Source organism: Haemaphysalis longicornis, unplaced genomic scaffold (genome assembly GCF_048455015.1).
Source record: "Haemaphysalis longicornis isolate Haplotype H1 unplaced genomic scaffold, Haemaphysalis longicornis Haplotype H1 scaffold_4, whole genome shotgun sequence".
Classification (NCBI taxonomy): domain Eukaryota; kingdom Metazoa; phylum Arthropoda; class Arachnida; order Ixodida; family Ixodidae; genus Haemaphysalis; species Haemaphysalis longicornis.
In genome coordinates, this window is record NW_027526361.1 from 59,632,613 (window position 1) to 59,766,142 (window position 133,530).

The 133,530-nt window shown below is 49.7% G+C and overlaps 3 protein-coding genes across 3 annotated transcripts; 2 read left to right on the forward strand and 1 right to left on the reverse strand.

The window, feature by feature from the left end:
- The first annotated feature begins 3,403 nt into the window (after window positions 1–3,403).
- On the forward strand, window positions 3,404–64,118 carry LOC144178777 (centaurin-gamma-1A-like). The gene is given in 20 exon segments (XM_077706888.1): window positions 3,404–4,051; window positions 32,557–32,615; window positions 36,568–36,655; window positions 37,535–37,620; window positions 43,102–43,243; window positions 44,324–44,458; window positions 44,810–45,072; window positions 45,830–46,069; window positions 46,764–46,841; window positions 47,301–47,405; window positions 47,726–47,879; window positions 50,903–51,001; window positions 51,830–51,973; window positions 52,605–52,678; window positions 54,193–54,241; window positions 54,244–54,269; window positions 54,635–54,731; window positions 56,037–56,154; window positions 57,995–58,370; window positions 60,208–64,118. Coding segments are annotated over 20 exon segments (2,790 nt in total). The 5' UTR covers window positions 3,404–3,801; the 3' UTR covers window positions 60,415–64,118.
- An 8,023-nt stretch (window positions 64,119–72,141) lies between these two features.
- On the forward strand, window positions 72,142–88,216 carry LOC144178779 (putative defense protein). The gene is made up of 4 exons (XM_077706890.1): window positions 72,142–72,282; window positions 84,474–84,721; window positions 87,051–87,261; window positions 88,096–88,216. The coding sequence occupies exons 2-4, from the start codon at window positions 84,514–84,516 to the stop codon at window positions 88,202–88,204; spliced, it is 528 nt and encodes a 175-aa protein (XP_077563016.1). The 5' UTR covers window positions 72,142–72,282; window positions 84,474–84,513; the 3' UTR covers window positions 88,205–88,216.
- Window positions 88,217–98,092: 9,876 nt separating this feature from the next.
- Window positions 98,093–111,798, reverse strand: LOC144180372 (tryptase-2-like). The gene is made up of 6 exons (XM_077708734.1): window positions 111,659–111,798; window positions 105,443–105,528; window positions 102,226–102,332; window positions 100,763–101,034; window positions 100,068–100,219; window positions 98,093–98,463 (listed from the first exon to the last, which is right to left on the reverse strand). Exons 1-6 carry the CDS (start codon window positions 111,789–111,791, stop codon window positions 98,299–98,301), a joined length of 915 nt encoding a protein of 304 aa, XP_077564860.1. The 5' UTR covers window positions 111,792–111,798; the 3' UTR covers window positions 98,093–98,298.
- Window positions 111,799–133,530: the final 21,732 nt, after the last annotated feature.

Genomic DNA, 133,530 nt, shown 5'->3' on the forward strand with positions numbered 1-133,530 from the left:
AGGAGGACGCGCCGTAGCCGCTGCAATCTAGTCCAAGAGACGGCAGTAGATGGCACGCCCCATAGGGCGAGACCACTAAGCTGCCCGCTAGCTAACGCATGACGTCCTGGAAGCCTGAAAGGGACCAGGGTGGGGCATGCCACCAGTCTGTTTCCAGGCAAAGGGCTTGAATTACTCACTGACCGACGCCGATATGCGGGGTGCGCGGGCCATTTGATTTGGTATTCGCCCCCCCCCCCCCCTCCCTTCCTTTCGGTTGCTTACGTTGTTATTTTTATTATTTTGCTTCCAAGCGTTTTGGTACTTATCACATGGTTACCGTCGAAAGAAATGCTGAAAGTCAGCGCTGTGTCTGTGTGCTGCACTTTGTTTCTGCTGCCTCGTTCTTTGCGCCGTTTTTTGTTTTTATATTTCGGTCTCATAATCACGCGCTAACTTGGCCAAGCTCTGCTTTAGTAACCTTTAATTTACAGCTTGATGGGAGGCTTCGCGAATTTTCGAGTACCTGTCCTCAGGCGCGTTTGTTTCTATGAACAGTGCCTTCACCAAATGCGCGCTGGTTGCTCTTGCAACTAGTCGGCGAGAACTGATGGCGACGGCGGTAGCCGACGGCGAGGAATTTTATAAACGAGTCATTTTTTCGCGAACCTTCACACGATTTTTTTCTCGTCGCTTTTTTTTTTTTTTTTAACCGGATGCATCTCGCGTTCTTCCGACCAGTGGCGCCTTAACTATATAAGGAGGTTTTATAAGAGACTGCAAATTACTTTTATCTGTGAAAACTTCATGGCACTTAGGAAAGAACTGTTACTTTTAAAAGAGAGTATAAAAGCGACGGTGTTTTGGTGACTGTTTTGGCAATATCGTGCAAATAGGAGAGGTGTGCACTGTACTTGCGTCGCTACGGGCGAAAAGTAGCGGTGCGCGTCGCTACGGTAAATATTCGTAACTCTCGTTATGATAAACCTACTCTAACATATATTATGCCACGGATTTCTGCTTGAAGAGGAAAATCATAAGCATGCAAAATTCGATGGGGCTACTGCGTTATAAATGTCTCAATTTAGTCGTAGTTTGGAAATGGCCTTTCCTTTCACGCGCGATACGGAGCGTCGATTAGCTCTCGGGGCGTGCGCATTATGCAGTAGTGGCGCACTGGAGAGATAAAAAAAACAGCTACCGTTGTTTACACAATTCAGACACGCGTCGTTTGAAGCGAGACAAGTAAACGATTACTCACGGCGAATATGCACTATATTTATTTATTTATTATTTATTTATTTAGCAATACTGCTAGCCCCAACGTGGGGCCATAGCAGAGTGGGTGTACATGGTACAAGAACAAAATCAACAGTACAATACCGAAGTCAGAACACAGAACAATGCACTTCAAACAACATGGAAAAGATTTCACATGCAAAGCAGAAAAAAAAAATGCTTCGAATCCTGTGATCATGGCATCCGCAGAGGACTCTATACATTTTTGCCCTCTTTTATTTTACTCCATCGGGAGTTCCCGAAGACCATGCCGCGACTTGTGATGCTACAACGTTGGCGTGCTCTCAAAGTTGTAGCGCGTGCAGCAAGCTCTTCGAGGTCGTACGGGATGGAACGTGCCGTAGCATCTCCGCGAACACTTTTTTTTTTCTCGGTGCAGAAGAAACAAAACAGAAAACTACCTCTCTTTACATCTCACCTTGAAACCGCCGTTGCATAATTCATTTCTGCGGAAACCAGTCGGGCCTAAATGGTTCGCGCGATCGGCATGTATGAAACGGTAAAAGAAAGAAAGCGGATTTGGCTTCAAGCTTGGTTTTAAAGCTCTTCTATCCAGTGGAGTGCTTTTTTTTTTTTTTTTTTGAGCCTTGGTAAGTGCCCTGGAAAGCCACCGAAACCGCACTTGGGATGCGATGCTTTTTACCCGCCGGGAGAAATGAATGCGAAGCAGCCTGAACGAACCCTCGACAGCGCAGAACAAAAATTAAAAAAGGAAATGATCCCCTTTAGCGCAGCTGTGACAGCAAAGCAAACTTGGTGCAGGTTGAGGCTGTTGCGGTGGGGTAGGGGCTCGCAAAGCGAGCGAGCCCTCTTACCGTGGAACAAACGAAAGAAAATTTTGCATGACAATCGCCGGGCGCGCGAGCCTGGAGGTAGCAGCTTCGCCTCTCTTCCCGCGCTCCGATAACAGGTGTTGATCCTCCAACTCTCTCTCTCTCTCTCTCCGTCGTCCTGTTGTTCTGTGGGGACCGCTCCCCCTTTCCACTTTCTCCTGCTGTCGCGCACTGTCGTGGCGCGCAGGAGTGCGCAGCTTGCGCGGATCGAGCGGCTGACGCGGTGGAACAAGCGATGATCGTGTGTTGTCCCCTTTCCCCCTATCGGCCGATCCTCCTTTCTCGGTCCGGGGGAAGGGGAGCGCGGGAGAGGGACCACGTGACCCGCTTTTTTACGCTAGCCCACTCCAGCGGTGGCCGTCGCGCGCGGGCTCCCCTGTTCATTCATTCGCGACCCGCCACGCGTCGGGACCAGCGGCGCGACAGAACGCACCTCACCGTCTTCGGTGCGGCAGGGCAGCTGCCATGGATCATCTCGAGGAGCAACGCGATCCTCCACGTGGGCGCACTTCAGCGTTGTAGCGCCTCCGTCAGCGACGCTCTCTTCGGTGACCATCTCCGCAATCGGGCGCTGGTCATCTGACAAGCTCAGCAACTTTATACGTCTCCTCTCTTCGCGTCACGGAGTTTGTTGTGTGATCGAAACAACTCATCGTCGGGATGCTGTTGTGAATTTCGGCGCCTTGACGATCGGAGTTTGGCCGCGCGGAATCGTCGCTGCGTGTACGAGAATTGCGCGAGGTTCGAGGTTCTGTGAACGCCCGTGCTTCTGCGAACTGGACCGGTGGCCACCTCTGAGGCAGAGGACTACCTGGAGATTGAATTCTGTCTTCGCGCCGTTGGAAGAACAGCGGACGAAGTTCTCCGTTCCGAAGTGGCGCCTGATCGTCGTCGGTACTACAGTGGCCACCTGTGTGTGGTTCTACTTGCCTGCGTCCAGCTTTTGCTGCTTGTGTGTCCTTGCTTCGCAAGGCTTCAGTTGGCCCGAGTGGTCGCAGTACTGCCTATCCGAGAGTTACCGGTTCCGACACGGATGCTCAAGAAACATTCCGTCGGCTCGCGGTGGTGATACGAAGGATGATCTTTTTATCCCATGCGATTATGAGGGGACACCCCCAGTCACCCGGAGTGCACAAATCAGGCGCCGAAGCATGGGCTATCTGAATGTGAAGTGGTGATTGTCGGGCTGCAGTGAAACTGGACGTAGCTGATGTCCGTTGGATACTTCTGCTGTTAAGCGTGCAGCATGCACGTTCACGTTTAGCTTTGGATTCCCCGTGCATCAGTTGTCCAGCCCGCGATGGTGTGGGTGCCGTGACGACTTCGGCCGCTCCAGTTTCGCTGCTCACGCACTGGTGAATAGCGTGGATACTCCGTTTCCAGTGGATAAGGATGTGCCAGCCGAAGTCAAATCACAAGTGCATCGCCGGAGTGGTTTTCAACGTCTGTGGAGGCGTCAAGCGAATGGAGCAGTGAGCCCCGTTCGAAGAAGGAGACGGACCAGAACAACAAGTTTTGAGAGAACGCGCAGAAAGTGTTCGCCGCCGCCGAATTTCGCGCTGTAAGTGCTGAAGAAGACCTCCAAGGATTACGGCATCGGTCAGTGGGGGTTCCTGATCGTCGCGAAGACTCGCCACTTCGTGCTTCTTTGTAAACGGGTGAGGGGCCGCCGAACCATCGCGGCGCGAGGATGAAGTTCCTGTCGCTGTCCGAGTGGCTGCCGTCGAGCAAGCCCAAGGCTTCCTCTGCCGGCAAGCCGCCCAAGCCCAGCATTCGGCGGCAGCCTGTGAGCATGCCCATGCTGACACTGGCGTTCGCCAGGCGCTCCTTCCGGGTCTCCAAGAGGATCAAGAAAGTGGCTGCCGCCGGCTCGGGGGTGGCGGGGTCCGGTTGCGTCGGCTCGCACCGCTTCATTTCCACGAGGAGAGCGCTATCCCCCGGTGAGCAGCTCGATAACTGTCTTCCCTTGGTTCATTTTGTCCGGCGCGCGGGGTGCAAAAAATCTTAGGCCTTTCCACTCTGCGAAGGGGGGCTGATCAGCGAAGCTCTTTAGCACGCTACATACAGCCGGCGCAGAATTTAGGCGAAAGGTGCTAGCAAATTTTGCTTCTCTTGAAAGTTGACGGCGGTCATCCGCAAGAAAGATACATACACCCGTTCACACGTTTGTATTTTGACTCTGCTGATCTTGAAAATGGTGGGTGTCATTGTGATAACTAACCGAAGTAACTGTATATTTATGTGATGCGACGGGTGAGCTTGAGGTCTAATCATGTTCTGAACGTCCTGCGACTTCGATGGCGGCCGCGTGCTAATAGCACACACACGCACATCGGGACGTTCGTTTTCTAACGTCACAGAATGCCTCGCGCTTCGAAGACGAGTGGACTAGCGGGGAATTTCTTTGGCGGACATAAAAAAGTGCCTGAAAGTTCCCAGCCATATTACTTCGTTTAAAAAAGCGCTCTCTCTAAGATAATTTCGAATGCCCGAGTACCGAGTTTTTCAGTACGAGTTTGCCACTCCGAGAAACAAAAAGAAGGGTTGTATTTTTGCTGCGCAGATTATCTTGGCTCTGTGTCGGTAGAAAGAATGAAGCGCGCCTATTTGTTTAATGATAGCACCGTTGTGCCACTTCTCAGTTACAGCAGGGACAGTAACGCGAACTGGCTGGCTATCTTCCGCTTCAGGATACGGCCGCTAGGCAATGCCTTCCCTAGTGGAAAACGGCGGGAAGCACGGACGCGAGGTCTCCAGTACGCGCTAGCTTTTTTTTTTTTTTTTTTTTTGCGCCCTAAATTGGTGGCGTTGCCAACTTGTGGACCGTGTATGTACATGTTCCTGCCAACCTTGATCCAAGTACTGCATTAAAGCCAGTTCGGGCTGTACCCTTTTTTTCTCGAAAATTCCCCCAAACCTACGCGTTAGGTTTGGATTCGTTTCTCTCTGTTTCATTTTCTCTGAAGCCCCGATGATTTCGGGAGTGGGTGTAAACAAAGGTGTTCGATGTCCTGGTGTGCGCAGAACTACTTCACTGCACTCTTACTGCAAACGAATTTTGGAGAAGTAGATTCGAGTCATGTAACGCAGTTTTTGGTTGCAACCGTGCACGTGCTTTTCACCGCTTCCACCTTAGGGCAATTCTCATCTACGCCAGTATGCAGCGAACCGTTTATAGCCAACTACAAATGACACTTGCTGTATAGCAGGTGGCCACCGCGAATGGCGCCCCGGACGTCTTGTTCCGGGGAGGCTACAATTAGCTCGCCGAATCCCAAAAACCGGGAGGGTTGGCAGCCGGGACGGGCCCGGCACGCGTGCTCGCACTCACGCACCCAACGAGTCACCAATGTGCGTGCGTTTCGCTCTGGTGAGCCCGCCTGCGGATGTCTGTACATGTGAGCGCGCCCGACTTCAATGCGGCGGACGGCTAGGCGTGCGGTTACGCGATAATCGCTCGGGAAAGGATTAGCGAGGCCTGCTACGTGGTACGGTTACACGCTACTCGAGTGTGTACAACTTCTTGACTGCACACGCCCCTTATTTGCTTAGCGGGTGTACTTGCTGTGTATTTTACTAGTTCCCGCGGAGATTTTAGGGCCCGACCCTGTCGTGCACACTAAGACAAGCGAACGCCCGACATCGCACTTGTCCTACGGCGCATATCCACGTTTCGGTGCTGAAACACCGGTAAGACTAGATTTTTTTTTTTTTTTAATTTTACTAGTTTGGTCCGATCAAGAGGCGTTTTGATATAAATTAGAGAGCACCACACTGCTACATGGCGTCTTTTACGGCAACCTTTTTCGTTGAGGCGCTCAACAATGCCGACTTTGCTTCGATGCCACGGCCAGCACACGTCGACAGTTGAAAGGGCGGACGTTGCATTGCCGTTTCTTTGTTTCGTGCGGATGTCACGTGTTCACGCCTGTACACGAGCTTCCGCTGTGTTTCTTCCGCCGTGCGAAAACAGGGCTGTTAACTGGCGTCTGGAATTAACATGAAAAAAAAAAAAAAAAGAGACAAGTCTAGCCTATGAGGTATGAGCTGCGCAGATAGACGACCAGCCCAAAAGGCGGCCACCCCGTATATCAGAGTCGAACCTGTCGCCTAGCAGGACAAATGTTTTTCCACTGTACATTTTTAAATTACATTTTGGGGTTTTTACATGCTGAAGCTACACCTGCATTATGAAGCACACCGGAAGAGCTCCGGATTAATGTAGACCACCGAGGGATGCTCAACGTGTGCCCGAATCTCGATGCGCGAGCGTTTTAGTTTTGTCCTTCATTGTTTCCGGAACTAGGCAGTCAGTTGTGGTGAAGTGATATCACGACGTGAGCGCAAGCAGATTTTTCCTCCAACCAGAAATGTTCGCCCTGCGATGAAAATCCCGCTGCTGTCTCCTCGTCTCTCCTCAAGTGTTCCCGTCCTTGCTTCAGTTGTCGGTGCTCTATTATTGCTGCTGCTACCAAGGCCGGCGAGGTTGTGTGTCACGTATAAGGCGGCAAAGATTGCCGCCGCACTTTTTCCGAAACGTGTCGCCGGTGTCGTTAGCAGTCACCCCCCGAGGTTCACTTTCTTTGGTTTCTGGCCCAAGGACGGCGTTCTCGCTGATCACGCAGACATTAGCGCCTGCTTTTATGGGTCGCGCGCCATTTTTTCCCTCACTGCTTTGAGCGGTCGCCGTGAAAATAACGAGACGCGAATTTCTCTACCGCTGTAGCAGGCTAGCCTGTTTGGAGCGACTGGGGGTAAATTTATCCTGTGGTGTATCATCATCATCAGCCTATCTACGCCCACTGCAGATCAAAGGCCTCTCCCATAGATATTCAATTATCCCGGTCCTGTGCTAACTATGACCAATTTATCTCCATAAACTTCTTGATCTCATCTGCCCATCTAACTTTCTGCCGCCCCCTGCCAAAGCTTGCCTTCCTCTCGGGATCCACTCTGTTACCCTTAATGACCAACGGTTATCTTGCCTTCGCATTACATGCCCTGCCCACGTCAATTTCTTCTTAATTTCTATTGTGGTGTATAATTTGCTTCAAATCCGCCCATATTAAGTCGGGAGAGGCATTAATACGGCACGCTGTCTACCGGACACGTTCCCGGTGTCTCGCAAGGCAGCTTTGTGAATACGGAACGGGGAAGCTTACTTTGCTGGGAAGCGCGCAATGCTCCGTCGTCCAAGTTGAGTTAGCGCATCCAAGTGGCTAAGAACAGTCATTCAACCCACCTGTGCGGCTGGCTAGAATGTGCTTGTTATCCTTCCTCGTCCGCTTATTAACGGGCAGCTAACTGGTCTCGCGTTGTCTTCACGACTAAGACGGTCGGGGTCACCCCGGAAAGTGCGCGGTTCAAAAGAGCCGCCTTGCTTCGCGCATTCGTTCCGTCCAGCCTGCGCCCGAGGAAGACGAAGGTGCGCTGCGAAGAATGTGGGCCACAGTCTCCGCGGCGGCGTGAAAGCTGCCGGCAGGCAGAGGGGCACCTCGTTGTTTTGCCGAGGAGCATCGCGGAAGGTCACGCATTTTTTTACCCAAATGGGATAGGACGCTTTGCCCTCTGACTACGCGTCCATCCATCCATCCAAGGTGACCCAGAAAAAAAGCGTTCTCGTTTCATTCATTTATCGCGACCCCCCTTCTGGCGAAACGCTCCGAGCGAACCGTCCACGACCTCCTCTTCTCCGCCTGCACACACATGCGGGCATTGGTCGGCCATCTGTCGCCGCCAGCCTCGCTTTCTGTGCCTCGGATTATATTTTTTCCGCTGTTTCATCAATTGTTTGAAAGCAACACTTGTCTGAGGTTGGCTGTTTGGTAAAAAAAAAAAAAAACATTCCTTTTTTTCCCCTTTTGTCTCTGCGTGGCGGGCGTTTTGGTTTTATATTACTGTCGCTGCGTCAGGCTTGAAAGGCTGTTGGGAATCCAGACAACCTTCAAAATATTGTGCGTGCAGGTGTGTGTGTGGGGGGGGGGGGGGGGGCACACCTGCGTCCCAGATCTTAAACAATGAAATTTCGTCTACTGGAAGCTGTGGGGTCCAATCTTACGTCCTACAGTTTGCTGACAGGGGGCCGTACGACCACTACGCCAACGATTTCGCTATTCACTTTGCGGCATGACTCTACAGCCCTTTTTTTTATGCGGGATATTCCGGGCTGCACTAAGTGTAGCTGAGGCCGATTTCTTACGTTTGGCAGTTGTGCGTTTGCGCAATAACAGCACATTGATCAGAGTAGAACACTAAATGCAGCGTGAGCAGAAAATCATTTCCTTACGGCGGGATGCCATTAGGGTTGCCTGGTGGAACCAATCTGCCACGGGAATATTGTCACGGGAATAAACTTGGCGTCGCTTGTGCTCGAGACTGGCTACTACCTCGGTTGTCATGGTGACGTGTGCTCGAGTCGCACACGCCTCCCACTGTCGCTGTAATTGCTTTGCGGCATGTCTCGTCGCATCCTGCAGGTCTTAGGCGTCGATCTTCTGGCTTATCTTGTGCCCATTTTCGCTTTTTATGCACCACGTTCTCGGGGAAAAAAGGCTGAACCGGCGTTTTACAGAGAAGCTGTTATAGGCTAGGTTCTGGCAAAAGCTGCGTGCGGCGACGTTGTGTGAAGGACGAAGTCGCGGCGGCAAAAGAATTTTCTGGCAAAGCCAACCTTCTGGTTAATATCTGTATAGCCCTGAATCTAATGTAGGTACCTTGAAAGAAAATCACACTGAAGAAATTGGCCTCTGGGACAGCTCAATAATTACGCCGAGTTTCATTTACTGGCTAAGATTAGTTTACCGTGAATTCGTAAACGTCACCAAATTCCCGTATGCTGTCAATGCATGGCTATCTATGGAGGGAGTATAGTTACAGACAACGGCTTTAACCCCTGCCTAATCTAAACTGTCCTGAAACAAATTGATTAGCCGCCAAGACGACGACTCTGGCGTCTAGTGCAGCGACATCAATTTCGTGTGGCAGGTTTTAACAGCGAAGCTAGTTAGAAAATCGTAATTTCTCGTGCCCGCAGTTAAAAATGCCAACGAATTGCAGAGCGCGCCTCGCGGTGACCGCCCGGCGGTTCGCAAAACCAAGAAAATGCCTAGCGCTCATCTGTGCGTGCCTCGCGATGATTGCCCAGCATCCCCGGCGCATGTTTGTCAAGCCAAGCATACCCACTTAAAGAGGTTGGCCAAGATAGAAAAAAAAAAAAAAACTCTAGCGTTCGCCGTAATCGCAGCAACACTTGCTCGGAACGAGAAAGATTCCAGCGTTCGCCGTAATCGTGGCAACACTTGCACGGAACCAGAAAGGCACGTCAAAGCGTACGCCCCTCCAAGGTGCTGTCCAACGATTAGCTCTTGAAAAAAATAAAAGAATCTCATGCTTATAGCAACAATGATGGAGTAAAGGTCGTTGATGCAGCCAAGAAGGAGCAAGTCGGCTGCAATCGTAAACTTAAACTTCGTGATGGTCGTGGGTTGCGTACAGCTTCGCTATACCTCCAAGTGTTACGCGTTGTGTGAGCTTTCTACATTTTTCCTATTCTGCCGTCCTGCTTGTTCGCTCTCTGCTTAGAGAAGAGTAGTAGTGGTCCGATCGTTGGTCTTCCGGCGCAAGCGCTCTTCTGGAGTGTCCGCGTGCATGCGATAGCATGCGCGCGCGTGCCACCACCGCTAGCGACTCGGCCGAAGCATGTGCATCAGACGGCGGGGTGCCATCTACGCTCCAGCGACGCCCGAGCGCCGGAAGTGTCGCCTCGTGACCGTCGGCGTTATTCACGGCTTCTTCCCGGCCGCCGCAACGGTTGTTTGGCGCAGACCGTTCATGCGTGCGGGCGCTGTCGAAGGGCGTGCTAGCGGCGAGTGGCGGCCACGCCATGGATGCGCTCACTGCTTGCTTCCTGGGCACTCCTTTGCCGCACACGTATGCGCGTTCGAACCCCTTTGAACATCGGACGCGGGTGTGTCGCATCATTGAACTAAATGTCTGAACATTTACTTCAATTTTTTTTTCGATCTATATACATTGTGAGTTTTGGATATCAAATTACCTATCGCATCTAACTGTTTTTCTACCCCAACATTAAATAGAAGGCATCTGAACATAGTGTTTCCGCCACTCCAGTAGTCGCTTTTTTTTCTCTATATAAACAGGGCCGATGTGCTCGCAGTATAGCTACATAAAAAAAAAATCCCTGGCCATCTTCACTAACGTGAAACCTGGGGGGGGGGGGGGGGGGGGTGAAGCATGTACTGTATAAATGGCACCTTGGCGTTTTTGCCAACGGAGATGAATCCTTTGAATGGTAGAGGTATACAGCTTTGCTGTAAAAGTCTCTTGTCCTTGAAGCACGAAGCTCTCTAGCGCGAGCCGTAAACGAGTGTCCCGGTGGGTTTTTTTTTTTTTTTTTAGTACGCGTTACGTTCTAGCGCGAGGCGTAATCGAGTTGCCCGGTGTTCTAGTACCGTGTCTGCATGAGACGAACGACGATTACGACAGCGACAGGAGACGCGAACAGCCGTAGCCCCAAGGAGCTTCGTCCCTAAAACGAATGTCACCTAAAAGGGGGGTGCGCGATTTTCTATCTTCTGTAGAAGCCGTGGCCAGGGCTGACTGGACTGGCTAAAATTTACTGGAAGCCCCACAAGAGTGCACGTGTCCGGAGGAATATCGTTCACCCAAGTTGTTATCCTGCAAAGGGGCTAGCTTTCTTTCCACGCTCGCATTTTGTGCGCGGCTAGTGATTTGCGTTTCGATTTTCCCGGAACTCTCATGAAGAGCCGTTGTGCACAACACCTGTCGCGCTCAGGGACTGCTGCGACTCCTTTCTGGCCGGCCGTTCCGAGCAACCGGGCGTGGGCTGCAGCGCGCGTGGTCAGTAGTGCGATGTCTCTTGCCTGTGGTCCGCCCAGCACCTTGCCAGGTGAATGCGCCCCGAACCGTGACGGAGGGCCGTGCCTTTGCTCCGCGATCTATTATGCCACATGCGCCTGGTACCTGCCAGCCGGGCAGTTCGAGGGCACCCCGAGCCCATGCTTTTCTCCGTAGGCGATTCAGTGACGCTGTCATGGAGACCCCCTTTCCCTCCTAGAAAACGCGTCCGACTGCGACGCTTCTCGCTTGGTTGGTGGTGCGCTCGGCTGCCGGTCAGCGTGGCGCCAGACATGCGGCGCGCGCTTGGACGCTGGTTTCAGGGGGACAGCTCTGGGCACCCTTGATGCGTGGTCGGCACGCCGAATCAACTGCTTGACGCGATAGCGCTAGGTGCTGCACCTCGTTGAATCGCGCCTGTCCTGCCTGTCAATCAAGGTCGTCCGAGCGAGAAAGAGCGTCGCTCACATTGGGGCACATAACACAATAAAGATAATTAGTATAACCCAGGGGGAGGTCCCCCCTGTTCTAGGGATACCACTCGCATTCACCGTTCCCCTTAGTGAATCGACTTTATTCCCTAAAGGACCGGTCGGCTACTCCGCAGGCAAGAAACCGTGCACGTTGCACCCCCCTATCGCACTGTGGGTCGCGTAATCCCTCGTGTCCACCCACCCCTTTTTGTTACACCAAGGCCACGTAAACAGTTCTAAGAAAAGGTGCCTTGATATTGCAACAACGACAAAGAAAGGGCTTTTCGGAAGGAACGAAGGCTTTTACCGCCTGCTCAGAGGTCACGGCGGCCCTGGATTAGTCCCAAAACAGGATTGTCACCTCTTCAGAGGCCGAAAAGTTGCCCGTGAATTTACACGATCCTAGACGTCCGATATTGTTCAGTTACAGCGCCCATCGCCTTATGCCTACTTCTGTAATATACCTCTTTTGCGTGACGTTGTGCCTAACATAGCAATGCTGCTATCATTTTCTTTGATCTCCACTGGCTAACAGTGCGGAATGTTGCCAGACATCGTGCTTACACATGTACTGAAGGCTTCCATGAGGGTAAATGTAAGGTTTATGCGATAAAGATCTGTTATTGAACGACGCTAAAGCACTACGACTGACCACCTGCCACCTTGGCAGAGGCTGGACACGCTTCTGTCCTTGCAAAATAACTGCCGTGAAGGCGCTTGTGGATGCCTTTTTGCGTCCACCCACGAGTGCTTATGCGTTACGTTTCGGCTCAGTGACAGCGCTGGGATCAGTCAGCTAGCATTACAGGACCAACGATGATTCAGCGGTCTTCACCGCTGCTTTCAAACTACGTGCATTAAGTAAAGGCGTACAGAGGTCGCCTGTCGGTACCAGTGATGGCAGCGCTGATGAGCATTGACGGGGCTATGTCCCTCGTCTGAGTCGTCTCATTGTGGGCATTGTGTTCCGTACCCGTCGGTCGACAGGAGCGACGGGAATGGTCGTCGCCGGGGCCAGTGCTTTGTTCCCTGAGCGAAGTCGGGGGAATGCCATTCTTTCCTACTGACCGTCAGAAGGGTGGAGGGGGGCGGGGGTCAAAGCCCTCAAATAGTTGGCGCACCGTTTTTGAGTAGGACTAGTTGAAGAAGACAGCCCGGCGACCGAACGTGCTAACTTCGACGAGCTTGTGGAGATCTGCGACTGCAAGCGGTCGCACGAAGGCTCGCTCCCGTGGCGGTTTCTGGGTGCCAGAACTCCACGCACCTTTTCAGCAAGCCCTGCGGCGGTTTGGCACCTTTTTGGCCTCCGGCCCCCATCAGGGACCGCGCCGCGATACCCTCCTTGTGCGCTGCGGCCTTCATCGTCTAGTGTAAGTACTTGTGTGTACGGGTAAATAGACTTTTCTTCCTCATCTACCTCCTTCGTCTTGTCATAGGGTGCCTCACACCTCCCCCGCGACGACACAGCGCTTGTGCCGTCTGTTTCTTCCGACACAGCCGACATCTCCGACGAACCAAACTTTACTCAGTGACTCTGATGTCAAGCGAGAAACGGTTTATCTTCATCGAGCGACGTCACTGCGTTCGTGCGGATCAGCCAGCCGGACGGCCCACAAAACAAGTCCGTGTCCGCCGTCACGTTCCGTCCAGCTGGTTTCGACTCTCAGCAGGGGCAGCACCGTTTCTGCGCTGCCCGTGACAGGCGCCTTGGGCGAGTGCTTCTCGGGGAGTCGTTGAGTCATCGCCTGCGTAACGTAGGCGGCAAGCAGCAGATACGGCAGAGGAGCCGAAGGTGTACAAACGAGTAGCCGGTAGCAAGCGTGTAGGCTGACGGCCGCAACTCCAAACGACCGGACGTGCCCCCAATGCCGAGCGCCGTAATGGGGGGGCCGGGGTTTCGAAACCCCGGCTCGAGATATGCCGAGTCGTTTGCGCCGCTGATGACCGCGTCCAACGGTGGATATCGCCCGCGTGGGTGCGAGGGAGAAACCGAGAGCGCTGCTTGGCGCCGTGACGCCATCGGTGCCATTGGCTCCTCCTTGGGACGTGGAAACACGATTGCGGCGCTTGCCTGTGTAATCATACGGCGATGGGCATTGACAGTTGTGTTTTCATCGGGCCGCATTCTTGGATGTGTGCTTGACCCGCCGCATTCAGTGAAAGGGCTGTCTGAGGACTACAGCCTCGCGAATCAACGTTTATAGATACTTTTTCAGTTTCGGAACTGCGCCTTCCAAAGCGGGCGCGACTTTACCCTAGGCGCTGAGAGGGCGCTCCGGTCGCGAGTTGCGCTGTGTCGGCGGCTGCGGCGGCGGCTGCGGCGGCGGCTCCGGCGGCAGCGTTGACGGCGTGCGCGGCCTGTCCGCTGGTTCCGCTGGGCTCAAAGTTGCGGCCGCGGTGTAGTTGCGTGTTCTTTCCGCTTGCGTTTGTCTTCGCCCTTGTGCGAGAAACTTGCCTTTTCAGTGCATTCGGTTTGGAATGATACTAAACAGTGCGGCCGCGGGTGAAAGCATTTCGCGACTCCGTCAACATGCTGTGTTTTCTTTCATGTGCTGGGCTTGGTGCAATGCCGACTTGCTTATTAACTCGCAGTCGGCTGTGCGGGATTTTCCAGCCCACTTTAGCAGTGATGCTTGTGAGGAGGCTGGGCACATGCATCGTGCATGAGGCACATGCTTATGTCCTCTACAAAATGTACAACTGTGAGGTGAAGGACGGAATGTAGCCTCATGCTAAAAAAAACTATTATTAAAACAAAGCAGACTAATAAACAAAATCAAAAATTCTTAACGCTAACACAATATAACTAGAAAACATACAATTTAAATCTCAATACAAAACTTCCCGATTTTTCCAGGATTTTGGGTTAGCTTTGCCCGCGGAACAATTTTATTTCTTTGAAACTACGAAGGATACGCGGATGTCTTTCATAAAGAAAGCATGCAGTTGCTGCGCATGTTTATCAGGAAATATCATTCGTGCTGCAACGAACTTGCTCGATTGGCATGCCAAGCGAAATCGTGTGCGCACTTGACAGCTAGCTGCTACGCGAAAATTTATTTAAAGTGCTGTAGTTCTTGGTATTTTAGCCCCCGCTAAAAATCACTGGGCGTCCGTACATCTCTTTGCATAATCGACCCGTTTCAAATAAATTACGACCTGGAATAGCGCGGCAACAAAATGTTCAGCAACTTCCGAGAACAGTTATTTCTTTTCGAGTACGCAGCCAGATCACAACCCGAGTCCAAGAGCGAAAAAAATCACGCGACCACCAACTCTACGTAACGTGTTACGCCACGTAGTTTTAAGAGCGAATGATCTTTATAAGTGACCCCAAACCATCCACCGCCGGCGGCGGCGTCGGCGTCCGCAGTGCTCCTCTATATTTAAGAAAGAAACAGCATCCGGCGCCAGGTTTCGATCCGAGGACTTTGCGGGCCGCAGCCCGACGCTCTACCGAATAAGCCACGGACGCGACGCTGATATCGGTGTCAGAACGCGCCTTATATCTTTAACGCACTCAAACTACGTCGTCAGCGGCGTGCGTTGGCGACTCAGCGGCGTTATAGCGGCTTGATAACTGCGTGGTGTACACGTGATACTACAAACCCGATGGAAGAGATGGAAGAGAAGGCGGCGAGGCGGTGGGCTGCGGGGGCCGAGCGCAAGCGCCGCAAGCGGGCCGACAACCATGCATTCGCACTTTCACATTCTCCCCCTCGGGGAAATGCGGGGGAATTTTTTTTTTTTTTTTTTTCCTCGGGGCTATGTTACATTTTTTCCACTTTTTTTTTTCTCGCACGCGCTGCGTTTGCACGGCGTTGCACGCGCTCTCCGGCAAGTCGACGTTCTCGTGTGGTGCCGATTATTCTTCTCTGTGCCTGTTCTAGGTTCAAGCGCACAGAGCTTTTCTTGCGCACTGACATCCCAGCGCTCACATGCTGTTTAGGTTATGCTTTCCTTCCGACTGGAGCAGGAAGGCGAAAACCACTTTTCCTAGTTAAGCGCTCCGCACGTTTGTTGTGCGTGCGTGGGTGGGCGCACACATCTGGTAATTGTGTACATTCTTGAAAGCAAACAGCTACAATAAACAGAAAACAACGAAATTTTTTGCCACTTGTGTGGTTCTTCCGAGTTCACTCTTGCAGAAGAGCATGCATGCATGTACGCGTGCTCCAGTCGGCTGAGCTCAAAGTTTCGGCGTAGTTGCGTGTCTCTACAGGTTTCTTCCTTTCGTTTGCGCTTGTTTTTGACCCCTGTTCCTCGAACCTTGCCCTTTTAGTGCGTTTAGTTTGTGGCGATGACGCTATTGAACAGTGCCGATTTCATCGAGGATTTCGTGACTCCGTCAAGACGCTGTGTTTTCTTTGATGAGCCTGGCTTACCGCAATGCCAACGTGTTCCGCACCTGGCTGTACGAGCAGGTACAGAAGCATCACTCAGAAGTGTCACTTTTTAGCACCGTCATCAAATCCATACCAGGTGAAAATACGTGTTTTTTTTTCTAGCTGGATTATTGAACCAGAAAATTCCTCTAGCTAGAAATATTCTAGCAAAAAATAGCAGAATTTCTAACTAGAAATTCAGTTTCTAGTTTATTTCTAGGTGGATTGAGATTTACTTCCAGGTAGCATATGTCAGTTCGGCTAGAAAAAAAAACCCGCAAGCTGGAAATAATCGTCTCTAGCTAAACTAAGAATTTTTTCTTAGAAGCTGTCGATTCCACCTAGATTATAATAATCGAGTCAGAAATGAAGCCGGAAATAATGATTTCTTGCTAGGAATGCTCTTTCCATTTCCACGGGGTCCATTTCCACGGGGGATAGCTTCTCACCCAATAGAAAAGAGCGATTCTCCGCGTGGACAAAGCGATAAGCAAAACGCACAAGGTATGTGGACTTCATTTTCTCGAAGAGAATATTGCGATCATTAACGTAAAGTCGTCGAGATCGGCCGGGCTTACTATGCACTGAAGGAAGGTGCAGTTTCTGTTAACTTTCCCAACCTTCCCAGCAACTTGTTGAGGAAGCAGACACAGCGGCAGTCTCCGAAAAGAGAAAGGTAGCGTCTGCGCACGAGCTAGGTGATAACAGAAGGAGAGCACTTTCCAAGGAGCGACAACAGGCTCTCTAAGGCGCCTGTTCCTCAGCAATGCACCGATTTTTCTAAGATAGTCGAGAATAGTGCGGCAATACGGCTCCCAACCAACTGGAGAACGGCAGCACTCGAAGAAGAACCGGGTGAGCGCCGGCAAATTGTTTTTTACTAGGCCGGAAAGAAAGCGGGGGCCTACACAATCCTGAAGAGCGTTGTCGATATCACCTATGTTGTCTACGAAACGGGAAGCTGCTCGAACAGTCGTGTGAGGAAATATCAATCGTGATGCAATAAATTTGCGCAATTGGCATGGCAAGAGAATTTGTGTGCACGCTTGACAGCCACTGCTACGCGAACGCTCATTTAAAACGCAGTCGTTCGTGATATTTTAGCCACCGCTTCAAATCCCTGGGCGTACGTACAGGACTCCTTGCATAATACCGTCCATTTTAAATAGATCTCGAACTGCGGCGGCAGCAACAAAATGACGAGCAACGTCCGAGAAGAGTTATTTCTTTTGCAGTACGCTGCAAGAAGCGGCGAGGACCAGAGATGCCGAGCGGAACGCTCCCGGCTAGCAGACGACGCTCGCTCTCCTAGCGCAACTCGCAACCGCAGCGCCGCGGTGGCAAGAGTCGCGGCCGGCCGCCTTCTCTCCATGGCCGCGGCGGGGAGATACGGAACTGAAAAAGTATCTATAAACGTTGTCGCGAATCATCCGCACGAAGACTTCGTCGAACACTGGCGTGTCCCGCCTCCAGGATTCTTTGCGGCGGTCGTTGGTGCCTGAGCGTCGCTGACGCTTACTGCACGAACGGTTTCGAATCAGTTCTTTTGACATTCGTGTACGGGTTCGAAAATTTGTTTCTTCCTTCGATGATAGCTATTGTCGGCTCTCTGGGCGTCTGAGCTTTTTTTTTCTACTCGACGAACACGCCCTGGTCTTAAACATGTCAACAGGTGTGTCTTTGTTTCTGCACGTATGCATGACGCTGAATATCCTCCTGTGTAAGGGAGACAGAGTGAGATAGTCTTTATTGCGAACCTTTAAGGAACTTTTATAGAACCTTCCTTGGACACTTCGTTCAGTTATTAGTTCAGACTACCCGATTACAGGTCGTCTTCGTTGGATGCTAAACCCTGCTCTAGGGCATTTGAAAGTAACAAGAGAGAACTTGAGTTCGGCGTTGGTTTTGGTTTGGTTTCGGGTTGGTTCTGTTTTCGGCGTCGGTTTTGCGGCCGGTGGAGCGCTTCTCGGCGAAGCTCTTCAGTTCTGCCCCGTGGCTTACGTTGACGCACTGCCATGCAGAGCCGGGTCGTACGTGAGGGATCGGCGTCGTCAGTGCGAAAAGCCAGGCAGCGAGGCGCCGGAGCATTGTTCTCTCAGCGGCCTCTTCTCAGCCGTTCTGGCAGTGATGCCAACCTGAGGCAATGCTTTATCCCTAGAATGACCCCTCAAAAACCCCTAGATAGCAAACAAAATCCCCAGATTGCATTTTTTTTAATTTTTTTTAGTCACAATTGCACTTTCACTTGCGAAGCGAAGTAGTCACTCGTGAAGACAAGTTCGGAAAAGTTCCTTCGAGTGTACAGCACACCTCAGAGTTTCCACAGTTGCACTTCATTTGCGAAGACAAGTTGTCACTCGCGACGACAAGTTCGGACAAGTTCCTTCGACAGCACACCTCAGAGGCCTCAGAGGTTGTTACTGCGAGAACCTCGCGTTACACAGAGCCTTCTGGCGTTACAGAACCACAGTCGCCCTCTCTCGGCTTGCACAACACCAATGCTGTTTTAAATGAAAAAAATAGAAATAGCGAAGGAAAGTTAGAAATGAAAAATAGAAATTAGCAAAAAATTACATTCTGTGCAGTCACTTATTGTTGAAAACGCGTGGTTACTCAGCAACACCAGTCACTAAGCTGCATAGCGTTTCATTTCAACAGACTCTAAAAAATCCCTAGATTTCACAAAAAGACGCCAAATCTTTAAAAGAGACAAAAAACCCCTAGATCTAGGGATAAATCCCTAGGGTTGGCATCACTGCGTTCTGGTTTCTAGTTGCGCGACGCGTGCCGCCTCCAGCGTGTGCCGCTGTGCTGCTGCCGCAGGACGGGGTCGCTGATTGATCGCGTGTCGTCTCGGCTTTCCCTCGTATACCTTTGGCTCGTTCGCTGGAGGCCCATTAATAGCCGTGCCCTGTGTGGTCGACCTCGACTTAAAGAGGAGCCATAATCGGAAGACGTAATACTGCCTTGTTCAGTTCGAAATAACTAGCCTTTGGCGACTCACTCTGCTCCATTACAGCCACGAAGGACGCGTCTTTAGCCAAAAAAGGTGAAATAAATGCTGAGAAATTTTCAGATTTCGCGGTACGCGACATACCAGCGACGCAGTAGAGGCAGCAGTGAAGCAGTATAGATAAACTTAAAAAATATAGCCGTTTCACTCACTTTGAAAGATGTCGGAAGTGCAGAGCTAAGATTCATCATAATGGGCTGTAGCGCCGTTATGCGCTCACTGCTACCACCAAACGCAATTCAAATTTCCGCCCTCGCAGTGCTCGCGCGCCCTCTGCCTGAAACTACGCTGTTCTTTTTGTGCTTGCTTTTCCTTCCGCACGTGTTGCGGCGTTGCACTGCCACTTTTTTCGCTTACTATCGTAAAAGCCAACCCAACGAGCGTTCCTAACTAAATGAAGCGGGCGCTGCCGGTTAATTACGTATATTTTGCCTCAAATGTACCTGCAGTTTTCTTTGCGCAAAACAACGGGGAGTTGTATAACAAGCGCTAGCGGTTCGCGAGTTCCGAACGCTTGGTTTTCGAAGCCCCTGGGTTACGCCGCGACGACGGAACGCCGTGTGTGGCTCTACTTGGGTCCAGTGAGCGAGCTACGATGTCAAGGCAAGCCCCTAAAGTGCTTTGCACTTAAAACAGTTGTGTGTTAACGCACGTTAGCGTCGAAACAATGCCATCAAACGGAACTATAACTTATAGATGCCTCGCTGCAGCCGTCCAGTCACGTTTCTTGGCTGTGGCTTTGGTCGACAGCCACCAGTCGCACAAACAAGATCATGTGACATCATAGGTACCTTGCCGCAAGGCGGCTGGGTAGTCGCCACTGCTTTAATATCTGGGCTATGTGTTTGAAGTTGGTGCTGAAATTGGTACCATTGTTATCGGGATAAGACAGTCTTTCCAATGAACCAAACTTGTATTTTGTTCACATGGCCCCTCTACATGTGTATGCACACGTGGGTAGGCTTGCGTCCGCTGCTTCTACCTTGCGCGTACGTCTCACGCGAAAACATGCTGCGAGTTCGGTCGCCTTAGGCCGGCTCCTTGGTTTGCGTATTGTTTGCAGACGCGCTCAGAAACAAATTTTAGTGAATCCAAGTGTCATTTTTAAGCTTTCTCTCCTAATGCAGCGTGAAACGATTGTGTTTTCTTCGCCCCTTCCAAAACGCTTGTCCACGCTTGTCCCTATATCGCCGCATGGCTAGCGTAGCACATGTGCAGGTGCGGATCCGATCGACACAATGAATTCAGCGCTCCCCGCGAGCTTATTTGTCGCACCATTGAAACGCACCGCGCAGTCGGCGACAGTTTCTCCGCCTCGCGCTCTTTTTTCTTATTCTTCTCGTCCCTGGACGTCTCGCTGCTCCCTGCGTCTTGTTGTTTCTCCTTCTGCCGTCCCATTGTTGTTTGCGTCTTGCGCAAGCCCCAACGACTTCCACGCAAGCCATGCGATCGGACGCCGCCTCGTCGCCCGAGAAGAACGCGCGCCGGCATTCAAACCATTCCCCCCCCCTCCGCCGCCGTGTTATATTCCTCTCCCCCTGTCGCGCCTTCCGCGAGCTTCTGTGGATCTGAACGTGCCGTTCCGAATGCGCCAACGTCGCCAGATGTGTCCCTTCTTCCTGCTCCGTGTACCATTCCTTTTTCTTCTTTTTTTCAATTCCTCGTCTCCTGGCCTGTTGGGCGTAGTCGCGCCTTTCTTCCTGGAGCCGACTTTTCTTTCCTGAGCGGCGTTTTGTTAGGACTTACCTTTTCCGTTTGTTCTCGTGCCCGGCTTTCCAAGCGTTCGTTCCCCGAGTCAACGTCCCGGCCGTTAAGCCGCTGGAATGTGCCGAGGATGTGGCTTGTACGTCTCTCGTCACGTGCGGGGTAGGACAGCTCGCCTCCGCGTGTTTGTGGCCACGGAATGAACGCAAGAACCGCACAACGCCTATAACGGCTTTCATCGGTCTGTGGAGCTTGACTGTAGAGCGCAAACGGGATGAAGGTTCATTGAAGTATAGCCGTCTTTATGGGTGAAACGTTATGTTGTATTTTACTTTTGTCTTTGCACATACCCGCCGCGGGGGCTCAGTGGCTAAGGCGTTGTGCTGCTGAGCATGAGGACGCGGGTTCGATTCCCGGCCGCGGGGGCCGCTTTTCTAATGGAGGCGAGAAACAAAAAATTGGCCGCGTATCTGCTCCTTTCGTTGCAAATGTCGTCAAAAGACGATAGTCTTTATCGACTTTTGCCAAGTAAATGCCTCCCTTCGCTTTACCGCTCACCTCTCATGTTGTTCCTCTTGCGTCGCGCTCCTCCCGAGGTAAAGACACCAAAGGTTTGCTTAAATCATTTTAAATTTCCCGCGTTCCACTGCTCCAAACCGGGTATCTCGATGCGAACGCTGCCGTACGGCGAAGACGCGCGTTATTCGAGGCACCCTACTTCAACGTTTATAGAACCGCGTTTCCCTACTCCACGTGCGTTGCAAGCAGAACGTGGAAACTATCTAGTGGAACCTTGCGTAACTGTTGCCGGTTGATTTCTTAAAATGGCGCCAGAAGCTATAGTGGCGCTGGCGACAGCAGGCGACGGCGGAGTGAATTCTTTTTCTGCAGTTGATGAAGTATTTAATTTCGCAAAAGTCAAGCATGTTTGATTTTTTTATAAAGGAACACTGCAAATATCACTTCTGTATTGATTTGTTGTCTCATATTTGCGTAATGTCTTGTTCTTCTTCAACAATGTTGACAAGTACGAACATTACACCGGACCAAGACGGGTAGATTTAGCTGTGGGTATATAAGACTATTGCGCAGGCATTGTTTTGCTTTGGCCGGATGGCTGAATCGAGTCACAGACAGACAGACGGACAGACATACAGGCACACAGACATACAGACAGACCAAAATTTCTGGGTTTAAGTAGCCCAAGAAAGACTATCGTCTTTAAAAACGCCCGTGTGTACATTTCGGCGCGCGTTAAGGATCCCCAGGTGGTCAAAATTAATCCGGCGCCCTCCACTACGGCGCGTCTCATCGCCTGCGTTGCGTCGACGCGTTAAACCCTACAATCAATCAATCAATCAATCAATCAATCAATCTTGTCTTGGCACACTATGCTCTATCGGATCGTTGCCTGGTGAACTTCTCCGCCTTTCGTACGTACAATATGCATCCAGTGGACATCTACCGTGAACCCGTATGGTCACCAATACTTTCACCACAAGAGCTCTTTATGTCGTATGCGCTTCTAGAAGTGTGCGCCGTTCGTATTGTCGAGGGAATCTCCGTTCGCAGCCCGCTGTTGCGTCTTCACTGATATGTATACATTAGTGTTCAAAGGTTCCTAGGTTTTCCCGTAAACTTCTATAGACCACGAAAAATCCGAAGCGGAAGCTTTACTCCCGAGTACAGGTAAATACTTTGGGCCAGAAAGCAGGCGAAAGCATTTTTATTTGTTACTTTCATAAAATATTTTGGAATAAATGCACTTCTACTTTTGACTGTTTACGGCCTGTAAGCTTTTGGCGTGGCCCAGGAAGTTCGGGGAAATACTCGTTGCATGGCGTACTCAGGCCAGCCCCTCTGCGGTGAATACGTTCAATTCTGCAGCTGCTTACAACCGGCCTCGATCGAAACTGTAAACCAGCGCTGGCAGGAAGAGGATTGCCATGTCACCTGGCGTCTACGTGCCAGTCGCTGCGTCGTTCAACCTCATCACGTCGGCTTCAGGCGCGAGCAGCAGCCGTGCGGAAGGGCCCCATTGTGACGCTCTTGTTCGCCGAGTTAACCGCGTCGTCTTTTCTTCCATTCCTAACCCCCTTTCCCGCTGTACCTTTGTTTCTCATCCCATATTCTTGCTTTATTTTTAGTGCTTGCTGCTGTTGTCTCTTCTCTTCGATTGTGATCGTCATCTATGCTCGCGTGAAAAATCGTTTCTGCGTCGATTTCCTCCTGCCTTGGTCCTGTCGTGCTGCCAGCTTCCATGGAGGCTATTTCTGTACCTGTTGATGACGCGTGACTGACGCCAGGAAGTTGAAGATGGGGCCGGAAGTGGAATGTTCGGATTCTCCCCAAGTAGCGTGAAGCGCCATGACCTGCGTCCTCCCGACCCGCTGTAGCGCGGTGTGTGCGTACATTGCAGCAGAAAAACTGATGACAACCGCTGGATTGCGAACACGTGCATAGCAGCGCACAAACGAAACAATGAACGCATCGGGACTTTTTTTTTTTTTTTTTTTGCCTTTTGTGACTGTCGCTCGCTACACAGAGTGCTCCGTATAGAACAAATGAAACAGCATTGTTAAAAGTAAGCTCTGTCTTGTGACATGATTCCTCCTTTTCATTCCGTGCTGTAGAGTCTATCTTCCCGCATTTGTTTTCTCTAATCAGTACTACTGCTTTCCCTTAGACAATCTCGCGTATGTGACGTTTTATTTCTTGCCCTTTTTTCTTGCTCGGCCGAGTCCGTCTTGCTCGCAACAACGGGACTGTCTTCAGACTGAGTCTTGTTTATTGCAGCAGAAATGTGTGGTGGTTTTATGAATTGCCTGGGGTTCACTGGTGCACCGTCGGAAACAAGCTTTGAAAAAGCGGTGAGAGAGACGAGTCTTCCCAATTCCGTCGGGAGCCTTTTTTTTTTTTTTTTTTTTGAGCTTACGGGGTCAACCTATAGTGATGGCGGTTATGACGACGGTGAGAAAGGAATGGCGAGAAAATGAATGAATGAATGCCTTTATTTGGAAGGAAGTCAAAAGAAGCACGCAAAATTTTCGCGTGGCAGTACATCCACCTGACATTGACCGCCTTTTCTGTGGGTGGGTTCATACCGTTTTTGATGCTGCCCGATCGCGGGCCCCCCAAATAAACGTAAAAACGTGAGCAACGTCGCTAGCGGGGCTCCCCTTCTGTCCGAGTTCTCGCGCAGGCAGAGTTCCTCCAGCATTTTCATCACTGCTGCCTTGGAGAAACGGTAGCGGAATGAAGAAGCGTGCGTCCTGGGCCCCCATTGGTAAAAGTGCCGCAGCGGTGCCGACCGGTGTCGCGCGCGTGCAGCGCCGGTTCAGGAAGTGCAGGTGCAGCCGCGACACTAGCGCGCACCGGATACAACCAAATTTTGCAAATCCGCGTGTTAATTTGTATATTCTCATAGAAAAATCAAAACATCCCCCTCGCGAGGGGCACGATCAAATGCAGAGCATTTCCGCGGGGGGCGTGCCTGCAAGTCTTATGGATTACGTATTGGTTGTTGTTGTTGTAATTGTTGTCTTCCAGCGTAGACATTGTCGATGAAGTCGATGGTGAAACGTGAAACGTGCCGTGAACCCCCTGCCGCGGCTATTACGCAACGTGGAGAGGCTACGACGCAACGTGGCGCGGCTATGACGCAACACAATCCACTTTAATCCAACCTAATCCAAATCCAAGCCAATCCAATCCAATCGAATCCAATCCAATGCCCTTCGCGAGAGAGTGTTATAGCGCCGAAATCGCGCCACCACATGAACGCGAACCGAACGCTGCGAGAGAGGGTGTTGCGAGCGGAGAGAAGGCGAGGAGGACGCGGGGGAGAGGGCGCACCTGTGGCCGACGGTTGAATGAGTCAAGGATATAAGGCGCGTGCGTAACCTTCCATTCTGTGTCGGCTCCTTGGAGCAGTCGGCAAAGTGCCGTGTACCTTGCGTTCCGCCCGCAGAGTCGTGGGATCGAAACCTGGCGCCGGAAGGTATTATTTCTTTATATAGTGTAGGGTGCGGACTACGTAGTGATGCGGACTACGGACGCCAACGCGGGTGACATCGTGAGTTACTAAAATGCTCTGCATTTAAAAATGCTGGCGCAGCTTGCATTAGTGGTGCAAGGTTAGCAGAGCTGGCGGTCCTTCTCCCTTCCTCGAAGACCCGACTGTTGCGCCTCATGAGTACATGCATTTCCGAACAAATTTCCGCTGAAAGTTTTCCACGACTGGCAGGCCCGGATCGTTTTGTCCGCCGCAGGCTTTCCCATATCTCCCAAAGTGGACCGCGTTAGCGCGCACCAGAACCCGCGGCAACCGGCTTCGCGAACTGGGCGTCTGTGCAGCTCACCTCAGACGCGAATGCGCGTGAACCGGCGAGGAGAAGAGCACGCGAGAGACAACGCCACGAACGCTGGACAGAGTGTTCTCGAAGGTCGAGCTGGCCGACGCCGGGCGCTCCTCACGAGGCGCACGCACGCCCACGTGCACTTGCTGGGCTGAGTTTTCTGGTAACTCTCCCCGGGAGAACCAAAAGCTTAAACAGCACTGCAGTTAAAACCCTTCCACGATGCGTGCCCCAGCAAGCTTGGTTCAATGAGGCGTCTGCCCGGCCGCGTCTGACCCCTGCATCATCGGTATGAATGGGCATCTCCGCTGACTCGCCGCCGCCTGCTGCTTCCTGCCGCCTGCACAGGGGTCGTCGTACGGTCGGCCCGTTACTTCGGGCGCGTGACGTTGAGCGCGTGCCGGGGTACAGGTGTTTCGTCGGTGTCGCGTGCCGGCGGCGGTCCTCGCGGACCGGGTCGTGCCGGCATGCACGATTGGCGCCGATTTTTCCAATCACGTTAGCGGCGCCCCGCTGTCGATCGAGTGCGTCCAATTAACGCCGCGGGTCTCCGTTGTGAGCAGCTGCCGGCGAACAAAGCGGCCGATGGGGCACGACGTTGCCTCTTCGGAGAGCAGAGCACCTGCGGGAGGACTCGGTACGCCCCCTCCTCCTTAGCGTGCGTGCTCGAAGCACGACAAGGCCGCAGAACACGGATGCGCTGGGACGGGCGAGGAACGGTTGTCGCGCTCGCCTCGGGCCGCTACAGTGTGGCACCAAGAGGCCGGAGCGCTACATCGTAGCCTGCGCGCTTTTCATGTGGGGCTCGCGCTAGTGATGCCAGATTGTTCTTTGGCGGGATTTTTTTTTTGAGAGAGAGAGAGAGAGAGAGAGAGATACTTTACTGGGGACAGGCGGGCTCTAGGCCTACGGGGGGAGGAGGTTAAACAATGAAGTAAGATGAACTGAGCTCTAGAATTAGAAGGGTCTTCGCCTTGTCGGGCGTTTTGTCCTGCTATACGGTTGTCCTACTATATGGTCCTCAGTAAATAACAACACCGACTTGCATGAGTTATGGGAAGCAGCACTGGCCAGCGGCGTCCCTGGGGTTCAGTGGATACTGATCCTTAGGCTAGGAGAGGGGCAGAAGAAACTGGAGCCCTGGAAGGAAGAAACCAACCCTAGCCCGGTCAAGACCTTTTATTTTCGATAAGCATTTCACCCTCTCTCTCTCTCTCTCTCTCTCTCTCTCTCTCTCTCTCTCTCTCTCTCTCTCTCTCTCTCTCTCTCTCTCTCTCTCTCTCTCTCTCTCTCTCTCTCTGTGAAAGAAGATGGAGCCCTTGAAGGAAGAAACCAACCCTAGTCCGGTCAAGACCTTTTATTTTCGATAAACATTTCACCTCTCTTTCTCTCTCTCTGTGTGAAAGGAGATGGAGTCTTGTGGGTATCGCGATAGTAAGTCTCCGGTCGTACAGATAGGATCTGGAAGCTTCTTCCGAAAAACTGACCCAACTGCTTGTGTCCAACTTGCTTCCTAATATCCCCCTACCCTCTTATGAAAAAAAAAAAAAAATAGTTACTTCCGCACTTTCCTCTTACGCCTTCGGTGACGTTCTGCGGATTCTACGCGTCTTGGGTAGAAATTATTCACTAACGCTATGTGGAACTGCTTGGAAACTGCGGCATTGTGCAAATGAAAGCTCGCTCTTTTCTTAAACGTCTGTGTTCTGCTCGCAGCTTTCTCTGTGCGCGAACAAAGAGAAATTTCGTCAAAAAAAGTGGTGGTGGTACACGGTGGAAAAACGCGTCCGTGATTAGGTTCCAGCAATCAGTGTGATTAGGTGCAAGCAAGCATGCACATACACAAAAAAAGCCGGTTGGCCGTTCTCTGCCAGTTGTGAGAATGCGCGACCTCCGGGGGCAGCGTTTTTCCTCGTAATAGGGATTAAGTCGATGAGCGAGTCACCCAGTTCCATTCGATCGCCGTTCTCAATTAGTGTCCGCTCCTCTGTCGATTGCTCGCTCATCCCGCGCTTTTTTCCTCGTCGGTAGTCGCGCGAACTGTACCCGAGTCGCCGGGTAATTAACGTCGCCGAGCGCGCGCTCTTGGCGGATCAGGATAAACCGGAACGCGGCATTAGTCGCGCGTTCAAACGCACGCCGACAGCGTTGCCGCCAGCTGCGCTCAGTGTCACGCTGAGGACATCAATTAGATCCTTTTTTTTTTCTTTTTTGCTCTGCCGTTTGATCCCGCCGACCCGGCGGGGATTAGCTGTGGTTGTAGCCGACGACGCGTAAAACCAGTTCTCGGTATGGCGTGGCCTCGTGCGAAATGGACACTTCAGGGGGTCGTCAATTGCGCGGGAAGTAACTGGAGCCGCATGAAAGAAAAATGCGCGCCAATCCACCCCGTGAAGGTGGTTGGAAAGCGAAGCTGTAAACAACGCCCACGACGATTACCCATGCGACGTCGCTTGAATTCACACACGTGGCTGTATACAAAGAGTGAAACCAGAAAGTGAAATGCACTTAACCACACCCTTTATTACTTCAAAGAGATATTCTTTGCTAAGGTTAAATCAATGCATGATTCATGAACAGTGGTTGGTTGCGTTGTATTGGTGAAACACATGAGTGGAAACTCTTTTCTTATAAAATTAAAGGAAGCTCAAACCCGGTGTTCGGCGTTCTCACTTCTCCTCCGTCTCTGCCGCCGCCGACGGAGGTGACGAGATAGGCGGCAGAGACGGAAAAGTGAGATGCCATGCGTTGGTGTTGTTTCTTTTAATTTTTTAACCCCTAGCGCATGCGCAAGACGCCCACACGTCCGCTACATGTGCTGTGGGCGGAGCGCACAGCGGCACAAGAGGTACATGGAGGCTATCACGCGGAATTCAGCGACAACGCACGGGGTAAACCCGCAGATGTGATCGGGGGGTGCACCGTCTGTCTACCCCGTCTCCGCGTGGGCTCGTAGCTCAATCGGTAACACAACGGGCTATCGCTCCGTTTCTCTCTTCGTCCCAAGTTCAATTCCTGGCGGTACCATCTTTTATTCGTTCGCGGGAGTTTTCTGTTGACACCAACGGTCGCGACAGAACCCTTGGAGGTAGAGGTAAAAAGCTTCGCTTTAAAACAACGGATACAGGGAAAGGACAGGTGCGACAGCACTGTACTCGCCAATAAGTTTACATTTTGATAGGAAAGAACATGTGGTAAACGAACGGCTAAACAATACAAAACTGTGGGAAGTGTGGGAAAAGTCTTACACCACAAAGAACAAGCGCTGAGGACTTTGACATAACGAGAGTTCACTGCAGGGGAGCATGTTGTTGGGCATGTAGGTGCTCGGCTGAACAAGACGTAACAGCGCGAAAGGTAGACGACGAATGTCAAGACATGCAGGACGTACATTGCTTTTGCAGAAACAACATCTCGCCTTTATACGGGGAAATGGTTTCACTCGCACATATAATGAAACCTGTTACGCAAGCAGTCGCGGAAGAGAACGATGAGGTACTTTTCATGGGTCCATGTGGTGTTTCCGTAAACGCTTGGACAACTGGTCCCTTCATCTTCCAGCGCTCTTCCTTTAATCTCCAGCGTTCTTGCCGCGCAGTAGTTGACCGATCCGACAAGAAAGTGTCCTAAATCGCGAACGAGGAAAATCTCCGATGTGGTTCTGGTATAAGTCGTCACGAATGTGAAGGCTTCCGCGTGCGCATTCGACCGGTGGCTCCCGTTATAGCAGGTGGTGCTACCGGCATCATCCGTTCCGGTTGCTCCCCGTTGGAGCAGGTTCGGCGGGAATCGACGTCGTCGTCGTTCCGTGATCTGCGCCCCCGGATGCGTCCTCGCGTGCTCGCCGACCCCGGGGCTGCAGCATGCCCACCCGAGCTCACCGCAGACCGCTCGCCAGCTGTGCCAGCTCCGCTTATAAACAAAGACAAAGGGCGCCGTTCACGCTACACTACGACGGGCCGTTGCTCGCGCTTCGCACAGTGGCGGCCAACCTAACCTTCGCACACACGCAGCCTTTTTTTTTCTCCACACGTACACCGTCCTCTGCGTTCGTAACGGCAGTGTTGTGCGTGCTAATAATAACGTGCTGCTTTGATGCTCGCACGTTTGTTTGTGTTGCATGATACGAGCAGATTACACATTTCCTGTTTTATTTATCGCTACTTCGAGGATGCTGCTGATTCGAATCTAAGCGCGCACTAGTACCGAGGACTGGTCAACCGTAGAAGGCGACGTTACCCCCCTTCCTCCCCTCCCTCCTCTCTCGATCACCTCCAGCCTGGCCTGTCCGGCTGGTCGCGTAAGGGATACACGTACACGAGATCGTCATCTGCCGTGTACTTAGGGGTTATTAGCCACGCCGCCTGGTAGTGGGGGCGCGTGTCGCTGTGTTCCGCCCCTCGTTGTTGTTTGTGCCGCTGTTTTTCGCTCACGGTGGATCGTTACGCCGAGCATGCTGAGTGCGAAGATGACCTCTGTGAAAGGGTCCCGCGTAGAAGAAGGGGGAGCTGGTCGTAACGGCGGGCTCGCGAAGCGACGGAAAACGAATAAAGAGGGAGACCCGTTAGCACGCGGTGGCTTCGAGCGGACATCATCGTCCAAGTGTGTCGTATCAGGGGCGTGTTCCGAGCGGGGAGCAAAGGAAGCGAGGAAAGGGAAAACGCATCGGCGGCGAAGGGTGAAGCGCAGTAAGGTGGCGTGCAGGGCTTCCCGACCGCAGGCCACCTGCCGGCGATAACGGGTGGGCCAGGGGCCAGGAGTCTGGCATGCCTCCCCTTTATCGATGGGTGTCGCCCGTGGCCGAGCCCTCGTTCTGGTCGCCTGCGGGGGCGACGATTAGTGCGAGTGCGGACCGCACGTGGCGGCGCCTTGCCCTGGGTGATTAGTGTGTGCAGTGGTGATGTCCATGCGCGGTCTCGTTTTCTTGGTGTACACGCGCTGGGCCTCTTTCATAAATGACCTCGCTGTAGCCACTGGCCAGGCTTTGAATTTTTGTCTTGATATGGGAGTGTCAGTCGATGTGCGCAGATGATGGCTGAGCGTCGAGGCGACAGCGGGATAAACACGGAGTCGGGTGGGCGTTATTTACACCATGAGCTTTTGGGCTTTGTGTCAGTCGGTTCAGTTTACTCTGTTCGCGCTTGTATCCCGCTTACGGAGAGAGAGAGAGATAATGTTATTCTGCAAACATGTGGGGACAAGTGCCTCGGTAGGCGGGAAAAAAAAAAAGAAGTAATTGAAAGCTGGTAGTCGGGCTTACAGCGTTGAAGTACGTGAAAGCAATTGTTGTCACGAAAGAAATCATGGCACCACTGTCAACTCGACAAAAAAAAAAACGACAAAAAAAAAACGAAATTGCGGGCTTTTAACGTATAAGGTGAGCGTCAGAATCGAAACGAGGCAATCTGACGCGTTGAGCTTTGCCCTTTGGCTATTACAGCCCTGTCAGTAGACTTTTGCGCCGTACAAATAAAAATTATCGTCGCTTTAGAAACACTGGTGTTGATTTTCTTTTTTTTTTTTTTTTTTCTGGGGGTGCGGTCGCAAACGTAGGTATAGACCCGGCAACAGTTCGACTACCTTTTCGTTGTAACAACGTAGGCACACACAGCATCCCTTCAACACATTCAGAAGTCTGTATGCGTCGTAGGTACCGCTTTATATTGGGCCTTATTTCGAAAGGTAATCGATTCAAGCCGCCGCGAGTGTGTCGCCGATGTCCGACTGATGAAGAACAGCATTTCTTTTTTCTTTCCTGCGGTCTGAAACTTGGGTGCATTTTTTTTATTTTAATTTTAATTTTAATTTTAATTTTTTTTTATTTTTATTTTTTTTTGGGGGGGGGGGGGGGTTGCAGAACCGCAAATAAGATATGTGAATGTCCAAGAAGGAAACTTAAGCGCTGACTAAGACAAGAACTGGAAGGAGAAACAAACTACTCGAGCGCTTACTATCAAGTGAAACTTCATTTTCTTAGAAGGCCTTCGGACAACGCCACGGCGCATCCTCCCGATATTTTCAGTCTCGTGGCTCGTATGCCAAGCCCCGCAATTAGGGCGTGTTGATTGTAGAAGGCGCCTTCCTTCAGTCTGCTGCGGCTCTGTGTTCTCTGTATCCTTTACTCCGCCGACGCCTTGATTTTAGTCGCCATGCGCGCGTAGATGAAGGATATTATATTAGCCCGCAGTAGTCACGCCTCGGGTTTGTTGGTTTTGACGCGCTGCCCAACGCTGCTACCAGGGTTCAATGGCCCCGCTACTGTTCTTTCATCGCACGCGGGAACAGTGGCCCGTTTTCGTTCTTTTTTTTTTTTTTTTTCGGGCGCACGTGCGCTGAAAAGCGCATTGCGTTTGCGGGTTCTTTCGTGTCGTATCGGTCTGCAGGAACCGCCCTGCCGCCTTTATTATCCACTTCTCTGTTCCTCCTCCCTTGCCGCTTTCCTCGGAGGAAAAAGATGCCGTTCACGGAGCAAGAAACCTCAGCCTTTTTGTTTCTTTCCATCGCCTTCGCTTTCTGCCTCACTTGGGCGCGGTGCCAGACATACTGCCTTCGTGACGCGTTTACGCGGCCTGGATGAAACCGCTGTTCGTGCTTGTGGCCGTTTGGGATGCTGTGCCCCGCACCGCCGTCGGCGATAACGTCGAGAGAAAGCCGCCAAAAACCCGTTAACTGTCAGATCTTTGCGCGCATGCGTGCACTTGTAGCCGTTGCTCCTACCTGCCTCCGTCTGTTTAACTCCTTCTGCGCAGACACGTCTGACTTCTGCGATCAGGTATAGAAGTGGCAACGCGCACGCGCTGGTTTAGCCTCACGACCACTGGAGACTGGGTAGTTCGAATAGCTGCAACTGTTACTGAATGCGTGTCTGCACGAAACGGGCGCTGCGTAGGACAAACTGTTCTGTCGTCTACGTTTTCTCCCTTCACATCCTATAGCTCCCTACTGTTTCAGTCTTGAATTTTGTACCGCAAGCGCTTAGCGATGGTCCCGTTTTGGAGCAAGATTTGCTTTTTTTTTTTTTTTTGCTGCTGCGCGCGCGCGGAAAATTGAAACCATTTCGTAGGCACTATACGAGACGCCTCGTCTTGCCGCTTGAAAAGAAAACATGGGCCTTTGATGGAAGAAACATGTCCTCACTGTTGTGTCATTGTTACCATCAGTCGTCGCGAGAAAAAAAATATCCCAGGCCATCTCCACTAACGTGAAACCTGGGGAGGGGCTAAGCATGTATTCTTGGCGCCTTGGCGTTTTTACCAACGGAGATGATACCGTTGGGGGGTAGAGGTATACAGCTTTGCTGTAAAAGTCTCTTGCCTTTGAAGCACGAAGCTCTCTAGCGCGAGTCGTAAACGAGTTTCCCGGTGTTTTAGTGCCGTGACTACATGAAATGACGATTACGACGACGACGATGGCAGGAGACGCTAAGAGTCCCAGCCCCTAAGGGGCTTCGCACCTAAAGTTGTTCGTGAATTGAATTTCATTGAGGTGTGCTCGGCCGAGGGCAACCGACTGCGACACCTTCGTTTTTGTCGCGCTTTATTCCCTTTTATTAACATTTTCACCCGCTTCTATGTCGTTCCTGGCTAAGAGTTCAATCCTTTCTTATCGTCCTCCTCCTCTTTTCTCTTGTTGCAGATTCCTTTGTGAACAGCCAAGAATGGACGCTGAGTCGATCTGTGCCCGACATACGCCTGGTAAGACGGCGCTTCTCTGTCCATTGTCCCTGTGGTTTTGAAATCCAAAAGAAGAACGACCTGTTTGGCCTGTAGATATTTTAAAAAGCGAGAAAGCCAGACAAACTTTGGGAGTAAATTTAGTAAAACACGTTTAGTCTCTCGCACCGGGACTATACACGACGTTTCGGTTTCCACAAAGCTGCTATTCATTCTTTTACTGCTCAAGATTTCGAAAAAGAGTTTTTGTTTCGTATTTGTTGAACGATAGCTGGGCGTGTAAAAAAAAGGGAGGGGGGATTTCGCCGTTTGCCTTGGAGGCATATTTCACGCTTTCTATGCGCTTTAACCCTTCAGGATATTTCTCTCCCTTCAACACGTTCATGACATTGCCAGCGCCTCTCGTGACAACGTGCACCTGTTTAACGCTCTGTTATAAACATGGGGTCCGAAGCCACTGTTTTAAAAGTGCTGGAAAGTTTTTGTGAGCCTGCAAAAGTGGCGGGGCATCCAGAGAGAACGGTTGAATATTCCTTGCCACGCTTCGCATTTCGTCAGTGTGAGCCGCACGTCTCGTGGATGTTTGGCTTCCTGACACAGCTTGGACGTCTTGCGAATAGCTGACTTTTATAGTGCATGTTGCGCAAAAAGTCACGATAATGCGTGCTTTGTGGCGAAACCAGCTTTTTGTTTAACCCCCTTCTGGGTTTGAACGGAGAGGAGGAGAGGGAGGGCCAAGACAGAGAGGAGGAGGAAGTCTTCGCTGCAGGATGGGGAATTTGCGGACTTCCTTGCGGATCCCCGTTTGGGAACTGCTGATAGGCGGGGCTTGCTGTTCGAGCGACGCCTACGCGCTGTTGCCTTGTGCGAAAACTGAGGAGGAAGAAAATTTTCAGGCCGGAACTCCCTATTGGTGAATTTTCACATCGTGCGTAGCATTCGTAATTGAATCGTCTTCGTCGTGCTTTCTTTCAGGCGGCGTGGCGGAGTTGACCTGTTCTGTGCGGTTTAAACTGCAGTCGAACGCAGTCCGCTCGCGACTGTGCGAGGAAGAATGTTTATTGTTTTTTTTTTATCTCCCCTGTTTCTGGCGCAGTTTTTGATCTGAGCTTTTTATTTATTTTCGTAAAAACCAATTTCATGGGAATTCGAACAATACAGTAATTTTCGCTTACGCGCTTGTGCTCAGCCTTCAATCTTCCAAGTGCAACCTGTGAACTACCGATGTTGACAGCTATAAATTGCGCCACCAGTGGTAGTAGTTTGGAAATATGTTGACTTTGCGTGCTTCGAATGCCTCCAGGCTCGCTATTTTAGGATGCACGTAGTAGTTTCTCGCAAAGTAGAAGGCACGTACCAGTGGAAGAAGGCTATAGTGGTTTCTGGGGCGGCGAAAAATAGCACATAACGAACAGCGCAGGTGACACTTTGGATTGAACAACCCAAAGTCCTAGTTACTAGCCAAATATAGCTGCACATTGATGAATGCTGGATCGGTGCGGTAAAACGGAAGTACAGTTCACTGCGACGGGAGGCCCATGGACGCCTGCTTCCAGTGTCAAGGACGCGTTGTATGGGTTTGCGGCCGGAAGGCAGCGATCTGCTCCACCGGCACACGCGCCCGTGCAGATGCGTTGCTCTCGTCTCGCGCTCCGCGCAGTGCTCTCCTCGTCGTCGCAGCCGCGTCTGCAGGCAGCGTTCCCATTGTCGTCACTGCGCATCCGGCGTTACGAAATGAGTTAGCTGCGCACCCTGCGTTGTTCCAGGGACGACGGAATGTGGGACGCGCCCTGTTATGCGCATTCTGTGCGGGGTGCTATTTTTATGCCGATACGCTGCACACGACGGCGGCTGTATACGGTCCCGTAATCAGAGCAAGGCTTACCGCACGTGCATTGGGTTATCTTTTTCTTTCATTTGATATACATGTATACGGCGTGTTTGTTACTAGGTTGTTTTTTCTTTTCATCTTCTTTTGATGCATCATAGTTTATATGTTCTATCGGCGTCATATGAAACGCGAACACGAAAATATGAACCAGAACGGGCAAAATTGAGAAATACTGTTCTTAGAGTTCATTTAATGGCTTGCTATTGGGATGTTTGAAAATCCACTTTTCCCAAGTCTGTTCTTGTAACTAAGCCACGCGTCATTTTGGCTTGCAGGGAAAGAAAACGCTCTATTTGTGTGCTCAGGTTCATATTTCCGTGTTCGCGTTTCATTTGACGCCGATAGTGCGTACGTGCAGTTATTACCTTTACCTTTCCACAGAGCTTCGGGAGAGAGAGAGAGAGCCTTGTCCAGCTATGGCCTCGAGGGTCAGCTGCGCTTGATCGAAAGGGCTGTCGACGCGGCCTGAACTCAAAGCATGCATCCTTGAATGAGGACGCCTGTGAACCTTTTCTTCGATGTAATAAGTGTTTATTTAAAATCGATTTAAAGTTTATTCTCTCTCTCTCGCAACAAAAATTTAATGTCACACTGTTTGATTAATTGATTGATTGTGGGGTTTAACGTGCCGACGATTCACAGGCGGTGAGGCGCGCCGTAGTGGAGGGCTCCGGATTAATTTTGACCACCTGGGGATCTTTAACGTGCGCCGAAATGTCGAACACTGTTTGAAACAAGGATTATACGTGGAAGCACAAATATGTGCCAAGTCTGGGAGCACGGTACAAACAAAATGAAATTGGTTCTGTGCGTGTCGGCGACGTAAACTATACGGGTTACTGCACTGCACAGGAATTTCTTTCCATTACGGCGGAGAAGTAGCGAAAGCTTGTATTGAGACAGAAAACTAAGTTTCGCGCCTGCGGCTGTGCTTTAAAATTTCAATGGAGAGTTTTAGCATTCCGTCTGTACCGTCCGTTCCGTGCTTACCGTCAGTACCGGGACTCAACTGCGCCTGCGGGCACGGCAAGGAGGACACCCCGCACTGTAACGAATCAACACCACCTGTGGTGTTGAACGAATGCGCGCGCATGGCGAGGGCCGGCCCGCGGACTAGTCCATCCTACCGTAACGAATGCGCAGGTGCCCAGCCGGGTCTCGGTCAACACGGTACGAACGGAACGGTCGGAGCATACGGAGTGCTAAAACTCTCCGATAAAAGTAGCACCGCATAATGCTACCTTCAACCGGTTTTGCGTGTTAACATTTGTTTGTAGGTTTTAGTCGTAGCTCCGGCAGCAAACCAAAGCCACTCGCGAGAAATGGCAAGTTCCTATTGTTACTCCGATGGTATTACGTACTTATTTTACTTTAATCTGTCTGACGAGTAGTATTATTCCTTCTTGTTGTGCAGAATAGTTTAGCATGTTACGCAAAGGTTAGCATGAGTAGTAGGTGGGCTGGTGCTTACGGCTAGGAGTAGAGACAGGTGTCGTTTTGGCGTTTTCATGGCTCTAGTGGCGGATCCAACACCGTTCAGAGCGGAATAATCGCGAAAGTAGTGATTCTTTGGGGCGTGGTAAGAGTATAGGGGGGCGGGGCTCATTAATGGAGATTTCTGTTGAAGAACTCCTGCGGGGAGCAGCGCCCCTGCCGGCGCTGCTTACCGGTCAGCCCCACAAGTTTTGTTTGTTGCAAATTTATCTCGTGTTATTGCTTTAAGTAATAGTATTTCTCAATTCTTATCTTGAGTTATTGCCTGAAGTAATCTTATTTTTCAATTCTATGGGATGACATTTTATGAAACACCTTAATAAGCATCTCTGAACCTAAAGCCGGGGTGGGTTTAAAAAAAAATATTCGCGGCGCTGGCTGTAAAAGGAGTTTTCCTGCGAACTCCTATTGCAAACAGCGCCACGTACGATTTTTTCGTAGCAAAAAAAAAAAAAAAAAAAAAACCGCGCTGTCCATTGGTGTGCTCCCTGGGTGCACTATAGTGCTGGCCCCCCACACGGGGTGTGAGCTCCTTGTATCTGCCAGCACTTCAGTTCAAGCGCGCCCTTTTCCCTCCCTCCTTGGCAGGGCATCGTGGGCAGTCTGTCGAGCGGCAAGTCGGCCCTGGTGCATCGCTACCTCACCGGTTCCTACATGCAGGACGAGTCTCCCGAAGGTGTGTGCACGAGCCGCCCTTGGTATTTATCGATGCGCTGATTAATATACGCCATTGCCGCCGTGATACGCGTATCATGACCCTTGAACTTGACCAACTATAGCCGTATAAAGCATTTTATGTTTAGCCCGAGCGCGAACAGTGAGCAACATAGGCTTGAGACCTCTTTTTTTTTTTTTTGTAATATTGAAGTGGTTATGGCAACGGCAGTGTGCTGTTATTTCTGTCGACTGCGGTTTAAACAATGCTATGAATTGGCGCAATCCGGGGTCGTTTTGTTTCACCTGACACCGTCAGTCCAGCGCCTGCGTATCACAGCTCGCGTTCGGGAATATGCGCAGCCTCTTTTCTAACGTCTATGGCGATATGGTTATCCGTATTCGGCTCCTTGAAGTGCGTGCCATCGGTGTACTCTGGTATTTCGGAACTCGCCCTAGCTCCGTTCTTGACAAATCCTCGGTGTGATCAAAACATCATCGGCTTGGTCGTTTCACCGTGTAACGCACCCGCCCCTCGATTTCATGCGTGTACCAGCTTTATTTCCAAACGTTTTGTTTGGGATCTTCTCAGGCTGCCACTAGAGAGTTTTAGCATATCGTTACCGTGTTTACGTTACCGTTTACCGTGTTTGCGGGAGTTGACTCCGCAGCGCGAGAGTTACCGAACGGTAACTTACCGGCACAGGCTTCACCTTCGCCAGCGGCTTCCGGTAACACGGTAAACGGTAACGCAAACACGGTAACGATATGCTCAAACTGCCTATTAACGGTGCACATGTGTGAACGGCTGCGTTCGTCGTCCGAAATGTTCTCGGTGGAGTTTACTCCTTCTGGCGCCTCTGCTTAGCCGCGCATGCGCGTGTCGTATGCTCTGCCGCAGGGGGCCGCTTCAAAAAAGAGATCGTCGTGGACGGCCACAGCTACCTCCTACTCATCCGCGACGAAGGAGGCCCTCCAGAGCTACAGGTGAATGCTCCTCCACCTCTTCCTCCTACTTCCACTCAGCAAGATTCTACTGCGCGGATCAAAATTGTGTCCTAGAACCTTCCCCCAAATTGATTCATACAACATCCGTACATTGTGAAATTTTTTTTCTTCCCCTCTAATTAGAGTATGCTCTTTTCTGAGCTACACCACAATAAAAAGATGACGGGGAAAGAGGGCACTTCTCTAAGCTCGGCGCCCATCCAAGAAAGGCGCTAGTTGACGCCCTAATTCGATGTAATTAGCGTGTAATTGGTATTTAAAATTGCGTAGCGTAGCGTCAGGCCCTGCAGATAGTTGCCGATTAAATGAAGCCAGCCTGTCCCAAACTCGCAAGGGTCCCGTAGGTTGGTATGAAAATGGGCTAAACGGGCACGATAATGAAAAAAAAAAAACTAATATTTTACGGCTGTCGCCTCAATTTGCATGCGCGCGAATATAAGCTTCCGTTCTTTTCTTTTTTGGTGCTACTCGCAACGAAACAGTACCGCGTGGGATCAGGCTTGAATACGTCTGGTCGTGCGTGCGGTTGAAGGCTGCAGCCCCGAGTTATATATCGGAGCAACTGCGAAGCGGGATTCGGGATCGATTTGGGCCGCAGCTGGGCTGACATATGTCGGGACCTCCAAAGCCCGTGTTTCTTGTATCTCTCGCAACAATGTGGGCATTGTTCCCGGCCGTCTAGGGATTGTTTCCTTGCGGTCTCACTTCATCGTACTAGCGAACATAAGGAGACGAAACACACGCAAGAACACAATGTAGCGTCTGTTTCGTCTCCTCTTTAGCTGTGTCCCTGTCTTAATGTTCGCTAGCACGACGAATTCCTTGGTAACCAACTCGCCCAACTTACCGCTTTAGTGGTCTTACTTCGTGGCTTTGCTTTACCTGCGCGTGTGCTACTGCATCTTACTGTGTTTCAACAGCGGAGCTGTTGTAGGCCGAGCATTTTCGTCCGTCTGCTGAAGGTCGTACGTCACGCAGGGGTAGGAGCGGCAGGAACCGCATAAACCGGTTTCCAGACCCCCCGATAGAGGGCGCAGTGGTCTCGCAGGGCGGGAAGGAAGAGGGGAGCGAACCTCCTGCCGCTGACGTTTAGCTGCCAATTGAATTCCTTGGCGCAGAACGTAGAATTTGCGGGGCGTTCGAGCCGACAAAAGATAATCTCTGCTGTTTTAGTAGATTTTACACTGGGTGGACCCTGATTTAGTTTTTCTGTTTTTGTTTTTTGCGGGGCCTGGTGCTTTCTTTACATTCCCCCCACCCCCGCACCTTTTTTTTTTTTTTTTGTGTGTGACTGTTTCACCTGCGTACACCATTCCGTTTCTCACGTCATCGCGACCTGTTGTTGCGGAGGCCGGCGGCGTGCGTTGCCAACATTCAAATGAACTGATCCGTGCGCGCCCGTACGAATATTGGTTCGTTGCTCAAATAATGGCGAACTGTACAAACAGTAGTGCACTGTGTACTACTAGTATTAGTACAATTTCCCGCTGTACTGCGCTCGCCGCTGGCGCGAGTGAGTGCTATATAAGCACCGCCCTCTGCGGGTGCGAAAGAAACCTTCGAGGGAACCGCAAAGGAGTTTCAGAAGTGTTCACGTAGGACTTTATAGCCCTTTAAAGGTTATTGCCGGGGCGCGCATACCCGATTATGCAAAAATGGGTCGGTGTGGCCTTCGTAACGGCTGTACGAACAAGTACATCGACTAACCCGCGATGCGTTCTCATGGCCGAGCCCAAAGGTATACAAACGGCCCACTAAGTACCGCTTCCCTGTTACAGCTGGTGCTGAGAAACCATTTTTGCGGGGTTTTTTTTCTGCTCACAACCCGTCCTTTTCGTCGCCTAAAGGCACCTGTCTGTTTAGGGGCTTTCTCCTCACTATATTCGTTTTCTAGCGCCGTTTATCTAACGAAAGCTGCACCATAATGTGAAGAAAAGACGAAACGCGGTTGTTTTCGTCCAAATGCTCTGTGCGTGTGTGCGGAAGGGGAGGAAAGGCGGGGGGGAGGCGGAGGTGCAGTGTTTTCGAAATCTGAGCTTGGCAGCTAGAAACGCGTCATACTTCCCGGAAAGGCAAAAATATGATGACAACGCGTTGTAAATAATGCGCTGTGCAGCGTGATTTAGCGTGAATGGCTAACGCACATCCAGCTCGTTCTCCAACCAATTTCTTCTGTCTCTCCGAGCTCTCAAAAAGTTTCGCGCCTCAGCAAGGAAAAAGATGCAGCGTAGTTGGCCTCTTAAGCGTTCCAGCGAAGTTGTTTTTCGGACTCAGCGGCGCTTCATGACCGTCAACAACTTTTGAATTTTCCGCTTTAGCTCCGAGCGAGAGACCGGCCTTCTGAAGCAGCTCCGAGTTGTTCTTCGCAAAGGGAGCGTTGAGTCTCATCCCTCCAGCAGGACGATTGGAGAAAACTTGTTTCGTTCCATTAAACCTGCCCCGCCGATTTCTGCAGTCGCCGGCACGCCTGATACGAGACTGCGGCGTCGTGCGCTTGTTTCCTTTCCATCTTCGTAGATCTGAATCCTGTTTTATTTGTCGAGAAAACACAGTAGAAAGAGGACGAAAACAGAACTATAAACGGGGAGGTTTGACCGATGTCTGCTCGCAAGCGCCCGCCCCTCCGCGTATCGGCGTTTGTGGGTTCGCTGCAGACGAGCAACTGAAACTACTGCGTCGAAAGAGAAGCAGCCTCGGCCCATCCGCGCGTTCGCATCTGCGGTTTTGCGGTCGACGAGAACAGGACCCGGCTGTTCTGAGCTCGGCCGCGCTCGTGTCAGTGCCCTGTTTGAGGGCCGACTTTCTTCGCGGGGCCGTTCCATTTCGCGCCGCTCTCGGGTCTCCTCAACGTCCTTCTGGAGTCCGACACAGAGACGAATTGTTCTCGCTGGGCGAAGAAAAGAAAGGACACGCTCGGCGGAGGCGTAAAGTCGAGGGGCGGAGAGAGAGGGAGAGTATAAAACCGGAGCGGCGACGTTCAAATGCGTGAGTGCGCCGTGAAGGAAGTGAAAATCGCCGGGGCGCGATTGTGAATGGAAAGGCGGCGGGAATGCCTCTCTTCAGCGAGGCTATTGATGAAGGCTCCTTTGTGAAGGGGCGTCCCGCATTCTTTTTTTTTTTTATTCTCGGCGCGGAGCGGTAACCTGGGCTGCCCGTGCGTTTATATGAGCGCCAACGGCCTGGGGCAGTGGTGCTGAGATGCGCGGTGCTCTCTTCTCTCGGTGTTCCCATTTGCGGCGGCTAGTTCCATTTCAGCGCGTTCTAACGCTTCGGCTTCGTCTTTTCGGAGAAGGCAGAATGACGACGTCTGCGAGCCAGGTTCGCGTTGGTTTTCGTTTTTTGCTCCCCTTTGAGCCTCCTCATCTGTCGCGGCGCGCGATGCGTAAAAGAATTCCACTTGAAATCGGCCCGCCGCGATGTAGGCAGGGAGGGGTTGACGATCAAGATTCTCTTCATCTGGCGCGCGTCTTTTGTGCAACTCCGGCGCTCATACCCGCTCACGACAGGGCTGGAAGACGGGGTCGTTCGCGTGACGCGAGGAAGGGATGTAGCGAAAGGCAGACGGATTATTGACCTCTAGCGGTGGTGGTAGGCGTTCTTTGGCAGGAGTTCGCCGCTGTCCACTCCACCCTTTCATCGCTGCGTCGCTTTTACTCGCTGCCTGGCACGCTCTGTGCGCGGAGACGAAAAGAGGGGAAGCAACTCTACCTAATGCCGCGCGCAAGTTCATTGCCGCAAATAATCGAAGCTGCTGCGCTCCCCCCGCCTCCTCCAACTGCATCTTTTATCCACGCCGGCGCCTCGTCATAGTTGCTACGTTCCCCTTGGGGCGATGCCGTATGTGGGTCAGCTGGACACGCAATATTTTCTTTCTCTTTTTTGTCCTCCTCTGCCACGCGCTGATGGACGTAGCGGGCAGAGGCCATATTAGCCGACCAGCAGTGCCGACGTGGTTTCTTTCTTTTCTTTTGTCTTTCTTTCTCATCTGAGCCTGCGTTGCTATAGCAACGGCGCGCGCACGGGGTATATTACGCAGCGAACGGAGTGCTCAGCAGACAGCTTCGAGCAGACAACAACAACAACAACAAAAAAAGCGTCCACTCGGTCATAATTAAAAGCGGCTGGCCTCGTGAGGTTGTCGCTAAGATAGCAGTGGTCGTTGATCCCTTATTTCCGATTAAAGATGCGCTGTATTAAATGTGCCGGTTACACCACCTAATCACCGCTTTCCAACGGCGAAGTGCTTACAGATCACAGCAGAGCCCGTTTCCATAATCCCGTCTTTCAGGTTTTTGTTTCTTTTGCGCTCGCGCCGGCGTGGCTTTTCGATTTCAATGCCAGCAGCGTCGTGTCTCTGTTGCAGCAGCGCTGCGGGCGGCCCCCGTTTCCAAGGCGATTTGCATCGGCTTCGATTGTTTCCCCGAGCAGGCGCGCCTTCTGCCGCGTGGTCAGTCGAGCGCTGCCACCCGCTGCTCGCTGGCGGAGCGGACCGTTCGCGGTGGATGTTCGCGACGATGTGTGTGCGACGTTAGTTCTGCTGCCTCCGTGACCGAGTGCCTGACTTGCCTCCGACCTGGTTACTTCGAACGACGTGCTAGCCACAGTGCGTGTGCGTGCGTGGTTGTGCTTTTTTGTTCCGTTGCGCCTGCCTGCGGGCGACGCGGTAAGTTTACTACGGCAGCCTACCTGGCGTTGAGCGCTTGTCTAACGCGACAGAAACAGAGTGCCTGGTTTACCGCGTCGTGTGTCGCGTTGAGCGGTTGGACCGAACTAACTAAAAACGTTGGACCGAACGTCGCGCTCTAGTTCGCTGCCGTTACGGCCGAGCGTATTTGAGCTGACACGCGGTACACCTTAATGTCTTTCCTCAGTTGCCGCACTTAAAGGTCGACCTTTCCGGTGAACCGTTTCTTCGGATTTCTGCGTTTGGTGTTTCTTTTTCCATTGACAAGAGGACTAGGTGGCCTCCGTAGCAACATTGCGACCAAGATAAAAAAAAATACTAAGGTGTTGAAACTGCACTGGACTTATCCAACTGGCGTGTGCTTCGGCGTACCGCCTGATATGTATGTTAAGAATAATCCACATCAAATTAAGCCTTCGTCAGACATAAATACAGGGTGCATTATGCCTACGACGCAGGTCGAAAGGAGATCCGAAGATCTGTTGACGGGGCCAACGCCGCGTTGACTGAGCTCCTGTCCCATGTTCGTTTTACTGGGTTTAATTTGTCGGCAAGTTACCATTCCGCGGCAAGCCTTGTGGGATCACCAGAATTGTTACTTTTGTGTGCGCTTGTATCGTCCCCCCCCCCCCCCCCTTTTTATTTTTCAATACTTTTGTGGCCGGATGACACGAGCACGCATCTAGAAGATTGAAGGATGCTAGCGTTGATTTTGAGGTGTTGCATGCACAGCCAGCGCGCGCGCTTAATGCGTGTCGTGCTGTTAACGCGTGCAGTTCAGCTGCTGGGTGGACGCGGTGATCTTCGTGTTCAGCCTGGAGAATGAGGCCTCCTTCAGCGCCGTGTACAGCTACTACATGCGCATGGCGCACTTCCGGAGCGCCGCTGACCTGCCCCTCATTCTGGTCGGCACGCAGGGTGAGCTCTCTCTCTCTCTCTCTCTCTCTCTCTCTCTCTCTCTCTCTCTCTCTCTCTCTCTCTCTCTCTCTCTCTCTCTCTCTCTCTCTCTCTCTCTGTGCGCGTGCGTGCGTGCGTGCAAGCTCGTTTTCCACACCATTTGAAACTTCACCGTGAACGCTAACTGTGCGAAGAAAATGATACTCGGAGTAACGGAGTAACGTCTTGTAATTTTGGGGAAATTTTGATAAAGCGATTTCTGCCGAGCGTTCGCCATAAAGTTGGCTTTGCCGTAAGTTATTTTTTGCAGCACCAGATTTGTTGATGCACAAAAAATCTAACGGTGCCCTTTCCATAAACAACTTCGCAGTCAAAATTCCGCGCATTGGCTCCTTAAAATTCTCCGGGAGTCGGGCTTCACTGGCCGACAATGTGCCGCGCAGTGAAAACGCTTTGCGGTTTTCACTCGCTTGCATGTGCACGCGAGTGTGGCGGTGACGAGGCGGGGCGAACGTCGGGGACTGAAAAATACCAGCTAGATTGAATCACCCGGCGTTCGGAGCATGTACGTCAAAAGGACCACTCTGCCGTTTTAAGTGATGTTTTCTTTTTTCTTCTCCTTCATTTTTTTTTTTTTTTATAAAAGGGAACAAAAATCGGTGGGCATGTGCCCACCAAATCTGACATGTCTTGCAAATGGAGAGGTGGGAGCAAACTGCTGGACGTAGATTTTACGCCTTCCCAATGGAGTAAACTGTATGACTAAGCTACACTGAAACTAGTCACTCATTGCCTTTTTTTTTTCACGTATTTGCTGCTTGTGTATTTGAGGTTAGGGAAGGAGGAATCAATGTAAATAGGAAATCAATTGAAAATCAATAGGGTAAAAAATAAGGGGCATGTTATACCACCTATGTATCCATTGTTTTTTTTTTTTTTGCAACTACATATTTCTAAACGCAAAGTACTTTTAATAATCTTCCAGTGACGTAAAGAATCTGCAGCAGTATGAAGTGGCAGCTACAAAACCGGTCGTTTTTGTGTAGCATGTCGTGCAAGACCAAAATATATGTTGTGGCAACTTTTGTTGTACTTTTGCAGACGCCATCAGCGAAAGTAACCCGCGCGTCATAGATGACTCTCGGGCTAGGAAGCTCGCAAGTGACCTGAAGAGGTGTTCCTATTACGAAACCTGTGCCACGTACGGGTTCAACGTTGAGAGGGTATTTCAAGACGGTGAGTCAGTTCTCCTACCTATCACAGCACTCTGCTTATAGTTTTTTATTGACACAGCCTGCCCTCCGACAGGCCTTTTCTGTGCTAGGTTTATTCCAAGTACTGGAACTTAATTCCAGATATTTCTATTGCTTCTTCTTGCTAATTTTCAATGAAAGTACTCCTATGAGCGTAGCAAGGTTTGCTTCAATCTTTTGGGGCTTAGATAAATGTGTCTTGAACGTTCCTTGTTTTAAATGTGTCATTATTCTCGTACATTTGCGCAGCCTTGTACCATTTGCCTGACCTCAACTGCGCAGGTCAAGCAGACATCACTCATTTCATGAATTTCGCTTTGCACGCATTCTGCAGCGTGCCAGAGGATCGTCCAGATGCGCATGGCCTCCACGCTAACGCCCAACAACTCTCGTCCGAGCACGCCCGTCGGCATTGGTGCGACGGGGAGGGCGGGCCACTTTGGTGCCGCCAGCAACGGCTATGCCAGGGAACAGGCGGCTTCCTCAGCCTCTTCCACGGCAAATGCCACTGCGCAGCTTGTGAACAGCTACAACGCCCTCCACGGTGGTGGCACTGTCAATCAAGCAGCCACGAATCTTAACCAGACTTCTCTTAAGGTAAGTTGCGACTGTTTGCTGGGAGCAATGGGGATTCATTGAAACACTGTGTGCAGTTCCAAGTGATTGCTTTAGTGCTAAGCTGCTCCATTTGAGCTTTGTGTTGAGCTTGCATTGATGTTTTGTTGAAAACTGGAGAAAGCATTTGCACTCTATTGGGAGCTTCAGTCATTGGATATTTTTTTTTTTTCCTTTCAGAATTGTACGACTATAGAAAAATCTCTATCTCTATGGCAACTTCAGTCTTTGGATAATTTTTTTCCTTCAAGAATTGTACTACTATAGAAAAGTCTCGAGACCTCTATGGGAACTTCAGTCGTTTGATTATCTTTTTCCTTCCAGAATATAGGACTAGAAAAGTCTCCAGAGCTCTATGGGAACTTCAGTCATTGGATTATCTTTTTCCTTCCAGAATTTCGCAACTATAGAAAAGTCTCGAGAGCTCTATGGGAACCTTAGTCATTGGATAATCTTTTTCCTTCCAGAATTGTACGGCTATAGAAAAGAGTCTCAAAACTTTTCCGAATTGGGAGAGTGTGCATGTGGCCTTACCATTGATTCTAAATGTGAAACTAAAGCTCCTTCACCGCATAAAGCATGGTACCGAGGTGGCAACCAGCTCAAGACTAGGCATGCTTAGTATCAATCCCTCTTTTGTTGTGTACTTGCTTACTTTGAGCCAAGTTGTTGCTCTATTGTGCCAAGTCTAAAATACGTTTCGGTTTACACACTCATTGTTCCGGTTCCGTTATTCCAGGAGAGCCATTTGCGGCAGATCCGCGACTGCATTGCCACGGGCACCTCTGTGCAAAGGGAGATCCAGAAGTTCGAGAAGGGGGAGCGAGCCAGCTTGTCACAGGCCTCGGAGGCTGTGCCACCACCGGCCTCCTCTGCAACCACCACCACCGGGAACAACCGGGAACGGCCCGAGTTTGTGACGCCCTGCTCCACCCCCACCACAGCCCGCAAGACCCGGCGGAGGTCTAACCTTTTTACGGTGAGGCTCGCTGGTGTCACGTGACTCCCCTTGCGATTTATGGCTCTTGTTGGCACTATCAGGTGTCATTAGCACAGCCAGGTGTTGTCAGTACAGCAAGCCATTGGTCTTGTTTAGTGCTGTGTTGTGGGGTTGCATATCTTGAGGACTGCTAGAGGACTACTTCACTTGACGTGACGTAACTTAAGGACTGCTTCACTTGCTTCGTCTTTTTCATTTTTTCTGTGTTAGAGCGATGGAATTAAGGTTTCTCCTACGTTTTTTATATTTCCAGTGATTTTCCCAGGTCATAGGGAATCGAAAAGAGCCCATGAAAAACCCCAAAGTAAGGCAGTTACTAGCAGGCTAAAGTTACAATGACACTGTGTAATTTAAACCTCCTGCCACAATGTGCAAAAGGCGCTGCAAACGGGCTGCTTTGAAGCACTTATCAACGTTGGGATTGGTGGGAAACACGAAAAAAGAAAAAAAAACACACCAGGGCACAAAGTGGTCACAATACAGGTACTTTAAAATGAGATGATAGCTGCTTAAATATGAGAATGAATACTCCATAGACACTGTTCTTTCACTGCTGTAGATGCGTGCACCAGTAAGTCATTGAAAAAAGAGCAAACTTGTTAACCTCTCAGGCAAGCCCTTGCCACCTTTTAAGTGCAAGGTGTAACAACTGCCGCTTGGTGTGTTTGTGCAGCCTTTGAAAAAAGCGGACGAAGAGAAGAGGCTTCGGAATGGCGAGATGGGCAGTGGCCGAGTGATCCCAGTGCGGCAAGTAAGTACACAACACCAGCTGTTATTAGGACAGGCAGGCTGGCATCACGCCAGCTTTTTCTGCAGGTCTCCTGCATCATGTATCCTTGATGCCAAATAAAGTCATTATTATAGGCTGAACTAGAGGGGGGCTGAGAAAGCCCCCCATAGAGGATCAGCAGTGCGCAGCACATCACATGCACCCTGCAGCCAGAGGGGGAGGTTCATCTGCGCTAAATATTTGTGTTGAGGCTAAAATTCAGCTAAAAACAAATCATTCTTCTCAAAGTTTGTGCACTGTGCCGTGAAAAAAGGGTGTGGCTGCAGAAGGAACTAAGCAAGGACCCTCCTCATTTCAAAGAAGCAAGCAAAAAATAGCTCCACGACTCACCACTGCTTGCGTGTTTTGTCGAGTCTCCCGCAATTCCTTCATGTGGTTGCTATGCAAAGTTCCTGTGTTGACGCTGACGTTAATGTGCAGGGGTACCTGTACAAGAAGAGCATCAAGGCCCTCAACAAGGAGTGGAAAAAGAAGTACGTCACCCTGACGAGTGATGGCAGGCTCACCTACCACCCGAGCCTACACGTGAGGAGCTTTCCGCCTTTCTTTTGCGTCCTCCTGTTCAAATGCAGCTGCGCTTTGGCTGCTGATGGCGGTGCCATCGCTCACCAGCAACTGTTACTTGAAAGCAACTCTTAATTAGCTGTAACGTAGTCTTGGGTTCACCGAACTCCACAACCGCATACTCATGAAAAGAACTCGTGCCGGCTTTTGAAACTATGTAACATCTAAATTCAGGATAAAAGAGAATACTAGCACCACATGTGCATGTGAAGAGGCAAACACTTCAGAAGTAATGTGCAAAATTCAGATGTTCAGTGTCCGCACATGTTTCCTCTTGGCAGGACTACATGGACGACGTGCACGGGAAGGAGATTCCCCTGATGCACACCACAGTGAAGATACCCGGCCAGAAGCCCCGAGGGTCCAGGGCCACTGGCTCTACTCCTCACGTGAATGATCTGACCTCGGACGTTGGCACACTCTCTCTCGCCGGAGGTGAGGGAAAGCTTGGCAGTGCTTTCTACACAAACCAGGGGGCCTGCTCTGGCCTTGTATGGGTCCGCGAAGTGGCTTCTTCGAGCATGTGGGCGTGATGCCAGACCGCATGAGCGCATGCAAACATTGCACGTACTGTGGACACTGCTGTAAAGCTTTTAAGTCTACCACAGAGTCGAGCCCGGAGCACCAAATTGAAAATACATATACAACAGCAGCCAAGAGCTGCGTGGGCTTCACAATGTAGGTCTTGTTGCTCACTGCGTTGGGATTTGGATTCATCGATTTGAAGTTTGCTTGACTGCCTGTGGCATGTGTCGACTGTCACCTCTGCACATGTGTCACGGCTGTTTCCGCTTGCTTCTAACACTTTGTGATGTTTCCCTTGCTCACCTGTGTGCGCACAAATGTGAGCCTTTATGTGCTTCAGCAGCAGCTGAATGCTTTGCGTGTCACCCTGCGCTTTAGAGGAGTACTGACAGCAAATTTGTGCTTCGGTTTTTTGCTTTGATGAGTCACTGCTAGCCTGCGGACTATAAGGGACGAAATAAAACTACTGGCCAATGCACTACAAATTTTAGCTTTGGTTTCAGCTATTAAGAGTCCAGGAGCAAATGAAGTACTATACTTTGCTGCTGAAGCAAGATGCAAGCTTTGTCGTTGGCATCAAAAGCATGCGAGGTAATCTTTCACGGCCACCGATACCGTACTCCCCGTCTAGCTCAATGGGAGATTATTCCTGCCGCATTCCGCACCTCTGAAACTGCCCAGAAATGGGAGCTGTGGGGTAGAGGGGGACAAAAGCTTCAACAAGCCCTTCCAAAACGTTTAGTGTTATTTTTTGCCGTGCATGGGCTGGTTGGTTTCATTCCCAACTGATATGCATATTGCTGAGAGGGAAGGGGCAACTACTTTGAGTTGATTGGCTGACAGCTTCTATGTCGCACACTTTCGCAGGCTGGTTTAATGCCACAGAGCGTCTGAGCTGCCGTTTCGTGACCTTTCGTTTCTGCAGCAATCATATTTATACAAAATGGTCCCAAGGGACATTGACACCTGTAATTGCGCGAAGGCATTTTAACGTATTCATCAAGTGGACGGTGTCAGTATTTGGTGTCAGTACTCCTTTAAAACTTTGGCTTCTATCGTCTGCTCATCACATGCTCTAACTCAACAACCCTGCAAAACATTCATGTAGTTGAGGTGTAGGGTAGGTTACCTGTCACAGCTGGCAGTGCTCGCACATATCCCTAGACCAGTCCTACCTGTCAGCTTGGATGGTGTACGTTTACCATGACTGATGTGGATATCTGCTTTTTCAAACATGACTCAAACCTAACATTTGAAAGCATTTTTTCTCCACTAACCTTTTTGGTTATTAACACTTGTTTACGAGATATGCTTGGTTTTTTTTGTTTGTATCCTGGCTTATGTTTTCCTTATTTTTTGTCAAACTCTAATTGGTTGCATATGTATAAACTTATTGTAAGTCGACCAGCTGATCCATTGACGATATGGTTAGATTGAAGGCTACTGCCCTGACGCTTTCTGCATTTTGTTTCATACATAGCCATTGACGAAGCTGTGCATGCTGTAAGTATTTGTCAGCTGGAGTGTTTAGAGCCAGCGGCTGTAATAGTTATTTTCTGTGGTCTGATTGCAGACTTGTTAATTCTCGTAATATGCCGCAGTCAAGGTGCATCTTACTATAACCTTTAGTGTAACAATTGTGTTCATTTTTAAATTACGCTAACTTCTCACATCTTCCCCTATTACCCACAGCATGTCATTTGCCGTATTTACTCCTCTGTTTTTGAAGGTCAGAAATTAGAGCAGCTGAGTGAGCCAAACTCATGTTACTGTTTGTATACTTTAGAGGGAGGTAGTCCTCTGGTTTGTGTTTACTTTCATGAGCAAATAAGCTTCATGGGAGTGAACAGAGGATCCAGGCAATAAATTGGATGGGTTAAAAAAATGACGTAGAGTCAATCAGAGATATGAATATTCAATATTTCATGTTACTGGCATTCTTTGCCAAGTACCCCTACAGCCAGGACCGTGTAATGCGCTGCATTTTTTAAAAAATGCAGATTTGGCGAAAGTAACACCTAGAATCTTTATAGCGTAGATGGAAATAATGGTCGAACAAAATTTTGAAAAAAAAAAAGAGAAAAATAGAAAAAGTATAGCGAAAATGGCAAACCGTTAACACCCTGCATTTCCACAAAAATGATGATTTAGCGGAAGTAACTGCTGTAATCATAATAGCGTAAATGGAGATAATTGGTTGGTCAGAATTTTGAAAAACAAAAAATAAGAAAAATAGAGAAAATAGCAAAAATGGCGAAGCGTGTAGCACCCTGCATTTCCACAAAAATGCAGATTTGGCGGAAGTAACACCTGGAATCATTATAATAGCGTAAATGGAGATAATCAATCGGACGGAATTTAGAAAAACAAAAAGATTTGGCTGTAAAGACCTCACTCACGACAAGCGGCATTACAATGCTACGCATTAGTGGACAATTCTATGAATTTATGCAGATTTTTAGTAGTTACCAGGCAGCATGTGACGATGCATGGATCAAACAAACGTGGCATGCTGTCCTTCATCACAACTTTTTTTTATATATAGTATATAAATTGTGTCAAGTCACCTAGCTCACCGACAGAAATGTGCAACATTGCACACACTTTGTTCTCTGTGCAGTTTTGTTCGTCACGTGCCAATTATTGTTGCTTTTACCATTTTTGCTTGATTTTGTTGCGGCATTTTCATGACCATAGCAAGTGTAAGCAATTAGCAAAGCTACGCTGGCGGCACCATCAGCAGTCCTAACTATTCCCCTGCATTGTTTCGCCACAAGCTCGTGTGAACATAGAGGAGAGAGTTAAAAGTGCAGCCCGCAAGCTTGGGAAAGGCACCGGGATGCGACAAGTGCGATTTAATCTTGCCAAGCGGCGTTGAGTGCTAGCGACTCGCTGACTCGGAGGGCGCCAATGGTGGGTGTGTCGAAACACAGGCGTGCCCTTCTTCAAGTATAAGGAACCCCGCGAGCGAGAGTTCCCGGCCAGCTTTGAGCCTGCCGACGCCCCGCACGGCAGCAACCCCTTCTTCGCAGGTAGGCCTGGCTTGCTCACCTCTCGCCGTGTAACACCGGCCATTTTTGTTTTGCGCCACCCTCGCCATTGTTGTGGGCTTCTCAAAGTGCGTGCGAGTTTATTGCACGTGCGTGCGCTCTGCTTTGCGTGTCTGAAGGCTGCATGCATGCTGAAACAAACACCCTCGGTGGCCACATTTTGTCTGGTCCCTTTCACCGCACTGTTTTGTGTGTGTGTTGTGCTGAAAGTTTGCACCACTTTGGCATACACGCTGGCCGTACTATCTTGGATGAGTCGTGGTTGTTCTTTCGAGCTACATTTTTTTATACGCCAGCCTAGTTTCGGTGGCAGCCTAAAAAAGGGCTTTCTTTTTTATTTTTACGAGTGGACAAGGATATTTTTGGGCTTAATACAGAGGTTATGTTGTCGCTCAGGTAAATCATACAACAGTACAACAGCTCCTTGGACGCTACAAAGTAAAAACAGTTTCGCCAACATCCTATAAGTGTTTGTAAATGCTACAAGAATCATTCGAAAATAGGGTGTTGGAAGCACTTTTGCAGTTGTCTTTACTAGTGGTCTCTTAAGAAACATGTGATTATGATAGATTCATTGCGAATTTCGTTATCTGTGTTGAGGCATTCTTGTTGCTTTTCAAATAGAACACGTCTTCAGAAGCACCATGCAGCTGCATTAATAGCGGTTCCTCTTGTCAACTTCAGGTTCAAGAAACAAGTAGTGCATGTCTATCAAGGGGTACATTACAAATGGGCTCTTGTGTACCCAGACTTCAGAGTTGACGAAAAAAGATGGGTGTTTTGAAGGGGTGCCCTTTACTGTGACTTCAGGTATGCTGAATGGGAGCGAGACGCAGCTTATTCCGGCTGTTCCCAACACCAACCCCATGCTGTCTAAACTGGAGACCCCGAATGTGAAGAAGAGGCATCGTCGCATGAAGAGCACCGGTGCCAAGAACTTCGAAGCCATGGAAGGTAGGGTTGGCCATTGGCACCTTTTTCACCTATCTACAGATTGTAAAGGGGAGCAAATTGAATGGGCAGTGCATGCTTCTTGAGCAGTTGCTTTTTACGCGCATTAGTGAAGCTTCACCAGGGAGAGAATTCGCCATGTCATTGGACTGATCGTAATTACCAAGTGCGCAATTCCACTGGCGAGGTATAAGGCTTTTTCCAAGTAGTAGACAGTTGGTGACTTTTGTCTGTAGCCGTGACCAACACGACTGCCATAGCCAGGAAGCGTGCTGTTGTTTGCAGTGCAGGGCATTTCTATTATATGTAGCTGCAGCTTATCATTGTAACCTCTTACCTAAAATGGCCTAAGGATGCCGAACAATGCCTTCTCCTAAAAAATGTGTTCAAATTTCATAAACTCTGTTAAGTGCAGAATGTCGAGAGGCCCTGCACTCAAGTCCGGAATGTGCCACGAGATGGTGGATTGTGTTTGCAGAACATTTGTGGTGCTGCGTCGATGACAAGATCATTTTCGCACCCACAAAACATGTGTAACGGTCTGCAGAGTTGAAAAAATTGCCAAAGGGAACTCTGGGGCGTAGGCTGGTGGAGTCTTCTTTGTGGGCAACCGCCCTGCATCCTTCTGTTTCAGATTCTGATGGGTACGAGTTCATCATCGTGTCTCTTGACAACAAGCAGTGGCAGTTTGAGGCCTCCAATGGTGACGTAAGTAGTGGTCACCAATGCCAGTGATCAACTTGCTCTTGGGATCTTGCTAAAGTTGTGCAAGGAGCAATGCCTATCTTGAATTCAACTTATATGTGAATTTTTCAAATGCCGCAGCATTTATAGACCTCCAATCATGCCTCTGAACCCATGAAAGATAGAGGGAGAATGGTGAGGGAATGAGAGAAAAGTGGTCATTGTAGCCATCCCCTCTCTGACTTTTTCAGAGGCCTAATGTTTGCAATCGGATAGCTGCTGAACATATTTGTGCTGCGCTTCATACTACAAACATTTTTTTTGAAAAACGAGTGGACCCTGTACAGTGTAGAATCTCAAGTTTTGCTATATGTATGGTAATCTATATTGTATGTGTTTAGTGTAGGCAGTCATTGCCGCAAAGCTTTTCTAACTCAGGTGTTTGCTTTATATCAAAATTAGATTCGAAATTCCTTTCTTTTTAGGCAAGCTGAGTGTACCTTTCTATTCTTGTCAAGAAAAGCTTGTCCAGTTGTAAATAATGCAGCTACTACTCTAAATGGGCCATTCATGTAATCCATATGTACAATGTACTTTGATGTGGGGAAAAGGTTATTATTGAATGTTAGCAGTTGCTTGTAGAGCCAGCGCCTTTTAAAGGGACAGACAACAGATTTTTGTAGAGTATATTTTCTGCATCCCAAAAGAAAGGGCATCACTCAAAACACCTTAATCTGAAATGGTCTTTCTGATAGCGCCCTAGAACTTTTGAAATCGGAATCTTTAGATCTACCAGCCATGCGTGTCCCGCCAAGAGGAATGCTGGCAACCATGACAACGGGCCGTGCGTCAACATACTTTTAACTGCTCGCGAGATGAAAAGGGCTATTTGAAAACTTGTCTCCGGCTAAAACATCAATAGTGCACAACCTTTCCTATTCCTTCATGCTGTTTTTGAATCGTGCATTGAAAGCGACAGAGCTAGTTTGGACCCGTAAGGTAGTGTCACGTTTCAACTCTACGTACATGGCGCCACCTGACTTCAGAAATTTCCGAGCAAAATCAAAATGATTTCCGCCTGTTTATTTAGAAATTCCTCGCGGTTACCCCAGTATATACAACGCTGGCTTTCACATATGAGCTAGAGGACATGCATTCCACAAAAATGGATGTCTGTCCCGTTAAAGAAAGTACATTTCAGATGAAGACTCACTTACAGGATAAGCATTTTTCGACGTTAAGGTCTGTGTGTGTCCTTGGACGCCAACATTGTAAACAAGCCTGCGTTTGTGCGCAACTGCCCACTGATTTTTTAAAGCACAAGTGTGCTCATTCACATCCTTGCGAGAATTAAGCCAGGCACGTGGTATTTGGCTTTTGCAGTCAAGCCGCATTAACCCCCACTATCAACCAAGTTTAACCAATGATGCCCAATGTGCGTGAGGCTCAATAACGCTGGGGAGGATTTTGTCACTTTTGGCAGTCACCGGCACAAGGCCATGAGCTGATTGTGCATTTCTTTTGGCCAAATTTTTTAGGAACGAGAAGGCTGGGTCAGTGCCATCGAGCAGCAGATCCTGAGCAGCCTGCAGGAAATGAAAGTAGCAAAGCAAAGGTCAGAACTCTCTCTCTCTCTCTCTCTCTCTCTCTCTCTCTCTCCTCTCTCTCTCTCTCTCTCTCTCTCTCTCTCTCTCTCTCTCTCTCTCTCTCTCTCTCTCTCTCTCTCTCTCTCTCTCTCTCTCTCTCTCTCTCTCTCTCTCTCTCTCTCTCTCTCTCTCTCTCTCTCTCTCTCTCTCTCTCTCTCTCTCTCTCTCCTCTCTCTCTCTCTCTCTCTCTCTCTCCCCCCTCCTCCTCCTCCTTCCACCTGGTAAAGTGTGCCCTGCACTTGTTGGGTGTCCATTTGTGGTTATGCGTTCACGTACGTTATTATTACTGTTGGTGGTCAATGTGTTTCGTGCTTTGCATTGTTATGCCCAACAGGGCCGCCTGAACAGCCTCGTGGATTCGGCGAGCTCCGTACAGGCCATTCGAACAACGGTTCCTGGCAATTCTCACTGCGCGGACTGCGATACACCACGTGAGTGTCTTGTCTTGGATTGAAGCGGCAGACTTTTTGGGAAGAATCCTGCCTTAGGATCGGTATACGCGTGTGGAAGGGCTATGCTTTGAACTCCTACTTTGTTGCCGTGCTGCGCAATCTGTTTCATGTGCACATGCACAAAAACCAACGGTTTGTTTGCTTTGAATTTCACCATCAGCAGTAACCTATTTGTCCATTGCGAAATGAAGCACTGTTTGTTAGGGTGCAGATTTTTGTTGGGGACGATGTCGTATGGTTGCATTCGCCTGAAACTATGCTCAGTGAAAATGCTTTGCTGGTTTGTGTGCACAAAACCAGTTACTTGTCTTTTTTCGTAAAAAGCACAACTGCAGTACACAGGCACCCTGTTCCATCTTGCCATGTTTCTCCCTTCGATACGGCGACATGGCAAAATGGTGGTGCCTCACAAAAGAAACCTTAAAACGCAGTTTTTAAGAATTCACTGCTGGCAGAACAAAGCCAGTAGTGAATTCAGAATGTCCTTTTGATGGGGTGAATAAAATATTTAACTTATCAATCAGTAAGAACACAGACAACAGATCTAGTGGTTAGTTGTTAAGTTATTTGCAGTGACATCTCGCCATGTAGTTTAAAAGTTCCTGAGGGTCTCTCTGGCTGGCAGAGTTTAACTCTTGAATGTGCAAGTTGTACCCTCACACTCACCGAAACAGCACTGCATCTGTGCACACTTTATCCTTTCAATTTTCTAGTCTGGAATAGTTCTGAGCAGTGTGCGGACCATCCAGGACTGCTCTCACAATAGCAATTCTGTGGGGGAAAGAAAAAAAAGTATGGAGCTACTCTGGGGCAGTTCCGGTCAGCTTAAAATCTCCAAGGAGCACTAACATAATCCTGATCTTGCACAGCATGTGTGAGTGGCAGTGCATCTTATGGTTTCTAATTGTTTGTATGTATCTTCTCTCAATTATTTGAAAATGTTCTTGCATTTTGTATGTATCCTCTTTCAATTATTTGAAAATGTTCTTATGCTAAATATTGTGTGGTACAGAGACTCCGCGTAGTTTGGAAGTAATCTGAAACTTGCCCTATCAGTTCGTGGATGCAGTCTTCACCCGCAGTTATTTACCCGCAGCCTTGAAAGGCCTGGAGATGCAGATGAAGTCCTGATTGCTGTGTGAACACTGCAACTATAGCAGCTACAGCGAATGCATTGCCATATTGCCGGTCATTGAAAGGGTCTTAGCTCCACCGTTACAAACTCTTGCCTGCCTGCTTTTAGGTGGCAGTTTTCTCCTAAAAGTGATTACTCCTGCCTTACAGAGCCAGACTGGGCCAGCCTCAACCTGGGCACGTTGATATGCATCGAGTGCTCGGGCATCCATCGCAACTTGGGCTCTCACATCTCCAGGGTGCGATCGCTGGACCTGGACGACTGGCCGTGAGTCCTGCCCACGTACTCCTCTAGGCACAGCTGCAGGCGTGCGAACTCGTGGCTTCTGATGAGCTGTAAAGAGTGCTCCAGCAGCCGTTGAAGGTTCATACGGCCCTTTGAAATTCTTGACCAACCTTAACTTCAAAAGAAGCAAGGGAGATTTCCAGAGAACCAAGCCTTACATTCTCTGCGGGGGTGTCCGAATATCCGAAACTTCGAGATATTTGATTCAGGTTTGAATCAAATAACACTGGTTGAACACTTAGAATGTTTTCACAGAATTTTGAAGTTTGGTAATGCCGCGGGACGCTTGTTTCAATGAACTTAGATACACAGAATTGTGCCCTGCCTTGCACAAAAGAAGAAATTCCTTGCTAAAAACAAATGCAAATGATATTCTTTGCAAGAAGTTGGTGCTAGTCGGAACTAGTTGGGTGCTGTACTTCGAGTATTTATGACCGCTGCAAAAATGTCCTGGCATCTTCTGCACTGACAACAGGTTAAGTCAAGTGCAGTTGGATGGCAATACGAGGGCGATTTTGGGTGCTTTTATCTCCTTGCAGTTGGGCCACCTTCACCCTTGTGTGTCGCTTCTCACGTCCTTATAGCATAGTCCTGATAACATCGTGAAGACTCTCTAGATAAGAAAGCCTTTTTATAACCTATGGTGTACCTTTTTTTTTACATGTATTGGGACGTAAAGACGAACGATGAGCTTGCTTGCTTTGCGCATCTGGACAGCGGGGTAAAGCCTTGACAAGAAGCTGGCAAAACTAGTTTGCTGATAGTGCACATTTATTATCATAACTCTTTTGTAAGCACTTATTTAAGACTCGTTAGCAGAACCTGTATGTAAGATTCTTGTGCATATGGGTACATTTGCAGTGCAAGGGAAACAAATAAAACTCGTGTTAATTTAGGAAAGGGAATGGGACCCATGAGCAAAGGGTCGCGAGGCACAGATGACCCTTGCCATGAGGCAACCCTGCAAGATGTTATACATCAGTCTAAGTTTTCAGGTCTTGCTTTGCACCACATGCACAAGCCCAAAAGCTGCTTTTCAGGCAGTTTTGCGGTTGACCCTGAGCACTGTAAGAACAGATGTAGAACAACTTTTGAATCAGAGTTGTGCCTTGGTGTCTGTAAATAAAAAAAATTTTGATGTGCGTGGTTTATTGTGTTTTTTTTTTTTATCTTTGCTAAGCTAGAGTGTGCTGCAGTGCAGCAGTTATTCTGTTATTGGGACTGGTTGTTTGTTTTGAGCATAGCTGTCTGACCACGGAGTAGGAAAGACTAATCAACAGCGCCAAGGTACTAAAAGTAAAGCCAATGCAACGCACGTGAAAGAAAGTCAGCCCCCCAAATGTTTGGTAGTTTTTGCGATTTGGCAACCAAGCTTTCCGAAAGTGAGCAGAAGCAGGCACGCAAAATACACGAGGACTGTGGCCACGCCTCGTGTAGGCATTGTTGTGCGCAAAGTGTGAAAACCAGGCAGGGTTCACTGATTTAGCTTGCCATTTCACCTCTATTGAGAACAGCTTTTTAGAGCTGAGTATAATTAATGCCCCTACAGTCACATGCATACGTGCAGCATTTTATCTTTCAGAATAAGCTCCCCATTCGTTCTCATTGCTTTGAAATTTCCAGAAACACTGTCCAGAGTCATCTTAAACAATGAAACCTTCATGTTTCGGGCAATCATCAGAAGCCTTTGGTAGCAGATTGATTCTAGAAACTGGTGCGCAAAGGCGATTCAGCTCTCAGTGTCGACATCTTCACAATAACAACACGTGAACAACAGGACACGAGTGTTTAAAAGTCGGGGTGTCGGCGCGTGTGCTTCCAGGTCGGAGCACGTGGCGGTGATGATGGCGCTGGGCAACATGGCGTCCAACTGCATCTGGGAAGGGGGCTCAGCACGGGGTGGGTTCGCCAAGCCCGGACCGCACTCGAGTCGAGACGAGAAGGAGCGCTGGATCCGGGCCAAGTACGAGCAGCGGGACTTCCTGGCCGCCCTGCCGTCCTCCAGCGGTCCGACGGCGGCGCAGCTGCGGGAAGCCGTGTGCCGCGGCGACGTCCGGCAGGTGGCGCTGCTCCTGGCGCACGCGTCGCCGCAGCAGCACGAGTTGGTTAATGCCCCGACAAGCAGCAGGGACTCCCGCACACCGCTGCACGTGGCTGCGGGACTGGGGAACTTGGCCATGGTCCAGCTACTGCTCTGGGTGAGTGGCAGTGCGAGTACAGTTGTGCCGGGTGTGACCTGGGGCGTCTAAGTGCGTGCTGGTTTGGATAGGGTTGCAGTGGCTGTCGTGCCCCTCAGTGAAAGGAAAGTGCTTTGCCCTATTGCTTGTATTCACTGGCAAGGCGCGCATGCAGGCAACCGTGTGGGTGCGCCGTCTCTCGTTACGTTGGGCTCCGCGGGATGGTGGTACTTGTCCGTGCTAAGCACATGACTGTGTTGCACGTTACAAACTCTACCTCCTCGAACGCAAAATATTGCCTTGAGTCCACTGTGAGTGTGGTTAATAAGATCTCTGTTGACACCACCGTTGAGAATCGGGTTGAAACGAAACAGACGACGCACGCCGGTGTTTTTTTTTTCTTCGGCGTGCGGGCGCAGTGGCTTAATTAAGCTGCGCCATGTCCTTAGCACATCGGCCATATCTGTGGCTGTTTCCAGTGTTGCCAAGCGAGGAAATCGACAGCTAAACTTTTCAACGAATACCACCTATACTGCTAAGCAGATGTACTTCCTTTGTGCCCAGACCTTCCACGATACAGTCGCACCTCTTAAATGCGTTATGCTGCATGCTATGCACAAAGTCGCTTGTTTCTAGTTTTCATAGGAAGTATTTTTGATGGAGTTGAGATATAGAACTATCTATTTTTATTATGTATGAGCACACATTAGAGTACCTTAAATGGTACGAGTGAAGTTTTAGCTACCTGTTCGCAGTGTGCCTCATAGTGCCGGTTTAGCCTCGAACCCAAAACTCGCGTTATCTTGGCAAGATAAATGGGAACGAAGATGGCATCAACCAACTGAAATCAGCAAAAGCCTGTGCTGGTACTCCTTAACTCCTTGTAATGTACGAAAGAGCAGTACATGGCTGCTCATTGTCAATATGAAAGCCTAGCAGGGACGAATGTTGATCCAACTAGGAAATGTAGCTTCTTTTGGGCATGTGTGGAAGATGTCGGCACCACTGCCTACACACATTCCTGGGGCTTGCTTTGGAATTTTGGGAATTCTGTGCCTACTCAGCATGGCTTGCAACGTGGTCTGGCTCATCCTTGCATCCGTGAAATGTGTGATTGAGGAACAGCAAATTTTGAACTTGTGTTGGCACCCGTTGCAACGTAACAGGAATGTCTTGTGACTGTGAGTTGCCGCTTATTCAAGAAATAAAGTGTGCAGGACTTCTTGGCAGGCAGGAAATTCATTATTGAGCTTTGCTTAACATAGTTGGGCCACATTTCACAAGTTTCTACTGCCACATGTAGTGCTGACTTCTTTTAGCTAAAAGCTAGGGCAGTTCATAGTGCTTCACATGTCTATTTGCTTGAAGAGGCTTAATAAAAGGAGGCCACCTACAGTTGTGTGGGTAAAAGCATTTATCCTCAACCATAGATCTGCATAAGAGGACCCTTCTGGACTGGAACATGTTGGAGGCACCGCTCAATAATTTGGGAAAGGATGGCAGAGGGGTGGAAGAGGTGTATGAATGAACATGCCAGTGTATTAGTTTTAATAGCACTAACTCGTGCTGCCAGTAATTAATATGGTTATTTTCCAGCTCTATACAAGTTTGTCACAGAGTGTTGTGCAGAGAACCCAAGGTGTAGGAGGGTGCATTGCGGCAAAGCGAACTCTTGTCATCGCTGTCGCATCGGGTAGTTTGGCTGAAAAACGCAGCGGAGGGTGTTTTCACTACAAGATCAAGGCTTTATGCACAACAAATGTTTCTGCGAATGCTACTGGCCCACAGACGCATATTTGAAGTACTGCTCACTTAGACGACAGTTGATGGAGGCTTTATTTCCTTAATTTTTTTTCAGAACAATGCGAATGCCAAGGCTGTCGACTCAGAGGGTCGCACCCCGCTGGTGTATGCCAAGAACTCCAACTTTTCCGAGATCTACGAGTTGCTGCTGCACAGCGGGGGGCCTGACCCGAACCAGCTGGCAACGACGCTGTCGAGGCGGCGGGGAAGCCTGTCCAAGCGCTCGGACGTCTTCGACAAGCTACCGGCCAGCATCATCTAGAAGCCCAAAGAGGAGCACTCAGCCAGCAGTTCCTAATTCACAAGTGGTCCTCCTCACCCACATCATCCCCTGCTGCTGCTGCTGCTGCCGCCGTCATTGTTCCATCAGCCACTGCCCCTCCTTCCCCCGTTCAGATCCTCTACGGGTTTGATTGTTAATATCGATTCCTCGTTGAATGACCCAGTGTCACCTTGTCTGTACCAACCTTTCCACCTTTACTGCTACTTGGAACTGTGTTGCCATATTGGTAGTGTTGTCTTCGGGTGCGCTTCTGTCAAGGTTTTCCTCTCTTTGCTTTTAAAATCTGCCCTTTGTCTTCGCACCTCTCTCTCTCTTGGATCTTTGTTTCTGCTGGTTAATATTTGCGAGCACTCATCTAGAACTTGTTCAGGCAAGGTCCCATTCTGTGCTGCTCGTTAAGCAAAAGTCTCTTGGAACATTTCCAGTTAAGTTCACAGAAATGCGCCAAGTGATAGAAGATTTGTTTCAGCATTCTTTAAACATTTCACTCTATAAAGCTTGAAAGACATGATTTTCGTGGCGAACCTAAGTCTTTTTGCATGACTAAATACGAATGCCTCTTAGTTGGTATTCATTTTGATGCCGTTTCAGGCCATAATTTATCTGTGCGCTAGCGAGTTAATACAGTTCCTGTGCTAGTGTCTAGGCTCAATGGGCCAAAGATGTAGCAATTGGCAGCAGCGTAGTGCCACAATGGCTCAAATCCTCGTGCATTGTGTCACGTAGCCAGAGAAATGTGTGTGCTAGCTGCAGGTGTTGCGCAAAAAAAGGATGTTGGGCAAAGATTACGGGACGAATACTTACGCCGCCCACTTATCAGTATATCTGCGCATATAGTCAGCTCTCGCCGGAAGCATGTGTATTTCCATGCACGCGGGGAAACGTCTGTGGTACCTAGCGCTGTTGTATGTGCCTGTGTGTGGAACAATTGCTAGTGCATCTGTTTAGGGTTTCAACGAAGCTGTGCTTCGGTGCTTTACAAACTTGTGAATGAATGGATGCGTTTCTACCGAGGTGCAGCCGTCGTAGCTAGCAAAACTGTTGCTCACCACGTTAAAGCCACCTTTTCCTCACATGGTGCATTTGGCCTGCCAAGTGCACCAGAGGCGAGGCGATGGGCAGCATAAGAGGGGAGTGTCACCGTCCATGTCTCTGGTACCAGGTTGTAGTAACAGCTTATCATCGAGCAATCTGATTTAATTTTTATCTAGTTTGTAGCGGTATTCGTTTGCAATCAACTAAAAGTTTCCAATTAAGCAATCATAATGTAGCGAAGGCATTTGATTGAAACCTAGCGTGTGAACAGCAAGTTTTTTGCACACAATGATTGTGTGTCCCATCTGCTTTTTACACATTATGTGGAAACATACAGTTGTACCTTGCTATTACAGCGTGAGCTATAAACAACCAATGAACGTTAATTAGCAAGTGTAATTCCCATTCTTGGTATGGACTGTAGATTTTGACAGCGATTGCGATGCAGTTGTCATAACGAAGAAATTTCGGCTTAATGTTCAACATGGTTATTGTGACGTTCTAGTTTACTATGAGTGAATTGCAATGCCAATTTTAGGATGTGGCGCTAATTTTTAAAATTGTCTCCTAGCGTAGTTTTTTTTGCGTGAATCATGCACTCTGAGTTAAAGGTAACCTGCTTGAAACTTGTCGGTCATGCATCTCATCAAAAAACAGAGCAATAGCGCAGTTGGCTTTCCAGCGAGTGTAGGATCCTTTTTTCTTCCTGAACACGTAGTGCATTCTTGTCTCCTAAATGTTCTATTGTTCTTTTGTGTCACCCTGTGTATAATTGCGCATTGTCGGCAGTGATTGTAATATGTGCAGTGGCCCTTAGTGTACATATGTTTCAAACGTTTGAGATGTGTTTATCTGTGGCAGCACTTGTTTATAGCCCGGAGGCCTGACAGTGGGAGGGCGCCCTCCGACTTCACAGATTTCTTTTCTTGTGCAACATATTTGTTGCTGTTTCTGCCAGGTTGTGGAAATGTACATAGTGGACAGATACCTAAGTTAATTCACAAATACGTCACGTGCTATACTTTGCAATTGCGGTGCGTCGTTTATATTGTTTTGCTTCTTAAGCCAAGGTAGCGCGGTAGCGTGCTGCGTAATGGACATGCAGCTTTAATATTAGGAAGGGATGCCACTCGTAAGAATTCATTGCTATGTCCTGCTGCTGCTTTCTTTCTACTCTGATTGGTTCGTGCGGCTCCCTGCATGATGTCGACATTCCCTTTTATGCTGTTTTTATTGTGCGGACTTCTAATTGATGGACTCTCAAGTCTGAATTCTGTTTGATTTTTTTTCTTGGCCTAAAGTTTGGTGCCAGCGGGTGCTACACGAGTTCATCAAAATACAGAACTAAACTGGACGCTACTTGATCCTGTCTCAGTCATCAGATTTCTGGCTGTAGCTCACAGAAATCTTAATAATAACAGTTAACCCCTAACTATACAATTTTATAAGTCTTATGAACAAGTTTAGTTTCACTGAACATAGTCCAGTGAGTTTATAGTGCTCAGTGAAACAAATTTGACCATCAAACTCAATATTCTCAGGAAATAGATGGGTGCAAGACAAAAGGTAACACAAATTTTGGTTATCCTGCATGGCAGGGCGAAACAAGTAACTAATTGTGACTGCAGTTAAATCAATTTTTATGCCTGAATAAATTATATATGGGATAATACAACTCGCAGGGTTGCCGGCAATATTCTTGCAATGCTTCATCCTACTTTTATGAAGACTTTTGTGAGCCTGCAACCACAACTGTGGCTGCTGAATACACTGAACTATGTAGTAGCTGTTGAACCTTGACATAACGATTGTAATTGGCTGTCCAGTTTTTTGCTTCATCTGAATGGAGATTACACTAAATAAAAGATCCACTATATTAGAAATGTGCAGCGCCTCAATTTACAAAATGATTGATTGATTGATTGATTGATTGATTGATTGTGGGGTTTAACGCGCCGACGCAACGCAGGCGATGAGGCGCGCCGTAGTGGAGGGCTCCGGATTAATTTTGACCACCTGGGGATCTTTATCGTGCGCCGAAATCTCGTACACACGGGCGTTTTTGCTTTTCGCCTCCATCAGAAAAGCGGCCGCCGCGGCCGGGAATCGAACCCGCGACCTCGTGCTCAGCAGCGCAACGCCTTAGCCACTGAGCCACCGCGGCGGGTAATTTACAAAATGTGAAAAAGGTAAAATATCCGACTTTTCATGTAGAAAGTTTAAATCTGCTATTTGTATTGGCCATCCCCGTGTCTTTCTGGTTTCACGAAATATTACGCCGCCCCTATCAACTTTTTGATGTGTTATCACTTTAGTTATCTCTGTTGAGGAAGCCAGAGAAAAGCGACGTTTCCCAGCAAATTTTCTCGGCACTTTTTTCGTCGTGAAAGTCACTAGCAGACATGTTATTAGTGCCAAGGTTCTAGAAAATATTGTGCATGAAAATTTGTGATTCAAACTAAAATAACTTGTTGTCTATGAAGCTGTGTGTCAGTTTCATTTCGCAAGGCATGCCTGCTGTTGTGGCTGGAAGCTCTCTGTGTAGCATTTTGTAAATTTGTAAAGACTAAGAGACGTGCTGTTTGTACCGTCGTTTTCTTTTTCAGGGGCAGAAAACAGCGAGAATAAAGTAAGATGAGATATGTGTACAGCTTGAGTTATTTTCACCTTCTTGTGTGGGAGTTTGTGTAGTGCGTGTGCATGCATGCATGTGGGGGGTTGCTCAACTTCTCGTAAAAAGTACAGGTAACTCTTGCCAATGGTGTCAAGAGGGTGTCAAAGAGGCTGTTAGGCCAGGTTCAGACTGTTGTCGCAACGGGCGTAATAACTTTAAAGAATGACGTCATTTCTTGTCTCAGCCAGCCGAACTGCATGACGCGCTGTTTTTTTACATCCACAGATCACGATAGGGCTTTTGCATCGGCAGTCTGAACATAGCATTACACGATACCACATCCAGGCAAAAAACTCGCTCATCTCTCAACGCTCTCCCATGTGTTCAAGAGGTTGCTCATGATGAAGACAAATAGTATACAGCAAGGCTGATGCCAAACTGATGCTTCACAATCATGTGAGACCAGTCATTTATAGGGTAGCAGTTGGTGCTTGCCTGCAGTGGGCAACGGGCTTCAAGTAGCGACTCCAAAGTAAGATGCAAACAACAGGGGCTGGGACCAACCCAACGCGAGGGCTCTTGGGCCTCTGGCAGGGTCACCACTCTCGCTCCACAGTCTTGTCACCAAATCTGTCAGAAATCAGCCGTAGCAATGAAGCAACACTGACGCGCCGTGGACATCCTTGGGGGTGCTGCGTGGCCAAAAAACTACTGCCGCATTTCTTGAAATGCATTGAAAATGCCAGGATCCTCTCCTTAGTTTCAGGCTATAGTTTTGGGCAATGGCAACAAAAAATGGCATCCTACGTGCCAAAATCACGTGACCTTTGCACTAACTAAATTTTCTAATGTAATCTTTCCTGCCAAAGGTGTAAAATACGCCGTGATGCTGCAGCCAGTCACAAGGGGAGCATGGCCTGTGGACATTACACACGCGGTATTTTAGTGAAAAAACAATTGGAGACAACAAAATTTTTTTCGGTCACTACAGCCATGAATTGTGCAACAGGAAGCCAAGAAACAGGTGTGGAAGAAGCGTTGCACATCATCATCATCATCAGCCCATTTATGTCCATTGCAGGACAAACTCCTCTCGCATTGACCTCCAGCTGCTCTTGTCCTGTGCTGTTGTCACTTTACAGCGACGCTCAGAGGTGCAAGCACTGCGCCCATCCACTTTTCCTGTGCCATCCTGCTCCAAAAGGCAGTATGTCAACAAAAATCGTGCTCCCAAACAGTGCCGTTAAATACCAGGCAACTGTGAGATGATGCTCTATTCAAGTGTCATTGCGCAATTGCGCATACATTGGGTACAGACGCGTTCGGCTGGCATTCACGACATTGTGCCCTGCTGCGGTTACTCGTCACAATTTCCTAAACTCCAAGTTGCTGCGCAGTTTTAAATGCGGAGCATTTCTTTAACTCACGATGTCACCCGGCGTTGTCGGCGTGCCTCGGCGTCCGCAACGGCCGTTCCAGGTGCGCCCTCTCCCCCACTCCTCCTCTCCCGCATCACGCTACCCTCCTCGCTCTCAACAACAGGTCCACACCCCTCCCCCTACACTATATAAAAAAATAATACTTACCGGCGCCTGGTTTCGATCCCACGACCCTGTGGGCGGAACGCGAGGTACATGGTGCTCTTCCCACTGCGCCACAAAACCGACACAGAATGAAAGGCTACAAACGCGCCTTATATCTTTGACTCATTCAAACTACGTCAAGAAGCTGCTGATACAACGCATTCACTACCACCAACTCCCCAAACACTAGACGTTAACGCAATACACCCACCCCCTATGCGACGCATTTACTCGAGTCCCCCTCGCGGGGAGATGGGCCCTTTCTACGGGACGTGGAAGTGAACTTGGGGTGCCAACGCGCAAACGTTGCTCCTAAATGCTGCTTCACTGCTGTGCTGTTATGCATGCAAAAAAAAAAGGAATAGTCTTACTCTTCAGTGGAACCCTCGCCAGTTCACCTTATCGCAAGTGCGCTTGCTGATGTTTTCTTGCCGTGCCGTTTCTAACAGGATGAGATAACAGGCGCGGCCCGGGCTGGCACAAGCGAGGGCAGATTCCAGCTGTCTGCAAGTAACAAGCTCAGTAGGTGTGTCTTGCCACACAACACTCCTTTTTTTCCGGGGTAGGAGGAGCAGCTCCCCTCCCCATGAACCCTCCGGTAAGCCATCTGGTTACGCTCGAAAAAAAGTTTATACGCACTGGGGCGTTTGTTGTTTGGATAAACACGACGCAGTTGCGCGGTATTTTTAGATGCGGAGCATCTCTCGCTCGGGTGGATGTCACTTGTCCGTGCCCCGTCCGCAGCGCCTCTGATGACGATTGTGGCAGGATGCTCCTAGGGATTGGCCAACCAAAGAATCTATCACGAGGTAGCTTCGTCGCGTTCAACCACCGTCGTCATCTTCCCGTAGGGGAACCGCTGAAGGAGAAGAAGACAAAGCTGCGAAGAGGAGGGCGTGTACGTTGCTCTCAGCCGGTGCACCAACGCCAACAACCTTTACCTCACCAACGCTGACAGAGACTACATCGCCAAGAACATGATGGACGAGTTTCGGCGCCTCGAGAACCACCGCCTAGTCACCGTCACACAACAGTACTTGCGTGCCTTTGCGGTGGACCCGGACGCGGAATTCCCTCTGGCGCTACTAAACACCAGATCACTCAACCGACGCCGTTGTTGACTCAACATAACGGCAACACAATGGAACCACAAGGAACCCCCATGATGCTTCGCATCCTCATCAGGGTTCCCCACGGGAAGATGGTGTAAGTTTTTTACATAGGAAGAGTGATGCATTACGTAATTAATAGAACGCATAATACGAACGTTAGGACATACCTCGGCAAAACGGGGCGCCACTCACACTCACACAGAATTTTTTTTTTTCTCGCACTCATGCTCACTATGCGCCCTCCACCACTCGCACCCACTCGCGCTCACGCTCACCACTCGCCGTGACTACTCACTCGCACTCACTTGCGCTCACGCTCACCGCTCACCATCATCACTCGCGCTCACGCTCACCACTCGCCATCGCCACTCGCAGCACTCACTGACGCGTGCACCATTCGTCGTCACCACTCGCACTCACTCGCGCTCGTGCTCACCACTCGTCGCCTCCCCTCGCACGTGAGTGCGCGCAGCATATCCTCCATGAGTTATGAAACCGAACAGTATCAGTGCATCACGGCGTCAGAAGGCCGTCCAAATCATATTCCTAAATCAGCACGCCACCAGAGCAATAATTCTAGGGTTCCCCATAGGAGGAGCTCAGTGACGACGTATTTCCGAGGCTAAAAGCAATCCCGCCATTAACAACAATCGCAGCGAGGGGCTCCAGCTACGAATAGCCAACAGTGATTCTGCTGTAACATTTTGAGCACACCGCTTCTGTCTTGGAAACTGCAACTCCCCAAGTAGTAAAAAAAAAAAAGAAAACTCGTAGAAATCGCGTTTATGCGCTTTCACTAATCCCCTACCTTAATTGACCAGGTCGTCATCGCCATTTACGTCCTGAAATTTTTGGCAAAGACTGGCTCACACACATTTTCGAGCCTGCAAGGCTGTGCTCAAGTTGACACTAATTTCATTGAACTTCCCTTCGGCTCAAAAAGTTCCCAGTGTTCTACGGAAATCAGTACATTATGGGCACGCCTGAACCCCTGTGTTTGCCGAAACGTCCGTGCAGAGAAAAGTCCGTGTACCGAAAGGTTTGTGTACTGAAGACTGCACCGAAACGCCCTCTACTGGTAAGACAAGAGTCGCGCTCGGAGCTTTTATTTTTAGTGGGTGCATGGGCCCCGTCCAGCTTTGTGCAATAGCTTTATTCCGGAAAACTTTCCCAGAAAAATCTGGGAAAAATAAAGACATTGAATTGAAATGAACACCATGGCTGTCAACCTTAAGGTTAAGGGATAAGCCGGCTCGTCCCTATCTTTCACAGATTAGTTAGCTTCTGTGTCAAGTCGAGGTTGAAGCCACGGCCATCGGATAGAAATCCAACGGCTGGGGCCTCAATCGAGCCCCTCAACCGGGGGCTCAACCTCGATTCAATGCTACGTGGGCAGGAAGCAAGCTCAGAGACATTTCCTATTACAAATAGTCGAGCGGGGCCCGGGTGCTTGGCCCCCCCTGACAGCTGGGGGGCCCGGCACTGGTGCGAATAGGCGCGAAAACAACGAAAAGCCGCTGCCGCCGCCGGTGCCCTCGTCGGTTAGCCGCGAATCTCCCCGGATGAAGAGAACCTTGCCCTCTTGGAATGACGAACCTGAGTTCACTACAGCAAAACCAACCATATACTTCTTCAAAGGCTCCTGGAGTGACGTTTTGGCTGCTGTTCCCGTCCAGCTTGAAGGCCTGCCGGAGCGACGTTTTGGCTGGTGTCTTTCACGCCTAAGCGCGGGTACACCACCGGTTGCTCCTTTATGCGTGCATTTGTGGGGGGAGGGGGGTGGGCGTGCACGCGCAGGCATGCAGGCTTGACGTGCTCAGCGTCCCCCACCTGCGCCGACTGCCCAGAGCCCGAGACGCTAGAGCACTTGCTGTGCTCTTGCCGCCAGCACGACACCGCGAGGGAAGAACTCCGGGCCGCCCTCCAGTGACTTGGTGCCCCAAGCCACAAGCTAGAAGACTTCCTGTTCCCAACGGGACCGGACGCCATTCGACGGGAGGTCTTCCAGCACCTACTCAACTTCCTGGTTACAACAGGACTAGCGCTGCGTTTGTATGGACGAAACGAACGCGATATAGACTATCCCCCACTCTCCTACCGCTCTTCTCTTCCCCCTTCTCTCTTCCTATCCTTTGAAGCCGCAATACCCTTCCCTGGACTGGGTTGTACGAGGGTGAACTCCCCGTTGAGTTCAACAATATCCCCAGGCCTTTTCTCTTCCCTCCTTTGTTAATAAATCACCACCACCACCACCACTGTCGACATACCTTTTTGTTGGGAGAAGATTTCAACGTGGATGCCTCACGGCCCAATGCGACCTTACTACTGTCCTCAGTGGTCGAGTGGTTTGATACACACAGACAGTAAGATCCCTTTTGACGCGGGAGGGAGACAGACAGCCCCATGTTCGTCTGATAGAAAAAAAACTCTTGCCCTTCCAAGTTTCATTCAGCTATAATTAGCTCTGAAGTATGCTCAATCGCAAGTTACAAGCAAACCTGTTTTGTTTCATGCCTTCCTTGTAGTGCGCCAAGTTTCGCTGGTCATCCTTCTATACAGAGTGGAAGGGCCCTGAATTCTTTAGCCATACAGCGCCCGCGGGGGTGTCCATGGAGCGTCGCGTCAGTGCTGCTTCGTTGCTACGGCTGATTTCGGGTGTATTTGGTTGCGAGACTGCGGAGCAAGAGTGATGCCCTTGCCAGTAGCACAAGACCCCTTTTGTTGAGTTCTAGCACCTATTGTTTGCATCTTATTTTAGAGCCTCCTCGGAGGGACAAATAAGAAAAAAATGCACTCACGATTACTGTACTCCCAAATGCGAAATTTGGGTGCAGCGCGAGCTGCAGTCTTCTCGGTCACGGCGCATATCTGCTGCGTCTCGGGAAGTGATCGCGTCAGGGCCGTACCCAGAGAGGGGGGGGGGGGTTTGGGGGTTCGAACCCCTCCTGAAATCTTTTTCAGGCAGCACGTAAACAATACTTACTGTTGCTTTCAGCAAAACTATCCCCTTCCCAAAATTCATACCCCCCCCCCCCCGAAAAAAATTTCGGGCACGGCCCTGGATCGCGTGATCAGTGAACGCACGGCGGCGCGCGCTACTCTGCTGCTATCTCGCAGCGCGTCGCCGCTCCCGGCCAGCGTGTTGTTGCAAATCGGGTTTGAACCTCCCGCGCAAATGTCACGTGGATCGGATTAGCAGCGAACGGAACAGCGTCTGGGGAAAGTGTCAGGGCCTTGGTGGTGACCCATGAAACAAGAGTGAGGGGGAGGCAGTGAGAGAGATGACGCCATAGCCGTGCGTGCCGTCCTCTTCCTCACCCTTCGCCTGACGCTCCTCTCCGTTTTCTTTCTGCCTTCGCTGCTGCGTTCCCGTTACGCGGTCGACAACGCCGCGAAAACCAGGGAATGCCAGAGGGCTGCACCCTATCGCCACCGAATTTCTTATTTGTCCCTCCATGGAACTAACGGTCTAGTCCCGTCTCTCGGTAGCCACTTTGTTACCCCGTGTGTCCGCCACTGGTTGTCATTTTGTCGCATGCACACACGGCCATCTTGTCAGCATTAGAGTGATGACACAACTGAGAGCCTTTTGGAAAATACGTCCGGTCAAGATTGCAAATTGAAGGAAAATCCACAAAGTCGGCAATGGGGCCTGCGCTTAGCCAAGGACTGATGCTGCTCCGACCTCCGCAACACAATGGGGAGGGACACTAGAATTGTGTAACTCCGAAAGAGGTCTATCACTGAAGCTGATAAGTTTGTAGGGTGCAAGGCCAGTGTTGACGACAGCCGAAGTTAGCCTTTGCATGCGAAGTAGGCGCCAAAAGAGTGGTTGTACGTATGGAGACAGAACACTGCACCGGCGTGAGAGGCCGAACCACAGGCCGAAAGCTCATAAAAAATTACTTGGGGCACTTAAGTCTGCTTACGTGCTTTGAAAACGGAAGCCTTGTGATACCAAAGACTTAACTTCTAATCATGTCTGTGTCTCTTTCCTTGCGTACGTTTCTTAGTCACTTCTGGCGCGGATTGCTTCGACAGGCAGACTGGCGACACTTGATGCCGCAGCTTTCCCAGAATCAGAGCTCCCCATCGCTTGCGTGAACCTGTCCTACCCACCTAGAGTTACGTTCACTTGTCGCGCGATATTACGTCAGTGCTGCAAGCACCAGCCTCACTCTTGTTCCGTTGCTGATAACGTGCTGTAATAGCGCGGTAGTACTTATGCACACGGCGCCTACTCTAAAGACCCTGGTTCAATTACCATTGGAATGCAGATGTGCTTTTTATTTGCACTCTTCACTGCGGCGGTCATTTTCTTTGCCGGACAACAGCAACAACGCCGGTTTTTAAGCCCAGCAGGGAACCTTCATATTTCGAATGGACGGGCAACAAAGGAAACCATGAGCCGCCATATTGTTGTGACTATACGTGGTCAGACACATACGCTCCTGATGTTCTCCAAGTCTTTATCCGCACACTACGAGCAGGGTGATGCAAATCTGCAACGGAATCCGTGTGTTCATAACATCAAGTGGCAGCAAAATAAAAACTGGAGTCACTCCTGGCAACGTTGCATAATGCCACTAGTAGCGTACTGACTTACGCCGTGCTAAACGAATGGATCCTGCCGTAGAAAGAGGGCTGACAATAGAAATGTTTGATCGTAAACTACGCGCAAGCGAACTCTCGAAGTATTGTTCTTTAGAAATTTAGAATTTATTGTTCTTTAGAAAGACAAGGTCCACCAGCAGGCGTAAATTGTCTCGCCTACAGGGGCGGACACCGGAACGCCTGCTGGTGTAGGGGAGGTGGGATGGGGAGGAAAGAGTACATAGACATAGGGGGATAGGGTAGAGGGCTTACATGAATTCTAGGCAAGATTAGCAGGGAACATATACACAACGTACAGGTGAAAAAAAAAGAAGAAAAACGAGGAGTTAAACAATTGAGGAAAGTATAAAGGAAAGTATGTATATAAACACACATATGAGTTAAACAAACTCTCTAAGAGAAAGTGCAGCTTCCGCGAGGCGTACGAAAACGGCAAAGGGACTGCAAAAAAGACTGTACGCAGGCGGTAAGAACGACATGGGTTTTCAAGTCGTAAAGTGGCTTCGGTCTGAAGCCTGTTGCTAATCGCTGCAGTGTAGATAATTGGACGCACGTCAAGGATCTCTGGAATTTTCCCCTGCCTTCTGTTTCGTGAAAGTTATGAACTGATTAGAAACAATGCATGTTCACCGTCAGTACACGTGATATCAGCACCACGCGGTATGTCTGATTAAATTATATGTAACCCATTCATCCACTCTCACAAGCGATAAGACGCGATAGATGTACTCACTCGTCAGTTTGCTCAAAGAACAGGCGATCGCGGCGTTATCTACGAGTAGAAAGCACTTACCCGTGAGTTTCTCCTTTCGAGACGGGCAAACCACAAGCAAACCGCGGCGGCGCCCGAGCCTTTCAGCTCTCCTGCAAGCGACTTCAAGACGCACCGGTAAGTGCTGGCTGACGGGCGTTCACCCCCATTCGTAGACGCGTGCAAATTACTTGGTACCTCCTGTTCAGCCTTGCCGACGACCAAAGGCAAATTTCCAGCAACGTTATGGCTCGCTTTTGTACGCCTTGGTGCGTACGAAGGTTCGAGTAATGGGGAATGAAAGTTTTGCACGAAAAATAGTTTCCGACACTGCTGTGTCCCAAAGGCTGCCGGTGAGGTCTGGGAAATCAGTCTCTACAGGAGGTGCGTTTTATCGTACTGTTTTATTCATAGCTGCCATCAAGATACCGGACCTGGTTTGTAAGCCATCCCAGGCGAAAAAAAAAAAACAATTGGAGGCCCATTCGGACCTGCCGAAAACACAACTGGTTCAAATGGAACCATTTGAAAATGCACATGGTTCCATTTGCCCCAGTTGTGTTTTTCGACAGGTCCAATTGGGCCTCCAATTGTTTTTGTTTTTTTCGCCTGGGATGTTTAACTGTGTAATAATAATAATAATAACCTTAACTAATAGAGGGGGAAAATATTCATCTCTTTTATTTTTTTTTAAATCATGCACCCCTCCGTCTAACGACGACGATGGTAGAACGCCAAGCTTTCTCACGACGGATTATTTGGCTGCCGTCTGAGTTTGGACTGAGTTTCGACCATGTCGAAATGGCGCAATCGGATAGACGCCGGCTTCATAACGCGAGGTACCCAAGTTCGGTTCCGGCCAACGCATAGGTTTTTTTAAGTGCGAATGCACTTCTTAAGCGAGCCTGAATCGTCCGCCGCCGTCGTCCGCATAGCAACAGCTGCGGGTGCGCGCGCTCCTCGTCTTCCTCCTCGTCTTCCCTAGCAACGGGGGGAGATGGGCGCGCGCTTCTCTCCTCCTCCTCTCTCCGCTCAGTGACTGCGGGTGTTGGGCGCCTCCTCTCCACTTCGGGCGGGAGAGCTCTCGCTCGCGTAGCGGGCGCTCCGCATTCCGACGCGTGAGGGCGCTCGTGTAGCCCTCGCCGTAACGGCGGGCGCTACTCTCCTCCTCCTCTCTCCGCTCAGTGACTGCGGGTGTTGGGCGCCTCCTCCCCACTCCAAGATCACGATATCCACCGTAATCGCGCAATCAACAACCGTGCATTCGCACTTACACACTCTCCCCCTCGGGGAAGTGCGAGGGATTTTTTTCTTTCACTTTATAACCCACGATCATTCGTTATCATCGTCAGAGAAAGTTGGCTTTCCTGCAGGGAGTTTCCGCATTACAGACGCCATAAGTGAGAACACGAAAGGTAGTATAGTGTAAAAAATGAAGCGAACCAAGCTTTGGGATGTCTCGGAGGTAAGAATTCGAATTTCGCTCTGTACGAATTAAAATTTTGGAATTATTTATCGGCTTGCTGGCTTGAATGAATGCTCACAACTTTTACCTACAACGTCGTTCTTCACAGCTTTTGATGAGCCTTGCATTGAAATAACTTCCGTGGATCTGCTTCACCGCAATGTACACCCCCTTTGTCAAAATTTTCTATGACAATCCTAAGCCTTCTGGACCACAAATAATTCAAAGAATAAGCTTAACCTTTAGATGGGACACAATTATTTTATGACAGTAAGAAAGAAAGGTGTTTTCTCTATAGCTTTCCGGCATAAAACATTTCAGCCTCGCTTCAGACGTTAGCGTGCACATCGAATTTTTTGCGGCCTGTGCAGCTTCGCCACGGCCTATAAAATTTTGACAGAGACTGTACCTGCAGGGCCAATCGTAGCGCCCGTGGTAACGATTCGGGTGAATGGCAATGACGAGGCCCGACATGTGATTTCAGTCTGCCGGAAAATTTGATCTACGCTGTTGGGTTACGCAGTGCGTAAACGCCACTTCCCACTGCGCAGTGTCACGCTGTAGGCAACGTTTGTCGAGTCAGAATATGCGCTGTCATTGGCTTTCGTTTCCCGTAGCGATTGCTCGCGCCTGTTCGTTGAGGTGAGTTGAAGGCCGAGCTTCAAAAGTGCATTGCGTAATTGTAAAGGGGATATTCGCCTTGACGCGTTAGAGGAAATGCGTGATAAGGCGACTGAGGCCTCGGACACCTATACCATGGGGTTTTCAATTAAATCAATTTCAATAAATCCTTTATTCGAAGAAACCAAAATACACAGTGTGCTACAGGGACAGAGACTAAAGGCTAAATTGCCTGACGAGGACTCTGTCCCTCTGCAGTTCAACAACGTTGCGTGTACATTTTACGCAAAAGATATAGACAGTTTGGGTATCTGTACAGAGCAAAGTTTGCCACAAAAAAAGAGAATAAAATCTAAAGCAACTTGTCTAGTAAAAGAACACCAAGAAAGTAACTACATCCAAAATATATACGAGCAAGTTCACAACATAATATAAAGCAGCTGATACAACCGATACCACCTAAAAAAATAAAAAATAAAATAAAATGATAATAATAAAAAACGCTTACAACTGATCAAATTGTTACACCAACAGTACATGCATTTCTCATGACACAGTGAATAACTATACACATGTGTATAATATTTCGCTAAGTACGGTAACGCCATTCACAAAAACAAAGCAAGAAAAACAAACCAGAAAATTTCAGCTAGATTGCGTGAACAAAAAATGGCAGGCAATATCAAATGGTATAGTGGAGACCGAGTGACTGCAATACATTCTTAATGTGCTGTTTAAACCCACTTACCGAACGCGTGCAATCTATTTTACCATTTAATTTATTAAGTATAAAAAGTGTTTGATATCCAGTTGTGTGTTTGCCATGATTTGTCCTGGTTTTCGGCATTCTCCTCTTTTTTTTTTGTCGTATTGAATAACCTGAATCGTGATCTGCGCCCGGCCTGTTTGTTCGCCTTAAATGCACCCTACCCTAGTGCATAACCTCATGAAAGAAATGCTGCGGAGGATAAAAGTATACGGCCATATCAGTGAACGCTCTAGGGCGGAAGACATGGAGTGAGACGAAAGGACAAACGGTGGACAACCGGGGTAACAGAGTGGGTGCCGAGAGACGCGTCTAGAAGAAGGGGAAGGCCGAAAACTCGATGAAGAAATGAATTATGAAAATTCGGGGGCAAAGAACGGGCTGGGCAGCACAGGACAGGAGTGACTGGAGATCAATGGGAGACGCCTTCGTCTAGGTGTTCGAGGAGTTCTAGAACACTGTAAGTAGGGTGTTGTTGTTGTTGCTGCTGCTGCTGCTGCTGATGATGATGATGATGATTATGGCGGTGGCGATGACTGCCTGTCCCAAATACTTTACTGCATGGAGGAAGAGGAGGCAAAACAAATTATATCCGCAGCTGCGCTCACAATTCGCATTACAGAGGCCGACGATTGGCGTCCTATTTTTTGTCTGGCCACAGCAGTTAGTTATGCCGACTTCACATCCACTGCCTCAGTGATTGCGGAGTGTGCGTCGCAAAAGGTCACGTGACCCTAAGGAGAGGAATAACAAAGGATGGACCCTCTCTGGCTTTCCCTCTTTTGTCCACAAAAGTATTGGGCAAATCGGCGCAAGCAAATTGTGTAGGGCGCGTGAAACGTGTGCAACACGTACCAATTATTGGTACAATAGCACATGAGGCTTAAAGGGGCCGTAAACACAAAATGCAAGTTTGGTTCGTTAAAAAAAAAACTGCTTTGTCCCGATAACAGCGATACAAACCTTATCGCAAGCTTAAAACAAGAATTTACCATCCCTTCCTAAGGGAAAGTGGAGAGAAACGCGAAATCCAAGACTGCGTCCATCCTTCTCTGAAAGTGCGTCCAATCGATCGTCAACCTGCAAAGACCCTATCGCAAACGAAGAACGAACCCATTTGACGATTTTTCACGCAATAAGTAAACGCACACACGAACGATCTAAATGTATACCGATACGTGGTTTATGAGATAAGGGTACGTATGCCATTGTACTCCTTCTTCATGATTGATTCGTGTATTGTCTTACACACAGAGAAAGAGAGAGAGAGAGAGAGAGAGAGAGAATCGTTCCTTTCTCGCAATTTTCAAGTAGCCGTTTTGACACAATGGAAACCTGTATCAAAGATTTTATCAAAGCTTTTCTGTTGACCACCAACCGGTCTATGGGGAAATGCATTAGTTTTTTTGACAGAACGCCATGGGTCCCACTAAGAACGCCTTCGCTTTAAAATGGGGCCGTAGAGCGGAGAACCGGTCCCGGCACGGCGCCCGGTACACGGTATACATGCACCTGCCCAGCCAGTCTCTCCCCCTCTGCGCACGCGCAGTGGCGCCGTTCGGCTACCGGGTACCGTACCGGGACCGGTTCTCTGCTCTGCTATAACTCCCTGTTAACTATAACATGTGAAGCAGCGGCGACTCCCCAGCCACTTTGCGGCGATTTCTCTATGACGTCATAGATTTCTGACTAACTGACGTCAGAGGTTTCTCTATGACGTCAGTTAGTCTGTGAAAACTTTATTGCACACCAGTCAAAGAGGGAGCGTATACGGTAACCCCTCCCCCCATCAGTCGACCGGTATCCCTTGGGACTTGGCGGCTTCTAGGGCGAGACCGCCGACCTTGCGCTGGGCTTCGGAGGTTCGGCTGAGGAGTAGTGCCTCCTAGGATGCTACGTTTCGGTGCGGTTTCTTGTACGAAGGACAAGTCCACACCATGTGTACGAGGTCCGCTCGACCCTTACATTTCTTACAACTTGGATCGACGACTTTGGGATGCCATTTACTATATAGGACTGGGTTCTGGAAACTCCCGTCTGCAAACGTCTCCAGTAAATCTCCTCTTTTCTTCTTAGCTGCGGATCCGCAGGAGGTAGTGTCAATTCCTCTCCAGTCTATAATGATATTGCGTGATTTCGCTGTAGTCACTCGGCCCTTCAAAATCTTTTCCGAGCGATTGGCGGCCGCCGACACACCTCCAGGAAGCATGACTGGGCGATTGTGAAGGCTCTAGTTCCGTCTGATCGCTTCACCTGAATGCTAACGTGCAGTTAACGCACTGATAATTATGTTTCATGTACTGGCACATATAACGTCCCTCGCGCCCGTATTACGTCAGAGTAGCGCAAAATTTGAGTCTTTTAGCACTCCTTGCATTTTTCAGGTTTTACGTGGCTGGAAGGTGCTCTGCGCGTGAGGTACTTCTCAAAGTTGTATTTTGTCTTTATGGCCGCTTAAACCAAACAGGCATGTTTCCTGTTTGTGCTGCCTGGTGATCATGCGGCACTTCTTTATTGGTGAATGTTTCCCGCGCGTTCTTCTTTACACTTCCCGTTGTCTGTATGACATTTCATTCGCAAGCGCCAGTTGTGTTCTCCCTTCACTTTCTTTCCTTCACCTTTGACACGTGCCCAAGAAATTGAGCATTCCCTTGGTGCCACGGATGGAGGTAGAACGCACACAACAAATGTCACACAAGTGACGTGTGATAATCAACTCCAATTCAGTTCAATCCAATTCCAACGAAGCATTCATATGGCGCATGCAGTGCGACCGACATTGCATATACATTGCATAGCAGCGATTGTGCTTACAGCAGCGCCACGCCTATTTGATTGGAGAGATTTCAAATTACGCGCTCATCCCACAACGTGCAGCGCAGCATAGCAATCGCGGCGTCCGTAGAAACAAGCGACGCGCAGCCGTCACCTCCAACTCTTCCCTACAGAAAACATCCCACTTGCGTGGCACAGTGGAATATAGCGTGCTTGCTAAGCATAAGGAGGTTCATGGTTTGAAACAGGGGATTTGTTGGTTGGTAAAGCGTTTATTGAGCTTAAAGGGAAGGGGTAGAAAAGTGTGGTTAACCTCCTAAGTCCAGGGAGCCTCTTGTCCGGGTCACAACAGAGGGGATATTTTTTTCCCAGGCTGTCGTCCACAGGACGACTAACCGCCGCATCACGTCAAAAGGCCGACGGAATTGCGATCTCATAGCGAATCGTTGTGGGACGTCTTTGGAAGAGGCGTGGAAGTCGGCGTAGAGTGCCTCGACGGAAGTCTTTTTCGGGTTCCAATTATAATCTCTTGCATCCGGGTATCTACACATGCTTCGCGCACGGAAGTGAGAATACCCACATGGACTTTTGCGAATATCCCCCCTGTGCCCTCTCTGCCCCTATTCTTATGCGATATCGTAAATGTGGGCACTTTTACAGAGGAGCCGTTAGTGCCGCTTTCGCGGGCATCTTTTATGCCCTTGTGGTGGAGAGACAACAAATTAAAGCAAAACGGTGATTGTCGGCTGGTACTGTGAAAGCGCACTGCGCTAAAAGGCGCGCGAGCTGAGGCGCACGCGGTCTCTTGGCGTTTGGGGGCGCGGTTTTCAGGCTCCAGCAATTCACGGAACACTGAACGAGAAGACTCGGAACACAATTGACAATCTGATATCTTATCACTTCCGTAATCAAGCCCCTAGAAACAAAGAAATATTCTCAATAAAGAACAGGCACGAAATCCCGCCACAGATCGAGCCGTCTTATCACCAGGGGCGGATTTGTTGGTGCGCCCTAGGGGGGACGGTGGAAGGAACAGTGAGAGAGAGAGAGAGAGAGAGAGAGAGAGAGAGAGAGAGAGAGAGAGAGAGAGAGAGAGAGAGAGAGAGAGAGAGAGAGAGAGAGAGAGAGAGAGAGAGAGAGAGAGAGAGAGAGAGAGAGAGAGAGAGAGAGAGAGAGAGAGAGAGAGTAAATATTTATTGAAAAGGAGAAGAGGTCGGCCTCAGAAATTGATCTTGGGCCTGCTACTTCCCTCTGGGGGGAGGGTACTGGGGACAGAAAGAGAAAGGAATGGATATGGAAGGTATGGGAAATGACAATGAAAGCGACAAATGAACTATGTACAAGCAGTAAAACGAATAAACGTCTCACGTACAACGGGGCGCTGAATCAGATGACTACAGTTCACTTTTCGTGGAACAGTGAACTAGAATAGTTCACTGCAACCGTAAGAAGCGTTTTGCGGTTATGATGATGATGATAATAATAATAACAAAAAACTAGCTACCCCTCTGTCGAAACGACAACGATAGAAGAACGCGAAGTTTTCCAAAATCAAATCCAACACCAAACGAACCTACCCAGAAGCGAGCACGTTTCACATCGGGACGCTTTACTGCACTGCAATTGTGCTCTCTAGTGCTTTGCTGATACGGGCATTCCATGGCTTTTCCTAGCGTTCAACCATCGTCGTCGTTAGATGGAGGGGTGCATCTTCTGTCTAATTTTTACCGTCCACGCACCCCTGTCCAAATCCAAACTGCTTCGACCATGCCGGAATGGCCTAATCGGGCAGACGTCGTCTTCATAACGCCAGGGGACCTAGGCTCGATTCTCACCGGGGGCAAAGTTTTTTCTTCCCTTCACCCACCATCATCATCATCGTCAGAGAAAGTTGGCTTTCCTGCAGTGCGCTTTGGATAGACTACAGACGACATTAGTGAGGGGCTGAAAGCTTCGCTTTAATAAATCGCCTTAATTTGTACTCCCAGGGACAGCCGATCGGCTTTTATGGGCACCCGAAAAATAGTTATCGGCAAGACATTATTATTTTTATTAAAACTTTAATAGGCAGACGTACCAAGCAAACTTATTTTAGGTCGTTTTGAGGCAGGGGGGGAGGGGGGGCTACTGTCCCCTTTCAAATCCGCCACTGCTTATCACAGATTATCATAAGTTTCAAACCGCGTGAAGGAGGAGTATGAGGAGTGAAACTCTATTATATGATAAGAATAAAAGAGAGTTAGGGCCTGTGGCCCTCCGCACAGGTGCAGTCCCTATTCCGGGACCCCATTGGTCAAGGCCGCCGCTCTCGCCCGTTGAGCTAGAGCCCTTTGAGACGCCAGCCCCGAGCAATTGAGCAGGGCTGCCTCCCATGCCTCTGGTAGGGAAGGGTTGGGGGATAACACAGGGTTGCTCTGGCATGCCCACACCACGTGGAAGGTGTCGGACACCTCTTCACAGTGCATACACCGCCCATCTGTTTTATAGGGTCGAAATGCTTTGCTACTGCAGGGCACATAAATGTGTTCGTCTGCAGGCGCCGCAGTATTCGCTCATCCACCTTGCTCAGCTCCTTTGCAGGGACTGGGTAAAGCCGGCGGTTATCGCAGTAATGTTTTACGATTTCTCTAAACCGCAGAAGTGGTTTGCTAATCTCCGAGCCGGGAGAGCATGGGTGAGGCGCCCGGTGGGTGAGCGCTCGGGCAGCCGAGTGTGCGGCCTCGTTACCTCTCAGACCCTGATGCCCCGGAAACCACACAATTTCTTTAGGTGCGGGCTCGGCGAACCGCACCACTCGCTTTAAAATACTGCAGACCAAGGGTGGCACCTTGCCCGCTAAATAGCTTTCACAGGCTCCGCGAGAGTCCGTGATTACTGTCCTTGACTTCGGGTCCGAGGCGGCGAGCGCTATGGTAATCGCCTCGGCTTGCGTGGAGTAAGGAGCCCGGTAGGAGAGCCCATGCATCGACTTGCTGGTCCCTGTGAATACAGCGGCAGTGAAGAACCCTAAAGGAGGAGGAGGAGGATAAACTTTATTGGGAGCATCGTAATGTGGTGTGGGCCCTCAGTCCAGGACTCTATTGGAGACCCCTGCCGTCATGGCCCTTTCCACCAGCCTAAGCTGGGAATCGAGACCGGAGCTGGACAGCTCCTTCTCCCACTGCTCACGGGAAGGGTGCGCTATTCTTTGAATTTTGAGGTTTGCGGAACACTCCCATACCATATGGTACAGGGTGCCCGGGGCAGCGCAAAATTTGCACAGCGTGAAGTACTGCGTGGGATGGAGCAAGTGAAGTTTTGTCGGATGAGGAAACGTATTTGTTTAGAGGAGCCGGAGGCAGTGATCCTGCCCTTTGGTTAGAGATTCATGAGCGGGGGGATAGATTATTCTTTGGCACTTATGGTACCCCGTTATGTCTTGATATGTAACCAAAGGACACGTAGTCTCTTACCTACACCCTCGTGTCGCCTGGCGGTATAGATCTCGGGCGATGTCGTGGGCGGGCGTGTTGCCCTGGCGGGTTGAGGGGGATGGCGTCCAAACAATCTTCACTTTTCTTTCGGGTGGCTTTTGCAACAGGAGGTCCAGAGCCGTCTTGGAAATTCTACCACGAAGGAAGTTTCGGCAAGCCTGTTGCGACGGTCCTGCCACATCAACGTCGAACACTTATTTCCGTATTTCCTTTCCAGGGTCCTAGCGCGTGCCTCCTTTCTGCCTTCGTTAGTGTGCTTTTCCATGTAACGCGGAAATGGATGCACCCAGAGCCTGTGCCGCCACAACTCTGGGAGTTTGCACGACTCCTCTCGAGTGCACTCGTGTTTGATTTGTAGGCGATCAAGCAAGTAGCGCCCCGACGCCGTCTGTGCGAGTCTCGAGCACTGATTTGTGAGATGGGTCTCTTTCAGCTCTTGATACGAATTGAGCACTCCCAGCGTCGATAACCTGGTGTTGGATGTAGCCACCGGGAGGTCAAGGGCTCGTTTTGTGGCCTTCCTAATGATGACGTCAATGCGATTCTCGTTTTGTTTGGTCGTACGAGTAGGGAGAAGAGGATTCTACTGGTTACAAATGCATGGGCGAGCCGGAGCGCGTCCTTGCCCCGTAACCCGCCGCGCTTGTTGGATACGCGTTGTATCATCCGTCCGACCTGTTCACCTGTTCGCTTAAGTTTGGCAATGGTGGTCTCTGGGCTAAGTTTGTTGTGAATAAGCAGACCCAGGAACCTGATTTCTTCCACTTCTCTGATAGGACCATCTGTTAAATGGATGTAAAGCCTTATGTTGTCTTTAGGATTGACTTTAATGTGCAAAAGTTCTGATTTTGTCGAGGCGCATTGGAGGCCGCAGTAATTAGCATAGCTTTCGTCAATGCTGGCAGCCCTTTGCAGGCGGTCCTCCATTTCCCCAAGGCTGCCTTCTGTGCTCCAGATTGTTATGTCATCAGCGTACAGGGCATGTTGTATGCCCTTTACTCGAGCTAATTTGTGCGGCAGCTGCATCATAGCGATTAAAGAGTTGCGGCGGCAGGACCGCTCCTTGTGGAGTCCCCTTGTACCCATGTAATATGGACCGTACTCTTCATCTTCGATCCTATAAGGAATGCTTGACGTTTTCAGAGGAAATCTTTGACGTACGCGAAGGCTTTCTGACCCCAATCCGTTGTGCTTAAGTTTTCTAGTATGGTGCTGAGCCGGAAGTTGTCAAATGCCCCTTTGAGATCTAGGGCAAGGATGGCTTTATCGTTGTGTCGCATTGTAGTTGGTCGAATTACGTCGCGGCGTAGCTGGAGAAGGACGTCATGCGCTGACATATGTGAGCGGAACCCAAACATAGTGTCTGCAAAGAGGCCTGTGGACTTAATGTGTGGAGAGAGGCGATCCCTGACCATCGCCTCCATGAGCTTACCCGCGCATGAGGTGAGCGAAATTGGCCTCAGATTATCAATATTAACTTTTTTTTCTGGTGTGGGTATAAAAGTGACCAAGGAGGTCTTCCATTCTGAGGGGAGTGGACGGCCGTCCCAGATTTGATTTATGTAATCCAACAGTTGGAAGTAGGCCGAGTCCGAGAGGTTCGCCAATAGTTGGACTATTATACGGTATCTTCCCGGGGCTGTACCTCTGCGCATCTTAGCTAAAACTGCCCGAAGGTCTTGTAGTGTAAAGGGGGCATCCATGTCTGGGTTCTGTTTGCCTGCGTACTGATACTCAGGTCCACTGGGGTCTTCCGTGCGGCAGAGATATCTGTCACGTAGAGTATCCGCGAGTTGGGTCGTCGTACCTTGGTACCCGTGTAGGGCTCTTCGGAGTTGACGCTGCGTTTCCCCTCCCGTCTGAGTTGGGTCAATGATGTGGCGTAACGGCTACAAGCGCTATACTCGGGGTCAAGTTAAGAACGGCAATAGCTCATGTACGATATCACTCCGCCTAAGCGAAGATATCAACGGGCGCGCGCGTTTTGAAAGGAGATTGCTATGAATGCGTAATATCGTATTCCTTTTCTCACGTAGTTTGTTTGTCGTCGCTGCAGTGGTTTATAAGCATATTAGGTACAAAAAATCACGGAAACGGCTCGTGCCATGTTCAAAATATTCCCAATAACACACTATTTGCGCCGCGTGGAGTAACATCCGGCTGCGGTGATGAGGCACAGCGGCAACTTTTGTTGCCGTTCTTAACTTGTACCCGAGTACAGTGTAGTAGGCCGCCGGTGCTAGACAATTACGCCATTCAGTTGCTCCGGAAAGGACAATATATGCGCTTATTAGGATCAATGTTCTTTAATAAATAACTCATGGGGCATTCGTTCACGTCGTTCTCAGTAACCGCACAAAAAATTCAAATTATTGGGTTTAACGCTTCGATGCTACACGTAGGCTATGAAGCGTGCCGTAGGGGAGTGTGCCGGATTAATTAGGATCTTTAACGTGCGCCGAAATTAGACACAATGGCGCTTTCGCTTGACGCCTTTGAGGATGAGGTCACCGCGGCCGGGACCGAACCCACGTCCTTGGGCTCAGCATAACCACTCTGCCATCGCGGCGAGTCGCACCAAAAATCTTCGTTGCACGCTCATTTGATTCTAGACAAATGTATTCGTTTTGTAAAGGTATCTTGCTGCCAAGCAGTTTAATTCCTTATAAAAACCAAATGCTGATTTAATTTTAGCATCGTTCAGCTGAATAGCATTTTTCTTTTAACTTGTGTGCCTCCAAACGTAAAAGAAGTAAGCAATTCCGCTATTTCAAAAAAGAAGAAGTGGCAAATTCGTGCTGAACTCTGTTCTGTCGCACTCTCAGAAAAATATTTGGGAAACTTACTCATCCACTACTGCCTGGATTTTTTAGAAAAAAAAAAGGTAGCCTACTGTATACGGAACAATTCAGTTCCTACCGTGGGTACGTCGATGGAATGGAATGCACAATTATTGCCATAACGGGAAAATGTAACTGCTGTATCGAAGACGCTTCCGAACATTCTTGGCTCTGTTTGTGTTGACTTGACCAAAGTTTTTGGCACGGCTATTTATGATATTCCTATCTACGAAATGGAACACTGCGGAGTTACCGGGTGCCACATTTGCAACAAATCTGCAGCTGCATCTGTGAGCGCCCCCAAGATATATAGTTTCCGTTTTGGAAGTATAATCTTCCATATAGACAATCAGCCTGGAATCGATTTGTCGTGCATATACACTTCGCAGATCTGTCGACGCTTTTCATTCATCGAGGCTGGACCGGAAAATGTCCCACGCGGCGTCACTGCCACTGCCACTGTTGCTGCTGCTGTTGAGCTTGCGCGGCTCCCTGACTTTTCCCGATGGCGCTCCGGAGTACGCGTGCGGTGACATGCTTCCCGGGCACCCGGGAGCCCAGCAGTTTAACGCCAGCGATTCCCCCTACCGGCTGACTCAGGACAAGGCCCAGTTCACCCCGAACGACTCCGTCACAGGTACGTGCAGTCGAACATTACGTCCGGGTTTGACTTCCAGTCCGTGCAGAACTCCGCCAAGGGAAAAGCCGTGCAGAAACGAGAAATTTTATTTGACAGTTTTCGCATACGCGTGTACCGACTGTTCGGTTTGTATACCGGGACCCCACTGGGTATGTGCGCATTCGTTACGGTATAGGATGGCTTTTAGCTCCGCCGACGGGCGTCAGGCCCTCGGCGTGCCCGCTCATTCGTTCCGCTGAATGGTGGCCCGCCCCACCGTGACCGCGCGCGCATGCGCACTCGGGTCCCGGAACACACAGTGAGTTAAAGCTCTCTATTACAGAGTTATAACGAAGAGGAGAACCGGGCTCGGATCGGTGCACCTGTGCATGCACTCTGCCGGTCTCCCCCTTTCTGCGCACGCGCAGTGGCGCCGGTCGGCTACCGAGTACCGTACCGGGACCGGTTACGCTTGATTGCGGCACACCGACTAAAAATGCCTGGTATTCTGGAAGTTAGCGCAGTGGCACCTTTATGTCCTCTCACTTTCGCACTCATTATACTGGCGCTAGAGCGCCCGAGCGGAGCACTTAATGCTACGATGGCGTTGCCAACAGATGTTTAGTGTCACCTTTGTTGGAGGCCAAGGTATCGGTAAACTTAATTCAGCCTTATGACGTCATACGGACTTGTTTACCGCCAAGAAGCGTGACTGCGTGATTGCAGAGGTGCCAGCTGTAGTTCACTATGATCGTCGTACCACTTGAACGCTAACATGGAGTTAGCACAACTATAACTATCTTTCTAATATATTTGCTTTTACGTCGTTCTAACGTTGGGTAACGCACGAGTGGGAAAATGTTCAGTCTTTTGTATCTTTTTTTTGTGTGTGTGAAGACGACTTCTTTAGGGGCCGGAGTATAAAGGGAGTGAGTTAAGAAAGGCTAGTGATGGTGGTGATGAGAAAACTTTATTTTGCCCAAAGGAAGCGGACGAAAGGGAACGTTCGACGGTCCTTCCCCGTCAGATGGCGGCCAGGAGCCCGCGACCCCTAGCGGCATCTTCGGCCAGTTGGACAAGGCTGCGTTGAGTCTCTTGGTCGCAGCTGAGCAACACGGCCTCCCATTGCTTCTGAGTCCTGATCACTATTGTCTGTGATGTTTGTTGTGGTTTCTCGGGACAGGCCCATACCATGTGCTGCAGGCTGGCTCGTTCCGAGCACATCTTCATTGATATTTGTAAATGTCTGGGTATAGGTGGCTGTAGGCTACGGGGTTAGGAAAGGTGTTGGACTGCAAGAGTCGCCAGGCCACAGATTGCCACCGGCTGAGGGAGGGATGTGCCGCGGGGTATTTCAGGCGGCCTAAGCGATAGCTAGCGGTGATGTCTCTATATGTCACAAGCCCGTCCCTGACCCCCGTATGTAGCGATTACTTCTTTCAAATAAAATGAGGCCGTGTTTTGTCTTCATGATGTCTCTGAACAAATTGTCAGGGTTTGTCCGGCTACTGTTGTGCATCAAGTTCCTACTCATGATTAAACTCTGCGCTAAAACAGTTGAGTTTAAATTAATGTAAATACGCTCCGGCAAGGCTCTGAGTCCATGCAATGTCCATGCAATGTATGCTACATTATCTTAAAAATTCACAACCTCCTTTATATCATAAAAAGAATTTCTCTGCAAGAGACATGAGTGGCCAGTTTTCTTATTTTATGGCACCATTTTGTCAGAGGGCACCAGCAAGAATGGTAAGCTTTAAAAATAAGTAAAAATAAAATAAAACAAAAAGAAATCTAAAAGGGGGAAACGGTGAGGTGGTACGCGTGGCTTCACGCACGAGAGTACCGTAAAGGCCAGTTTTATGCAAACGCTTTAGTAGATATTCGTATAAAGGACCTCGCTTCCGCCGTAAAGGTTGTTGGGAGGATGGTCTGGGCGACGTCGTAAAGTCCACATGGAGCAACTGAAACTTCGCATCAACTTTAACCACCCGTCTCGCACACCCTTTAGGTCAGCAGCAACTAAACGCTCGAAATTCAAATTCTGGAAATTTTTACGCGCCGAAGATACACCTGGACTATGGGGCACGCCGTAGTGCACGCTCCGGATTAATTTTGACCCCCTGGGTACCTTTAACGTGCGCCGAAGTATCGACACATGGTTGTTTTCTCTTTTCGCCTCCAACAACAAAGCGGCTATCGCGGCCTGGACCAAGCCCGCGCCCTGGGGCTCAGCAGCACGAAGCCTTAGCCACTGAGTCCTGAGCACTGAGAAGGCTCAGGGGGATATCAAGCTGCAGACTAACGGACAGGGAATAAGATGCCAAACCCAAATTCCTTTTTGCAGTGACCCTGTACGCCAAAAACTCGCACTTCAAGGGCTTCCTGGTGAAGGCGCTGGATGAGAACGACACCGAGGTGGGCCACTTCAGCCGCGGAGCCCTTTATCAGCCCCTGCAGAGCTGCTCTGCCGCCACGCACGTGAACAAGAAGAAGAAGACCAACGTCAAGCTGCTGTGGGTGGCGCCCGCCAACGCATCCGGACGGGTGCACTTCAAGTGAGACACACGCTCTCTTCTATCGCCACCGCCGCGGCAGATCTTCCTTAAATATTTACCCATTCTTTGTTGTTCTCCCTTTTTTTAAAACGAACACGCTTTTGGTGTGCTTGGATGTCCTGTCGTTTGTGCCCCGCCCACACCAGCTCAATCGCTAAGTGGCGCAAAAAAGAGCGTCGCCGGAAAGAAAAACCCCAGTTTTTCGTTCTTTTTATTTTACGCGAATGCTATCTCGATTCTCTCGGAGGGCGGGAAATAGCAAGAAGTACTGACTAAGAAGGGCTTGCTTTTTCTGTTCAAAGACGTCAAATAGGGGAAGTGAATGTGCTGATGTCGCAGAAACCACGAGCTTACCATGTCGACGCAGATTAGGAAAGCTAGGTAGCCACAGGTGAAGAAAGAACGCGTGGGGGCACGGAAAATTGTTTGGAGGATTACAGAATCGCACATAAAATCGGACAGTTTGCCGGGTCCTGAAGACAGCCACTGCCGCCCGTGCAATACGAACCCCTTTGGGAGGTGCGAACGGGGCGAAGAGGAGGCCTCTGGCGACGGCGAGAGAGCGGAACGAGCTACGGAGGGCGCAGTCAACGCCACCTAGAGATGGTTTCATTCTCTAGCTGGCGTTGGTGCTGTCAGGCTGGTCAAGCGGTGACTGCAAGGCCGCAAAGTTAGCAGAAAGTTCAAAAGCAGATTAGCAGAAGGTCCAACTAGGCGTCCGCCCTCACACTGTTAGGAAGTTTGGAACATCGCCCGTAATACTTAGGTTCTCTGATCGTAAATGTAACAAAGTGTTTGCACTTATAATGCCCGTTTTTTTTTTCTCTCTCGCAGGGCCACCGTGGTTTACAAATACAGTCGGTTCTACACAGACCTAATGAGCACTGTCCGGTCAAGAAGGCAGCATTCGAGAAGGCTCTCGGTCGCTTTCAATAAACTCTAGTTTGTGAATGTTCCTAGCTTTGTTCATTTTACAGTGAACTCGTTAGTGGTCCATTGGTCAGAATTTTTTGTGTCGTTGTCGGCCACAAGCCCGTGAATGAAAAGTTACTCAGGGCACTTAAATTTGCTTACGTGTTTCTAAAGCGAAAGCCTGGTGACTCTTACTGACAACTCCTTTACTGCTAAATCGTATTTGCGTCTCTTTCTTAGCTTTCGTTCTTTTGTAGTGGGGCGCACATTACTTCCACCGGCTTCCTTTCTCTACTCGCGTGTCATCACGTTCAGGTGTCACATGGCAACCACTGTTCTACTGTTGCTCTACAAATCTGTCCTACACATTTTTCTACATATGTGGGGGGAATGACCTTTTAACGGCGCAGCACTCGGTACGTCATGCATTTTGGCTACTGCTGGCCTTTGTTGCATTGGCCGTTGTTTCCTACATGCGTAGGGGCAGGGCACCCACCATGTTAATATGCACATGCCTTGATTACGTTAGTTGGTTCTCTAGGATGTCCTGTGAGTCTCGGGCTTCTACGTCTTTTGTCGGGTTGACCCACGTCCGCGCTGCGACGGCTTGCGCCGTTAAGGTCAGCGGAAGACCGCCAACGCCGCTTGATCAAACCCTGCGGCTTGCAATTTGCGGACTCCGTGAGCCGGGCCCCTTCTCGTAACTGAGCGCACGTCGGGTTGGCTTACGCAGACAGACGCTAACTGCCTCCTGCTGTCGGGCTGGGCAGACACTGACGTCTAATTGCCCCAACGGCTAGGTGCACAGTGCAGTGTTGCATTTGTATCGTGGTTGTCATAGTAATAAATGCCTGTATTATGAAAGTTATCGCTTCCCTTTGTAGTGCCTAGCTTACGAACGGCGAGAGCCGTCCCTGACTTATGGCTTGGCTCGTTCGAACCCGCTGTGGGCAGTCTCTCTGCAGTCGTTGCTGTGCGAGAGTAATAAAGGTAACAACAGCGGGTTATTCTATTTCGAAGCTATTACCCTAATTGTAGTGTAGCGTAGCATCAGGAAGCCCACAACGGCGAAGGCCGTATGTTTCCCATTCAGCGAAAAAACGTCGTCGTCGTTGTTGTTGTTGTCCCGTCAAGAAAATGGCCGCCGATATGCAATACAATTGTACAGGTTTAATTCTTGTAAACCTAGTTATCACAAGTGAAACTAAACACTATAAACACGGTATTTCGTGATAGCTTGCCTTTGCTTGAGATTTCGCAGTCTGCCTTCGCTTGCGCAGAAGGGCACGCGCAGACAGCCAAGCCGACGTGCCCTCGAAGGCGAGACTGAGGGACTAAGCGCTGGCGAAGCAGTTGTTAAACCCTGGCCTAGTCACGTGGTTCGCTTGCTCAGCAGCCAGGCTCAGAGCGAGCGCAGCTTGCGCGCCGGTGGCTGAAGGTCACTTGCTACGCGATGAATAAAGCGTAGTAGAGCTTTCGCCCTAGAACACGTGTGTGATCTGATCGGATTTGAACCCTGGTCTTCTCAGTGGCAGCTCAATGCGCTACCACTGAGATATCTTTTGCGGGAGAAATTTTGACATTCACCTGAAACGTAGCCATACAGCTACAAAAGACAGCTGTATTGCTATCTAAGAAACTTCGCAGTTGAAGAAAAAATCGTCCTTATCGTGTTTTCAGGTGGAGCATTTGAGGCGGATGCCATTTTTTAAAGAACTTACTCCACCTTGGGAATTTCCTTTAAATCTGGTCGGGCTATATATCTTTACACGTTGCCAGCGGTGGGACGAGAGTTGCTGTTACTGTTGTTCCCTTCTTTGGGGAACATACCCACATGGGGATTGGCAAGGTATCGGGAGCTTCGATACCTGGCCATACCGGTGGACTCAAGCTACCCCAAACTGAATATTTTCATGTACAGCCGGCCATTTTTTTAAAATATCACGGCAGCGTCCACCGGCGGGTGGGTCAGCGCCGTATCACGGTAGACATCGGCGAAACGAGCGAGGCTAGTTCGCATGCGCAGAACTAACCCTCCAGTGCAACCGTCTTCTGCGAGGCCGTTCCCGCAAGCAAGACACAACCCATTTCCGCTGGTTATCAGCCACCCTGCCGTGAACAAGCGCACGCGAAATCTCTTTCACCACCCGGCAATGAAGCCTTAGCCGGCTGATTATAAGGGGAAGGGGTTGTGTTGTACTTGCGGGAACAGCCTGTATAGGAGACGACGGTTGCACAGCCGGGATCGTTCTGCGCACCCGAACTACTCACGCTAGTTTCGCCGCTTTCTACCGTAATAAGGCATCCATCTGCCGGTGGATGCTCCGGCGATGTTATTAAAACGTTTGGCAACTGTACGTGGCTTTGTTATCTGTTTGACAAGTGAAGCGCTTGTTCCATTCTTTATTTTTAATGCCGCACGGGTAATCTCATTTGATAGGGAGAGTGTTTCGCCCTAACGTCACTAGCCTAGAATAATCTTCTTTGATCTACAGTGTTCTCGATGTAATTCGACGGTTCGAGAAACACTCGCGCCGGAAGATAAATTCCTGCAGTGCTGACGCCGCGGCATTCGATTCGCCGACACTCGCCTGCGCACTCCACTTTGTTGACTGCTGCTTCGCCACCTGTGTATTTTTTGAGTTGTTAGGGGAGCACAAGTTCATTCCAATAAACTTGTTTTTCTTTCAAGACAACTGCGTCATTTTTCGCTTAGTGAAAATATATGCGCCAGAAATTCCTTTTCCTCCCTAACTACGTGTATCTTTTTTTTTCATTTATCGTCGTTCACATCCAACTACGCCTTGTTCCCACACAAATTGCGACCGCCAGTCACTCGCTGTGTTAAGGAATAAAGTCGCAACGCTAAGATAATATAAAGACGAAGAGAGAGAGATAGAGAAAGAGAGTGAGAGAGAGCTCAGTTGCTCAGGTGCGCTATGTTTTGTACGCCTGCCGATTTACGCTCAAGAACTGCGGGGAAAAAGTACGCAACAATCATGTCGACATGCTACCTGAAACTTACGAAAAGCCTGCAATGGTAGCCTTCCTTAATGTCGAGTGGAAATAAGTTGAATCGTCAAGTTACATTTCGCTCACAAATGGGGGCAATAAGCCTCGCTCCTAAGACGAAGAGAGTGTGTACACAGTCTGCAGACATTCCAAACGGGCGATGTCGACGTTTCGCTTGGTCTTTGGGGTCACCAACCCGGAGTCGTTTTTGAGTAAAACAAGCCCCTTTGCCGAGCAAGCTGACGTGAAAACCGGAACGAAAATTAAACGCGCTCCTATCGATATAGGTGGCACGCGGCACGCACGCACGCACATCACACGGGCGGAGTATAGATAAGGAACAAGAAATTGTCTCTGGAGTCGGGCGTCAGTGCTCTGGGCGCCAGCTCGGGAGCAAAGCCTTATCGCCGCCAAGGCGGCGGCGGGGAGGCTGCCAGGCACCATCGGCATCACCCTTGCAGACCCGGGACCGAACGGAAAATAGAAAGCAGACAGCACGCGCCATTTATTAACCTCGTGAACTAGCTCGCGAGGCTGCTTATCATTCACGCCGTTCGCAAGACTGGAAGTGAATTGCCTACCATTTCTCGAAGAGAGATCGAGGAAGAAATAGGACTAGCTTCAGTGGCACGTCTTCCATATCGGCTTGGAGCAACGTGTCGGGAGCGTATACTAATTCGGGTTTTTTCACCCGAGTTTGGCGCTGGCTAACGCAGTCACCTAATCTCACTTGCGGTATGTGTCGGTGGAAGACCTTTTTTTTTAATTTTTGTTAGGCATTTTAACGAGAAAGGATCTAAGGCTGCGTGCCCAAGATTTTGTGTTCAGCAAATCAGTTGCCCAGATACGTGAAGCGTGTAGAGGGAGTTAGCAGGCGGGGTTGCGAAGGGTTCACCGCTTATTGAACGTGAGAGAGGAGGTTCGCACGCGGAGATGAAGAGCCTCATGACAGTGGATAAACAATTTCAGAAACTCCCACGTGGGATATGTGGGACAAACGCGTAAGCCGCTCTACTGCACACCGAGCCCCTCAAGTCGGCTTCGCTACTATACAAAATTGCTTTAGGCGATATAAGCAGCCTTATATCAAAGTAGGGATGCCTTGCAGCCTTTTTACTTTGGCCTTATGTATTCCTACCAAGCGCTATACACCTAGCCCCTTAGAAGTAGGCTTCACGACTGTACACAGGTGCTTTGCCAGAAACAAATGTTTATATGGGCAATATAAGCGATCTCGTATGAAAACGTGAAGATTCTATTACTAGCATTTTCTTATGCGGCGAAAGTATGACACATAAATTGTTAGAGACGGACGGGACGTTGAGTTAACATAGAAATGCTAAAATTTACACACACACACACAGAAGGTTTAGGACATATATTGTACATATATGTCCTGTTAGACCTGTATATTTGTATATATGTAACCTCTCCTTCTCTCTATCCTCCCTTTCCTGTACAGCTGTTCCCCCCCCCCCCCTCTACCAGCAGGGGTTCCGGTGTCCACCCTTAGGTGAGACAAACTACGCCTGCTGGTGGTCGTTCCTTTCCTTGTCTACAATAAATTCATTCATGCATTCATTTATGCATCGCCTGATGGCCTCTAGGCCCACTGCCCATGCGGTGACGCCGTGGACACGTGTACTGAAGACAGCGATGACGACAACGAACTGCTTGCTTGCGTAGTATACAGTCATAACTCGATCTAACGAAATCCGATTTACGAATCTACCGATCTAACGAACAAATTCGGATTCCCACACAGGTGCCTATTCGGCTCAATGCATAATTTTACGAACTTAAGAAATTGCTTAAGCGCCATTCCCGATTTAACGAAGTATTTTGTGAAACAGGTACATTTAGAAAGGAGCAATTTAGAATGTGTTTCGTCAGAACGCCACGAAGTTCATTGCTTCAAGTCAGAAAAAAAAAAAAAAAAGAAACGCGGCACCTACAGTTGCGTTAACTTTAACGGAGTCCTGTAATCTTTCAACCCCCTCCCACCCCTTCCCCCCTCTCTCGCCCCACATATTTTCTTTAAAAAAATAAAGTTTTTTTCTACTACTACTACTCGTGGTTTTTCCCGGCGCCTGCGCTTTCGCTGAGATCTTTGTTCTGGGATCTCACGGAGGAACCGAGGACAAAAGTTGACCGCGCTTGCGTGCTACGCAAAGTCTCTGCTCCCAATGCTCACGAGGCACATGCAGGTGAAGCGTACAGGCTTTTCTGCCGGGAAATAAATTCGTTCCCCCCAGAACAACTAGCGCTTTATTGTTATTGTTTTCACAGCGGACTTTTGGCACATTGCTCAATTATCGGGAGGCGCGCACCGCGCGCCCGCCGCAAGTATACATATATATACGATGTCATGGTAGCTGCTGGGATGCGCCGCTTTCTAGACATCGAAGTTATGGAAGCAAATTCTTGTAAAATGACAGTCCCAATTTTACGAAGTTCTTGATTTAACGAAATAATGTGCGGTTCCCGGTGACTTCGTTAGATCGGGTTTCAACTGTATAGTCATACTGCGCGTCGCGTGTCTATGTCCCGGGCTATGTAATCCCTGGCTATGCCCTTCCACGGGGCGGCGCCCATAACATCAGCCTCTGCGAAATAAAGATTTACTCTCTCTCTCTCTCTCTCTCTCTCTCTCTCTCTCTCTCTCTCTCTCTCTCTCTCTCTCTCTCTCTCTCTCTCTCTCTCTCTCTCTCTCTCTCTCTCTCTCTCTCTCTCTCTCTCTCTCTCTCTCTCTCTCTCTCTCTCTCTCTCTCTCTCTCTCTCTCTCTCTCTCTCTCTCTCTCGGGAACCCGACGGTATCCGCGTTGGCATCCGCCGGTATATGGCATCCGCTTTGCATGTGTTCTGTCTTGCCTTGCAGGCGAGCAAGAGGCTACGGCTGTACTGAGCAGTGACTACTACCTAATTGCGTAACGCTTGTATAGCCAGAAGACGAGCAGGGTAACACTACGCACAACTTGGACGAGATAGTAAAGGTAGCAGAACGATTCTACACCAGGCTGTATGCCAGCGACGTTAGACCATGGGGAAACTACTGAGCTTACAGGCCCAACTTGCGATGTCCCACTAGTAACTGAAGAGGAACCATAGAGAGGCTCTCAAAGGAATGAAAATAGGAAAAGCTGCAGGTGACGACGGCCTAACCGTGGATGTTTTAAAGGAAGGAGGAGAGATTATACCAGAAAAGCTTACTGTATTATTTTCGGAACGAAGACTCAAAAAGTGCCCATAGCCTGGAAAAACGCCAACGTTATTCTGATTCATAAAAAGGGCGCTACCAAGGACCTCAAGAATTACAGGCCCATTGGCCTACTATCAGTTGTTTACAAGCTGTTTACCAAAGTTATCCGCATAGGTGACAGCGGGATTTCCAACTGAGAGCAGACTGCAGGTTTAGGAAAGGGTATTCAATCATGGATCACATACATGTCGTAAATCAAGTGATAGAAAAGTCGGCAGATTGCACTGAACCGCTTCACATCCATGGCATTTATAGACTCGCCGCAGCCGTGCTAGAAGCATTAAAAGACCTGCAGAAGCCTTCTAAAAGGCATATAAACAATGCACGGGCAGGCTAATCCTTTGAAAGCAAAGCGACAAATTTCCGATCCGAAAGGGATTAAGACAGGGAGACACCATCTCGCCAAAACGATTCACAGCATGACTGGAGGGGGTATTCAGAAAGCTTGACTGGGAAAACACAGGATTAATAATAAACGGGGAATACTTGAACCATTTGAGGTCTGCGGACGACATGCCCTGGTATTCTGAGTCCCTCCTCCTCTCGAGCCTCCCGTGAAGGAGATGAGATCCTTGATATCAATGTGCCCATGCATCAGTAATGCGGCCTCCTCCCCTCAGCCGAGTGGAGGGAGCAAATGGAGTGGAGAAGTGACTGAATACGGCCGATAGTCTTGCTGAATGAGACTGCAGAACACCTGCAAACAATGCTTGAGGAACTACAATCAGAAAGCAGGACGGGGCTAAAAATAAATATGAAAAATGGCAGCATCTCCACTCCGTGGATGATGGCGAAGGTGCGGAGTACGGGGACTCGATATGACATTCAAGTTGCACCCCGAGTGACATCCAATTTGCCCCCCACCGTCATTCGATTTGAGCCGTGAGTTGCACCTTGATTATTTCCTAAATGAAAAGCTGCAACTCAGGGCTCAAATCGGATTTCGCTTGATTTTCGCTTGGTGGTGGTGTGCGCACGGATGGACGCGGACGGACATAGGGAGGTCCTTACCGTTACTCCGCACCGTTACAGGCGAGGGAGTAAGCCGTTTGACTCTCGGGTACTAACTCACGGTCGTCGCCCAATGGGTAAGACGACTTGACACTAACTCTGTCTGTCCAGACACAGGCTCGAATCCTGCCGGTGCCTGTGTGATTTTTCGCGATTTTAAATGCTATGCGCACGGACGCGGACGGACATTGTGCGGTCCTAAAATACTATGCACCTAAAAATCTAAATTAATGAGGAATAAGCATGCCAAAAGCGTCCTCTTCAGCTTATTGATTAAACGAAACGGTAGAAGTAGTAAAATAATATAACTACCTCGGACAGATGGTTTGTGCTGACCCCAACCATGAGAGAGAAATGCGGCGCAGAATAGATATGGGTTGGGGAGCACTCGGCAAGCCCTCCCAAATAACGAAAAGTAACTTATCTCTGTCACTTAAAAGAAAAATCTACAACCAGTACATAATGCCGGTGATGACGTACGGAGCTGAAACTTGGCGCCTTACTAAGAAACTAGAAAGCAAACTTAGGTAGGCTCAACGTGCCATGGAACGAATAATGATAGGAGTAACACTTAGAGACAATAATAGAGCTATCTGGACCCAGGGAACAAACTAGAGTGGATGATATCATAATTCAAATAAAGAAAAGGAAATGGACTTGGGCTGGTCATCTAATGAGACGAACCGGCAACAGGTGAACAATTTATGGCAACAGAATGGATACCACGAGATAGGTCTAGAAGGAGAGGAAGGCCAGTAATCCCTTAGAGGGATGAAATAAGGAAATTCGGGGGTAAACTGTGGACTCGAGCAGCGCAGGAGTGCAGCGGTTGGAGGCCGTTGCGAGAGGCCTTCGTCCTGCAGTGGACCTGCTGCTGATGATGATGATGATAATGACGACGACGACGACGATGATGATGATGTTGATGTTGGCGATGTATAGCTGGGATGGTGTAGCAGTTCACGGTCACTGACTGGCTTTTTGTCACCTGCCCTTTCAAATACATTCACCTAATGGGAGAGGACGTGTCAAAAGGAAAGGACAGCAAACCGTACACGTTGCTCACGTAAACTTAGCGGATCCAGAGTGAAACTAAACCTTGGAACTGCGAACGTGTCACGAATGTATACGGGCAGGCTCTCCCTTGAAGCGGAGGTTACGTCACATTTTGAGATGAAATGTGGATGCATTCCAAACACAAGATACAGAATTTCGTTTCGTTTGATTAGCCCAAAATCTTGATAAAAAGAACGGCCAAACTGAAATGCATCCCTAAAGCGAACAGCACCGAGACGGAAGACGGTCAGTGAAGATTACAACAGGCAAGCGCTGAACTGGTTGCTTGTCTGCCGTCCTCTTCATTGTCCATGTTCTGTTCTTGTGCCGTTCGCACCATACATTGCCAACCAGCCATAGCTTGAGAAGATGCACCCCGTTCATGCGTGTGCTTGTGTGTCTAGGCGGTCAGCTGCAGGAACAAGGATTTTATTCGTCGTTTCTGTACATGGTAAGGCCGACGATAAAAGCTGCAGCTGCATAGAAACCGCAATAATAATCACACAACTTAGCATTAGGAAATTGAGGCCGGTACTCAATACCGCTAGCACGTTACAGTGCACAAAATTCCAAATATGACAACTCGCCGCGGTGGATCAGTGGAAAAAGCATTGTACTGATGGGAATGGAGTTGCGGGCTGAATACGGGTCGTGGGTCCGTTTTTCTGGAGGTTTCGGCGTGCGTCTAACATCTCCCTGATAACCTTAGTTAATCCCGAGTCTTCCACTGCAATGAAATAGAAAAATGCAAAAAGTGCAGAATTTTGATTGATTGTAGGGTTTAACGCGCCGACGCAACGCAGGCGATGAGGCACTCCGTAGTGGAGGGCTCTGGATTAATTTTGGCCACCTGGGGATCTTTAACGTGCGCCGAAATCTCGTACACACGGGAGTTTTTGCTTTTCGCCTCCATCAGAATAGCGGCCGCCGCGGCCAGGAATCGAACCAGCGTCCTCGTGCTCAGCAGCGCAACGCCTTAGCCACTGACCCACCGCGGTGGGTAAGTGCAAATTTTATGTCACATGTGGGCCCCAATGTGCACGCTCTCTGTACACATTCTCTGAAGGCTACAAAATCGTAACTTTTTTGGGGAAAGAGAAATGAAATGCACAAAAAAAAAACGCATAAAGAAACATTTTGCACTGTCAGAAATCCTACTAAACCCGTTAAGACGACAGATAATTGCCCCTTTATGCACCCAACAGAAGATATGTATATATTTACAGTGACATTCACAACCTAAAAGCTATACCAGTATACAGTGTCTGCACTGGATCGCTCTCTTCCGGACAGGTAGCCGGTGGTTACGTTGGTGCCCCCAAAACACGAAGACGCGTACACCGCCAGAAGCTCCCAGATTTCTGCTGGAAAATTGTTGCCGTTCACGCTTCATGCATATGCACTTCTTCGAGTCGCACAAGACGCGTCCGAAGTTCGCGAGATCACAGGAACGGGATCACAGCAGCGAAGGGTCGTTTGAGAAAAAAATCCTAAAAACTGGTCCGTTGGGTCGAAGCTTGAGCCTTTCACCGTCGTTGAAAAAAAAACACCAGGTGATAAATCCTATGTGGTGCGTGAGAACTTCCGGCGGGATTTCCCACGAGGACTCACAATGATTCGCTGGGAGCGCAGTTATCCCTGACGTTTTTGCGCGCGCAACCAGTCACGTGAGGCCGCATGCGAAGCCGACCCCGCCGGAACCTTTCCGGCACCTAATAGGTTTTGGCCCATGAAGAGCATCGTCCCGGTGCCCTCCCGCTCGGAGTTGCGCATCCAGGTCGGTGGCACTAGTGGGGGCGCTCCATAACTTCCTTTATCCAGTCGACGTAGTGGGCCACCTTGGTGTACACATCCGGGAATCCCTTCTTGGCGCAGCCGGAGCCGAACGACGTGATGCCCGTCAGGTGCCAGCGTCCGAACAGCTTGCACTGCAGGGGGCCTCCGGAATCGCCCTGCCATTGGGAAAGAGAATAATGACGTGCTATTTTCCCTTCATAGAGAAAAAATAGAAATAGAGCAAAAGCTCTATTTCACCAGGTACAGAAGAAGAAAGCGGATCGTTCCTCGTAGCGTCAATCTGACCTTCAAGCTCAGCTCAGCCAAAGTCAAGCCAGCGCCTCGTGCGAAAACGCTCGTTCTTTCCAAGATGAGGGGTGCGAAAGGAGATCAGGCGGAAAGATTAAGGGCACGTGCAAGGTTAAGTTAGGCACAGCCGGACGCGAATCTTCTCCTCCCGAGAGTCGAGTACGGCCGTGGGTTAGGTTAGGCATAACTTAGTGGTGCCTGCAAATCGACGATTTTTACGCGCCGCGGCGCGGGCCTGGCGTCGAACTATAGGTTTGCTGTTATTCTGCACAGCGCCAGCGCATCCCGTTTCCGGGTCGCCTGGTCCGTGTTTTTCGAGCGCACTCCGGGCTTGCTGGACGGCCCAAACTTACACGTCCTTGTCGCTACTGCGCACTGCTTCTTGGAGTTTCGGCGGGTAAGTCCTTGACTTTGCTTCGTCTGGAAACCGTACACAGTCCCAGAAGATGTGGCACTGGTCTGCCAATCAGAAAATTATACGAGGAGGCGCTGACTGCGTCCAAATTCATCGAGTTCACTGCGCGTTCGCGTCTAGAGAGACCGCGCGACTGCGCCGAGGAGCGTTTGTGCTTTGTCTTGTGGTGCAAGTGTGAGCGCATTTACTACGCGCCCTCGGCGCGAAAACCAAGATTTCGCTCGACAAACGCGGTTTAACCGCGTTCAACCAGGTAAACATTTTCCGATAGCGCACAATGGTAATCGGAGATGCGTTACTAAAGTGTACAAGGACATCTTTTCGCGCACCTCGATTGCCGCAGACGTGGTTGCTCTCCAGACAATCGTCTAGTAATAACTCGTACTTTTAATTGCTTCAACTGGGACACACTGAGACACTTTGTTCGGTATCCCGTTAGTAAACCGCTATTCATACATCACACTGATCATACAACTGCATCACTGACAAGTTGCACGCATTTCGATTGGCTACGCTTGTCTGCGCCAGCAAGATATATGTTTGACACTTGCATAGACCGCAGTGGCGTCCCTGACATGACTTCAATAGGAACGAAACCACCATTGCACGCCATGTTCATTGGCTGAGCTTGGCTACCCTCACCAAAACGTTCAGCATTTGTGACACTTTATTTTTACACATACGGCCACGCGATTCCCTCATCCTATAAACACGCTATTCACGACGAAAGAAATGTTTAGATGATGCCACTGCGTTCCAAAAAGCGTGCACATAACGATCTCCGGACCGACCAGCGCGTGATGGTTCTTTCAATTAATGATGGCTGGAGCTGCTGCTAACACGTGGAGGGAAGAGTAGTCTTTCCACCATGTGTGAGTGTCTATCAAGTCCCTCCATACTTCAAGAAGCCGGCGCACTTTCGGTGCCGATCAGTTGTGCGTGTTAACAGTTGTTTTTGTTCCGACGCGGACAACGCTCGGCGCATATCATCGTTACCGTGTTCTCGTAACGATGCTGTAGCCGTAGCCACCCGAGGCAGGCAACAGCGGTACTTACGTGACATGTTCCTCTGCCGCCTATGAGCGTTCCGGCGCACAAGTGCCACTTCTTGATGGGTATCTTGAACTTGGGTTTGTATGCAGCATCACACACGCCGTTGTCGTAGATCTTCACGAACACCTCCTGCAGCACGTTGGAAGGCCGCGCATCTGTGACGCAAAAAAACAAAAACAAATAGGAGGATGTCGGCTCCGTGAAAAGGAAGAGTATGGAGAGGGTAGATTAGTCTAGTTTGATCGAAGGTATCAACAGATTACAGCTGTTATGATAAGGAGCAAAGAGAGCATCTTTAGTCGACAGACACTTAACGACGTTCCGCCTCTGGCTTCATCGTTTTCCTGAATGGAGCTATCACCGTAAAGGTCGCGCACGAAGGTCCCACAAGAGGCAAAATGGAGGGACGAGCTATAGTTGGTGAACATCCATGAGTGAAACTTAAGCGCAAACAGACACAGGGACAAGAAAGGGAAACGACACCAGCGCTTACCAACGACACCAGGGTCCCTGTGTCTGTTTGCGCTTAAGTTTCACTCATGGCTCCCACAAGAAGCTTGCACTTCGAAGGCTGCCAGCCACGGGTCTTGTATACCTTATACAGTATAACTGGCGCCCCCTTAATCATCTCCCCCTCTCTCCAACGCTCTCCTTGAAAAAAAAACGCCCCCTCTGTCTGACCAGCGGTGGTGACTCACTGTAGTCGACCTTGCCCCATCCGGTGGCGGCGCAGACGAGCCCCTGGAACTCGTCCTCGGCGTCCGGCAGGCACACGGGCTGCACGTGCTCGCTGAAGGGCACGTCGTGCGCCAGCCGCATGAGGGCGATGTCCTGGTCGTAGCCCGAGTACCACGGGTAGTGGTACACGTGCGACACGGGCACCGTCAGCTCGCTGCCCTCGGTCAGCTTCTGCCGGTGCTCGCCCAGCCGGACCTTCCAGAACACCGGCTGCGGGAGCACGAACAGGGGGCTGCTCGCGCCGGCAGCGTTCGGCCTCTTTCTTAGGCGTCCGGTGGACACCACTTGCAACACGCTCCGCGCTCCCCGTGCACTTCTTACGTCCGCGCCTTCCCGAAGGCTTGTTGTATTAGGCACACTGACCCAGGATGGTTCATGTTCCAATAGAGACAGAATGGCCCCATTGAGAGTGTTTAGGACAAACATGGTCGCTCAAATTAGGTCTAATAATGGAATAGAGCACACAGGGTTCCGCGTCTGCTCCCCCTTTATTTTCCACCCCGAAAAGGCAGGTATTAGCACTGCCCTTCAAACAAAACAGGGTGGGCAATTAGCACGAAAATTGATCTTAAATGTGCAACTAGAGATATCTTACACCGCACGACCCACTACAAAGGATTGAGGGGTTAAGAGAGAGAAAATCGAGCCCCCACTTAAAAAGGGAAAAGAAAGGAGTCCATTTCGACTTTTACAACCACACTTCGACTTTATCAGGCGCACATATGCTCGCCTGTCACTATTCGACAAAATCTACTTCAGCACAACACTTCACAGCGATTTCTTTCAGCTTCTATCAACTATTTTTCCGCCCAGGGATCATCACCACAAAGGTAAACACTCTCTATGCCGCTCGTCCTTGTATGCACACTCATTCCTGCCCCACGCCATAACTGACTGGAATAATTTACCCTCCCATATAGCGACCCAAACCGACATCACAAAATTTCAAGAGCTGCTTCGCCAATTGCGATGCGTTGATTTGCATTGTTCATTAATATGTATTTCAGTGCACCCGTGCTCTTGTTTTCTTGCGCTTTCTTTTATTTTTTTTGTTGTTTTTTCATTGCAGATCCTTCCTTGCGTGCTCTTTAACCGCAGTGTATATTTCTTGCATTTGTGAGTGTGTGTTTTTTTGCGCACGCGCAATCTGTTTATATGTTAAAAGGGTTTTTCCTAATAACACTGCATTTCTGACTTATTTTATTGTATCGAAGTTTCTTTGGTTCTTTTATATTATTTTTTTCCCTTCTCCCGTACTGCGATCAGCATATGTGTAGGTTCACAGTCTCTGTATGCCCCCCTCCCCTCCCACCCACACCCCTTCCCATGTAATACCACAGTCCCTCAATGCCAAAAACAAAAATAGACTAGCGTGTCTGACATGCGGGCATCGGCTCGCGGTAATCGTGCCGCCCTTACTCACTTGACGATGCAGTGAGCGGCTGTCAGTATCCAGCGGTGGTTGAGCAGCACGCCGCCGCACCAGTGGCCGATCTTGCCCGCTTGCGGATGCGTCAGGCGCACCGAAACCTGCGTCGATTGAGCATTTCCAGTCTACTTAGCAGTACAAAAAAACAAAACAACAAAAAAAAAACGGCTTGGCTGCGCCGTTCGGGGAATATCGAGAGGAAGTAATCCCGTTCGGGCTGCCGAAACGTAATTGTTTTATTTTCTCTTGTGGTCAGCGTCTTCTTTATTATGTACAGTCTTTGTCAAAATTTTGTGGGCCACGGCGACCGTGGCCGGAGCAGGCGCGCGGCCAAGCAGGGGCGCTGCGCTTGCCTCTGTCGGCTGGTTACGCGGCTAAAGAGAGTGAGGGGAACTTTCGCGCTTCCTTTCGTAGTATGGCTGGCGCGATAAGTGCAGCGGAGACAGCTTCTCAGAGCAGGCGAACTTCGCTTCAGCGCAGGCACTTTGCGCAGCACTTGTCACTCCGGACACACTACAAAAGCAAGAGCAAAAGTTCCCCTCGCTCACTTTAGCCCCGCAACCAGCCGACAGCGGCAAGCGCAGCGCCCCTGCTCGGCCGCGCGCCTGCTCCGACCATGGTCGCCGTGGCTCACAAAATTTTGACGAAGTCTGTACTTCGAAAGTAACACAAATGCCTGCTGTAAAAGCGTTAATTGTGCGATAAATTCCTGTGAAAGCGTTTTCCAGTACCCAGGCCCCGTGGGTATGTGCACTTTGGTGTAGGCTGTGGGAGACGCCCCCAGGATTCAGAGTACGGGCACAGTTTCGACCCTGACACTGCATGCGCTCAAAGCGATTGATTGATTGATTGATCGATCAATCAATCAATCAATCGATTGATTGATTGATTGATTGATTGATTGATTGATTGATTGATTGATTGATTGATTGATTGATTGATTGATTGATTGATTGATTGTGTGGCGATAGAGGAAGAAAAAACAAAGAGCTTGAGTACAAGACCGAAAACATTTTATCTTGATTTTATTTATTTATGCTAACTCAGAAGCTTAATGATAGCATTGAGTAATGGGGTACAAACTTCAAATAGTAACAGGGCAGTCATCAACAACAACAAGGAATACACAGAACGTAATACAGAAACGCAACTGATGCAAAAGAGATAAAACATTGATTGTAGGGCTTAACGCGCCGACGCAACGCAGGCGATGAGGCGCGCCGTAGTGGAGGGCTCCGGATTACTTTTGACAGCCTGAGGATCTTTAACATGCGCCGAAATCTCGACACACGGGCGTTTTTGCTTTTCGCCTCCATCTGAAAAGCGGCCGCCGCGGCCGGGATCGCACCCGCGTATACACGGTATCTAGCAGTTTACGAGTATTCGGGCGTATAATTGTGATGAGAGGCCAGAAAGCCAGCCTTCCGATAGCCCTACGAAAGCAGGATTATATTGGAAACACCAAACTAAGGCTCCCGAAGTGGCAAGCTATTTTTTCTAACATTTTAAGATTATCTGCATTAACTGACCATGTTTCTGAAGATAAACGCACGATTTTGCGGTTCCTTCTATTCAAACGGCGCACCTTAATTTACGGTTACGCACCTATAGCATCTTGCATGACAATAGTTTTCATTGGGTTGATTCTTTTAGAATACGTTTTATTTATGGCTCACTTTTCTTAGATTTCTTAGCCAGATGTGTGACCTTCCGTCTATTTCGGAATCCTTGCTAAGGTCTGCGTCAGCTGTGCCCTCGAGTACTTGCGGAGCTCATTTACAGAGGCGAGTCCCCATGGAAAGAGAGTCAGTGCGCAATAAAAATAAACCCGCGGGATGAGTGCAGGCTTTGGCATCGCGTCTTGCCAATTTGACAGCAAAAGTGTCCCTGCAGCCATTGACGCATCCATGCATATTCACACAGTGTTTCCCATCCATGAGCCTTTTCCGTCCTTTTTGGTCGTGCGACAGTGATGGAGGGCACCACGAACGATATTGATCCGTGTCATTATGTCAAACAATTTGAACATGCCTCTAAACTTGCTTGCTCACATTCAATACCTGCCTTTTCAGGCTAACGTTTGTGCTGACGCATGTCCTATTGGCAAGCGATTTACCCTTGCTCTTGCAGCTTGAAGTCCCCAAACACTTACAAGCTGCCTTTGCGTATCAGGCTTCCTTGCATATTCTGGGTGTCTTGCAAAAAAGCCGACGTTAAGGGATGCAATACGCCGAGAAAAAAATAAAACGTACGTGTCATGCAGCGAAGCCACTTTTTAAATGCAGAGCATTTCTTAGCCTCGCCTGTTCCTGCGTCGGACGGTGTCAACAGTTTCGCGTCCGCAGCAGGTGCGCCTCTCCTTCCCTCCTCTCTCTCAACAGCAGCTGGCGCGCGCATGCGTCGTAGTCAGCCCGTTCGCTCCGTCGCGGTCTCGGCCTAACAGGTGCGTGATAGCAGCGCGGTGGGTCGTGGAAGGGCGCGCGCTGCTTGCGCATGCGCGCTCTCCCCCCCCCGTACTGCTCTCCCTCTACTGCGCGCGCTGCAAATATAGCGGCTAGCGGTCGCTCGTATTTCAGTCACTGCGTTGCTCCTTCCTTCCTTGGTTGACGTTCGTGCCCACGTTTACTCGTGTCTGCTACTCCAGCATCACGGAAGAAGCGATGGAAGCAACACTGCCTTCAATCAGTACTGAGGCCCCAATGCTCTACATTTACTCGTGTTCCCCTCGCGGGAAGGCGCGGGAACTTTTTTTGCTTTTGGCAGCAAGGTTTGGCAAAAAAGGAGAACTGAATGCGAAGGGGGAGGGGGAGAGAGTTTTGGGAAAGGCTTCGCGGAGCCCAGAAATTCCTTCGCGGATCCCTTGCGGTCCCCGGACCCCCATCTGAGAACCACTGAGCCACTGCTAAAACCACTGCTATTCCTGCGGAAGTCAGGACCTTCCGCTCTCGGCATGACCACCATTTCCGCCACCTGCACGGCCATGCTCCACAATACTTTCGCGCCCGATAATGCACGCACGGCATTCGGTTTGCTGGTGTTCCCACGACAACAATCCACCTTTATAGTAGGAGACAGCTTTCGCTATTCCCGGCCTTGGGCAAAGTCCAGAAAGGGCCCTTTCTTCAATTCAGATAAGGTGCATGCAATTCGCCTTGCTTAAAGACCACACATTTTGTTATTACATGATCGGCCGTGACCCCATGAACCTTACCTGCCAGGGCCACTCGTCCTTGTTCGCTTCCCGTCCGCCGACGATCCGGAAGTCCGGGTCGTCCGGGAACTTGCTCTCGCCGCAAGCTGGGGACGGAGACGCCACAGAAGCATCAAGCAGGCTGTGCGCGCCTTCATCACTGACGGGTGACACCTCCGAGATGGTACAGTTTAGCATGCACACAGTGTAAACATGGTTCGACATCATCTAAGTCGTTTCGCTGTGAACTGAGCGCCTGGTCGCTGGTTCATTTCCGTGTCGCGGAAGCTGTTTTTCTTGCCAAAGAAATTGGATGGCAATGGCGGTGACATGATGCACATTGACAGCGAAAGAACCCGCAATGTAAAGCTGGGGCTGATGTCGAGAACGTACATTTACAGTCGAGTGCATTGCCGCTTGACTTTTTAAGCCACTATGACGCAAGACAAACGTACAGAAATACGCCCAGCAGCGAAAAACAATAGCCCAGCGCACATAAACCTGACCCGGAGGAGCTACGCATCCATACAGACTGCTCATGGGACCCCGACGCCCGAATTGCAGCTATGGCAGCGTGAAGAGAGGACGGTGCCCACCGCTCAGAAAGGTTCATTCTAGAAGAGACCCTCTCAACCACAGAACTCGAACTCCGAGCCATTCACCTTAGCCTCCTCTGGGTGCTTGAATTCTTGTCTACAGATGGCACCAAGCAAGTACGACGGATCAGGGTTTTAACGGACAGTGCTACGGCACTCAAAAACCTGGTTTGACCCCCGCGAGTGACGTCCACGGAATATGCCATAAAGCAGACTTGCCGCGAACTACAACGGAACAGCAATATTGATGTCAAGGTCCTCTGGGTACCCGGACACTCTGGCAACACGGGCAATGAGACTGTGCACAAGCTGGCCAGTGAGGCTCGCTCTTCCCAGCACTCGCAGCTTGAGCTCACTCCTCTCAAAGCACTGAGTCATAGTCCTGAAGAGAAACGAAGAAGGAACAAGCTTGAAAGGTCCAAAGAGCTCCTGACCCACGTACCACCCCTTGAGGATCTCCTACCTAACGGTCTTCCCCGGGGCGCCCAAGTGTTCGTGGTGAAAGCACGAAGTGGCTTTGCCGTCACGGAGGACGTGGTGGCAAGGTGGAACCACGCACAGAAGTACTCCAAGCAGCCGAACCCGCCACCTTTCTCGCCGCCCCAGTGTAGTGTGTGCTTGGCCGCCCAGCCGGCCAATATGCGTCACCTGGTGTGGGACTGTGAAGGACTGAAGGACGCACGTGACAAACATCGCCCGTCATCCGTATCTACATACGAGGACTGGATCCGGCCAACACAAGACCACAAGAGAATTCTGCTCTCACTGTGGACATTTGCGTGTGAAGACTCCATAGTGCGACGCACGTAACCCCCTTCTCTTTTCCCCCTCCCACAGCGACAGGCCTAGTGCCGTCCTATTCATAATAAATTTTACAACAACAACAACAACAACAACAAATCCCTGCATAACTTAATTCCTTTATAAATTAATTAAAAGAATGCTCCGATCTAGGTGATTTGATTTTCCAGATAAATGATCTGGATGAATGCACAGGTTACAGGGGCTCTCTGGTGCTAGACATGTGTGAAGAGCAGAACCTGGTGACAGTTAGCCGGGAAGATAAGTACTTGCGACGGGCAAGTGAAATGACAACCCTGCAAAGAATTCAGTCTAGTTAATAAAATCCGAACGAACGATTATACCGAGTGACGATAGATGAACAAAGAAAAGAGAGCTTGGGTACAAGACCAAAAACATTTTATGTTGATTTTATGACCAGGCGCAGGCGTATGGTCAGAAAGAACGCCAGTCAAATAACTGGAATTCAATGTTAAACATGCACCGCTAATAACGAGGAAAGAGGATCGGAAGTATGATATAACGACGAGCTGATGGGCTTCATACAAAAAAAAAAAAATAAGCAACGCAAGGAACAAAAATTACAGTGGTTCAGCTTTGGGTAACCCTAGTTGATAGCAAAAGCTTCACTGCTCTGGCTAGGCCCATTGTCGAAATGTGGTCGAGGTGTGGTTTTGCAATGATATACAGACATGTTTGCAATGAACACACTGTTTAATCTTCACCTTTTTTCGCCTCACGGCGTTGTTTAAGCCTCGCCGCTGTACGAGCGACCACAGCTGGATGTTCGTCTTCTTCCATCGCACACGGCTCTGCGCCGCACGTGGCCCCCTGGCCTTCCCTCGTGGCGCGCGCTTCTTGCTGCGGCGGCGGCCTCCTCGCCTTCCTCCGCCAGGTGGCGACACGGGTCCCGTGCACGTCTCCGTTCCCTCCTCGCCTATCTCTCCCCTGCCGCCTATCTCTCCCCGCCATCGGGCCTCTGCTCCGTGCCGGGCGCTTGCGGAAGTGGGTGTGGTTTGACCTCTAGCGCTCAAGGACAAAACTGGTCACCTCGCGAAGACTGCCTGCGGTAGCGCAGTGTAGGTTTCGCTACAAAAATCATTGGTGGTATACACAAAATTTACGAAGCTAGTGGAACAAGGAACCAAGAAAAGCCATATAGAGTGCACAGTGAAGCTAAAGAAGTGTAGTTTTCGAGAAGAAGAAGTAAGGCTAAGGGTGGAAGCTGCACCGAGAAAAAGAAATTGGAGGTACAAAACTGGTACAAGAGAAAATTGAAAGTGCTAGTGAATGGTGGGTGTCAGATACGTAGGTGGGAACGGTGAAAGACGCTACGAAAACAAAACTGAAATAATGTAAAAGCATTGAAAAACAGAACTAAAGATGTGCGATCTCGAATGAAGGGTGATAATGGTTATATATATCTGGGGAACAGCGGTCTGATATACCAGCACAAGGCCATCACCGATTCCTTCGCTAGATTAGCGATAACTACGAGGATCACCATAAATTAATATGGTAGTATAGAATCTTTGGTATGGAGAACGAGAGAAAAAAAAATGTCTCTAAAACACGACAACGAGACCAGACGAAATCCCAGTGGATGAAGAATTTTCGCCCAATCAGCCTCCAACGCGCTATAAAGTTCGAAAGAATTTTAACGCAGCGGCGCGTATCAGGATGAGTTTACTCCATAAAGGTGAAGGAGACAAGGGGGAAGCGGGTTTATACAGGCGGGTAACAGTGATCTCAAAGCTATGCAAGCCATAAAAGCCGAGCTTTCGAAGTAGGCTGAGAAGAATGAATTTTGGTGAACTATCGGTCAAGGCTGCGCTTGACCGCACTACACCCAGTACTTAGATTAGGGGGTTGCAAAGTAGCTCAGCCAAAAATTACTGCTCTATGCCCATCAGATAATTTGGAAACTCGCTGAAAAGATTTTTCTCTCTTTCCCGCTCTTGACATTCTTTGACGGCCCGATTTACGTCACTGAGGCCATGTAGCGGCTGTTGGCCGGTTTTCCTCCAGTCGCAGCAATGAACGCTTTTCGATAGCAACTTAAAAAAAAAAGCCACAAAAACAAAGCATGAACGAAAGGCGTATCTGGAGCGACGAACAAATCACGCAGTGCCGCTCCGCGCTGGCGGTAACTGTAGCTTTCGCAGTGCTTCCAGATGCGAAGGAAAGAGTGAGAGCGTTTATCGAAAGTGTTGCAGGGTCCCTTTAACGTCGCTTTGAAGTAAAGGAGTAGACAAGCATGCCGGCATTCCTGTAAAGAAGCGTACATCTCCCATCCATTCTTGGCCCATTCCGGCGTTGTTGGTGGCCGTAAAAGATTTATTACAAGTAAAAGAGGTTCGCGCTTGAAAGCGATATAAGCCCTCAGTCCAGAACCCCTGCGGCAATACCCCTCTTTGGAATGAACCAAACGATAGAACAAATCTCAATTCCTCAATGTTGAGCTTTTGGCCATGCTTCTAAAAACGCCAAAGAAGCCTGCCATTTTTTCTTGTCTATGTTACTTCAACATGGACGATAATAGCCCGCACCAATGCACTGACTATTCAACACCTGAAAATGATACTCCGTGCATATCACGGTAATCATAACAATAATCTTTCTGTCGGGATTCAGTGTGGTAAAATAAAGCTTCTGGTCACTGCAGAAAAAATTTTAACGATACGGACTAAGGAAGTTCCTCATCTGGTGATCAACCAAACAACTTTGACTGTTCGAACACACGTTTATTCCTCCTCCTTATTTAGTACGCAGCAAAAAGAAAAAAAATCAGGGTTTATTTGTTGCTTCGCAAGACTTACACAACGACAAATTACGTGACGTCCAACGCCCAAACTCACACGGCAAGGTAATTCCCACTGCGTGATCGGCCTACAGATAAGGCAAAGGAATCGCGCGCCTAAGACCGCTGCTCATCCTCACGGAAGTAGACGCATTGCTACAACGCTTGTGCGTACAGTAAAAGGGCTTTCACGTCTGTTCACGATAGGAACGGGCGCGGATGCCGATTGCGTAAGGTTTCCCCGGAGGCGATCACATGTTTTACGACCAATTCGCGTGTTTTCCGGGCGTGTAAACGTTTCCAGAAGGAAGAGGCCACGTTGGGTATACTCAAGAGAATAAAAAAAAAAAAAACAGAAAAACGGAAGGAACAGAAGGCAGTCAGGAAGAAGCCATCGCATGTGAGCCTCCCCCTCACTTTCGACCATTCCGCGTGCACTGCCAAGGTCGTTTGCCGAGCGCGGCGTTGCGTGCCTGGCGGGTGTAGAGCATCGTCCCGTCCGCAGGAGTCACCGCCTACCGACGCTCGTTTAAAGCTCCAGACGTGGCATTTATCGGGCAACATTTGTGAAGCAGGAAAAAAAATGGGACTGCTTGCGAAAGTCAAGAGCGTCGACCCCCGCCACGTCCGTGAACGCCGATGCCAAGGGACAGTGCCTGGTCCATCACCTAATGGCTGAGCACGCTATAGGGATGCAATGAGGCAGTCACGGAGCTTTGCTGTATAGTCACCTGTTTAAGCGCTGCCACGGCGCGGACAATGGAGAAAAGCAGCGGTTGAGTACGGGCTACGGTAATAACTTGCTGCACGCTGTCGATGACAATGGTCGAGGCGTCGGGTTACTTATCTCAAGGTTTCACTTTTGGTTTGTTAGAGCCAAAAAGCGCTTTTAAAGAAGCTAGCAGGCAGTCGGCGATTCACGGAAGGGAATAAAACAAACAATTGATGAAACTCGTGCTTCCCTATGGTCTTTCCAAAGTCGAGTTGAAGCCTGATCGGCACGACGTAGTGAAGGCTTCAAAGACCCTTTCGGACTACGCCTTGTTTTCTTATATTGCCTTATTTTGTCTTCAACTGAAACTTTAGCCTCTTGGTAATTACCGCTAAACCCCACTCACTGTCGCAAAATCACCGGTCGCATCGACGGTCTCGGTACCGTTACGAAACTTCAGGCATTCAGAAAGAAGCGATCAACCCACAAGCGGTGTGTCATCTTTGCTGGAAAAACAAGGTAGCCCTGAAACGTGGGCACACCCTAATCTGCATGATTGTGATCGTCATGCATGGATTTATCTACGATATATGAATGATGAAGGTTGTAAAAAAGCTCCCCGAATCAACGGTGTGAACGTAGTTGGAGAGCGAAAGCAAGAGCATGAACGACACAAAACCCGATTGACCTGGGTGTAGCCCACACTACTGCAATAAACAATATACGATTGTTTGTAATTTGCAGTTCCACATGCTTTTCAGTTAATTATTGTTAAACGTGAAAGGACTACTGTTTTATCTTAGCAAAAATACCATTGGGCTGTCCGTTTCAACGTGTCTCGGTAATGGTGCTGAAATGGTTTAGGAGTAGTGGCTGAGTGTTATTCGTATTAAAACTGCCACTGATAGTTATCCATGATACGTGCAATTCAATTTTATATAATTTGCTGTGGAATAGTTTCTATAAAACAGGTGTTACAGCCGTTTTCTATAGTCACACTCCTCTCGTGGCTTCTCATGTATTGACAGCAGACCGGAATGACGAAACGTTTATTACTACTTGGTGAACTAGTTACAACGAGTAAATGAAACTTGTCTAGTGATAGAGTCGTCTTAACGGCAAATTGTAGCATGTTTTTTTTTTTTTTTTCCTCGAGGTGTCCACATCAATTCGAGAGCTACAAAGCATTCGCTAGAAAGTTGGCTTCGCCGCAAAGCGTATTCTGTCGGCGGACCCCGGACGCGATTGAGCCATTGGGGGACTTATCGGTATACAGCTTCCTGTAAAAATTGAGAGGTGAGGTGGTCGACTTCCAGAGGGTGACTCACAATAATTGGTGCCGATCGCGAGGCCTCGGTTGCTCGAGGAATCCCAGACCTGGGCCCAGCTTGCCGGCGGCGCGAGGAAGAGGAGCACCAGGAGGTGCGCCAGTGGGCTCCGCATCGCCATCACCGACGTCATGTCACCAGCGCCGCGGCACACGATTGACTCCGGGGCTGCGCGCCATCAGTCCAGAGAGGGCTTCGGAGGAGCGCTTGACACGCGCGCAAGGATGGGGGGAGATGGAGAGAGAGGGAGGGGGTCAGAAAACCGGATGGGCTCTCCTCGTGCGCCGATCGTCTGTGCTGGACGCTTTCTCTTTCATCGGGCACCCATGTCCAGTCCCCCCGCACCACGCAACCACTCTCGATGCGTTTATTTTTTTGCCTTTCGCGTCTTGTTACCGCGTAAGGAGTCGGTTATCTTCCCAGGGTCGGCGACGTGACTCCGCAGTCAGGAAACCCGACGGACTTCCAGCGAGCGTTCCGCTGAAGTCGTCGACCGACGCCCGAGCGGTCCCGTGACGCCTCCTTCCTGAGTTGAGCTCCGATTCCGCCATTATTTAAAGGGGGAAGAGTGGAGATCAGATTTCCCGCGCAAACCCTTTTGGCGAGCGCGTCAAAGTGGACCACCTCATCAGCATGTGGAGGACATACTTGGCATATCTTCGCACTGACAGTGGACGTGACTGTCACACAAACACGAAAACTGGACGTCCGTGTCGTCGACCGCCACCATTGATGAATGCGCACTCCTTAGCACACAGGTCAGGTTCCGTTATCTTCTCATATTCCTTTGCACCGTGGAAACACGAAGCGAAAGAAACATTGATATATATGATGGCAGTGCGCGAGATTCCTGAATCGGGGGGGATGGGTGTGTGACGGGGAAGTTCCGAGTTGAAAATGTGCAAGACCCGGCGTAGAAGTCGTGCGTAATGTGCTCACCGTATGTCGCTTTTTGTTGCTGTTTTCTAACTGAAAATTTCAGCAGCAACAACGTCTGTACTTGTAAGGCTGAGGACATAGCACATGCATTTTAGTAATCAGGGATATTCCGAAACCCAACCATTTGTTCATAGGGCGCTGACAAATGAACTCTACCAATGTTTATTATTGTCAAAGCCTTACAAGTCTCATCAAACGCAAAAAAAGTGACCGTAGCCGTCGTCAACACGAGTGGTACCAAAATAGCCGTCGCTGTAAAAAGAAAATAATTAGACACATCTGAATTCGTGTGAAATTTGAACCCGAATCTCCAGAGCTAGAGCCAAGTGTGTTACCGATGAGCTAACTGGGCTTTTTTCCCCTTTGTTATTTGCTCGGCATTACAATGACGACAACAACCACAACAGCAACAATTGAGTAAAAGCAACCTCCTCCGCTTGTAGGTCACTAAGCTCGCTTCAATGTCCTCAATTCATCTAATACAGGCAGCCAATCCGATGGATCACACTGTAACTTATACAGTAGCCTTATCGGAGCAATACTTTCAATTAAATAGTGTCTCGCAGGTCGAGCATCCATATCAGGACGCATATCGGTCATTCTTGTTTTCCATAAACTGTAAAGACTCAACAACACCGGCGTGTCATATGGAACTCCACTTACACCGCTTAGTGGGAGGAAGCTAATGCCATACAGTGACATCGGCAAATTTTCTTTCAAAGTGCATTGTAAAGTTGTCCCGATGAAACGCCGTGCCAGAACTGAGCCAACTTGCTATCCTGTCAGAGGGGGAACAAGAGTTAGCATCATGCGTGCTGCGGGACAAGTGAACGTGACGGCCCGTGAGTAGAGCAGGTACGTAGCGCCATGTCGTCCCTGCGTTGAGAGTGCTTTGAACACCAATTGGAGCAGCTACTAAGTTCTACAGTAGAACACGTACGCTCGAAGAGAGCTCTGAGTGTGTGCAAGCTACCGCGTTAAATTGCGGCCAGTCTGTCTGTCCGAGTAATTCGCGCCAAGATACGAAGAAACGAAAGCGAAGAAAGAGACGCAAACACAAGGCAGCAGTAAAGAAGTGTTTGATAATCGCCAGGCTTTCCCTTCAAAGCTGTGTAAGCAGACATAAGTTACCGGGGAACTTGCGCTGCCATTATGTATGCTCACTAGGTTCACGGTCCACTAAGGAAGGCGAGCAATTCCATTATTCGCAGTTTGATCACCACTTATAGTGCACAAGAAACTAAATAATCGAACATCTTTTGGCCATTTTCGCGGTCCGTCGACGTTGTAGAAATTCGATGACTGGCAGAGTGACTGTTTATGGAGAGTTAATTCGTTCATTCGCCGCTTGGTTGACTCACTGACCATAAGTTGACCGCCCGTGCTCAAGCGCTGCACTGCTTGCTTACTAACTTGTCCTGCCTTTCAGCAACTCCTCTGCTTCCTAGGTACGATAGTTGTCGAAAAAAAAAATGTCTCGTGACCACTCTAACAGGGCGGGAAAGCATGATCATCTGTGAGCCCTACTCAATGAGTTGTTAAACTGTTAATCAGAAAACCGTTACGTCACAGTGGTCCCATACATTAGTGCAAGCTCGTGGGAACTATAACAAGTGTAAGATGAAGTTCGAGAGCCATAAGATTGGTGTGTCCGGTCTCACTGAGCCATTCCGGCTAACCACTTCCGTGCTTAGTCGTAGTAAAAAAAATCCCGGGCCATCTCCACGAACGTGAATCCTGAGGAGGAGCGAAGCATGCAGTATATATAAGTGTATTCTTGGCACCTTGGCGTTTTTGCCAACGGAGATGAAACCATTGGGGGATAAAAATATATATATATAGCTTTGCTGTAAAAGTCTCTTGGCTTTGAAGCATGAAGTTTCCTAGCGCGAGGCGTAAACGAGTGTCCCGGTGTTTTTTAGTACGCGTTACGAAGCGCTCTAGTGCGAGGCGTAAACGAGTGTCCTGGTGATTTTAGATGCGACGCATCTCTTGCGCTCGGGTATGTCCCTCCATTGTTGTCGTTGTCGCGGCGTCCGCACACCACCTGCGCATGCGCAAACTCTCCTCCGTTCTTCTCGCCAACAGCTGTGTGCAACGCGCTCTCTCTGTCTCATTATCATAACAGCTGCGCGCGCTTCGCTGACGCTTCTCTCTCACATTTGCTCTCGCTACGCATGCGCAACTCTCCTCCGTTCGTGTCCTCTCCTTCAAGTGCTGAATATAAAGCGGTGAGCGCGCTGCGCCGGTTCATTCAAGTGCGTTCGCTTGACTGCGCTTCACTTTGCTTGTGCTTCGCTTGACGACGACGACTCCGTTGCTTCTTCCGATGTTGTGCGATGGAAGCAACAGTCCCGTCAGCGAGTGATTTGACACAATCGAGTACCAGCGTCAATTCAAACGCTGATGGCAACGTTACTTCAACTGAAGACAAGGCTGCGAAGCGACGGGCACGTGACGCACGTGACCCAACGGAAACGCCAATTGAACCCCCCGATGCGTCGAATCACATCAGGGTTCCCTCGCGGGAAGATGGGCGTAATTTTTTAGTGGGCGTTATTTTCTAGCACGAGGTGTAAACGAGCATCCCGGTGTTTTAGTACCGTGTCTACATGAGACGACGATTACGACGACGACAGGAGACGCCAACAGCCCCAGCCCCTAAGGGGCTTCGCCTATAAAAATCCCGGGCCATCTCCACTAACGTGAAACCTGGTGAGGGGGCAAAGCATGCAGTGTATAAGTGTATTCTTGGCGCCTTGGCGTTTTTACCAGCGGAGATTAAACCGTTGGGGGAGGGGGAGGGGGGTAGAGGTATACAGCTTTGCTGTAAAATTCTATTGTCTTTGAAGAACGAAGCTCTCTAGCGCGAGGCGCAAACGAGAGTCCTTGTGTTTTTTTAGTACGCATTACGTTCTAGCGCGAGACGTAAAAAAATACCAAATAAATTCTGTAATTGCTTCTTGTAATACATCAATTGCATTTTTGCAGCCTCGCCGAACGCACTGTTTTTTTCAATTATCGTACCAATGCTGTCTTTTCACGTGGTGTGTCTGAGGGCTATCGAAAATGTTTTATGCCCTTTCCATTGCTTTGTCGTTATTTGAACCTTCGATTCCCGCGTGTGTAAAGTATTTTTAAGTGCCCTTTTCTGAATTGTTGTAATAATGCAGTATTCAGCTATTTGAAATGTATATATGCGTTCTCTTGTAACTTGCTTTCTTGCTTGCTGATAAGTACTTCTTGTGACTGCCTTTTTTTACACCCCCTCCCCCCCACTGTAATGCCGCAAGGCGCTGTGGGTACTAAATAAATAATAAATAAACATGAAACCGGGGGAGGGGAGAAGCATGCAGTGTATACCTAAGTGTTTCCGAAGATTGTAAGTCTCTTTCTTGCAACACGGCGCCCACTAATTGGGTTCCGGAGAAGCGCCGGCGGGAGGAGCAATCGCGCGCTTGCTGAAGTGGTGGCGCCCTCTCTTGTGTTTGTGGGATTCTACATTTCACACACTAGTTATTTCCCACCCCGCAGCCATCCGCGCTCAGCAAATGCCTTGCGAGCGCCGGCTGCGGACGGGTCCGTTGTTTGCGAAGACAGACAAAGGCAGGAGGCGGCGAGGGCAAAACATCAATGGCAGCATTTATTGCAAATGCAAATCAAATATACTGCATACAGACTGATCGTAGGCCATAACGGTAACACTGTGAGCGAGGCATTAAACAACGCTAGAGATCGAGATGGTTCGACTCACCGATGGCATACCGGAGCAGCGGAACGCTGCGGAGTGCGAGCGCGGTTGCAATCTCCCAGCTCGCCCGGACGCGTCCCATTGTGCCGCGTTCCCTGGGTTAGGACCAGCGCGCCGAAACGTCCGCGCGCTACCGGATCCCCAAGACAAGAGAGCGTCCTCACGTCATCCGACAACCCACCACACCTCGCCTTTTGGTGGCGCTAGTATCGAGGAAGAACTGGTTCTCGGGTAAGGCAGAGGGGAAAAGGGTCAACGCCTTCACCAGGGCGACAACAAACCGTCCGGTCGCTGGCGCCCTCCCGTATGGTTCCCGTCGCGTGAGCGAGACGCGTTGTGCACGCGACCGCAATGGGAAGCTAGCCAGAAAGGGGTTCGCGTGAAAGTCGCGATCCCCACATGTTGAACCGGATATAAGCAATTAAATGAGAGACAGACCGGCCGTAAGTTGTCTTTGTGTCACACGCGGCAGCATGCTAAGAAGTGTACTTTACAGGAGAAAGCCTGGGGTTCGAACTCCAATTTTGAGACATAAACAAATTTCTGTTATTACAGTGCAACTACGCTTGTACGTCCCCCGGACTTACGACGATACGCTTCTTACGACGGATCACCGCGGTCCCGGCAAGCTCCCCATAGAAACAATGCATTAAAAACCCCGATGATATGACGCTCGGGTCCGCTTCATACGACGGACCAGGGCGCGGATAGCCGGCGTTTTTCCCATATCTTATACCGCTTCACCGCCTCGTCCCGGCCTTTATTCTTAACCTCCGTTTGACGCTGCTTGATGTGCAAAGGTCTGCATGCAGGCGAGACTACTTGCTGAAAAGGCGCAAGCAAGTAGCCGGGTACTCGTGAGCCGAAGTTAACCTTCGAAGGCCCCACGCGGCAGCAGTATCCCAATGCGCCAACCACGAGAAGTCTGACTTCTCGCGGTTGGCGCATTCAGGTGGCTGGCGGACCGTGAATTTGAAGCTCCCATCGAGCCGCCGACGAATGTGAAAAGAGTACGACGCAACCCCACGGTGATGACTGAACACCCGCTTTCCTCGCACGCTGGATCCAAGTTTCTTCCTTTCACGACGCTATCTCCTCCCCTCTCTGCTTTCTACTTATCAGTGTCTTTCAAGGCGGCATTGTCACTTCACTTCTTTCTTTGCTAGGGTGCCTACAACCACGCGCATCCGGCGCAAGGGTGGAGACACATATACGTTGGCATCGGCATTTTGGGTCACTCGCTGGCAGCCGCAGCCAGTCACACAGTGTGTAGCAAGACCGCGCTATAATTTTCGCCGCAACACAGTTTATTCGCGACGTTTGACCCACCTTATCTATTTCGCATTGCTGTGTGTTGCGGGAAACGAAAACACCTATGTGTTGAACACTTTGACCGAACAGCGACGGCACGGAACTGTTGAAAGGGTGTCTTCACCCTGTACAGGGTTTCCTTTTTTTCATGTCCGCCTTGTACTATCATTCGTTTCGCTTAGCCTTGCCAGTTCTACGCTCCCTTTTCCCGATCTCAGTTTGCTCGACAACCTCGACATTATCTCGGGCGTGCAAGGCGTGGGGCTGGCGGGCTAGTTTGCGCGCCGTGGAGGGAGAGGAGGGAACAACGAAGGCGTTCTTCCAAAAAAACAAAACTTGGGATTTCAGGTAAAGGTGCACAAATAACGCGAGAACGCGCTAAATATAGTGTTTTATAGTTCTTAGCCCACCTATCACCTGATACCGTTTTCTAGACCGGTATTTGCCCGCACCCCGGTCGTACGACGCTTTCTCGCGGTCCCTTGAAAGTCGTATTATCGGGGTTCCACTGTATTAGTATAATTAAATCCGGATTATTCCTGTATTTTAAATCAATTTAATTCATGTTAGTTTACTTTGAATTAGTTTTATTCGTTTGCACTTGTTTTTTGACCATCGTTTGACAACTTGATTTACCGTGGCGACATGAGACGACGACAGGAGATGCCGACAGCCAGAGCCCCTAAGGTGCTTCGCTCCTAAAAAAAATTTCTCGGGGCTCTTAAGTATGCTTACGTTCTTTGAAGGCAAAAAAAGCCTGGCGATACTTATTGCTTGCTTTCCGCATTGTATTTGCGTCTCTTTCGTCGCTTTCGCTTCTTGTCTTTGATTTATTATTAGGTTTAACGCGCCGACGCTGCACAGGCGATGAGGCACGCCATAGTGGAGGGCTCCGGATTAATTTTGATAACCCGGGAATCTTTAACGTGCGCCGAAACCTCCTATACACACGGAAGTTTCCGCTTTCGCCTCCATCAGGAAAGCGGGCGCCGCTGCCGGGAATCGAACTCGCGTCTTTGGGCTCAGCACGTTTCTTGTCTTTCCCCTGATCATTTTAACAAGATTTATGTGCGCATTTTTACGGCTCACTTTAAGGAGATCTTTATGCCTGTAGCCATTGCAATATTTTGGATGAAGTCGTTTTCGTATATCCTACACATTTAGCATGTGTTTATCTGGGGATGTGTGTTTCTTCCAAAAGTCCATCTCTTGAGCTGCGCGTCATCGCTTGCTGTGTAGTCTCAACGAGTGCGCCTATCTCGTTCCAAGTCGGAGAAGGGTCGGCTAGATGTATTAAAAAAAATCCCAGCCCTTTCTTAAGAGAAAGATGGCTAAAATGCGAAGATTTGTATACAAAGCAACCTGAATCAAAGTCAAAGTTTCAAATCCGCTCTCCCAAAGTCCAAAATCCAAACTGCCACAGTCCACTTCAATTAGAGTGAACTATAGAATACACTCTACTCCAACTCAACCAAAGTCCAAAGCCAACGTCCAATCCTACTTAGAGAATGTATTTCATCATAATCACCACTTTCCTCCTGCAGTGTGTTTAAAGTTAGATTTTCTGCTGTGCATTTTACTCAGATGAACGACGTCATCAGTAAGGCATACAAAGCTTCCCTTTAAAACAATTATTGAAGATCCATTTGTGGATCCAATGGGTTGGCACCCGCAACCCTCACAGCCGCGCCCCCCTCGCGAACATGAAAACCGGCCCGTCCCGCACGCCTGGCTTTTGCTACTTTCGCTTCTAAATCCGCAACTCAGTGTTTGCCGCACGTCGTTTGCGAGCCGAATCCGTTCACAGCGCCAAGCGCGCGTTGAGCTGATCAGGCCAACCTCGATGCAGCGAAAAACTGGTGAAAAAGTGGCAATTGACGCCCTGCGGTGGCCGCGCGGCAGTCGGCTTCGAAAAATTTGCCGCGTATCTGCTCACTTTGCTGCAAATGTCGTCGAAAGACGATAGTGTTCTCAGCGTAGCGCTGCTTTCTATCTTTCCCTTCGCGTTTTCACATATAAACAGGAATTATCATGTGCTGCTCGTCGGGGGCCGGCGGTGAGCGCCGGCAACCCGGCATCTATCTTGGATAGATCACCGGCGAACAGCTGTTTTTCTTTTTTTGGACAGAGATGGCCGCGGCCGCAACAGGATGTCGTTCGCCACTTCTTCGCCTGCAGTTCGCTGCAAGGAGGTTGTCTTTCATCGGACAAATTACCGGCGAAGTTCTCACGACGTTCTCAGCGGCAAGGTCTTACGACGCCGACGGCCGCCACTCGTTCTCCACTTCACCGGTTTTAACTGCGGAGCTGTTTAGGGGCTCGCAATGTCCGATGATGCACGTCACGCCAGACGAAAATACCCCGCCGGGCCAACAAATGTCGCCACCGCCTCGACGGCCGTCCAGTGTGCGATATCGGCTCGTGCAACAACGCACGCGGCGCACCCCCCCCCCCCCCCCGCCCCCCCCCTCCCCTCCCCCCCCCCCTATAAATGCACCGATAAGCTACCAAACCTCCACGGCTAAGATTCGAGTTTGTACACCCTTCGTCAAAATTTTCTAGGCCAATCCTAAGCCTTCTCGACCACAAATAATTCAAATAATAAGCGTTATCTTTATCTTTAAATGTGACGAGGTGGAGAAATAAACTTTATTTCTATATTAGTTCAGGAATTGTGGCAATGGGGGTCTTCTCAGTCCAGAAGTCCCTGGGCGGTCGCTGCCAGGCGGGCCCTTTCAACCATGCCGAAGCTGATCGCCGCGGTCCGGGGTGGCTAGCATGCCTTCCTACTGCTCATGGCTGGGGGAGGGAATAGGGGGGATGGATGGTGTGTGGGAGCACGCCAAATCATATGATACAGTGTGCACGGTTGGGGACAGTACTTGCAGGTGGCGGAGTTGCAGGTGCTGGGTGGCGTGGAGGAGGGTGCTGTGCGGGTAGGTGTTGGTTTGAAGGCGGCGGTAGGTGGTGGCTTCTTCCTTAGTCAACTTGTCGCGACAAAAATATTTTATGACAGTAGAAAGAAAGGTGTTTTCTCTACCTTTCTGGAATAAAACGTTTCAGCCTTGCTCGGAACGTAAGCTTGTACATTAAATTTTTTGCGGCCTGGGCACTTCGGCTTGGCATAGAAAATTTTGACAAAGACTACGTATACCGTTGCGAGTGGCATTGTGAGCTAACCCCGCCCCTGTGGGAAGTGGCCACCAACGTGCCAAAGTCGCCAAATACGACGGCCGTAGTCAAATGAAAGGTTTCCGTACAGGATCATGAGGGGCTGTACTCCTTCGACCGTACGCGCCCATCGCCGGCCCGCCACCTTCGCACCCTTGACGCGCGCCCAGGAGTGCTCCCGAGACGATGCGACGGCCGTCCAGCGCGCAATCTCGGCTCGTGGAACGGGGCACGCGGCATACTACCACCCCACATACATGCACCGATAAACTACCACACCTATGTGGGTCAGCTTCTAGTACGTGCATACCGCGGCGAGGTGCGTTGTGAGCGACCCCCACCCCCGCAGTTGGTGGCCGCTAGCGTGCCGCAGTCAGCTCCGCTGTTTCCGCCGATTTCACAGGCGTAGAAATGGCTTAAATTTTTTTAAGTGCGAATGCACTTTATAAGCGACCCCAAACCATCCTCCGCCGCCGGCGGCGGCGGCGGCGGCGGCGGCGTCGGCGTCCGCAGTGCTCCTCTATATTTATAAAAGAAACAGCATCCGGCGCCAGGTTTCGATCCGAGGACTTTGCGGCCGCAGCGCGACGCTCTACCGACCAAGCCACGGAGGCGACGCTGATATCAGTGTTAGTGACGCGCCTTATATCTTTAACGCATTCAAACTACGTCGTCAGCGGCGTGCGTTGGCGACTCAGCGGCGTTATAGCGGCTTGATAACTGCGTGGTGTACACAAACCCGATGGAAGAGATGGAAGAGAAGGCGGCGAGGCGGTGGGCTGCGGGGGCCGAGCGCAAGCGCCGCAAGCGGGCCGACAACCGTGCATTCGCACTTTCACATTCTCCCCCTCGGGGAAATGCGGGGGAATTTTTTTTCGCTGCATGGAGGTTGGCCTTTACGCGGTCTGGGTGGCCACCTCTGCGCGTTTAGGGGGGACGTTGTATGCCTGGCACTTTTTTTAACAGCAGAGCTGTTTAAACCCAGCGTTATATATCCGTCCGTCGCACCAAAAAACCGCACGGAGCGATCACGTCACCTCGCGTTGCCTAGCAGGACGGTGCCTCAATGATAGTCTCCGTGAACACGGCAATAACGTAAAGAACAACACTGGGGGATGGCTTGCGTCACACTGTAAGCAGCATGGTTGCACACCCCTGTTCGACAAGTGCGCAGTTGTTGCCAAGCATAAGAACCAGCTTACGCGAGAGATAATAGAAGCTGACATGACAGCGAAAGCGGACCACGTCTGTGTTAGTACTGCGTCTGTCGCCTTATCGAAGAAAGAGCGTGATTTTTTTAATGGAGTGTGACGTGTGAGATTGTATTATGACGTGGGCCAGTGGTCATGTGTATATATGTGTGTTTTCGTCTGCTAATAAAACTGTTGGAAGTAGCGCCTTGTGTGTCCCACTCGCTTGTCCCTGTTTCTTAGCGCTTCAACGTTCCGTTTTGTATTTGGGTTCAAATTGACCTGGGTAGAGTTTACTAGGCAGTAGCGGATTTGGGTAGGTTACAACCTGTAATTTTTGCCAGATTGCCTCTTCCTTCCTGCTGAGTATGCGGTCTGCGTCCGGGTATTCTTTTCTTGTTAACCTGTAGAATTGCGTTATTTCTCGGTAGGTGAACATCCTGTCTTTTTCAGACAATATGTGTCCTGTGGAAGGGACGACTGAGCCTGTTTGGAAAGGGAGTCCTCAGGCGAGCTCGTTTGCTTCTTCATTGCCTCTGAGTGCCTGATGGGTCGGGGTCCAGATTAGTAGAACATGATGATCCATTGGGTCTTTGCAAGGATTCTGACCGCCTCAGCTGATATTCGTCCTCTGCTATAATTGTTTATGGCGCTTTTGGAGTCGCAGATAATTACTTTGGTATTTTTGAACGTAGCTGCCAGCGCTATCACCACTTCTTCCGCCGTTGTGGCAGACCTATTTCTGATAGTGCAGCATGCGCGTATGACCATGGTCTCATCGGAAGCCAGCGCAATCTTGTCTTTTCTGCGATGGTATTCCGCAGCATCAGTGTATAATATCTCGCACCGTCCTCCGTACTTCCTCTGAAGTGCTTCAGCCCTGCTCTGTCTCCTATCATAATGGAACGCTGGGTTAATGTTCTTCGGTATGGGAAGGATTTGTATATTGTTTCTGATGTCCGGGGAATAACCTCTTGCAGGTCGGCTGTGGTTTCATGAGGGATACCGAGTCTGCTCAAGATATGCCTGCCTGCCTTGGTTGACAACAGTATTTGGTGCTGTGCAATTATTGCCGCCTCGATCAGATCCTCTTTGGTGTTGGATACGCTTAGCTTCATGAGCTTGTCCGTGGAGGCACATATGGGAAGTCCTAGGGCAGTTTTGGTGCTTTTTCTGATGAGCGCGTCTAGCTTGTCTTTCTCGTCCTTGGTTAGCTTTAGATATGGTACTGATATGGTACTGCGTACGTGATTCTGCTGATCACGAACGCTTGAACAAATCGGAGGAGGTTGGCTTCTTTCATGTCTGAGTTCTTGTTTGCAATTCTGCGAATGAGCCTACTAGTTTGTTGTGCGCTTCAGTCTAGACGAGTTATTGTCTCTTTATTTCTGCCGCTGAGTTGAAGCCATAGGCCCAGTATGCGGATGGTTTGCGCTCTTTGTATTTCCTTTCCGCCTGCTTTAATCCGGATAGTCGGATTCCGGTCACTAAACCTTGACCCTGGCGTGTGAAGGACGAAAAGTTCAAAACGGGATCGGCGGCTGGACCAGACAGAGTTACCAACAAGATGCTCAGAAACCTAGGTGGGTCGGTGAGAAATCTCGCAACATATATGCAGGAATGCTGGAACACAGGCAGCGTTCCTGAAGAATGGAAACTGGCTCGGATCATCCTAATCCCACGACCGGGTAAGAGATTAGGCCTTGAGAATCTGAGACCTATCTCGCTGACATCTTGCGTAGGAAAGCTGATGGAGCATGTGGTACTAACAAGACTGACAAACTACATGGATGATCACGATCTCTATGCGAACACCGTGATAGGCTTCCGTCCACACTTGTCAATGTGTGACATTATGCTTCAACTAAAACATGATATTTTGGAAAACAAGACAAGGGATACCAGAGTGATCATTGCACTTGACGTTGCGAAGGCCTTTGACAACGTTACACACGCTGCTATACTGAACAACCTCCAATGCCTTAACATGGGGGAGAAGATGTACAACTACATCAGGAATTTTCTCACTGACAGGAAAGAAAATATCTCGATTGGACAAAGTTCACTTGATGGTATAAGCCTTGGCAATAGAGGTACTCCTCAAGGGTCAGTTCTGTCACCCATTCTTTCTAACATCGCCATGATTGGACTCCCTGAACGTCTCGAGAAAATAGAAAACCTTAATCACAGCATATATGCGGACGACGTGACCCTCTGGATAGCAAGGGGCAACGACGGCCATATAGATTGATTGATTGTAGGGTTTAGCGCGCCGACGCAACGCAGGCGATGAGGCGCGCCGTAGTGGAGGGCTCCGGATTAATTTTGACCACCTGGGGATCTTTAACGTGCGCCGAAATCTCGAACACACGGGCGTTTTTGCTTTTCGCCTCCATCAGAAAAGCGGCCGCCGTGGCCGGCAATCGAACCCGCGACCTCGTGCTCAGCAGCGCAACGCCTTAGCCACTGAGCCACCGCGGCGGGGACGGCCAAATAGAGGAAACTTTGCAAACGGCAGTGGACGAAATTGAAGACTATCTCTCGGGAAAGGGCCTGAAATTCTCAGCAGAAAAGTCAACTTTTCGTCAGCTTGTAAAAGTCAGCTTGTAGATAATTCAACGACCATTCAACTCTGTAAAAGGAGCTTACCAGCCAAGCTGTATAGGAAACACGGCAGTATACAACAGTATATGATACATTTGCATCACATTTCCGATTATTTTTTTCTGGCCGCAACGGCATTGCCGTTTTCTATTAAATCTATCCTCTATCTGTCTCTCTGGCCGCAGCATCGTCGCCGTCTCGACGCCGCCTGTCACGTAGTAGTAGTCCAATAATTTGTTGAAGGGATGGCACGAGGCTCAGTTGAGAAAGGGCAGGTTAAGAGAAGTGACGCACGACAGGAGTCACTTCAAGGGACTCTGAAACACTTCTTATAAACGCTCTAAGCATTGTCAGAGCTATAGTTATCACGCGCACAGAGCGGCACCACGTGATTTGCTCGTCGCAAGCAGAACTATCCGCCTTCTGTTTCTGCTTTGCTTTGTGGTTTTTTTTTAAATGCGGAGCATTTCTTAGGCTCGCCTGGTCCTGCGTAGTTGATGGCGGCGCCGTCCACACGCTCACTGCGCATGCACAACTCTCCTCCTTGCACCCACAGCTCCGCGATACTACACTATAAAAAAAAAAAAAAAAAAAACGCCCGCATCTTCCCACGGGGGGAGCTCGAGTAAATGCGTCGCAGAGTGGTGGGGGTATCGCGTGAATGTTGCGTAATTGGGTATGGTTTGGGAATGCTTAATTGTTATTTCGTCTTTATTATTCTTATTTATTGAATGAAGGAGAAGCGAAAGCAAGGAGTGTAAAGTTAAAGTCTGTATTTATTGCTTGGTGCCGTCAAGCAAAGCGTCAAGTCAAGCGAAAGCCAAGCAAAGACGCCCTTGACTGAATTCCGAACGCGTGCTCTGCCGCTTATATACACACCGCCCGTGTTCGAGGGAGAGGAGTACGGGGGAGAGACGCGCATGCGCACACTTCCGTACACAAGCGCGCGAACTTTCCACGCACCCACCACGCCGTTATCACGTGTACACGCCCTGCCGCCGTTACTGTTGAGCGCGACGCAGCGCACGGGTAGCTACGACGCATGCGCGCACAGACGCGCTCCCCCCGCATCGCCGCAGCTGTTGTTGAGAGCGACGGAGCGCACGGGGTACACGCGCTCCTCCCGCACCGCCGCACCTGTTGTTGAGAGCGAGGAGGGTACGGGGGAGAGACGCGCACCTGCGCCTCGACGCGACGCGCATGCGCAGTGAGCGTGTGGACGGCGCCGACAACATCGACGAGTGACATCGCGAGCCTAAGAAATGCTCCGCATTTAAAACAGAAATAGTTAGCGGCGCCCGGTTTCGATCCCACGACTCTGGCCGAAACGGGAGGTACGCGGTGCTCTTCCCACTACGCTACAAATCTGGGACAGGAGCAAGTGCTACGAACGCGCCTTATGTCCTTGACTCATTCAAACTACGTCAAGAAGCTACTAATACAACGAAGGCACGCGAAGCTGAACGCCAACGGAACCGACGAACTGAAAACTTTAGAGGGGGATGTGAATTTCCCGTGGGAAAGCTGTGGCGGGAAGCGCCACGCGCCTTGCAGCTCAACCAGCCCCGTCCGCAGCGCCTCTGATGCTGATTGTGGCAGGATGCCCCTAGGGATTGGCCAACCAAAGAATCCATCACGAGATAGGTTCGCGTTCAACCACCGTCGTCATCTTCCCGTAGGGGAATCGCCGAAGAAGAAGAAGAACGAGAAGACAAAGCTGCGAAGAGCCGCGTACATGGGCCAGCCGCCGAATACGATGCCAGCCTTTTCCGTCGCAAGGCCGCCCTGGCTCTACCATCAGGTGACGGACAACAAGCCTCTGGCAAGGCTACATGTCCGAACCTCCGGATGCAGCCCTACTTCATGTCAGTCACCGGGCGCCTGCTACGCGGCCACGAGTCATGCAGGCTTTTGTGGACGCCGGGGCACACGACTCCCTCGTAACCACAGCCTTGGCTTGTCCTTCTCACCCAATCTTAAACCAGAGCTGCGCCTACGAGACCCTCCGACCTCTACCAAGCCTGTTGGCAGAACTTACTGCTATTCGGGATTGTCTCCAAGCACTTGCATCGACGGTAACTACCGGCATGAAACTGGAAATTTACACGGACTCAACGACAGCGATACGCGATTTACGTCGCGTTGCGCGTAGCACCAGCATGTCGGCACGTATTCACGCGATCCTGGACACATACCCATGCCCTGTGCGTGTTTCGTGGGTTCGCCGGGACATGCTTCCTGCCCATATAGCAGCTGATCGCGCCTGTCGCCGTATAGACCTTTCACGGCCGCTACCACTTCTTTCAGTGTCCACCCTAGAAGAACTGCTGGTGGAGAAAGAGAGCCTCCGCCGCGCCACGCGTGCTTTACTTCCACCGCGTGGAACTGACCTCCCCAGTGGGCTCGCTCGCTGGGAGGAGGTGCTGCTGCGGAGGCTTCGAGTTGGGGTGGCCTTATCCCCAGCAGTGACCCACGCTTGGCCTGCCCGCTATCATTCACCGTTTGCGGACACCTGTCCCTTTTGTACGGTCCCTGCGTCCGAGGCCGACACGAGCCACCTTCTGTGGACCTGCCCTGCCCTGCAAACCTCTCGCCTGCAACACCTCCGAGGCACAGGACTCCATCCTGGGAGACCCCCTGATCTACAGCGGTGGATCTGGGGCCCGCAGTACCGGTCTCTGCTTACGTTTCTGCGTGACACAAATGTGATGTTGTATATTTAATTGTTATGCCGTAAGGCAAACTCTCGCAAAAAAAAAAAAAAGATTCTACCACAGAGACAACATCGACAAGAACATGATGGACGAGTTTCGGCGCCTCGAGAACCACCGCCTACTCACCGTAACACGCGTGCCTTTGCCACCGGTGTGGACCCGGACGCGGAATTCCCTCTGGCGCTAGTAAAAAAAATTCCCCGCATTTCCCCGAGGGGAAGAATGTGAAAGTGCGAATGCAGGAGTTGAATTTGCGCGGTTCGGCAATGTTCGCGAAAGAGAGATCACACACACACACCCAACTACAAAGAAAGAAAGATGCATTTATTCACAGACACCTATTTGTGTTGTCGTTGTACTTGATTGCTAGAGCGGATCTCAGCTTTGACATTTCGTGTCAGTACTCCTTTAAGCGGGTGCATTAGCCCTTCTCACGCCCGATTCCTGGCCAATCCACCACGTGGGTATGTGCCATGCACAGACACCTATTTGTGTTGTCGTTGTACTTGATTGCTAGAGCGGATCTTAGCTTTGAAATTTCGTGTCAGTACTCCTTTAAGCGGGTGCATTAGCCCTTCTCACGCCCGATTCCTGGCCAATCCCCCACGTGGGTATGTGCCATGTCAGCGGCCAGGCAGCGCGCGCCCATGTCCCCCCGTTGCCAAGGAAGACGAGGAGATTCCTGGCCAATCCCCCACGTGGGTATGTTCCATGTCAGCGGCCAGGCAGCGCGCGCCCATCTCCCCCCGTTGCCAAGGAAGACGAGGAGCGCGCGCACCGCTGCTGTTGCTATGCGGACGGCGGCGGACGCTTCAGGCTCGCTTAAGAAGTGCATTCGCACTTAAAACCAGATCACTCAACATAACGGCAACACAATGGAACCACACGGAACCGCCACGATGCTTCGCATCCTCATCAGGGTTCCCCACGGGAAGATGGTGTAATTTTTTTTTCTATGGTGGGCCGTGGCTATCGTATGCGTTTATTGCTGCAACGGAAGGAAAATCGGTCAATAGCCGCTACACGACTCTAATGACGTCATTCGAGCGCCCGAAGAAGGCCAGACTCGGGGAAAGAGAAAAAAATTTTGAACAGGTTTCCAAGTTATCGTGTGGGCACAGAGCAGTCATCTGAGGTACTTCGGGACCCCCTAATCTAAGTATTGGATGTTTTTAGTGACTACCTTCTGAAAGCCATTAATATTTAGAAAAAAGGTGGGAAAGGTGCGAACCCAGGATTCCTGCCCAAGCGCCTCCGCGGAGAGCAGCGCCCTCTGTCGGCGTGTGGCGGCGCGACGCTCCGTAACTGAACGGAGCGAAAAATGAAAAATCAATAGCTCCTCACCCAAACCAGTGAGCTAATTGCTCTCCCGGTTGTATGCAGAACAGCTTTCACTCTCCATTACTGTATATTTTCAATCATGTAACTCGAACGATGCGTGTTACCTGGGCATATAACTTTTTGTCAATGGCGTCTATGGGCAGTCTCTGAAAAATGGACCACTTGGCTCTCCTAAATCGAGCACTGTGTCGCTGCAAGATCAGATATCCAATTGCTCTCCCGGATTTGAGTACTACAGTATGTTAACTTCAAGACGCCATAAAATTCCACGTGATTGGTTCACAGAAAAATGTTACTGGGCACTTTTTGTCTGGAGTATGATGCCAGGTTAGAGAGTGGGAACGTGTGGTGCCCTCTCTCGTAGTGGCCGGCATCCTCTACAGCCCCCATAGCCTCCGCGGTCGGCTGCCGGAGGCGGGCCGCCGGCAGCCGCCCCGCTCGGCTCCGGTCTTTTCGGTGCAGGACGTTTCGGTACGGTGCGTTTCGGTACGCTCTTTCCGGCGCACAGACCTTTCGGGACACGGGCGTTTCGGGACACGGACCTTTCGGGACACGGGTGTTTCGGTACAAAGGCGAATTCCGGCATGCGCTGTAGGCTGCGCGCGTTGTTTACGTGGTGGTTGCGAGCACGCAATTCGTACCTAATTATTACAGATGTTCTTGTTCGCAGTTCTGCGTTATTTTAGGCCAGCAGTTGGTTGTGCGGCCTTGCCAAAAAAACTTCCGTTTATTTGTTGAATATTAGCTGGGATATTTGTAGCATTTATAAAACCTAACTGTTCATTATTCTTTTTGTAGCGACTTATTAAGTATTTTATATAACAAATCAGTGACAGTATCACCGTATTTCCTCGGTCGTGTTTTGACGACTTATTATCGCTTTTTTTTTCAAAAAATCAGTGAGAGTAACTATTATATTTTCACACTTTGCGGATCCCCTACGACAAAGGCTGCGGAAATGAGGGCCACTGCGCGGGAAAAGGAACCTGTGCCTTTTTAGACCGCTAAATGATGTAGGGCAATTTCTCGGCATTCCGCATTTGTATGCGTTGGTTTTTTTTTTTATAACGCAAGTGCTTAATAAGGCGTTTTTAGAAATGCATTACGGAAGGTAGCTATTATATTCGTCATACCTGTCACCCTCTCCATCTATGCTCTTTCCCCCTTCCCCACCCCCACACAAAGTAGCAGGTCAGAGACTATACGATCAGGCCGACCTCTCTGTGTTTTCTTTCCATGCAATAAATTACTCTCTCTCTCTCTCTCTCTTTCTTTATCGCCGCACGCTTCCGTCCCGGCTTCGTTGTTAGCAAGGGCTGCGGCGGGTTTGCATTGTTTGTTTTATCAGAAGTTGGAAATGCTTTGTAATAATGTTTTCTGCAGCATACGTACAGATAATTAACTTCTCAAGGACTACTCATGTGGAATTTTTCTAAGGAACAATGCAAATATCTGTTATGTATTGGTGTTTTATTTCAAATATGCTTAATGTTTTGTTTCGGCTCAACAATAATCACAAGTATTGACATTGCCAGCGGACTTAATTGTTTAGAACTCTCCTCTGCATTAACTTTGGCCGGGCGGCTGAATCGAAGAACAGAAAGACAGGCTGACAAACAGACCAAGAGACAGACCAAACTTTCCGTGTTTAATGAGCCCCTCAACCGTCACGAAAAAAATAAAAAGGAAAGAAACCAAAGTGCCTTTTAATTAAAGCACGTGTGCATTCGCCTTTCCTGATATTCTCTATCACCCCGTCGTCGTTGCATTCGGTGTATTGAAGGACTCTGGTTCTACTCAAAAATAATCAGCGATCGCACTTACAGTGGCGTTGCTAAGGGGATTGACCAGGGAGGGGGGGGGTTGTTGCTGGAGAACCAGCCTCCTATATCGGGGGTGCCATTTGTGCTTTTCCACTGTGCAAAGTGGGCGCCGAAAGCTTATAGACAACTGTTGCAGCTCTCGCCACACCAGCCGATTAAAAGTTCCTTCCTATTATAATGGGAGCAGGCGAGGAGACGTCTGCATCCAACAATGTCGGAAGTGTTATTATACCCGGCTTGAAGCCGTGGAGGCCGACGGGGCGAAAAAGGAGCGATTCCTGGAAAGGGGCGCCATCGGTATGACTAAGGCCCTTAGGTATGACGGCGACGCGCGGAAGGGTGCAGGGAGCAAGCCTGTTCTTTGAGATGGGCGACACTGGGGCGAATGAGACTGGTCATTGTGTCCTCGGGGGCTTCTTCGGTGGCTCTTTGTTGTGCAGTAAAGAGATTATGTCAGCTCATGGTGCATGTATAGCTATAGCACTGCCATGCACCCGGCCACAGAAACGACTTCGTCGGGACGGCCATCGTCGAGAACGAAAACTTCGTGGCACAACGTCACAATACCTTAATCGCTACCTTGGGACTCTCACTTTTGTGTACACGCATGGCCTGCGCTAGACAAAGAGGGGCTTTGTGAGATACCTAACGCGTTGAAAAGCTATCGGACGCGGCAGTAGGCAGTCACCCCTGAGAAAGAAAGCTGGTTGTGAAACGTCGGTTTCTCCATTTATTGTACCATTGTTTGCAGTGTAATTATAGCTTTTCATTTGTAGCCTCCCAACCAGACAGGTCGCAGCCAAAAGTTTACCTTCACTGCATGTTCTGTGGGTCCTACAGAGGAACCAATTGGTAATCGGCCTACCCAATTTCCCATTGATTCCGCTGAATGACGATCATTTGCGACCCCACAAGCACGTGTGCATACGAACTTTTAGAGGTTTTCGAAGGCACGTCATCCCGCGGCTCACAAAACTTGCACAACATAGGCAGTTTTTTTTTCTTTTTTCGTACCACCGGTGTTGGGAGTCTAAGCTACTTTCTAGTAGTCGACCAAGTGATAGTAAACAAAAACAAAATAAAAGTGATTATGAGCGAGCTCTTTAATAACAAAGTTTTACTCGCAAATAATTGCAAATCGGCACGAACAAACTGGGTGCGAGAGTACAAGCTTTCGCGTTTCAAAGGCCTTGGAGATTTTTAAAGGTCGATAGTCGTGCTCTTTTGTCTCAAACGGCATTTCAATCAAATGGTTGTGAAAAACGTTGTGTGTCAGCTCAAAGGTGGCATTTTAGTCAAATGGGGATCCGGACATTTCAGTGTAGGACATTTCGGCGCAGACATTTCGGTAGAAGGACATTTCGGTGCACGGGCATTTCGGGGGTCTAGGTATTTTCGGTACAGGGCGTTTCGGTACGGTCTTTTCGGTACACGGACAGTTCGGTGCACGGACATTTCGGGGGTCCTGGTCTTTTCGGTAAAGGGCGTTTCGGTACGGTCTTTTCGGTACACGGACGTTTCGGTACAGGACATTTTGGTACAGGGCGGTTCGGTACAGGTCGTTTCGGTACGAAAACGAATTCAAGCGAGCGTTTGAGGCAGCAAAATCCGCGCCCGTTGTTAACATGGGAGTTGCAAGCACGCAAATCGAACGTGTTTATTACAACTGTTGTTGCTCGTAATTTTACGTTATTTTAGGCCAGTAAAAAGATAAAAGAAAGGACACCAAACAGGCGCTGAAAGTTTATTGACGAAGCCACCATGTATATATAATACATCCATGGAATGGAAACAAAAGCCCACATATATGACATACTTTTCATGATGTCATACCTTTCACTTTTTTTGGAAGCTCGCAGATACTGCAGATGCTCGTTTTTGGCGAGGACTTGTTTAAAGCGGTAGACACATGAACGACCGGCGGATGCGATTCGCATGCGACTGATCGTTACGACTGATTGTTAGGACGGGTTTTGGCGGATCAGTCTGAGCTGTGGAATCATGACGACGACAATTGAGTGCTGTTGCGGCCGTTTTCTCGATTTCCCTGGGAAGGCCGATATGAGTGCTCTTGTATTAAAACACGAAGGTTCAGGGCCTTTTATTCTTACAATTTTCGCATGCAGGAAAGTCTGGCACATCCTGCACCCCAGACGGACAGAAGGGTTTGCGTGTTGAGTCCACACAGAAAAGCTACACTTTTAAAATGTTTTGAGCGGGTTTCCAAGTTATCCGATGTAAAAGGGTTGAGATTTGGGTGAGTTGGTAATAATGCATCTAAAAAAAACTGCGCGGAAATTAACGGGGTTCCCTGCTGTCTTCGTGTGTTTTTGTCCCCGTTAATTTGCACGCAGTTTTTTTTTTTTTTAGATTATTCGATGTGCCTGGAGTGGTAATACTACTGCGTAAGAATGTATGTCTGCAGCAACAATAAGTGTCGAATTGGTCACGCTGGAACATGTAAGTGTTATAGTAGATTAAATGTAGATTGATAGCTCCCAATTTTGTGAGGATTAATCGAAAAGAAAAATCACGAGACATTCCAGGTGAATGTGGATCACCAGCGAAGCTTGTCTTGGTACGTGACACGCAGGTGGCGCCAAATTTACCGGAAAGGTGTAAACAAATTTAATTTCTGTCGAAAGTTGACGATGGGCATCCTCAAGGAAGACATATACATTTATCCACGCACTTTTATTTTTAATTCTAGCGAACGAGCAGACGGTGCATCATATTAACTAGTCTACTGATGGTGCGGATCGAGTGTTGAGACGCATAAGCTTGAGGTCAAGAACGGCGAGTGACATTGGTGGTGACCGTGTACTGACAATGCCTACACCGGGACATTTTTTTTTCGAACGCCCCACGGTAAAGAACGCCTCACTCTTCAGATACGTAACTTTTTGTTTGCATACATGCAAAATACAAAAAACACTATATATTCAAATGAGCTTCGCCTAAAAAATGTATTTGTCATGAGGCGGCTCGCTGTCGTTGTTTCGGAAGCCGGTTCCGAAAATAGAGGGTG

Bases quoted from the DNA above. Each gene is read 5' to 3' on its own strand.
- LOC144178779 (XM_077706890.1), top strand. From the start codon at position 84,514: ATGTCCCACGCGGCGTCACTGCCACTGCCACTGTTGCTGCTGCTGTTG. The intron at 84,722-87,050 runs GTACGTGCAGTC...TCCTTTTTGCAG, and splicing joins CCCGAACGACTCCGTCACAG to TGACCCTGTACGCCAAAAAC. The intron at 87,262-88,095 runs GTGAGACACACG...TCTCTCTCGCAG, and splicing joins TCCGGACGGGTGCACTTCAA to GGCCACCGTGGTTTACAAAT.
- LOC144180372 (XM_077708734.1), bottom strand. From the start codon at position 111,791: ATGACGTCGGTGATGGCGATGCGGAGCCCACTGGCGCACCTCCTGGTG. The intron at 101,035-102,225 runs GTGAGTAAGGGC...CGGCGCGAGCAG, and splicing joins GCCGCTCACTGCATCGTCAA to CCCCCTGTTCGTGCTCCCGC. The intron at 98,464-100,067 runs GTAAGTACCGCT...TCCCAATGGCAG, and splicing joins GCGGCAGAGGAACATGTCAC to GGCGATTCCGGAGGCCCCCT.